Source organism: Amborella trichopoda, chromosome 6 (genome assembly GCF_054954075.1).
Source record: "Amborella trichopoda isolate Santa Cruz 75 chromosome 6, AtrichopodaSantaCruz75HAP2 v2.0, whole genome shotgun sequence".
NCBI classification, from domain to species: domain Eukaryota; kingdom Viridiplantae; phylum Streptophyta; class Magnoliopsida; order Amborellales; family Amborellaceae; genus Amborella; species Amborella trichopoda.
Genome location: NC_142341.1, coordinates 11,865,413 through 12,005,027, shown reverse-complemented (window position 1 = coordinate 12,005,027; position 139,615 = coordinate 11,865,413). Strand labels below are relative to the sequence as shown.

General features: G+C 36.5%; 5 protein-coding genes and 2 long non-coding RNA genes across 25 annotated transcripts; 4 read left to right on the top strand and 3 right to left on the bottom strand.

Moving 5' to 3' along the window:
• The first annotated feature begins 22,800 nt into the window (after positions 1–22,800).
• Positions 22,801–24,018, top strand: LOC148781569 (uncharacterized). The gene is made up of 2 exons (XR_016056798.1): positions 22,801–23,205; positions 23,700–24,018. It is a non-coding gene; the product is annotated as an uncharacterized LOC148781569 (long non-coding RNA).
• Positions 24,019–27,831: 3,813 nt separating this feature from the next.
• KING1 (SNF1-related protein kinase regulatory subunit gamma 1) lies at positions 27,832–62,845 on the top strand. 2 transcript variants are annotated; one of them, XM_088868620.1, is made up of 6 exons: positions 27,832–28,429; positions 45,957–46,129; positions 56,534–56,662; positions 56,778–57,053; positions 61,489–61,649; positions 62,297–62,845. In XM_088868620.1, exons 1-6 carry the CDS (start codon positions 28,255–28,257, stop codon positions 62,331–62,333), a joined length of 951 nt encoding a protein of 316 aa, XP_088724746.1. In that variant the 5' UTR covers positions 27,832–28,254; the 3' UTR covers positions 62,334–62,845. The 2 variants fall into 2 exon arrangements, with proteins under 2 accessions (XP_088724746.1, XP_011624905.1); XM_011626603.3 differs by having other exon boundaries at positions 62,248–62,845.
• A 4,847-nt stretch (positions 62,846–67,692) lies between these two features.
• LOC148781568 (uncharacterized) lies at positions 67,693–71,146 on the bottom strand. The gene is made up of 2 exons (XR_016056797.1): positions 70,258–71,146; positions 67,693–68,032 (listed from the first exon to the last, which is right to left on the bottom strand). It is a non-coding gene; the product is annotated as an uncharacterized LOC148781568 (long non-coding RNA).
• A 253-nt stretch (positions 71,147–71,399) lies between these two features.
• Positions 71,400–74,184, bottom strand: LOC18438128 (Pentatricopeptide repeat (PPR) superfamily protein). Its single transcript, XM_006848317.4, has one exon. It carries the CDS (start codon positions 73,887–73,889, stop codon positions 71,520–71,522), a length of 2,370 nt encoding a protein of 789 aa, XP_006848380.1. The 5' UTR covers positions 73,890–74,184; the 3' UTR covers positions 71,400–71,519.
• Positions 74,185–83,132: 8,948 nt separating this feature from the next.
• On the top strand, positions 83,133–91,083 carry LOC18438127 (protein UNUSUAL FLORAL ORGANS). 3 transcript variants are annotated; one of them, XR_966800.3, is made up of 3 exons: positions 83,133–84,359; positions 84,556–84,604; positions 90,676–91,083. XR_966800.3 is itself a non-coding variant. In XM_088868619.1 (2 exons), the coding sequence occupies exon 1, from the start codon at positions 83,215–83,217 to the stop codon at positions 84,355–84,357; it is 1,143 nt and encodes a 380-aa protein (XP_088724745.1). In that variant the 5' UTR covers positions 83,133–83,214; the 3' UTR covers positions 84,358–84,359; positions 84,443–84,846. The 3 variants fall into 3 exon arrangements, 1 of the variants encoding a protein (XP_088724745.1); XR_966799.3 differs by having other exon boundaries at positions 90,655–91,083; XM_088868619.1 differs by lacking the exon at positions 90,676–91,083 and having other exon boundaries at positions 84,443–84,846.
• Positions 91,084–106,688: 15,605 nt separating this feature from the next.
• On the bottom strand, positions 106,689–124,287 carry LOC18438124 (snurportin-1 protein). 14 transcript variants are annotated; one of them, XR_016056796.1, is made up of 11 exons: positions 124,132–124,287; positions 123,812–123,960; positions 121,785–122,182; positions 116,017–116,203; positions 115,608–115,858; positions 113,893–114,007; positions 113,191–113,283; positions 107,807–107,950; positions 107,433–107,532; positions 107,142–107,318; positions 106,689–106,966 (listed from the first exon to the last, which is right to left on the bottom strand). XR_016056796.1 is itself a non-coding variant. In XM_088868610.1 (11 exons), the coding sequence occupies exons 4-10, from the start codon at positions 122,156–122,158 to the stop codon at positions 107,428–107,430; spliced, it is 1,269 nt and encodes a 422-aa protein (XP_088724736.1). In that variant the 5' UTR covers positions 122,159–122,182; positions 122,338–122,468; positions 123,812–123,960; positions 124,132–124,287; the 3' UTR covers positions 106,689–106,966; positions 107,392–107,427. The 14 variants fall into 14 exon arrangements, 13 of the variants coding, with proteins under 13 accessions (XP_088724736.1, XP_020525466.1, XP_088724737.1 ...); XM_088868610.1 differs by lacking the exon at positions 107,142–107,318 and adding an exon at positions 122,338–122,468 and having other exon boundaries at positions 107,392–107,532; XM_020669807.2 differs by adding an exon at positions 122,338–122,468 and having other exon boundaries at positions 106,689–107,318.
• A 9,186-nt stretch (positions 124,288–133,473) lies between these two features.
• On the top strand, positions 133,474–139,024 carry LOC18438123 (uncharacterized). Of its 3 annotated transcripts, none has more exons than XM_020669746.2 (6): positions 133,474–133,597; positions 134,705–134,946; positions 135,728–135,898; positions 136,844–136,933; positions 138,600–138,722; positions 138,850–139,024. In XM_020669746.2, the coding sequence occupies exons 2-6, from the start codon at positions 134,773–134,775 to the stop codon at positions 138,889–138,891; spliced, it is 600 nt and encodes a 199-aa protein (XP_020525405.1). In that variant the 5' UTR covers positions 133,474–133,597; positions 134,705–134,772; the 3' UTR covers positions 138,892–139,024. The 3 variants fall into 3 exon arrangements, with proteins under 3 accessions (XP_020525405.1, XP_006848376.1, XP_020525407.1); XM_006848313.4 differs by having other exon boundaries at positions 133,515–133,737; XM_020669748.2 differs by having other exon boundaries at positions 133,562–133,737; positions 134,712–134,946.
• Positions 139,025–139,615: the final 591 nt, after the last annotated feature.

Genomic DNA, 139,615 nt, shown 5'->3' with positions numbered 1-139,615 from the left:
GTAAACCCACATTGCACATTTTAATGATATATATGAAAAGGAAAGTTACCAAAAAATCACCAAATCGGTTATTTAGATGCTCCATAAAGATGTCCTTTATATGCCCTCATAAAAAGGTCTTTTACATGCCCTTAAAAGTACATGAATATTCAATATTTGCATCACCCCAAAGTCATCTACAAAAAGATGTATTTACATGTCTCCAAAATTCAAAAAATTAATCAAGTCCTTTACCTGTCTTATAAATAAGTCTTTTACATGCCCGCAAATCCCATAAAGGTTTTCTCCTATTAGTCCTTGGTTCTCCAGGAAATTGCTCTTATTGGTCCGTCATATCTGCAACAGATGAACAACATCAATGCACCAACACAAGAGGTCCGCAAAACCAAGTCACTGATTTACGAAAGAGGTCCTCAAAATACTCACTGACCTCTCAGGTAACACTTGCAACAAGTGCCAACCAAAATCTGTTTTGCTTCTAACTACTTTATTAAGGGATGCACTGAATGCAACCTCCTCAAACTTTGGCACCTACGAAATTTTACAGAGGAATTGTTTAAGAAAATGTTTATATCCATGGTTATCTATCGCTATCTGCACATGCGCACAAGCATTAATGCATGCAGAAAAAGAGCGAGATGCATGATGCATGTGTCCAGTGCTTAAATTAACAAAGTCTAAGCTTGAATGGACATAGCAGACAAATCATCTTGATGAAATTGGGTCTTGAATTTAGGAGAAACCCCGTCTACCTTATCGAGGGTGTTGAGCTTATGTATAGTGGCATACCATGTCTCTAACCAATTTCATCAAGATGATTGCATGACGCGAGTTTTGTGAATTACTGAAGTTTCAGGATCATTCATGATAATGCATAAATACATAATGCAAAACTTCACATAAATACATAATTAAGAATGAGTTTTTATAAGAGAAGTCTCAGCTATACTTCTCTTATCTATCAGCATGAGAGGATTTCTAAAGACATTTTACTAAATGTGAATCATATTGAAAACCTGTACGTCTTTCAAAATCAATACTTCTATCAAGGAGTGAATGAAAAGTGGATCAAACATAGCTGAATAAAGCACACCATTTGTCCCTTTTGAACACATCCAAGCATTCCCCCCTCTTCCTTTGATGGACAAATGGAGAATTCAACTGCCAAATCACTCAAATCCTCTCCTGCTAGAATATATTAAAAATATTAAAGAGATCACCAGAATTATGTTTGTTTTGTTTTGTTTTTTTTATTATTAATTATGTTAACTGATAACGAGCAATATGTTTACTAAAGCAAAGTTCACGATGAGATAAACCCGCAATAAATAAATTCTTGACGTCACTAAAGGAATTCCCGAATAAGTACAAGATAAAGATTCAACCCTGCAACCTAATAAATGTGTCATTCTTAATACCACAATTTGTGGAAAACCAATACCAATAAGTTTGGTTTTACTCAAATTAATTTTAAGTCCAGTTGAGAGTTCTACATTTTCAAAAAAATCCATAAGCAAGTGATTTCCTTAACCGTTAGATTACAAAATATAATGGTATCATCAACATAAAGTAAATATTATAATATAAGACTATTACTATCAATATTAACACTTAATATAGTCAATTCATTAAGCATGGCATTAAAGCTCTCAGCTATCAAAGTATATAAAAATGGTGAAAGAGGATCCCTTTGTCTCAATCATTTTGATTATTTGAAAAAAAACTAGTTGCTTTGCTATTAACAAGAACAAAAAAATGGGTAGAAGACATGCAACCATCAATCCACAATTTTCACCTTGTGTGAAAACTCATTTTAGCCGTGATGCTTTGTAGTATCCCTCAATCAACCTTATGGTATGCATTCTCAAAGTCTAGCTTACAAATAATGCATGTTTTGCCATCGTTGATTCTGGAGTACATACATACTTGTGCAACCAAAATACTATCCATAATTTACATGTCTTTCAATAATGGTGATTGTGGTCCATAACCTAACACATTCTATAGTATGCCTTCTCTCTCTCTAACATTTTATTTCATTGAACTCCTCTCTCTCTCTCCAAATTCTAATGAATGGTGGCTATCACTTTGTTTTGTTTCTCTCTCTCCCTCTCTCATATTTAGTTTATAATCATGTTAACACAAGGGAGTGCCCACCTAGACTCAAACTGCTGCAAATGAGAAACCCGGCGATGAAGAAACTGAAATGCAGAATGAGCTAGATGATAAAAGAGACAATGATGAGAGGGACGAGAATGGTGAAAGCACGGAGTGAAAGCTCGATTTTCTTCTAAATTTTCATTGAATCTCTGTTAATTTGGAGGCCTACATTGTGAATATGGTAAGTTCTTTTAAATATGGATTTTTCAAAAACCAATTCGAAAATGAGCAGTTCTTTTATATTCAGATTTTCAAAATCAAAAGTCAATAATTTTAGTTTTTGAAAAATCCAAAAATTTTCGAACATTTCGGTTTTGTAAAAATTGAAAAAGGGCAGATTTGACTTTTTAAAAAAGTGTTATAAAGGTGAAAAAAACAAATATAAATGTAATAACGAAAACTTAGAGATAATCTCGTAGTAACAATAAATATAACATATACGTAAGTTATTATCCTTATTTCTTTTATTGTCCCTTTAAAATTTCAATTTATAAACTCATATTTTTATTTTATTTCTTATTATGTTTTGGATCACTGATGCATATCCTAATTTGGATCGTTGATCTAGTGATCCAACATGGATTTGTAGGTAATCAATCTGCCCCACCTATTCGGGTTTTAAAACACTAGAAAAAATCAAGGTTTTAAAGAACATTTCGCTGACTCGAATCATTTATCCTGAAACTAGTTTAGATCGATGGATCCGCGATTAAGATCAGAGGATCGTCCAGATCAGGCATTATTTTAGTTTTTAATATGTTTTGGATCACCGATGCATATCCTAATTTAGATCGTTGGTCTAGCGATCCAATATGGATTTGCAGGTGAACAATCTGCCCCACCTATTTGAGTTTTAAAACATTATAAAAAATCAAGGTTTTAAAGAACGGTTCAATGACCTGGATCATTATCCTGAAATCGGTTCAGATAGGTGAATCCACGGTTGAGATAGGAGAATCGTCCTAGTCGGGCATTACAAAAATTTTTTAAAAACTGCTAAATTTTTTTAGAATCTAATTTTTAGGCTTTCAGAAACAACTAATGGTATTGCGATATAGTTTTTCATGATTTTATTGAAAATATGTAAATCTTGAGAACTTGTCTCATGTTTGAGTGTTTATCTACCACTAATTATACTTCAATGAGAACAACTCATCTTCCCTATCTCATTATCTGAATGGATAAATAAGTATGTGCAATAAATGAAAGAAAGACCTATGTGATCTTTTGCCAGAGAAATAAATTTTTTTTTTTAATAATAATAATAACCCTTTATATTTTTGGCAACAAGATCACTCACAGATGATCTTATTACAAACAATAGAAATTCCAAAATAAATAACACATCAATAAAATAAATCGCAACTACTTGATGTCATTCATACAACCTAATACTGTATTTGAGAATATAAAATAAAGAATAAAGAAATAAAAGAAAAGATGCCAGAGATTACCTCAACCAGGCTTTTTACACCCCACACTGAGTCACCACATCCAATGGCGCGGGATCTATTGTCTAGCTTCAATCTCGAACCGGGATAATTGATTTCGGCCAAACTAGATAACCACCCCTTAAAATCTCTACTAAATCTTAACCTCCAAAATTAACTTAGGCCCCCTCTAATTTTTCCAACCCGCAAAATTAACTTAGGTCTAAAGAGGAGAGAGAAGGTTAGAGAGAAAAATATAGAGGAGAGAGAGTGGGGCGTGTCCCTCTAGGAGAGAGAGAGGTTATGGGAGAGAAAGAGAGGTTTTGTTGAGATTGGGGGGAGAACACCCCTATTTGGCGTGAATATTTAGGTTTAAGGGTTCTTAGGGTTTTTTCATAGTTTATCTTTTTCATGAAATTGAATCTAGACCGTTGATCAATGTGACTTGTGGGGTGAGAGATCTGAGCCATCAATTTCGTAGGTAGGCCATCAACATTATGGAAGGTGCTTGGACCTTTATCCCCCTTTTCTTAAACCATTTTCCCATCAATGTATTTAAATAAAATAAATATTATACATTCCATAAAATTGCATGATCCATGTCACATATTCCATAAAGATATGTCAAATATTATCAAGTAAATAAATACTACCAAATATAAATAAGATAAGGTCAATATTTATTATCTATTCAAATTGACCATATCCCTTAAAAACAAACTTGCTATAAAACAAATAAAGCCATGGTTAATATTTCCCTTCCAAGATTTGACCACATGCCACAAATCAAACTTACCTTAACTTAGAGACTTGAACATAAAACAAACAAAGAATTCAAAGGGTGGGGCGTGCCACCCTTTTGTGGCACATGTGGGCCACCACCCACATGCCACATGGTGGGCCCATGTACACTTTTGGCCCTTATGGAATTTTATAAAAAGTTTTAAAATAAAACGAATTAATATATATATTTGAATTTTTACAAATTTGTAAAATCGATAACTGTATTTTTATAAGTCAAAAAATTATAATTAAAATATTGAGAGATTCATGAAAATTCAAATAATAAAACTAAAATCATTTCAATAATAAAATGAACACAATTAAATTAATATGATGGGAAAATGATCTATATGGTTTTAAGAATTCAATCTGTAAATATGGGATACTCCATCTCCAACTGTGGACTACAGACCACGCAAGATTTATCGAACCACCCAGTGTTTTTCATGATCCACAGTCCAAGCAGGGGCTCATTAGCGGGTCACCAAAGTCCGATCGATGAATCAAGGGGTCGCAATCTCAGTCTGTGGATTATAGGTCCTACCCTAGAGACGAGTCAAGGTCACCACGACCTGATGTAACCACAGCTCTATGGTGCATAAAGGTATCTCTAGAACATGCATACGCTTCACCCAAAGGTGGATATCTGGCTTTCCCAAATGATCTATCGATATGCATACCGTGTGTTGGAACATGGATGAGGTTTTGGCCCCCATCTCAGTTGGCCTACCGTCACACACAAGGGTTACACAGTCCCTCATCTCACTCATTTAGGCATAAGCTTTGACCTCATCAAGGGTTAACCCAAAACCCTCCTCGGCTAATTCTTTATGCCCAAGTACCTTGGGTTTTCCAATCGACTGGCCTAGATCGATAAGCACAGTCCGGTATAAGCAAACATCATTCGCTTAGTATGGTTCTCGTGGGACCACACTCCCATTGAGTTTATGTTTCACTATAATAAAAGTATTCCAATACACACTCATAAGGCATTTAAAGGCCACATAAATCTAACATCTCTCACTTGGCCTTTGAAGGCCTTACTTTCTCTCTTCCTCACTTTGTCTCATCCCCATCTCTTTCACATGTCTTACAAAAACATTAGGGACAACTCCCTTATTCAGAGGGTCTGTAATCATCAAATATGTAGATATGTAGCTGATCTTGATCTCTTTCAATCTCACATCATTCTCAGGTGATAAAAATAAGGCTTAATATGCTTAGAGTTCTTGTGAAATCGAGACTCCTTAGAGACACAAATAACCGCAGTGTTATCGCAGAAAATTCGTACTGCCTCACAACGTACATGATGAAAATTAAGTTGATTAAGAAACTTTTTAATCTATACGGCCTCCTTGGCTGCTAAACAGTATGCCACATATTCGGATTCCATGATGGACAAGGCCACAATATCTTGTTTCTTTGACTTCTAAGAAACCGCACCCCCTCCAAGCATAAACACATATCCAAATGTAAACTTCGCATCATTTGGATCCGCGCCATAGCTTGCATCTGAATATCCCTCTATTGTTATTTCAGTTCCCCCTTTATAAATGGGCGCATAGTTCATGGTCCCTTATAAATATCTGAGAATTTTTTTTACAGCTTTCTAATACTCCTCACCTAGATTACTTTGGAAACGGCTCACCAAACTCATGACAAAGGACAAGTCAGGCCTTGTTCCCGTCATGACATACACAAGGGACCCAACTGCGCTCTTGTATGACACTCTCTCTATGGCTCTTATATCTATGACATCGGTAAGACACATCTTTTTACTAAGCTTCGTCTTTTTTGTCAATTGGGGTAGACATGGGCTTACACTTACTCATATCAAACTTTTCCATAATCCTCTTACAGTAGGTTGCTTGGGAAAGTTGGATAGTCTTCTCTCTCATGTTTCTTATTATCTTGATGCCCAACACATATGAAGCTTCTCCAAGATCCTTCATATCGAAGTGTTGTGCAAGAAAAGTTTTCGTCTCTACTACTAGGGCAATTGAGTGACTAACAATTAGCATATCATCCACATATAACGATATGAAGACCACTTCACTCCTACTGACCTTTTGATATTTGTAATAATCCTCATTATTTGTGGATAACCCTGCAAGAGTAAGAGTCTCTTGGAATTTTTTATATCACTGTCACGATGCTTGTTTCAGGTTATAAAGGGATTTATTGAGTTTGCATACTAGGTTCTCTTTCCCTTTCTCCTCAAATCCCTCAGGTTGGGTCATGTAAATTCTTTCTTCTAAATCTCCATTTAGAAAGGTTGTCTTAACATTCATTTGATGAACCTCAAAGTCAAAATGGGTTGCTATAGCTATAAGGATTCGGATGGATAGAAATTTGGCAACAGGGGAAAACATTTCTTCATAATCTATCACTTCTTTATGGGTGAAACCCTTTGCAACCAACCTAGCTTTGAATTTTTCTATTTTCCCTTCAGAGTTCAACTTTTTCTTGAAAATCCACTTACAACCAATGGCCTTACGTTTTTGAGGTAGGGGTACTGATTCCCATACATGGTTTTGGTTAATGGAAGCATACTCATCTTTCATGGTTTCTAACCAGTATTCCTTTTCAAGACAGGTCAAGGTTTCATGGTGAGTTCTAGGTTCTGAATATGGATATTCCCCAACCTTATCAAAATGTTCTCCATGGTAGATAAAATAATCTAGGTAAAGAGGTGGTCTACTGACTCAGTTACTTGGTCTTAGTTCAAGTAAAGGTTCACTTTCTATAGGGAGTTCAGAATCAAGTTGTGTAGGTTTAGAAGTTTCAGGTTTAGGGTCTTGAACTACATCCTTGTTTTGGGCCTCCTGATAAAAGTTGGCTTGTTTTCTATTCACCTTTGTTTCAAAGAACTCTTCCTCGAAGAAGTGAGCATCGCGGCTTTCAATAACCGCACATGTTTCAAGGTTATAGAATCGATACCCCTTATCATGATCTAGGTAACCAATGAAAATGGATTTGACAATTTTGGATTGCAATTTGGTTCTATTTTGATGTGAGATAAGGACATGAGCTGAGCAACCCCAAACTTTCAGGTATTCAAGGGAGGAAGTATGATCTGTGAAAATTTCTTGAGGAGTAAGTGGGGCAGCTTTTGTAGGAGTTCGGTTAAGGATGTAACATGTCGTTAATACAGCTTCTCTCCAAAACTCCAATGAGAGATTTGCATGCCCCATCATACTCCTTACCATTTTCACTAAGGTCATATTCATTCTCTTAGCTACACCATTTTGTTCAAGAGTATAAGGCATGGTGTACTGATGGAAGATCCCATTTTCAATGCAATGTCAGATGAGTATTCCCCGCCTCTATCGGTTCTAAGGACTTTAATTTTCAGGTTGGTTTGATTCTCTACCTGGGTCTTATATTCTTTGAATTTTTCTAGGGCTTCTAATTTTGCATGAATAAGGTACACGTGGCCATATCACGAGTGATCGTCTATAGAAGAGATAAAATATCTTTTTCCACTTTTGGTGGTCACATTCATAGATCTACATATGTCACTACGAATGATTTTCAATACGCTAGAAGCTTTTTTGCCCTGGTGGTATTTTTCATTATTAATTGTTCTTGCACTCAAGACTCGCACACTTTCGATAAATCTCCCTTATAATTTTGAAGAATCTTGTTCTTTTTTAATCATTCCATCTGTTTGATATTAATGTGTCCTAACCTCATATGTCATCGGGTAGCATCCAATTCATTAAGGGACGAAACATAAGCGATAATATCTTTTATTTCAATAGTAAATAGCCCATCTACAAGTTGTTCAATCATGATCACATCTTTCCCCTTTTTGACCACTATTTTCTCCCTAATGAAAGTGGTTATGAATCTAGCTATAGACATCTTAGGAACCAAAACCAAACACTTCCTCATATCAGGAGCATAAAGTGTTTGCTTTAGGATCAAGATGCTCCCACTCTTCAGCTTTAGCTCAAAATCTCCAACTCCAAGAACATCAGTCTTCTGATTTCCTCCCATGTAAATATGCTGCTATCCTAGCCCCATAGGAGTGAAAGAACGGAAACCTTCCTTGGTGTTTGTGACATGGGCCCTAGCATCCGAGTCAAGACACCAAGAGGTTTCCTTAGGGTCAACCAGCATAGACTCAAAAACCACACATGCCAATTCTTTGTTGGTTCTACCAGATTTGTTGAACCGACAACTATTGGCTATGTGGCCCACCTTCTTGCAAATAAAACAAGTTCAAGTCTCTCTTTTTGCTCTATTATTTCCAAAATATCTTCTTTTGAAATATCTTTTCTTCTTAAAAGTATTTCTTCCCTTTCCTTTCTTAAATTTAAAAAATAGTTGAGATTTTACCATATGCACAGCATCTATTGGGATTTGCCTTGAACTCTTCATTTCTTCTTCAGATTTGATGGTCGTGATGAGTTCCTCCAATTTTTGTGCCTTTCTTCTAGCAGAGATGGAAGATATGAAAGTCTCCCATGAATTAGGAAGATAATTCATTAAATGAATCTATTGTATAGATTCATTGGGCTTCATGCCTGTATCCTGCAAATCTCTGACTAGCGCATGAAACACGTGCACATGATATGCAAACTTGGTATCTTCTACCATTTTTAAATTATTGTACCTTCTCATAACCATAGTTTGCTTCATGAGAGAGGGTTCAACATGCCCTCTTTCAAGTATATCAAAAATCTCACTTGCAGTATAAATTGACTCGTACTCAAAAGCATACGAGTCAGTCATGGCACATAAAAGAATATGCTTGCATCTCAAGTTCCTCCTCTTCCAATTGACGTACTCATCTTTGATTATTTGAGATGAGTCGTCAGTTTGACGACGAGGTTGGTTCTCAAAGAGTACCTCATGCAAGTTTTCTTCATAGAACAAATTTGATTTTTCTTTTCCATGAAGCAAAGTTGGTCCTATCAAACTTTTTAGTTTTCAGGATCTCAGAGATGAAGGTACGAGCAACCATATATTTCTATTCTCAAGCAAAAATACGAAAATACTCAAAATGGCAATCAAGTAAAACTAGCTCTGATACCAATGAAAAAAAGACCTATGTGATCTTTTGTTGGGGAAATACAATTTTTTTTTTTAATAATAATAATAACCCCCTATATTTTTGGCAACAAGATCACTCATAGATGGTCTTATTACAAACAATAGAAATTCCAAAATAAATAACACATCAATAAAATAAATCTCAAAACTTGATGCTATTCATACAACCTATTGTGCTTGAGAATATAAAATAAAGAACAAAGAAATAAAAGAAAAGATGTCGGAGATTACATCAACCTGACTTTTTACACCCCACACCGAGTCACCACATCCACTAACGCGGGATCTGTTGTCTAGCTTCAATCTCAAACCGGGATAGCTGATTTTGGCCAAACTAAGTAACCACCCTTTAAAATCTCTACTAAACCTTAACCCTCAAAATTAACTTCGGCCCCCTTTAATTTTTCCAACCCTTAAAATTAACTTAGGTTTAAAGAGGAGAGAGAGTACTACCTAGGATTTTGGAGAGAGAAAGTTAGAGAGAAAATAATAGAGGAGAGAGAGTGCGGCATGCCCCTCTAGAAAAGAGAGAGATTGTGTAGAGATTCGGGGGGAGAGCACCCCTATTTATAGTGAGTATTTAGATTTAGGGTTTCTTAAGGTTTTCTCATAGTTTACCTCTTTCATGAGATTGAATCTAGACCGTTGATCAATGTGACTTGTAGGGTGAGAGATCTGAGCCATCCATTCTGTAGATGGGCCATCAACATTATGGACGGTGCTTGGACCTTTGTCCTCCTTTTCTTAAACCATTTTACCATCAATATATTTAAATAAAATAAATATTGTGTATTCCATAAAATTGCATGATCCATGTCACATATTCCATAAACATATGTCAAATAATATCAAGTAAATAAATACTACCAAATACAAATAAGATAAGGTCAATATTTACTATCTATTCAAATTTGACCATATCCTTTTAAAACAAACTTGCTATAAAACAACTAAAGCCATGGTCAATATTTCCCTTCCAAGATTTGACCACATGCCACAAATCAAACTTACCTTAACTTAAAGACTTGAACATAAAACAAACAAAGAATCCAAAGGGTTGGGCGTGCCACCCTTTTGTGACACATGTGGGCCCCCACCCACGTGCCACATGGTGGGCCCATGTGCACTTTGGGCCCCCATGAAATTTTATAAAAAGTTTTAAAATTAAACGAAATTAATATATATATTTGAATTTTTACAAATTTATAAAATCTATAACTGTATTTTATAAGTCCAAAAATTATAATTAAAATATTGAGAGATTCATTAAAATTCAAATAATAAAACTAAAATCATTTCAATAATAAAATGAACACAATTAAATTAATATGATGGGAAAATGATCCATATGGTTTTAGGAATTCAATCTATAAATATGGGGTACTCCACCTCCAGCTGTGGACTACAGACCACGCAAGCTTTATCGAACAGACCCAGTGTTTCCCATGACCCATAGTTAAAGCAGGAGCTCATTAGCAGGTCACTAAAGTCAGGTCGATGAATCAAGGGGTCACAATCCCAGTCTGTGGATTACAGATCCTCCCCTAAAGATGAGTCAATGTCACTACGACCTGATACGACTACAGCTCTATGGTGCATAGGGGTATCTCTCGCACATGCATATACTTCACCCAAAGGTGGATATCTGGCTTTCCCAAACGATCTATAGATATGTGTGCCGTGTGATGGAACATGGATGAGGTTTTGGCCCCCATCTCAGTAGGCCTACTATCACACACAAGGGTCACACAGTCCCTCGGCTCTCTCTTCTAGGCCTAAGCTCCGGCCTCATTAAGGGTTAACTCAAAACCCTCCTCGGTTAATTCTTTATGCCCAGGTACCTTGGGTTTTCCAACCGACTGGCCTAGATCGATAAGCACAATCCGATATAAGCAAACATCATTCGCTTAGTATGGTCCTCGAGGGACCACACTCCCACTGAGTTTATGTTTCACTATAATAAAATTATTTCAATACACACTCATAAGACCTTTAAAGGCCACATAAATCCAACAATAAAACCTTATTCGGGAATAGGGTTGGGGTCGTGGTGGTAGCACTACTTGTGCCCTAGCTAAGGTCTAGGCCTCCGTTCTTACCTAATACATTAAAAAACCGCTAATGATTTAAAAAACGGATAATGGCTCATCATCCCATTGAATTATCCAAAAAAAAACACTTTATTCGACATTGAATTTATACTTTCCCATCATTGTCAACGACTCATCTTTCCTATCTCAGTTATCTAAATAGATAAAGAAAGTATGTGCAACAAAAACCTAATTTGATATTAAATTTATTTCTCGAATCATCTGAATCAATTCAAAATATATGAAGAATGCATTCTTGTGATATTTTGAATTTAAAACTTCAATGAAAAGAAACATATAAACTCTAGGACATGTGTGGAGTCTTTGGGCCAAAGTGGAAGTGCACAATTTTTTAAATGAATCATCATCATCGTCAAAGTCTTTTTCCAATCAATTGAAGTTGGCTACACGAATCTTGACCCATCACTATACTCTATTAAAGGGTATACTGTAACAATCCTAAAATTTCAAAAAAAAAAAAAAAAAAGAAAAAAGGAGAAAATATGTTTATAAATAGGTGATGTTCTGTTTTAGTATGATGGTCCTTGGGGACCATCACTGTTTTCAAAAACTTTTGCTTTGAATTAACATTTGCTTGCCTTTACTTTTTCCTTTCCCCGCTTTTGCCTCCTGCTGCTTGCAGCTGGCAGCGTCCTTTAGCGGACGTGGTTTTCGTACGATAAACGTTTGCTTTTAACGCGACACCTCAGGTATGAGGTAGAGCGTAAGAAAATAATATAATAATACGTTATAAGAATTTAAATAGGGGATGTGAGCACTCCCACCCTAAAACAAAACTTTGAGATCTCTCTCTGGTCGAAACACAGTGAACTTCTCTCTCGAACCGAAAATTTTTATCGGAAGCTCCCTCTCAAATAATTGTGGGTAAGTGGCATCGTCTTTCTGAAAAATAGTCTATTTTTAATAAATAGTAATATTTCCGTCCAGGATCTTTATTTTATAAGTTTTGTGTGTAAGTGACATCGTCTTCCTGAAAAATAGTCTATTTTTAATAAATAGTGATATTTCCGTCTAGGATCTTTATTTTATCAGTTTTATGTGTAAGTGACCTTATTGTCTCGAAAAATAATCCATTCTTTTTAAAAATAAAATGAAATAATTATTTCTGCTTATTATCATGAATTTTAGGCGCGATAAATCTTATGCGCACGTGACCTCATTATCTTGAAAAATAATCTTTTTAATAAAAATTGAGATATTTTATCTATGTTAGAAATTTTGAAAGCTGTAAATTAGAAAAATAAATTTATTTATTTTTCTTGTCTATTGTTAGAAATAAATGTGATATTTCTGCTTTTAGTAAAATTGTGATATTTCTTTCTACTGTTTTGAATACAAATTCATGTGCAAATGACTGCCTTATTATTTAAAAATTGACATTTTTTTCAATTGATTATAGTATTATTGTGAAATGTTTATTTGTGAATTGATATTCCATAAATTGTGATAATTCCGTATTCTTGAATTTTTATAAGAGTTTTTCTATACATATTAAATTGGCAATTATGCTAGAATGCCTTTACAAACTGCTACCTTTCTAAATTTGAGCCTAAAATATTTGATTGGTTATTTTTGAAATGTTATAGAGAGTGACTGTTATTAATGGTTTAAGTGAAATTCATATTAATGGTTTCAGTGACAATTGATTATAGTATTATTGTGAAATGTTTATTTGTGAATTGATATTCCATAAATTGTGATAATTCCGTATTCTTGAATTTTTATAAGAGTTTTTCTATACATATTAAATTGGCAATTATGCTAGAATGCCTTTACAAACTGCTACCTTTCTAAATTTGAGCCTAAAATATTTGATTGGTTATTTTTGAAATGTTATAGAGAGTGACTGTTATTAATGGTTTAAGTGAAATTCATATTAATGGTTTCAGTGATATGTTGAGTACATGATATTGCTGCTTTCGAATGTTTAAAGAGATTTAGAAATAATTTAAGTATGCAAGTGGACTCATCCGGTTCGCCGGTGAGATATAAGTGGACCTATCTGGGACGCCGGTAGGGTTTAAGTGGACTCATCCGGTACGCCGATGAGGTATAAGTGGACTTGCAGGGATTAAGTGGACCTATCTGGGACGCCGATAGGGATTAAGTGGACCCATCAGGACGCTGATGGGGTATATATGTGACCTACTTGGGACGCCAGTAGGGTATTTTGTGAAATCCTTTGAATTATGTACTGTCGTTAAAAGTGTTATAAGCATTTCAATTACTCGGATTATACTTAATTATGCAATTATTGAAAGTGAAATTGTTGATGCATTTCTATTAATAGATCTCATTTTGAAAAATATTGATATCTATCAATCATGATTATTTTTAGGATTATGATGATCACTTACTGAGTAGCCAAACTCATCAAACTATGGTAAACATTTTTTCAGGATAACTACGGATTCATTTTGAGTGCTAGTCAAGATCAACCTTGGAAGATACTGTTGTTGTGCTAGCTTTCTTTACTTACTATGTAAGACCTCGCCACTGTAAATTTGTCCTATCAATAGATGTATATATGTTTTGTCTGTCACATCTCAGGAATAACAGTACTGTAAATTCTTGGGGTGTGACATATACCCTTAGTGAGGCTATAAGTCCCTATATTTTTTCTCACTACTGCTAACTATATCATTTTGGGCCCACCCTTTACCCATTTTGAGTTTTTTTTTTTTTAATAGTATCTAAAACGAATTATGTTCAATCACAGTTCAGTTGCCACTTTCTTCATTATATACTTAAACACAAAGGCCTTGGAGAGAAAGACATGTGATGAGTTAAAATGTGTGAAGTTGTCTTATGAGAAGGGGAACTTGTTTTTGTCTGAATGCTAATGGGGGAGAGAGAACATGGGTAATAGTATATTTTACCAAAAATAATAAAAAATAAAAATAATGATATTGCTTTGGAATTGCTAGGATGATCATTAATGACAAAATACTAAAAGAACCATAGAACATGGATATAGATAACAATATATATCATAGCTCTATGTCCTCTTTTCTTTTATTATAGCAATCAATTCTTGTAATAAGGTGATTTGTGAACTTTGTATATCAAAGGTAGACCACCTTATTGTATATTTTTTATATTTTATTATGACCTTTTTTCTTTTCCTTTTTTACTAGCTGGAGGTTGCGGAGATTACAACCAAAATTGGGTTCTAAAAACACTGCCATTTTACCAGCAGTGTGTGAATGGAGGATGCGATCCTGCCAGGGCATGTAGACTTTCGATATTTTTATAATGGTGGCCATTCTTTTCAAAAGGAGGCTTTTAAATTATAAAACATGAATTATAAAGTTTGAAAAAATAAAAAGCAAAAAAATTAAAAGGGGGATGGGCCGCACCACCTTCTTTCTCTTTAATAAAAAAATTTCAATGTTTTTTTAAAGAAAGGTGGCTGCTTCATTGTGGAACAGTACCATCTGATTCTCTGATAGAGTAGGCCGGTTTGTTTTGTCATGAACCGTTATCTCTAAAACAGGCCGGTTCCCAACGGTCTAGCCAATTCCCAAATCAGATCGACCAATTCCGACCCAAAATGGCGAATGTAGATGTTATGGGCCGAGTCAATAGAAATAGAGAATATTATCGTCCCACATGGCGTAAACCTTATTGACGGACGGTTGAAACATGGTTTTGGTTAAAATTTGAGGTTCATAAGATGATTACTTATTATTATTTTGTCAATTGTGCAAGTAAACTTTATTTGCAATAGGCAAATTTTCCTAATCAAGCAATTTTTTGGGCACTAGCGAAAGTGACAATTTTTGGGGCAAAGAGCCTATGGAACTAAATGGTTTTGTAATTTCGTAGAGCAGACCCTTTTATCTCAATAGCATGTATTTGGAAAAAGAGGAAAGGGTTTTAAGTAGATAAAAATAAGTAAAGAGGATTACTATTAAAAAATTTTAGGTGCTTCCTATTCAATTTTTAGTATAGTGCTAGTGAAAAAAAAAGGAGGATAGCCAAATAAGGGAGGTTAGCCAGAACAGTTATTCATCTCAAGTGAATAGACATAAATGTTAAACATTGATAGACGCTACATTCACATCAATACAGAGTTGTCTCATACAGCAAAAGCCATCCCCAAATTGAGTCATAAAGGTTAACAATGATGATCACTGCATTCACATCAATTATAGAGTTGTCTCAAACAGAAAAATCCATCCCCAAAATTTGACCGGATTTAAGAGTGTATACACTTATAAATCTATCAACAACTCAGGATAGTTTACCTATATGGAGTGGATTTAAGAGTGTATACATTTATCGATCTATCAACAACTTCAAGATAGTTCAACCATTGGCTTTTAGCCTCACCAATAATTAAGTGACTATTGGTGTTTAGCCTCACCAATAATTAACATTTAAAAAACCAAACTCAGCTTAAAGAAAAAAAGATTCACACCAAATGGACCATTTCTTTAATAAACAAAATTGGTTGACCATCTTCTTCTTCTTTTTGTTGAGTGTGTTAACATTGTATTAAATTTGTGAACATTAATAGAGGGCAAAAAGGAATACCAAAAAAAAATGTAATATAAAATGAGTTGCTATGGCATGACAAAACATAAAGGTGAATGGAAAAAATGTGATATAAAATGAGTTACTATGTCATGACAAAACATAAGGGTGAATCGAAAAAATGTGATATAAAATGAGTTACTATGCCATGACAAAACATAACTCGTGCTAAAAACTGACTACCACATTTCATTAGAATTACCGCCAGGAGTATACATCATCAAGTCTCTATGAATCAAACTGACAAGTTGGAAAATTTCATTAAAAATATCATCAAGTCTCCACGTCACAGTTTCTTAGCTGAGGTCAAACCCAAGATGGATCAAAATTATTAAGGCTTTCACAGAATAGGTGGATTCAGAAATCACAAAATAGAAAAAGAGATCGGTGTGAGTGACCCAAAACAACACAAATGGATTTGACGTTCTTAATCAAGGCAGCCCAGGTTAATCATTCCACTTCCGTCCGGATTAAACCTTCTACTTCAAAATATTCTCTCTTACTTGGCTTCAAAGACACAGATGACCCAGAGGTTTGAGCCCCTCAATATTCTTCTGTTTATTTGATGACAGATGACCCAGAAGTTTGATGATAGATGACCCAGAAGTTTGAGCCGATTTCCACATAATCATACTCGGGATCACCCTAGATCACAATTAACCCTTCTTAGAACTACTAGAATATGCTACATTTGTCCTTTTCAAAGAAGTCCATCTAGGTAAAGCTGTTTCTGTAGATCTACCAAAAACCATTCAAACACAAAGGCAACATTACTAATCAGAATAAATAAATAAAAAAAGATGGCAACACTATTTGATAATAAAACAAAAATCAAGGGGCAATTTGATGGCATTGTGGCCACACAACATGCATTTATACTCTAAAAGAAAGGTCCTATATTGTCAGCTAAATTATGTAAGTCTAAATGTTTAAGGAAAGGTCCTATATTGTCAGCTAAATTATATAAGTCTAAATGTTTAACGAGGCTTGTATATATCTAAATCTATAGTTGCAATAAAAAAGTAAAATCTCCAAAGGCTATAGTTTCTATAGGGCTGCAGCCCTATATTGTTTGAAGATGGGCTGCAGGCATCAGCAGCCAGCAACAAAACTTAAATTTCATAGTACTCTAAGATTCAACTTTGTAAATGAAAACAAATAACAAAAATATAAGAGAACTAAATTTAACCTCAGAAAGCATATTGAATGCCATATGATGGCTCAGTTTCAACACGAGAGTCAAATGTGAAATATAAAATGATTTTGCATGGCATCGTTATCGGAAATGGCCTTCTAAGAATTTATACAAATACACAGCATAATTATGATTTCATGGAACTACTCACAATTATATTTGGAACTCCATTAAATACACAAGACCAAGCGAAACACATATCCCTCGAGCATAAGACTAACTCAGAAAGATTTTCTTGATCCGAATTTTTTGGAACCACCTAAAAAATGGATAGTTTTTATTTAATCTTGATGCATTATTTTTTCCAAGCCATAGAGGAGTCAATTCGGAAATTTCATTTGTTAATTATAGCATATGGTTTGAAGAGGTAACATCTCCAAACTTTGGGTTTCAAAAGATATTCCTAGATTGGATTTAAATGGACAGTACAACTGCATACACAAGCTTTGCACATATATTAAGTTCATTAAGTGTAAAAAGATTTTATGAAGTTAATTTCAATTTAAAAGAAAAGAGTAGCCAATGGTAGAGCATGAAATGGATGAGAATACAAATTAATCCTCTAAAAGATTTCCTCTCACTGAAGTAATAAATATTTTCTTAAATATAAATTTCAAACCTATAAAATATGACTACAAACAACAATTTCTAACAAAAATAAATGACTTAAGTTAGATATTAGCTAGCTCTAAATTAGCATGGACATTATAGAAAAGAAATGGTATGAGATTGAAATTATATATATAATCAATATAAATATAAAACATGATAAACACAAAAAACTATATAAAATAAATATAATATGCTACTAATAAAACCCTTTAAATCAATATACCTCTTTAGTCTCCTCCAATGCCCTAACATGTCCTTCAATCCAAACATAATCGCCAACGTTAATCGTTTGTTAAATGAACTTTTCTACCGCTTCTCTTTGGCTTTTGAGTCGAGTCTCAAAAAGTAGCTAGAGGTTATATAGAGATATATGTTTTAAAGGCTTTTGCATCACAAAAAAATAAAAATAAAAATAAAAAGCTTATCACAATATAAATATGCTATTACAAAGTCTTGTCATACTAAAAGCATGTGATTCCAAATAAAGAGTCAATGCACGAAAAAGGTTTCGCAGGTTCATATGCCCTATACACTTATAAATTTAAATTATTTGTTATCGGGATGGCTATTTGTACCATATTTTGCTAAAGTAGAACAAGTAAGTGCAAAAAGTAAAAATATTAATCAAAATCATTAATCCCCAAAATTACTTTTGGGGTGGACGATCTAACCCACTGATCCAGTGTTAAAACATTGGATACTACTATTTGTGTTACCATGAAACTCATGATTTATTGCACCATATCCATATACGTTAATCTTATGATGGGATATTATCTAACTATTATGATAATGATATTATTATATAATTATAATATTTTTATATAGTCTTATTACTATTTATTATTAGTATTTAAAATATTTATTGTTGAATATTTATCATAGAAAGTAATGAATATTAATTTACTCAAATATTAATTATAACTAATAGTATTCTGAGTGGGATATATTTTGTTGGTCACATTTACTTTATTTTAATATTTTCATTTAAGAACTATATACTTAGTAAAAATGACCTAATATACATTACAATATATTTATTTTGATTTTTCACATTATTTAATGATATATATTACATCCATGAAAGATTTTTTCCTAAAATATTGCAAAGTACATGCATTTTTTTTCATCATAGCTTAAATCTTTATTTATCATAAAAAGCTGAGATCTATTCCTTTTTTTTAATAGAATTATGCCCTACACCATGCCTAAACTTCTTGAATTGAAAATAAATATTTATTATTGTTATTATTATTGTTATTGTTATTGTTATTGTTATTGTTACTATTATTGTTATTATTATTAGTATTATTATTATTATTATTATTCTTATTATTATTATTATTATCATCATCATCATCATCATCATCATCATCATCATCATCATCATCATCATCATCATCATCATCATCATCATCATTATCATCATCATTATTATTATTATAAAGTGAAAGAAGCTTTGAAGATGATGAAATAGTAAAGCATTAGGACTAGATGGTAATATGATAGAGGTTTGGTAGTGCAAGGAGGAGATTGGCATTGACTGGCTGGCCAAGATGTTCAACAAGGTGTTAAGAATAAAAAAATGCTATATGAATAGAAAAAACATATTGTGGTATCTATTTACAAAAACAAATGAGACATACAAACTTATGCCAACTATCTAGGGACTAAACTTATGCACCCGACTATAATGCTATGGGAGAGAGTGATTGAGTAACAAATAAGGTATGAAATGAGTGTATCAAAAAATCAATTTGGATTTATGCTAAGGAGGTCAACTACTGAGGTCATTTTCTAACTTAGGCAGCTGATGGAGAAGACCTTCACATGGTTTTTATTGATCTAACAAAAGACCTTCACATGGTTTTTATTGATCTAACGAAAAGACCTTCACATGGTTTTTATTGATCTAACAAAAGCTTACGATAGAGTACCTCAATTTTTGATTTGGTAGATATTCGAAAAGAAAGAAATCTCCAGACACTACATTGACTAAGTGAGATTTATGTGCGATAGAGCACTAACTAGTGTGTGAACAACTAGCGGAGAGATGAGTGAGTTTTCAATGACAACATATCTACATCAGGGGTCAGTATTGAGCCAATACCTCTTTGTCTTAGTTATGAATGACTTAACTAGACACCTACAAGATGAGGCACCATGGTATATGTTGTTCCTAGATGACATAGTTTTGATCGATGAGACCTGAAGTAGTGTCAACACAGAGTTAGAACTTTGGAAGGACACTCTAGAATCTAAAGGTTTTAAAATTAGCTGGACTAAGATAGAATATATAGAATGCTAGTTCAGTAATAATAGAAGTAGAGACGAGGAAGTAGTTAAGATTGACAACAAAAAAATATAAAAAAACATACTTTCGATATCTTTCGTCAATAATCCATGGAAATTGAGATATTGTGGAAGGTGTCGCACATAGAATTAGAGCTGGGTGGCTAAGTAGAGATGTGCAACTGGAGTTTTATATGATCGCCACATACCAATGAAGCTGAAGGGTACGTTCTATAGGATAGATGTAAGACCCGCTTTATTTTTTGAGATAATGTTGGCAGTTAAGAAATAATATACCCATAGGATGAGTGTAGCTGAGATGATGATGTTGAGATGGATGAGTAGCAAGACAAGAAGGGATAGAATTTAAAATGAATGCATGAGAAAACTTAATTGTGGCTCTAATAGGTGGTAAGATGAGAGAAAGTAAACTTAGGTGGGTTGGCCATATGCAGCGCAGACCCAATACAACACCTATTAGAATGTGTGAATTAGTTCAAGTGGAAGGTTGAAAAAGGGCAAGGGGTAGGCCCAAATAGACATGGTTGGAAGTAATAAGAAAATATATGGTAGCTTATGGCCTCACATAGGGGATGGTACTTTTTTCTTTTTTCAATAAGTGTGATAATTTCATTAAGGTAATGCAAGGAGAACAACAAGGGAAACAAAGACAGACAAAATAGAAAAAGAAAATAACAATAAACGAAAAAACTAAAACAACAGCCAACAAGCAACGTCAGGAAACAGTAGCCCTCGTTGCTAGCAAGTTCGCATTAGAGTTGAAGCCACGATCAACATGGACAAAGGAAATGTCACAGCCACTTAGTAGGATGAGGATCTCATCCATTGTATCCACGGTGTGATATTTGGATTCAAGCACTGCCAGATTATATTTGAAGAATCTCCTTCAACAATAATCTTGTGGTGCATCTGATGAAGCCTAGACACTCCCAGCTTCAGCACCCAAAGCTCTGCTTCATTGATTTCATAGGATTGAAGCTAGCCAAAATAGGACTAGATCATTGCACCAGAGTGATCTTAGGGTAAACCCCCATATCCAAAGATCTGTCCCCGAGCACTCTCATCAAAGTTAAGTTTAACCCATTCCTCTCGTGGCCTAGCCCAGATCATGCGCAGTCAAGCATGCCTCATCCTGAGGGGTAGGAGTTCTCATAAGTGAGAAAAGAAGACTTCTTTGGGTACCGTAGAAGCGGGAGAGTAGCGAACGCCCAGGTCACAATCGATTGTTGGATAGCTACACATAAAGTAGGAAAGTCCCTAACCCTACCCTCAAAAGTCCTTTGGTTCCGTTATTTCTACAAATTCCAAACAGAGGCAGCAACAATAATCCTCCAAAGGCTAACCGCCCAGAGAGGAGAAGGGTAGAGTCCAAAACTGCAGCAACAGATCAAGGGCCTCCCCTGGCCTTGAGCCATGCCAATTGGATATACTATCAATGGACTCAGCATGCTCCTTGCAAAAAAGGCAGATATTGGCGAGAATCATTTCCTTTCTACGCAGCTAATCCACAATTAGAATCTCTTAAAACGCAAGAGGCCAAAGAAAAGCTTTGACACGAAGGGGAATGTTGTCATTCCATAATTTGGCAAGATGACGTCTATCCTCAATATATCTATCCCTGCGAACAACCTCATACGGAGATCAAACAGAGAACACTCCGTTCAGCTCCAAGCTCTAAAGGATTCTATCTGGCTTCCTAGGGTGAAAACAAAAGCTATAAAGAGACGACAACAAGGCAGCAAATTGGTCCGCAACGCTCTGGTTCACCCTTTTAATGTTCAAAGTAACATTCCAAATAAGTCGACATCCCACGAGAGAGATCATGTTGACAACCAGTTCCTATTTTTGAGTTGGTCTTGTATAGAGGTCAGGATACACCAACCCCAAAGGGTACTAAACCAACCATTTACTATGCCAAAACCTAGTTAAGTGTCTGTCACCCAGGAGCATCCTCGTATAAGCCAGGAAGAGAGGCATCACCCCTTGAATTTCTTGCCAAACAACAAACATGTTCGCAGAGGGGATTGTACTTGATAGAGCATAATGACGGACCAGGATTCGTGTAATTGAATCCAATTAGTTCGAAAAAGGTTATGATGATGATGATGATGTTTGAAATATTATATATATATATAAAGGATGGGTACGCCACAATGTTCGCAAACTGGAACGGTTAACCGGACATGTGTCCGGAAGCGGTTTAACCGGCCTAACTGTTAAATGAGCCAATTCATTGAAATTTATTTTAAAAAAAATACAAAAAAAAATCTACTAAACTATGAAAAACATATATAGAATGATTAAAAAAAACACATTCAAATGAAGTTGAAAATTAATGAAAAGAATAAATTTTAACGAATTGATTTTTAAATTAAAGTGAGTATCAATTGCAAAAATAATTTTTAATCTTTACCATAATGTAAAAAATATTAAAAATGCATTACAAACTAAATTTTTTATTTTTGAGAATCTATTTATATTTTTAAATTTTTTTAAAATACCGAACAATTATCTAAATCGCCCAAATAAAAATCGGTTAACTGTTAGATCGTACGGTTTTTCTAAGAAAGACAAGCCCACTCGCGGACAATCCTATTGATTGCCTCATTTCTCACTCTAAAACATTCGAAATGATTTTCAAAACCATGTGGTCGTATTCTCTCTCTTTAAAAATCCAGAGCCTTTGACAGTTTCAACCTCTTTCTCTCCCTTCTCTCTCTCCAATACCACCTCTCTCTCACCCTCTGCCATTTGCGTCTCCAGCCCCGCTTTCTCTCTCGCCATTATCAGAAGAGCAGCCATCGACTCTAAAACTGTGAACCTCCCTCTTTCTCTCTTTTCACAATACCACCTCCCTCTCTCTCTCTCTCTGTCGCCATTACCTCAGCAACAACCAAGGTGCCTTCAATCCCAGTGTCATTTCCGTCTCTCTCTAGCAAAGGCCGAGTATTGCCGATTGGGATCAGATCTCTCTCCTCAATCCCTCACTACTTCCTTCCGTGTAAGTTATGATATCTTGTGGACAATTACATTAGGTTGATCTCCAGTTTTTTTGAAGTATTTTGTGGAATAAGTTCAATCAGCATTCCCTGTGATTGAATAAATGTTCTAGTTAAACTTTATAATAAAATATCTTTATGAACTTCTCTTTGTTTATTTCTTGGTTGGTAAATTTTGCCCACAATTAACTTCAAGATTAGGACCCATGAAAAATGTTCCTTTTTATTTGGTTTCGGTTTCGTTTTATTATTTCTATGCTTCAATGAGTTAGTTCTGTGCGTTTGTTTTAATGGGGCGATGCTTAATTTGGCCCTAGATTCAATGGATGCGAACTCGTTGATTAGAGTTTAATTGATTCACGAACAATGGGTTTTTGAGCAAAACTTATTTTTCTAAAAAATGTTGTATACTTTATCTTTTTGTTCACAATTCATTCACTTTTCTAGTTTTGAATTTCCTATATACTGGAAAGATGACAAGTTCATCGGCATGCAGCATCATTTCATATCCAGTAAAAAAGACGTTTGAAAATTGCAGTTGAGCATGGAGCATGTGTGGTCCAAATAATCACCAATGTGAAAAATATGGTGGATGGAATGGGTTTTCTGCCGAGTATCTGTGGTGCTTTCAAGACTACAACAGATGGAGTCAACACCATCAAACATCGAATCATTGATCAAGAAAATAGACGATCGACAAAAATTGAACTCTGACAACCAGCACTCAATCATAAACCTATTTGCTCTGAGTTTATTGTTTCACATTGTAAATTTATTTTTTCTTATAAAAAAACATTAAAATGTGCTTCACTAAAGTGAAATGTCTTTTGATGAAAATTTTGTGAACATAATTACCCTAATGATCAGTGACATAAGAAAAAAAAATGTCGCCTTTGGAATTTTATTAAATCTTGGCATGATGGATTAATTTTCTATGGAGTAATTGCCTCAATTATCGTACGAGCACCTTTAGAATTTTATGTTCTTTGCTTGCCAAGCCCAACCCAAAACGGTTTTTGCTAAAAGTTTGCGCATTTGTTTGAAAATCAGTTTGAAATTTTTGTTGCAAAGTTTCAGCAATTAGTTTGTGTAAAAACATATCTAGCATCTTTGTGGCAATAATTTTTGGAATTTCAAAGAATTTTTGCTACTTCTATTCCGATATTGTCTGACTTGCTTGTTGTTTTCAAAGTTTTTATGATGCTTTTTTTGGGTTCATAATAGAATGACCGAGCATTGATTGGTAATCAATAAATAAAGAGAGTGACCGAGCAAATATTTTCTACGTTGCATCTTGGAACTTAAAGTACCGTAATTACGGTACTTAAAGTACCGTAATGCTAGGGCTTCACAATAATACAACTACTCTGAAGACTATTTTGGTAAATAAAATGCTAAAAAAAGGTGTGGATGAGATTTATGAAAGTTGGGTTTTTTTTTTTTTTCAATTAGGGAAAAATAAAAGTATATTTATGATAATTTCTTTATTAAATAACAGCAATGAGCCTCAGTTATCTGAATTCTTTTTTTGGGTAAGTTAAAGAATTCCTCAGTTGTTTGAATTCTTTACTTATATTTGACAAATTTTGCAGTAGATCATGAGCGCATAAGCAATCCTAACAAAGTTGAGCAAACTTGCATAAAATGTGCTTATACACATAATGCTCAACTGCTCATAAAGAATTCAGCCTTATCAATCGCCGCACAAGACATATAGCTTGTATATTATTTAGACCAGGACCGTATCCCAAATATTTTCATCGTTAAGACCACTCAGCTGCCATCTACATATTGCAATAGGAATTTTTAATCTCTTCAAAATAGATGAAGAAAATGAAGACAAGAAAAGAGGTAACTTCGGAGTACATATTGTTAATCATCCATGTGCAAGAAACCTTATCTAAAACACAAATACTCGGCAAACCTCAAATGCTAGATAACTAAACCTTATCTAAAGCACACATACTCGGCAAGCCTTAGATGCTAGATAACTACTCAGTGTTTCAAAAAGTGGACCGTCCAGTGATTGGGAAGCTGGTTAGGCAGTTTTAGGCCTAGGGGGCCAAAAAAAAGCATATGCCTGGTTGTTCGCCTAGTAGTAGGCAGCCCGCGTAGGGCCTGCGCCCCCATTCGGGGGTGGAAATCGCAAGATATTTATGTTCATTTTTTTAATACTAAAGGTGCAAAATTGTGGATTTCAGATTCATTTTGAAACTTAAAACCCATTATGACCTATTTTAAAGAGAAAAAATATCAAAAAAAAAAAAAAAAAAAATTCTCCTGGGCTGACGAGGTTCTAGACGGCCTAAACCCTGACCGTCTAGATATCGCCTAGCACTTTTTGAAACACTATAACTACTACCTTTGTTTCACTAGGAATCAACAATGGAGCAAACACTATAACTACTACCTTTGTTTCACTAGGAATCAACAATGGAGCACGAGGGTGTAACCTCATAATCTCTTTTCACGCTACTTATGAGGATCTCTTACTTTCATCTTGGAGTTTTCATAGCATTGTTGGGTTCCTCATTAGCTCCACTCTAACCTCCCCATTTTAGTGTAGCAGAAGTCGTATCTATCCCTGCTCCGAACGTGCGAGTTTTAGCATGTTCCAAAATCCAATCAAATGAAACAAACGTCACAAACCCTAATCCAATGTTTCGAGTAGACGACTATCAAATGGTAATTGTATACAACAAATGCAGCAACCAGTTGCCTTCGGACTAATCATGTCCAACTAGTTTATGCACTAATATGTAAAGCATAGGACTTTCCAATGCCAATTACAGATGCCTAATGGGTAGTAGTATCCTCGTACCAATTACCACATCGTGGAATCCATTCCTACCGCTGATACTTCAATTAACATTTTCAAAATGTAACTCCTTAATTTATTGAAAAAGCCGATAGGAGTCTGTCTTCCCCATTGAATATCCCAAAAAAAAAAACTACGGATGGCTTAGGTGTGTATTTTCTCTACTCAAAGGAATGTAGGTTCATGTGAATAACAAATAAGTATATGCTCCCATTATGCACAAGCAATGTACACACCTAAAGAAAATAGAGCTGTAAACAAGAAATCCCCAATCCAATATATTTTGGTGGTTTGTACTTCGTACATATGTAAGGCACTACCAAGTATTGTAAAAACTTGTTTTTGAAAAAAATGATTATTATGATCAAATAAAATCAGCAAAATTTCGACAAGTTCTGACAAAGTTAAATTTGGGCTCACTGATTTATTGAAATCAGCGAATTTTTTACATATTGCATTTGCTGGCTCTCAATATCCAGAACTTTTCACCGTCAACAAGAAAGAACCCCTGTAGTTGTAAAAGCAAACCAAAAAAACAAACTCCAATTTTCTTAATTCAGAAAGCCTACCTACTAATGTGCTTTAATATTTGCATGTATATTTCTCACCCACACACATCTTGTAACGTATTTTCAGGCAATCAATTTTCAAGATTTTCAAAGATCTACTCGATCTACGCTAATTTTAAAGCTTTAAATTTTATAATTAAAGATAAAAATATATTTTAAAGCTATCACAAAGATTCTCAGTATTGAAACCACATTTCTCGACATGATTTGAAGGTGTGGTTTACTTTGATTGTTTAGAGCCTCGGCTCTATACAAACCACACCCTTTATGTAATAAACAGTTGATGCATAAAAACTTCCGTACCACGAGAATTCTTTCATGTGAAAATATTTTACAAACAACTTCGATTCCATATCGTGAGAATTCTTTCATGTGAAAATATTTTCACATAACAAAAAATAAAAAAAACTTCTATACTTAATTACATGAGATCACATACAAACTTTTTCACTAAAATAATTTTATACGAACCAAAAGGGGTGTGACGATAAAAAGCTCCAATAATCAAGCACAAAAGGGCACTTTCGAAGCCCTAATAACGGCATTTTGTACATAAAAAGCCAAAGATTAAAACTGCATCCGATCCATCCCTTCCTGTATAGGCGGGACCTGAGCCAGGTCAACACGGCTCTTTAGTTTCGTACCAATCAAACGGGCCCTAAAGGTGTGACAGCATCTAATCTATCGATCGGGTATGGAACAATCATTTATTTGTCTTTACACATATCTGTGTGACAGGAGACTCTTGCACTGTTTAACTTGTGTTCCGACACTTTACCGACTTTGTGAAACCAACAAGTTTAGGAAAAATTTTACATATATATATATATATGCGCCTCAAAAATTTATATAAAATATTATTTCAATATTTAAAAAAAAAAACTGATCATCTCAACATTTAAGGGTGTGAATATATATAAAAAAAAAAAGTTGAATCTTAACAAATTGCATCTTGCAACACATTATTTAAACCATCGTTTTTTTAATTTATATATATTTATAAATTTATTTGATTTTTAAAACTTTAAAATTTTATAACTAGATATAAAAATAAATTTTCATATAATCTTAAAAAAAATTTACACCTCTAAACCCCAGTTTCACTCAGTCAACCGTGTCCCACGTATTATGGATTCATATCTCTCTAAAACTAGTAGTTGCAGTGGCATGTGATCCTCTTTCTTATCCTCGAATTTCTCTCTCTATTTCTGCAGTTTAAAAATCATTTCCTCTCTTTCTTCGGTCACCTGGGAGCCATTTCTCTCTCTCTCTCTCCATTTCTTCAGCCACCTCGTGTCCTCTCTCTCTCTCGAGTTAGCTTTAACCCAGTCAGCCGTATCCCACGAAATGTGCACTCTCTCTCTCTAGGTCGTAGTTGCAGTGGCATGTGATCCTGTTTCGCATCATCATCTTTCTCTATTTCTCTCTCTTTCTCCAGAGTTTTCGCATCATCATCTTTCTCTATTTCTCTCTCTTACTCCTGCTTCAGTCACCTGGAAGCCATACTCTCTCTCTCTCTCTCTATTGTCTTCTGCCACCTCGTGCCCTTTCTCGTTCTCTCTCTCTTTCTTCAGTTAAACTCTAAATCATCACTCCTCTGTCGTGTATCTTTCTCTCTCATTGCTTCTCTTAAAGTAGCTGTTGCATAGCATAGAGTTGCATCAATGGCGGAAGCGATGGATAGCCCTGGAAGCAATAGATCGAGCCCAGGAGCAGTCCTAGGGCACAAAGTTGAGGACCTCTGGGACATTCAGGAGCCTCAACTCTCCCCCTCTGAGAAGCTCAACTCCTGCTTCGAAAGCATTCCAGTCTCTTCCTTTCCTCCTTCTCCTTCACAAGGTCTCTCTTAAACATTTTGAGATAAGATTTTTCCGTTCATTTTTTTTCAAAATTGGAAGCCTTTATCTGAGAAATTTCTAGGGCTTAGAGATAATACGGTTGATTGATTTCTCAATTGTTAATTCTTTGCGGGCTTGTTTGGGAGCCCTGTATGACTTAGATTTTTTTTCAATAGTTTCTAGAACAAATAGAGGAAGCATTTGGTAGTTGAAGCTGGATCTACATATGTTTCCTAACCATGATGTCAAGTAAAACTCTAGACCCATAATTGTTCTCATTCATGCTACTGGAGTGTGAAGATTTAAAATAGACATCTGGTTCTCAACTGAATCTTACCAATACTTGAATTTTCATTTCCTTTAACTACTCAAGCATGGGAATCAGAGGAAGTGAAAACAACAATATATTTGAGATTTATTGTAACCTTTTTTTAGGTTTGAGCTTCAAGATGTCCATGAGGGTCACTTATTTGTGGCCTTAGCTACTCTGGAAACTCAGTACTGTATATTTTGATACCCTTCTTTGGACCCAACTTGCATTTTTCACAGTTCATTTTAATTTCTTAAAATTTTATTATACACATTTATTCACAAAATAAACTGTGCATTAATTTACTGAAGACTCCAAGATTTGTAAGCATCTGATCGAATGGGATTTCTTGGTAACTTCTTGATTCTATGCTTCAGTTCAGCAATGGTGAAATCTAATTCGTGCCATGAGATGGATAACTGTCTTAGAAGAGTAGAAGACCAAAAACTTATTCGTGTTTGTGTCTTTTTTACCTAATTCATGCCTTGGGATGGATAACTCTTTTAGAAGAGTAGAAGACCAAAATAAGTAAAGTACTTATTCATGTTTGTGTCTTTTTACCCAATATATGCCATTGCATGTACTGATCATTTATCACTGATTCACTGGAAGAAGTTTCTTCCATGGAAGTTATGTTATATGTTCCATAAATGAATATTTATTCTAGTGAACCTTAGAATCTGACATGCATCTCACTTCCATGCCTTAATGAATCTCAGACCTACAATTTTTTTTAATATTTAGGGAGAAACCTATTGCATCCAGCTGCTCAGAGGGGCAGACAAAACATTGACAGGCTCTACGAGAGATAAAAGAGAAAGTGAGAAGGAGAGAGGAGTGCGAAACGGTAGGCAAATACCAAAGGGGAGGGAGGTACGACCCCACATACAGGGATTCCCTCCCATTACTAACCCAAACTAGTCATTGGTGTTCTCATTTGTCTATCTAAGTGTGCTCAAAAGTCACATTCCTCCCTTGACATAGATCATGAATTCTCTCTGTTTGTTCAACCAACCTTCATTGTTGTGAGCCTTCATTACGGGCCCATCAAATTACATTCAAAGAATTCCCTACAACCGGGCCTAGTGGCTCATGAAATGTATCCATTCAACACTTCCTGACATAATTCCGTGAGTTGTATGTAAGTTGTGATAGGTGTAGATACGGTCCCTTAGGTACAACACTTCAAATTTTTTATAAAGGACAAGTATACATCTTAATTCCATACACTTTTTCGTTAAAATACATTCAGCTCTCACTCTTTCAACTCCCTTTTCAACAAAAATACAGCAAGATTAGAGGGTCATAAGCACCTCTTTAGACATAATCATTTCCATTCATTTTGACACCATGAGATTGCATGTAGACTTGGCAATACAACACTTCTCATAGAATTACCTCAAACACATGAACTTTTGCAAATAAAAAATGCAATCTCATTTTACATACACTTTAACAAATGTGTGCTTAGGCGACAAAAACCACGGGAATCCAAAATATCATGCAATTTGCCTAGAATTACCTTCCGGGACTTATTACACCCCACACCAGAATACCAAACCGATAGTACACTATGATCTAGGCTCTATCACCTCATAGTAATGGGAAAAATAAAAAAATCTCCAAATGCATCAAATAACATCACATATGGGACTGATTTGCAGCAGTGAATGTCGAAGAAAAGGCTGGGTGTGTAGTGCCAAAATTAAGGCAATTTGGCTGATAAAAAATGGAGCACGGAAGGGGATTATGAGGGCATACCGATGGCTTGAAAAGATGAAATAAAAATTCACCAAAAGAGAGAGTATACCTTGTTGTAAATGCACTTTTACAGCAGCATATAAGAGCTCAAATGAAGTGTTGAAGCTTTAAGCAGAAGGTCATGGAGGCTGGTGAAGCAAGGAAACCAAGGGGGTTTGAAGCTCTAGGTGTTAATGAGGGATTTTGCCTTTACTCTCTCTCTAGGTGTGCCTCCACACTCGGCTCTCTTTAGGCCAAGGGACCATGGTGTGCCACCCCTTCTTTTTCTAACTCTATCTTAAAACATGACACTCTCTCTTTCTCACTGTAGCGTGGGGCCTGCCACTCTTTCTCTAAATTGACATCCTCTCACTTCTTCAATTGAGGTGTAGAAATGAGAGGGGGTGGCTCCTATTTAAAGGCTTTGACTAGATGATCTAGAAGCTTCATTTGGGGGGATCATTTAGAGCCATCGATCTAGGAATTATATGCGGTTAGAGCGGCTTGATCCTAGCCATAGTTGTTGGAAACGCCTGGGAACCCGAATCAATTTAGGAACCGGAATCACGGAATCGCAGTTGGCAGGAAGATTGCTGCCATAGGAATCGTTGTCCATACAATAGGAATCGCTAGGAACGAGATTCCTAGTTTTTGATAATCGTGTTTTGACCGAAATAGATCCAAGTTTCATCTACATATGGAATCGAGATTCCGTCCTCCTTGAAGTCGAGATTCCCATCCCCTTGAATCGACACTCCAGGAGTCAAGATTCATTAATATGTGAAATCGAGTTTCCGACATCTATGAAATTGAGTTTCTGGCATATGTGGAACAAAGATATGTTGCTGTTTTGAATTGTTATTCTAACTTATTTGCAATCAAGTTTCTGAAGTATATGGACCAGAGATCCATGCTAGTTTGAGATCGAGATTTACAATAATGTGGATTATGGAATGCGTTTGAAGACCCCTACCAGGAATCGAGATTTCATTTTTTATGGAGAAGGAAGTCACAAGACATCTTGAGCCTTATCAACTTTAGAACCTATATTGGATGTCTCTTATTAGAAGGTTTTCCAAATTTTAAAGTGACTGGTGTTGAGTATTGAACTTATGGTCATTATATACAAAAGAGAAGTATTTCTAAATTGCGATTTTGACTTCACAAAATAGGATTGTCTACGCCATAGTTTTACTTTTAATTGTATGTGTTGTATTTACCAGTTATATTTTAAATTTAAAATAGAGGCTGTCCAGGGTGGCACAAATAAAATAATGAAAACCTGCTACCACTAGAAGCATTCGAAGGAAGATTTCTACTCGAATTGATGTGGAATCAAGATTTAATCCTCGTTGGATTCCAGATTCGATGTATTTGGGAGCGTCTACCCAAAATTAATGGGTTCAAGTTATTAAAGATGTGTTGGATCGAGATTCCGAAATTAAAGAATCAAGTTTCATTGTTTATGATAAATGGTTTCTAAAGATGTGTTGAATCGATATTCCGAAATTAAGGAATCGAGTTTCTTTGGTGCCGAAAAATGGTTTCTAAAGATGTATTGAATCGGGATTCCAAAATTACGGAATCGAGTTTCCTTGGTTCCGAAAAATGGTTTTCGTGGAGATTCCTTAATGGAAACGAGAAATCGGGTTTCGGAACCGGAACGCGAAGTCGGTGGAGAGATTCTTGTAACTATGATCCTAGCCATTCAATCCCTAGTTATCTATCACAAACAAGGGTTGGGAATTAATACCATTATCCCCTGGCTGATTGAAATCTAGATTTCCCTCCAACTTTCAAAATCAAAATTTTCCACCAAGTGAAATTAAATCCAACCAAATTTTGATCAAATTGAAATTAAAGAAAACGATGCTCACCCCCTTTTAGTGGACTTTCATCCCGCATAGACCCTTGGGTTTGTGGAAAACCCATAGTTACCCTAGAAGTTTTAACAATAGGACATTAAACCCCCTCCTTCATGTTTTCACTATCCACATTATTGTTTTAACCATATTCTTTGTTTTATTCCCACCTTTAACCCATATCTCGAAAAACTCCACAAACCCATAACCTGTTGAACCCCTCTCTCTCTAACCCTTCCCCCTCTCTCCATCTCTATCTACCAAACCAATCACCCCTCTCTCTCTATTGATTCAAGAAGGAGAGAGAGAGCTTGAAGAATGGGGTAGAGAGAGAATGAGTAAGAGGTAGAGAAAGCATGTGCAAATGATGGGAAAGAGAGAGGGGATGTCATGGGAGGTTTGAGATGAGAGAGAGAGGCGATTGGTTGGGTGGGTAGAGATCGAGAGGGGGGGAAGGGGTTAAGAGAGAGGGGTTTTATGTATTAAAGATGAAAATAAAATAAAGAATTCGGTTAAAACAGTAATTTGGATAGTGAAAATGTGAGGGAGGAGTTTGGTGTCCTATTATTAAAAGTTTGGAGGGGTCCATGGGTTTTCCATAGACCTGAGGGTGTATGTAGGACGAAAGTCTACTAAAGGGGGGTGAGCATCCTTTTCCCTTGAAGTTAATCATTAAAGATTTAAGTGCCCATGGTCTTGATCAAAATTATGTAAGAGAAATAATGTAGAGAGGGTTGTGCCCCTTAGGTTAGATACAGTTCTTTCTCTAAGTCTAAACTTAAGAACTTAGGAGTTTCTTGTACTAGCACATCGGGAATCCATGAAATTAACATGCCAATTGTATTTCTCATATGACCAAAAGCCCTAGGGTTTAGATCTAAATATCAAACCTAGTACCCCTTCAAGAAGCAACCCCATATGCACATCCCATAAAACATGGGTATCAAAGATATCTCAACACAATGAACAGCCAAAAAGAAGAGTTTGGTGTTCCTTCATGTGTTATTGATGGAAATAAAAGGATGCTATCGAAAATAAAAGGAATAACCTTTATTGTATTTGATGGACAAAACTGTCATTTATCTTTTGTTTAGTCCTTATTTGTCTTATGTCTCTAAATAGGGACAATATTGTCCATAAGTTGTAATTAAGATTATTACTTAATGTTATAAGAGGAGTAGAGGTCACATGTGACCCCTAAGCCCCTCACTTTCCCTCTCTATCTCTTTGTCTCTCACACGTCTCTCCCTCTCCCCCTTCTTCATCTTCTTTATTTTCTTTCCTCTTTCTCTCTGTAGATCCTACCAAACTGGTTCTTCTCTACTTTAATTTCGTCTTGGTATAAGAGCACGACGATCAGTAAGGATGATACTGTAGCACGGGGTTGATGACATCATCATGCCCAAAAAACCTAACTTTTTTTCAGCAGTATCTGTGCCAATGGAGATGAGTTTTTTTTTGCGTTGAGTCTGGATGCCGATCAAATATTTATTCGAAAACCTAGTTGTCAGATGGATTTGGGTTTTTGTACCCCAATCAAAGAAGTATTGTTAGTGTTGTTTTTTTTTTCCTAAAAAAAGAGAGTGATCAAATTTGAGGGTGTAATCAGATCTGTAAAACCTTTTATTTGAAGAGATAAAAAGGTGTAACGTGATCACAATTGTTGATTAAGATACGAGGTTGTAAACTAGATCTGAACTACAATCGAGAATGTCTCTACAGGCATCAAATATGAAGTCATCTGGGCCCCAAATCACCACAGTCAGGTTTGATGGAACAAGCTTTTTAGAATGGGCAAGGTCGGTTAAACTATTTTTGGGTGGAAAGAAAAACTTGGGATACATTGACGGCTGTGTGGAAAATCTGATCTAAAAGATTCTAAATATGCAAACTAGGAGGCTGAAGATATGGCTATTATGAATCAAATACTATTTTCTATACAACCTAATATGAGTCAATCCTTTATGAACTGTAATACCTCTAAAGAATTGGAGCAGCAAATCAATGATTTAAACAAGTTGACGTGTCATTGTGAGACCATTATGCTCATATACATGGCTTATAAGATGAACTAACCCAGCATCAAGCCATACAATATTCTTCTTGTGCAAAGGAATAGAGAGAGAAACTGGAACATCGGAAGTCTTTTGATGAGAGTTAATGGAGAGTATGAAACAATTAGCGCAAATGTACTTGGTGGCGAGACTTTGAAACTCGACGCAAGATAAATAACAGTTTCGTCCATTAAATACAATAAAGCTTGTGCAAAGTGTTTTCAAGAAGGTTAGTGATTTCCAATACATGTAACGTGGTGATATCATGCAGATGATGCCACCTGTGTGGGGGAGCATCCCCTTCTCTCCTATGTGGATGTGTGAGTGTGTATGACTCACACATGTAATTCCATGTGCTTTTTGCACCTATTAGCCACTTAGGCACTAGATGTGTGCATGGATCACATATTCTACAGCCATTTGATGTCTTTTATGACCAATTCTATTTTTTATAAATATGGCATAAATAACTTATTAAAAAATCACAAAATTAATTTTAAATAATATCTATCAAAACAAGTTAATTGGGCAATTAAAAAGATAGGATACAGAGAAGGCGTTGTCGTCCTCCGCCCAGTCTCATCTGGAACCACATCTATAATCTTTACCTTAGGCCCTACCGGTGCCCTTCCCCACCGCTACCCAAACCCCATCCTCTACTTCCTCCAATTCTTTCCTTTATCTTGGGTGCTACTAAGTTCTTCACTCCGAAGGATAAGCATGTTCCTCTCTCTCCAACTCCAAAGGTGGTCGCACCAGCTCTTCCTTCTCCTATTCCCGTTTCCTACTCGCAGGTGGTTGCTTGTTCTATATCTACCCCTGCTCCCCCTGTCCCCCATACTTGTTTAGAAGGGACCTCTCCTTCCCCTTCCACCCACTCTCCATTTTACCCGTTCCTTATCTCCGTACCATCTGAGGAGTCCTCCCTGCTTAAATCCGAATTTCTTGCTTCTTTGGTTGGTAGCTTCCAACCTTTACGAGATGATGTTAGAGGTATTGAAAGATGGGCCCAAAAACTCTGGGGGGACCCAAATCTCACTTGCAGACGTCTCTCTGGTAGAGACTATCTTTTCTTCTCCTCCTCAAAAGAACACGCTCGCCAGATTCTACAGGAACCCACCACGACGACTTTCAAAGGGGCCACCCTCCGTCTCTGGGAGTAGTCTCCCATGGAAGGAAATTTCAGGAAGCAAAGAATCTGGCTCACTTTGGACCACTTGCCTCTTCATGCGTGGTCTCTGACCACTTTTACGAGGGTGGCAGAAGCGTGTGACAGTCTCATTTCCATTCATTGGAAATCTATTGAAACGCTTCATTTGGGGTCCATTCGACTCCTTCTGGAGGTACTGGACACTAACCCACCCAGTCTTTGGATTGAAATCGACAACCTCTACTATCTGATTTCGCTCTCTTGGTCAGCGGCTTACCCACCCTCGGCCAATTTTTTCAACTACTCATTTCCTTCTATGGCCAAGGGACCCCCTTCCTCCCCTTGGACCACTGTCTCACAGAAATCTGGCCACCACTGGCGGCGCCGTCAACAGCCTCGCCATGGCCAAGCTCTGCTCAAGGGTCGTGATCGACCAACCCACTTGAGCCTCCTCGGCATCCTACATGGCGACCACGTGGCGCTCTCTCGGCATCCTCTGGAAAGGAGGTACGTGCGTCGGCTTCGTTATCAGTATGTAGCACGTCCTCAGCATCCTCTGGACACCGTAAAGTACGTCTGCCGACTGCGTCGTCAGTACGGGAACCTACCCTAGCAGGCTCGAACCCCGAAGGCGGCAAGGTAGTTGGACTTGTCTGGATCCCTTTGGCCCATCGCGCCTTTCTCCCCACCGGCCCGGTAAGGAGGTCTTAGAGGATCGTGAACCCTCCCCCCCTCTTGGGCCGTCGGGCTGTGCTGGTGATCTGTCTTCCTCTTATGGGCTGTCCGATCAGTCTTCCTCTACGCTGCTCGACTCTTTCAAGATATCTAGGGACCCCCGTCTGGCTCTCATCCTTAGTACCACCTCTGCGATGGAGACACCTGCCCCTGACGCTCCTTCTTCCCCCCGCTCATTACTTGACCCTGTTGACACGCCGCCTTTGGTCTTGTCTCCCTCTCCACACCTGCCGCCGCTGTCTCCTTCACCTCCTCTCATCATTTCCCTTTCACCGCCACCTGCACCTCTTCAGCCGCCCTCCTCACCTACCGCTGCTAGATCAATACTTGCGACTGTGCCACCTATCCCCCCCTCTTATCTATGTCTATGTCTCCCCCCCACCTCGAGATCCCCTCCTTCTCTCACCCCCTTCTTTTGTTACCTTCTCTTCCTCTCCCCCTCTGGTGCCCCCCTCTCAGCTTGCTCCTGCTACCATTCCTTTCTCTGAGGACTGTGACCTGGTGCATGCCCATCCCCCTCTTTCCTTTTCCCCGTACCCCCCACCTTCTTTTTCTCTTTCTTTCCAGTCTTTTGCCACCTCCTCTGTGCAGAGCTCCCCTCCAACCCCCAAGCGCGGAGCTCCCCTCCACCACAGACCTCTTAACTGCCTATGGAGCTCGATTTTTCTCTTCTCCCTTTCAGTATCATTGGCTTGCATTCTCTCGATCCTTATACCCTTGACCCAGCCCTTGTTTCTTCATTGCTCACCCCCTATTCTTCGCTTACCCTACCCTGTTTCTTTCCCTCGGCCGTTTCTTTTTGTCCTCCCCCCCCCCATTCTCCCCATTTTCTGACCTATTACAGCTCCTCCTCCTTTTTTGGACCCATCAGCTCTTTCAACGCTTTGCATCTCCCTCCATCCTCCTCTCTGCTCGTAGATGATACCTTCTTACCTCTCCCTTTCCAATGTTCCCTATCCCTTGCGCTTTCGCCCCTCCCCCAATCTGTTCCATCATCTCCCCCTTCTTTCACCTCTGCTGCCATAGTCTCTCTCCTGGTCACTTCGACACCTGCTGATCCGAGCCCCTCTTCTTCTGTCTCTGATACTCTTCCCATTTTGCCTTTGGACCTTTATCCCTCTTACTCCCCTCCTCTCTCGGTGCCTAATTGGGAGCTTTCTAGTTCCCCAACCACGGCCAGACCTTCGTCTGATAGGGTACTTGTCCAGGTCACCAATTGTACTCAACTCTCCCCCCTTGGCTGACTCCAACGCTAAGAAGGCCGATGGTAATGGGGACAACGAAGATATTGAAAGAATGAAGGAGATCTTTTGGATCATGGGCTTCGAACACGACGGTTCCGAAGGCCCAGCACATCGGTTTTTGCTTGCTGACGTACAGAACCTCCTCAAGGTGAGTGTCAAGGGGAAAGGCAACTGCTTAATCTTTTCTCCTCGGTATGTTATGACAGACATTCTGGAGGACGACACCTACCATCCACCACCTTGCTCTCTCCCTCTCTGAGGAGGTCTCCCAGAATCGCCTCCGCATTTGGCCTGTGCTTGATCAATGCTGATTCTTTCGTGGAACATTAGAGGGTTGGGGCAGAAGTCCAAAAGGGCTGTTCGCAAAGACCTAACAGTTAAACACCTTCCCTCGATCTTAGCCCTCATCGAAACCAAACAGTTGGAGCCCACTGTTCAGCTTATCCGCAGCGTATGGGGCAGAAGGCCTTGCCAATGGGCTACTCTGCCAGCGGTAGGGGCATCAGGTAGAATTTGGGTAATTTGGAACCCATCTGAGCACCGCCTCCAGTCATCTCACATAGGAGAATTTTCGGTCACTATCCTCCTCTCTCGGGTCTCCGACAGCTACCCTCTCAAATTCTCTGCCATTTATGAACCCAACTCTGGTTCTCTAAGGCCTCGTTTCTGTGCTGAATTGGACTTTTTCGCTTCTTTACCTCACTCTGCTTGGTGCTTGGGTGGTGATTTCAATATCACTAGATGGGTCCCATGAGAGAAATCTTAACCCCACTATATCCCAAGGAATGATGGACTTTTTCGATTTTATTTCTCGCCAAGAACTTCTTGATATTCCTCTCCAAGGTAATCGTTTTACTTGGTCGAACCATGCTTCTCAACCTTCCCTCTCTAAGCTGGATCGCTTCCTCCTCTCCTTGGACTGAGAGGAACTTTTTCCGGGCTCCCATGCCTTAACTTTGCCTAAACCAACCTCGGACCACTGTACCATTCTCTTGAACACTCAACCTGTCAGGAGAGGACCAAAACCTTTTAGATTTGAACTGGCATGGTTAGAAGAACACTCTCTCCAAACCTTGATTCCTAGCTAGTGGAGTTCTTTTTCTACCCAAGTTACAAGTAGAGCTGGTTTTAGGCTGCAAAACTAAAATCCAACTCCTCAAAAAGTCCCTCAAAACCTGGAATAAGTATTTACAAGGAAACTACTCCCGAACTAAATGCTCTCTGCTTAAATCCATCCAAGACCTTGACTGTTTAGAAGAGTCTTGACCTCTCACAGACACAGAAGTTAACCTTAAAACACACACTAAGCTGAAGTATCTTTCCACCTTAAAGAAAGAAGAACTCTATTGGTTCCAAAGAACCAGAGTCATATGGTTAAAAGCAGGGAACCAGAATACTTCTTTCTTCCACCGAATTGCGAACTGTCGTAGAAGAGAAAACTCTATATCCACAATCAAGGTGGACAATCGCTATTTTGTCCAGCCGGATGAGATCAAATCTGCCATCCTTGGTTACTTCAAGTCACTTTATACTGGCCCTCGGGGCTACAGACCAAGGATGACGACCCTAGACTTTTTAACCCTTCCAGACCGTTGGTCATTATGGCTGGAATGACCTTTTACAGTGGAGGAAATCTCCAGTGCCATATACCAATTAGCCAAAGATAAAGCTCCAGGGTCAGATGGATTTCCTATGGCCCCTTTCAAATCCTTTTTGGGAACTTTTCTACCTAACTTCATTAGTTTCTTCGAAGAATTCTACCGAAGGGGTATCCTACACAAAGCAATCAACACCACCTTTATTGCTTTAGTCCCAAAGGTCGAAGGGGCAGAGGAACTAAAGGACTTTCGCCCGATTAGCCTGCTCAACTCATCCTACAAGATTCTGGCCAAGGTCTTGGCATCAAGGCTTAAACAAGTCCTCCCACTGATTATCTCGCAGTCTCAGTCAGCCTTCATCAAAGATAGGCAAATCCTTGATGGGGCTGTTGTGGCACATGAATGCCTACACTCCAGACACTTATCCAAAAATCCAGGGCTCATCTTCAAAACAATTGGGAAAGGGCCTATGACCATGTTGATTGGTTAGTGCAGGATGAGACATTGGCTAGAATGGGATTTGGTGACCGTTGGAGAAAGTGAATGAAAGGTTGCATTTCCCATCCTCATTTCTCAATATTCATCAACGGAAGCCCAAAAGGGTTTTTCCCTTCCTCAAGGGGACGTCGTCAAGGAGATTCCCTGTCCCTCTTTCTCTTTGCAATTGTAACAGAGGCTTTTAGCAGGTCTATCTCTCTTTTGTACCAGGAAGGACTTCTCACTGCATTTCAATGCAGCCCACAAGGTCCAATAGTGTCACATCTGCAATACGCAAATGACACATTGGTCTTCCTAGATGCATCCCCTGAAGAACCCAAAACTTAAGGCTCTTTCGAGATTGCCACAGGTTTCAAGGTCAATATGGATAAATCAAAGATGATGGGGGTAAGCCTGAAAACAGACGAAATCAGGAACCTTATTCCTAACTGGGAATGCAAAGTGGAGGATTTCCCCACTGTCTACTTGCGTATGCCACTGGGCTTGGGGAAACCCAAAAAGAGATAATGGGCCTAAGTCATAGACCGAGTGGACAGGGCCTTAGCAGGTTGGAAAAGGAGATTTCTCTCCTTGGCTGGCCGCTCTACATTGATCAAAGCCACATTGGCAAATGCCTCGGTCTACTTAATGTCAATTTTCCATTGCCAGCATCGGTGGCCAATCGGTTGAACCAACTCATGAGAAACTTCCTCTGGTCTGGATAGGCCGAAAAGACCAGAAATCACCTAATCTCATGGGATAGAGTCTGACTTCCTAACTCTCAAGGAGGTTTAGGAATCAGAGACTTAAGAAAACACAACCAAGCTCTATTAGGAAAATGGTGGTGGAGATTGGCCACCTAGACTAATTCCCTCTAGGCCCAGGTTATTCGTAATAAATACAAGATTCTGGAACATAAGTGGGTGCCCGACAGGATTTCCAGGAGGGCTCTGGAGCATGGAAGTCCTTTGCCATCTCTCTCTCTCTGTTCAAACAATCTATTCGTCTCCATCCTAAAGAAGGTACAAAAGTGCGATTTTGGTCTGACCTTTGTAGAGGCCACACTCCTCTTAGGGACCTCTTCCCATCTCTTTTTCATCTAACCTCTAACAAAGATTCCACCATAGCTGAAGAAATGGTCCTCTCAGGGGCCGAAGAGTTTGGAACCCCTCTTTCAGAAGGAATCTCATTGAAGAGGAAACTAGACTCTTCATCTCTCTTTCGGCAGCTTTGCACCCCTTTTTCTTAGCTCCGGTTGGGAAGGACACTCTGGTATGGACTCTCACTCCATCCAGTACATTTTCAGTGGCCTCTTTTTATAAAAAACTCATCCAACCTCCTACCTTTCCTCTTAATCCTATCTCCATCCTCTCCAAGGTCTGGCACGCCATTGCTCCACCAAAAGTTCAGGTGTTCAATTGGATTGCCTATTGTCAAAGGGCTGTCACAATTGACCAGATCCAAAAAAGAGGCATTCCACTCCCCAATAGGTGTGCCATGTGCATGAGTGAGGAGGAATCGAACCCTCACCTTTTCATTCACTGTAGTCTTGCTTATGACCTGTGGAGCAAGGTGCTTCAGTTGTTCCACTTTCAATGGGTCACCCCACCATCGGTCAAGGCTCTCATCTCTTCATACTACGTATGCCACTGGCCGAAAGCCGGTAGAACTTTGTGGAAATCTGCCATTGCTGCAACTATCTAGGTAATTTGGTTAGAAAGGAACGAGAGGCTCTTCCAAGGGTACAAAAATGAAGTTCCAGTGCTTTTCCATAAGTTTACAACCCTAGTAACTTTTTGGGCCTCTAATCACGGGGCTTTTGCAGGGATCCCCGCAAATACGTTTCACTGCCAATGGGAGAATATTCTTTACCTCCAGCCACATAAGACCCAAAGACCTCACAATTGGCAGCCTCCTCTAGAAGGTGCCATAAAGCTCAACTTCGACGGTTGTTCGTTGGGTAACCCGGGACCGGCTAGAGCTGGAGACAATATCCTTTTTACCTACTCAGAATACTTGCGACAGGAGTACTCCCAGTATGTAGAAGCCATGGCTCTTCTTATGGGTCTCAAAAATTTTAACCCTTCATGGGGCCCAATCTTGGTGGTGGAAGGAGACTCCAAAAATGTCATTTCCTGAGCTGCAGGCACTACAACACCTCCTTGGTACCTCTCCACTATTTTTGATGAAATTGATTTGATATGCAAGGATATGAACGTCTCTTGGAAGCATACTTGGCAGAAGCTGAACGAGTTCGCCGATCTTCTCGCAAAAGACGGAGCAAGGGCCCGTCCTGAAGACCCCGCCTGGTCCATCTCCTTTTTTGCTCTGGACCACAGAGGGCGCCTAGGAGTGTAATTAGTCACACCTACTCATCTTGTAATCGGGCACTCCTATAAGCCCCATTTTTTGTTATACACAAGTTACATATTCTGTAATCAGGAAGGTTCAAAGGTCAATTTTTGTATAAGGCCACGAGATCAATTTTTTGACCGAGAGACCCGTCTCGTGGGTACTCCCGGTCCCATCCTCCCCCCCCCTCTTCTGTGTATTCTCCCTCCTTATAAAAACAAAAAAAACAAAAAAAATTAATTCGGCAATTAATAAAATCTTATGAAGGCAAAATAGGTACCTTTGGATTTGATAGTGCATAATATTAAGGTATTCTACTTTGGCTCATCCCAGAATTCCCAACCATTTTCTCAAACCAACCCAACGGACCGATGACCACTGTCTCAAGCAGGGAACTCATGCTTGGCCCATCAAAGTTTATTGACAGATGATTGAACTAATAGCCATGTTAGGCGTGAGGATTAGAGGTTATCCCTCGGTCGAGGTCAGCAGTAGCCCAATGGACGTGATTTAGCGGGGGCATTATGTGATTGATGATTTGATGTAATTATGGTTTGTGTTATGTGCTGATATGGCCTTGTGTGGGCGGGCTTGGCTAGGACAAGGGCCTAATCCTCGATACCAGCCAATGCACAACATGTGCATATGACAACAGGAATATGGCAAGCGTAGGATAGGGAGCATGCATATGTGCTTGAGAGAGGAACTAGTGAACTCACATAATAGTGCATATGCGACTTGTCTATGGGGGTGCACCTGTAATCCACTTAAATCCTATAATTTCGCCATCAATTGATAGACTTTCATTGGCCAAGTATGACCCCCTGCATGAGATAGTGGGTCATGGATCTTTAGGGTTGTTTGAGAAAATGGTTGGGGATGCTGAAATGAGCCAAATTGGAGTGCCTTGGTATTATGCACCATCAAATCTAAAGGTACCTAATTTCTTCCCATAAGATTTTAGGAATTTCGCAAATTAATTTGTTTCTATAAAAATATTTAAAAATAATTTTTGGTATTTTGTGAATTTTTAAAAATTTTATTATATCATTATTATGGAAAAATAGAATTGTTCATGAAAATTTCAGATGAGGACGGCACATGTGATCTATGGGCGCATGTGGGGCCTAAGTGGCCAATAGGCCCACAAATGTGCACAAGGCACATGGATTTATATGCTCGAATCTACACATGAGAGGGGGACAATTCCCCACAAGTTGGACCTATAGAGAGCTTATGTTCATGTAGACAAGGCATTCCTACACCACATTATGAGACTTTTGGGGTTTGGCTTCAAGTGGAGGCATTGGATGTCTGGATATTTATTGTCCTGATCAACGGAGTTTTGAAATGTTTATTCTGAAGTTCAAAGAAACTTCAACAAGGATATCCTTTGTCTCTGGCCTTGTTAGCTATAGTGGGTGAAGTCTTCAGCTGTATGATTAGGGAAGTGTATGAAACAGGTCTCTTGTCTGGGTTCAAGGCTTATCTTTTGTTGAACAGTGATAGGGCATCTTTTGTTGAGCAATGATAGGGCAAATGAAAATTATGCAATATCTTTGGTTGTTTGTGAGATGTTCTATGCCTTTAGGTTTACATGTTAATGTGTTGAAGACAAAGTTGGAGGTTGCAATTCATGAGCAGAAGCTAGAAGAACTTGCAGCCCATTTTGGATATGGTACTGAGAAATTGCCAAGTACCTAGGGTTACCTTTGTATATAGGAAAGCCTAGGAGAAGGATGCGGATGGAATTAAAGATTTCAAGGAATTTTGATTTATTCAAGTCAAGTTTTATCTCTATGGGGAGGAGGGTGAAATAAATCAAGTCAATCTTGTCCAATCTATTGGTGGTCTTTGTTTCCAATGCCAGCATTCCAAATTATCACAGTAGAGAGACTTATATGAGAGCCTCTGGAACGATTCTTCGGTTAAGAACAATTTCCATTTAGTTTACTGGACAGGCTATGCAAGCTGAAAAACGAATGGGGGGAATTAGTATGCGAAGGATTCAGGACACCAATATAGCTCTCCTAGGGAAGTGGTGGTGTCGGCAGCAGGTAGATGAATCAGATAAAACTTTGGGAACATGTTTTCCTCAAGAAGTATGCAATGGATGGCTGCGTAAGGCCATATGAGGGAGAACCAGGGCATCAGGTGCAGGGAAACGGTCAAATTAATGCCCCAGAGATCTTTACAACATATTAGATTCCAATTTGGGAATAGCAGTTGGGTGTGGTTTTGGAAGGATAAGTGGTTGGGTGATGGAACACTAAAGGAGAGATATCTACAATCTTATCTTTTTGGCCTCTAATCAGATTGCAACTGTCAAACAGATGGTACAAGGAATGGTCCATCAAGCAATATGTAGTCCAACATTGAGAAGGGCATTTAAAGTGAAAGACAAGTATGCTCCTTAATCTACTTCGGGAATATATGGACCCTTGAGAGTGGTGGAGAATAATCAGTGAGGTCTTTCTGTAGAATACTTACAAGGTATGCTGAAGATAATCATGTGTCTCAAAAGATATGTTCCACTCCTGGACCATCAAAAACTCAGGACTGGCATGTCTTGACAAAGTGCTCACAATTAGTCAAAAATTGATATATATGGGATGCCTATTCCAAATAGGTTTGCCATGTTCAAGTTGAAGCACAAATCTCTAAGACATCTTTTCCTGCAATGTGCAACAATGAGCGGACGTTGGGATTTTGTATTGGGTCTTTTTGGGTTGGATCGGATTATACCAGCCTTGGTGGAGGTGCCATTCTCTGAATAGCTCCCCTCCCCCAAACTAAAAATGTTATGGAGATTGGAAATATTGGCAATTCTGTGCCTGGCATGGATTGAAAGGAATGATAGATCTTAAATAACAAGGCTCTTAAATCTCAATTTGGAAAGGTTGCAACATAAGGTCATGGTCACAATCATATACATGGGCATATTAGGATTGAGTTCAGTGTCAGATTTTAAGACCCAACGGCAGGCTATAGCAAGGGGAGCATTACCAAGATGTAAGTGATTTCATAGGTGGGCACCCCCTCCTGAGGGCACCATTATGCAGAAGTTTGATGGAAGAATATAACGAAACCTTGGTCCTGCTGCACTTGGTGGGGTGTTGAGAGATCACCAGTTAGGTTGATTATGTCCTACACAGGTTTCCCTTCCTAGATGTGATTTAAACAACAAGATCCCTTCTTGTAGATCTCAGGTTTCTAGAGTCTAAACGTAAAAAATCATTATTGAAGGGATTCTTTTCAGTCGTTACTTGGGCATATCAAAAGAAAGAAGAGGCGATGGAAGCTGCACCATTGGTTTACCAAAATTTTTTAACTAACCCATAACTTAGAGGTCCCCTTACTCTGCTCATGGAAGCAGGCAGAGGTAGCTGACGCTCTTGCTAAAGAGAGTACCAAAATCTTCCTTGGCAATGAGTTTTTTAGATACTTAGCAACATATAAACTAGTGAATTCTCACATAGAGTTCTTTTTTTTTCATTTTTCTTTTTTTGGAGAAAATTTTACTGCATTTTGTTCAGTTTTGTACAGGGCATATACATGTATATATTGATCAGTGAAATATATCCAACCAAAAAGAAGTATAGTCATATATTTACGAGCTTAAACCCCTTTCGTTGTTGCATCTTACTCAAACTTGGCACATCACATGTATTGTTTATTTTCAAATAAAAATGAGAGGACTTTTTCCCACTTATTACTGAATGCTATGAGGTGCATATTTAGTGCATTCCCAAAGATGTATTTTTAGGTGAGGTAATTTTGAGCTGGTAATGATGTGGTTTTGCTTTGTTCTTTGTTAAACTACTTTCAAATGTTTTTAGTACATTTATGATTGGAATCAATTAGGTCTATCAATATGAGACATCATGATTATTTGTTTGTCATGTCGTAAATTCGTGTCCTAGCTGCGAAAAACCTTACATGTCCAATGGTCTAGACAAATGGAAAGATGACATTTATGTTCTTTCTTTCAACACATTTTGTCCAGTGGTTGAGATAAACTCAGATGCTGGTCTTGCTGAGGCTGTCCTAATTTTGTCCAAACACAAAGTTTTGAGTGCACCGGTGCGGGATGTCAATGCACCCGATGATGCTAGTTGGATTGATAGATACATTGGTATTATGGAGTTTGCGAGCATTGCTGTATGGCTTCTGGATCAGGTCTGCTTACATTCTCTATAATTAATGGAGTTCTAAATGTAATTGTGAATGGTTCCATGAATCATAATTCTGCAATGTATTTGTATACATCCTTAGAAGCTCATTTCTTATAACGGTGTCTGCATCCAAAATCATTTTATATGTCACATTTGACTCTCATGTTCAAAGAATCAAATGAACCATCCTATGGCATTTACTGTTCAATATGCTTTCTGAGGTAAGATTTAGTTCTTGGTAAGCTTGATTCTTATCAAGTATTTTGTTCACACAAGTTCAAGTTCTCTTATATTTTCACTACTTGTTTTCTTTTGTGAAATAGATCAAAGAGTACTATGAAATTTAAGTTTTGTTGATGAGGGCACAAGTGCTGTGAGCATGTGATATTTGATGTGTAACTTTGTATAAATGAAACCTTCCATAAAACCAAACTCTGGTGAAATGAGAATTTTCTATGCTTCAGCATCAATGATGCATGTAATAGTCTAAATAGACTTCCTCGGCCTTGGGCATTGTTTTTTGGTGGAAAGAGATCATGAGGGTAGCAATACTGATATTTTTTTAATTTGATTTCTATGAATTAATGGAATTAGTCTCCAGGGTCGGTATGTTCATGGTTTAGATCTCTGTTCTCAAGAAATAATCTTGCGACTATCCTTTTTGCCACAATGGTGAGGAAACCTTAGTGCAATTAGGATGAGTTTACTCAAATACATCTAGAAATTTCTCCCACACATATGAAGTTAGGGGCAATCAAAATCTCAAAGTTTATTATAGAAGAATAGTTGTTTGCCTTTCCTGACCTTCACATTCTATTGTGGGAAATTTGTCAAAATACACCTAAGATATTGACTATTTAACATTATACCCATATGTTTTGATTTAATTTTAAAATGCCCATCGAATAGTACGAAAAGAGTAAAATAGTTGAAAAGTGAGGTGTTTAAAGGGAGCGGCCATCGAATTTTTTTGTTGAAAGAAATGAGTTCTTTTCCTATTTTTTCACATGAGAACCCCAGAAATTCCTTGATTCTACACATCTTTGTTGGCACTGGCAGGCTGAAGTAACATCAGTAGGTCATCATTGTTTATTTTGGGGGACCAACCTTCAAGGGTTGAGACCTTCCGTCAAACCTTGGGTACAAGGGACGCCAAACTGCTTCATTTGTTAAGCATCATACTTGTGATTCCAAATAGACCAGGACACCAGGACTGAGAAAACATTTTGAAATACTTTTTACTTGTTGGAGTATGGACATGTGTCCAATTTCAGTGGAGAAGCAGCCCTTTATACCCTACTTCAAGTTTTATTGTGGCGTGTTCAATTGGTTATACATAACAAAATGGACTCGAGACGTAATTTCCAACAATTTCCACTTGTCATGCTTAGTGAAAGCTGAGGATCTAAGGCTATCCGGGATTGGTTTGTGGGGTCATTTAGCAAAAATGTTGCGGAGCCATTGAGTATTAGTTAAGTGCAGACCAAGCCATTTTGCTGGGATCTGGGGTGAAGTTTTGTTTCCTGTTGTGCATCTCATAGTTCTACATAAGGTTGGGGAAGGTGAAATTAAAGTAGAGAAGAAACCAGTTTGGTAGGATATAGAGAGGGAAAGAGAGGAAAGAAAATAAAGATGATGAATAAGAAGGGAGAGAGAGAAATAGAGAAAGAAAGTGAGTGGCTTAGGGGTCACATGTGATCTCTACCCCTCTTATAATATTAAATAATAAACCCTAATTACAACTGATGGACAATATTGCTTTTATTTAGAGACATAAAACAAATAAGGACTAAACAAAAGATAAATGATAGTTATGTCCATCATATACAATAAAGGTTATTCCTTTTATTTCCAACACTCCCCCTCAAGCCAGTGCATAGATATCAATCATGCTTAGCTTGCTTGTGATATCATGTAATCTGTCTCGTCCAACAACTTTGGTGAAGCTATTTGCAAGTTGATATTTAGACTTCACGTGAGGAGTCTAAATGATCTTGGCAGTAAACTTCTCTCTGATAAAGTGACAATCTACTTCAATGTGTTTAGTCATTTCATAAAAAATAAGTTTTTTGGTGATATGAATTGCTGCTTCATTGTTACAATATAGATTCATGGGAAACTTAACCCTAACACCCAAATCAAAAAGAACAGTTATGATTGACATTACTTTGCATGTACCATGAGCCATTGCTCTGTATTAGGCTTTAGCACTTGATCTTGCCACCACATTTTATTTTTTGCTTTTACAAGGAACCAGGTTTCCCAAAACAAAGTTATAATAGCCAGTTGTGATCTTCTATCAGTTTGACAACTAGCCTAATCAGCATCTGTGTAAACATTGGGATGTCTTTGATTTGAGAAAAATATCCCTTTTGCATATGCAGACTTAAGATATCTTAATATTTTGTACCATTGTTCAAAAACGTGAACCGCCCAGCGCCTAGGCGGCCCAAAAGGCCTGGGCGCATTGCTCAAGTGTAAGCGGTCAAACTGGACGGCAGTCCCTGGGCGGCTTGCGCCCCGCCAAGCGGCAGAATTTTTTTTTCTTTTTCGTTGTATTGATTTTTTTTTGAAACATAAAGCATTTTAAGGATCAGTTTTAGGTTCATTTGAAGCCCAAACCCACAAGAATCCATTTTAGAGAGCAAGAAACCTCAAGAAAACTAAAGTTTGTGATTTTCATTGGATCGAAGTATTTCTCAAAGTTACAGAAAATGGATCAAAACATCACCCAGGTAGATTTGATTTAGTTTTGGAGTTTTATAATCCTATTAGAGGGTATTTTTTATTATTTTAGCACTAGAAAACATCTCAGAGGTGGGAGTGTGGAGTTCGAGCAATCAAAGTAAGTGCAAAACTTTATTTTCTAGATTGTTTGTTTTATTTTGAGATGTCCTCTTCAGGATCTAGTCGAAGTGGAGATCCGGGTTGGAAATATGGATATAACCCGAATCCAAATGACAAAAATTGCATTAGATGCAATTTTTGCGAAAAATATACAAAAGAAGGCATAAACCAGTTTAAGAAACATCTTGCCGGTATTAAAGGGGATGTTGCCCTTTGTAAAAATGTTCTTGAAGCTATCAGAGAGGAGATTAAGTAATATATGAGTTCTGTAAAACAAAAACAGGAACAAAATCCTTGTCATTTGAATAGATCTATTTCTGCTACTTCTGGAAGAAGTGATCTGGGTTGGAAGTATGGTTATAACCCAAAACCAAACGATAAAAATTGTATAAGGTATAATTTTTGTGAAAAAGATACCAATGAGGGTATTAACCGATTCGAGAAACACCTTACTGGTATTAAAGGGAATGTTGCTTTTTGTAAAAAAGTTCTTGAAGTTATTCGGGATGAGATTAGACAACTTTTGAATTTAAAAAAACTAGAAAATGATAAAAATGAGCATTGTTTTAAAGAAATATCTTCTCCAGGTTCTTCTAGAAGTGGTGATCCGGGTTGGAAGTATGGTTATAACCCGAATCCAAATGACAAAAATCGTATTAAATATAATTATTGTGGAAATGATACTAATGGGGGCATTTACCGGTTTAAAAAACACCTTTTTAGTATTAAGGGGGATGTTGCCCCATGTAAAAATGTTCTTGAGGCTACCAGGGAGGAAATTATATAATATTTGAGTTCTGGGAAGCACAAACAGATAGAAAAGGGTAGAGCAGTGTAGACTTCTAGGGTCTCATCTGCACATACTAGTTAGAGAGAGGTAGAAGAAGAGGAGGAAGAGGCAGATTCAGAAGAAACAGAGGAGGACTAGCATTATATTGAAGAGGAAGATGACTCTGATGATGATGGCCTCGAATTTGATAGATATGATGAAGCTTACCCTATTCCTTCTAATGACGATGATGGCTGAAGACTGTTGGTGTTGACTGTTGACTGTTGACTATTGTGTCCTAGACTGTATATTTTTTGAATTTCTGTATATTTTATTTTTTTTATTTTTATTTTCTACTTTCTAGTTTCTAGTTTCTAGTTTTACTATTTAACTTTTGTGTACAGTCTACAATGTATCAGACTATTAGTGTATGCTTGTATGGTTTTACTGTTCATTATATGAAAATATGGATTATAGTCTTATGGATAATCAAAATTCTCTTATGGATTTCTATCTTCTTTTTTTTAACTGGGATTATGGTCTTATGGAGTATCAAAATTCTTATGGATTAATCATTATCAGTCATCAGTTTTTTTTTTCAATTGGACCGCCTAGGTTCTGGGCACCCGCCTAGGTGCTAGGCGGCCTAGACCCCCATGGCCGCCTGGGTGCCGCCTAGCGCTTTTTGAAACACTGTTATGTACTCAACATCGAGGTAAGGTTTACGTGGTGCATGTATGAATTGGCTGACCACACTAACCGCATAAGAAATGTCTGGTTGAGTGATTGTAAGATATATAATCTTGCCCACTATTCGTTGATATTGATTAGGATCTTTGAGTAGCTCTCCCCTATCTCCATGAAGTCTGTAAGAGTATCTGTAGGTCTAGATCCCAACATCCATGTTTGTTGTAACAAGTCCGACGCATATTTTCTTTGGGAGATGACTATCCCTTTCTTTGATCTTGCCATTTCGTTTCCCAAAAAATACTTAGGGGTCCTAAATCATTGATAATAAATACCTTGCTTAAATAAGATTTAAGATCCTCAATGCCCTTCACATTATCCCCTGTCGCAACAATATCATCAACATACGCAATAAGGGCTGTAATTTCAGTAGATGCCCTTATTCACAAAGACTTTATGATCAACTTGACTCCTTTTGAACCCAAATTTCAATAGTGCCTCACTGAATTTTTTAGACCGTATTCTAAGAGACTATTCAAGTCTTGTCTTCTTTAACTTGCAAACCTTTCCTGTCTCCCTCTTAATCTGAAAACCAGGAGTCATGGCCATAAATGCTTCCATGTAAGAATGCATTCTTAGCATTTAGCTGATGGAGTGGTCACAATTTATTCGCAACTAGTGAAAAGAATGATCCTCACAGTGTTCAACTTGGCCACAGGCGCGAAAGTGTCTTGGTAGTCTACACCAGGAGTTTGGATGAAACCTTTTGCAACCAATCTTGCTTTTGTACCTCACCCTAATTATTTCAACCCACCCCCTCTTGCCCCCATCCCTTTACCCCACAAACCGTTTTTGTCCTTCCTCTGTCACCACCTCTCCCCCTTCCCTCTCTTGCAACCTCTAAAGCTAACCCCCAAACGACCCCGACCACCTCCTTCAATTGACCCCCATCTCTGTACTCAGGGGACGCTCTCCACTCCCCACCCCCTTCTTGCTATGACTCACCTATCCACACAGTCGGGTCTCACTCAGCACCTTCCTCGGTGGACGCAACTTTCGTGGACAACATGGACAAGGCACATGGGAACATACGCTAAGTCTTGAGGGTCATGAAATTTGACTATGATGGACCAGAGGAGGCCATTCCACTCCTTTGTTATTGTGGATGCTCAGATCAGGTTCAAAGTGAGTAAAAAAAGGCCAAAGAGAACTCTCCAAGCTCAAATGCAGCATCAACTATGATCGTCAAATCCCCTCTCTCCTCCTCATCCATCTTCTTCCTTGTCTCTTCGAAGCTCTTCAAGAAGGGTGCCTCCCTCTATCTCCCTTTCCTCATGAAAATATTGACTTGGAACATCCGGGGACTTGGGACACAATCAAGCGTAGGACTATGCTCGATTTTTGCAAGAAATACTCTGCTTCAGTCCTGACCTTGTTCAAGACCATACTCCTTCACCCCCCCTCCCTCTGGTCCGACAAGTTTGGGGCTCCAGCCCATGCCAATGGGTGTCCCTTGAGCCCAGGGGGGCCTTCGAGGGGGATCTGGGTTATATGGGACCCCATCATCCATGCCCTTATCTGTTCCCAAAGAGGTCTCTTTTCCATCTCTGTGGTCCTCTTCAGGGTCTCTAATGGCCTACACTGGATATCCACAGCAGTGTATGGACCCAATGGGAACGCCGACCACCCTCCCTCTGGTGCATTGGCAAGGATTTTAATGTCACGTGCTGGTCCTTTGAGCACAATACCAGCCCTAGGATTTCTCAAGCTATGATGCCCTTTTCCGACTTTGTGTCGAGGCACCATCTCATCGATATCCCGCTTAAAGGCACCCAGTTTACTTGGTCGGACCATGCGCCGAGCCCCACACTCTCCAAACTCGATAGATACTCTCTCTCCCCTGAATGGGACTCCTCCCTTCCTCGCCCCTGCTCAATGGCTCACCCTAAACCCACCTCCAACCATTGTCCTATCCTTCTGGACACCAATCCCCCCCCCTAGGAGGGCTTAGACCTTTTAGATTTGAATTTTCTTGGTTCGAAGAGCCCACCTTCAAATCTCTCTTCCACTCCTGGTTGTTGTCCACCACTTCTCAAGTTTGTGGTTGGGCAGGCTTTCGACTCCAGAGAAAACTCCAACTTCTCAAACCACTCCTCAAAGATTGGGCTCGCCATCTCCTAGGGAATTCCAGTGAGCAGAAAGAAGCCCTTCTTGAGCATATTCGCTCCTGGGACTCTCTAGAAGAGACTCACCTGTTAACCCCTCTGAAATTTCCTTAAGGGGACAAGCTAAGTTCGACCCCATATTACTCTTGGCAATGAAGAGATTTTCTAGTATCAGCGCTCTAGAGTCAAATGGCTCAAATTTGGGGGCTCAAACATGACATTCTTTCATAAGATTCCCAATTGTCATAAGAGGGACAACTATATCTCCCAAATCAAGGTCGGAGACCAACTTTTTGATCAACCCTTACAAGTCGAGGAGGCAATTGTCAAGTATTTCAAGTTTGTCTCTTCTGCTCCTCAAGGCCCTAGACCTTTCATGGCCAGCCTATCTTTCAACCATATTCCCCCCAACCAGGCCATATTTGGCTTGAAAGGGCCTTCACTGAAGAGGAGAATCCTTGTTGCTATCAAAGATCTCTGTCAAGATCGGGGTCTTGGGCCAGATGGCTACCCAGTAACCATCTTCAATCGATTCTAGGAGACCATGCGCTCTGACATTTCAATGAGTTTCATGAGAGGGATCATTAACAAAGCCATGAATTCCACATTCATTGCCCTAATCCCAAAAAAAGAAGCTGCCGAGGAACTCAGAGATTTTAGGCCCATAAGTCTCATCAATAGTTCCTACAAGATCTTGTCCAAGGTCCTTGCCATTGGACTGAGAGGTGTCTTGGGCTGGGTGATCCCCCCTACAAAGAGCCTTTGTAGAAGATCGGCAAATCCTTGATGGTGCCCTTGTGGCACATGAATGCAGTCACTGATGTCATATGGCCCAATCCTCGGGGGTGATCATCAAACTTTATTGGGAGAAGATGTACAACCATGTCGATGGGACATCCTAGATTGTACTTTATCTAGAATGGGTTTCAAACGTCGTTAACAATCTTGGATTAGAGCTTGCATTTCTAATCCATCCTACTCGATGCTTATCAATGGCTCTCTTACGGTTTCTTCCCTTCTTATAGGGATCTCAGGCATGGAGACCCACTATCCCCCTTCCTCTTCGCGATAGTTGTCGAGGTTTTCAGCAGGTTGATCTCGGGCATATACCAAAGTGGCCTCCTCAGGGGGTTCAAGGTTGGCAGAAATGGACCAGAAAAATCCCATCTTCAATATGCTGACCTTATCCAATTGGAGTATCTGAGGATGTTTCTCCAGTGCTTTGAGATGGGCATGGGGTTCAGGGTCAACATGACCAAAAACTGAAATAATGGGTGTCGAGTTGTTGTTTGAATCACTCTTCCCCCTTGCTGATATATTGGGTTGCACAATGGAACAACTGCCCGCCACCTATTTGGGCCTCCCTCTTTGTGTTGGTAAAACTAAGGCCTCTCAAATAGAGTCACATTGTAGATAAAATGGAGCTTAGACCACGGATTGGAACGGAAGATACCTATCCTCGGCAGGTGGCTTACCCTCATCAAGGCAGTCCTCTCCAACATCCCCATATTTCAGATGTGTCTATTTCTCATGCCGGCCTCTATGGCCGAATAGCTAAGACAAATTATGAGGAATATTCTCTTGGCGGGAGAGGGGGAAGAGGATTCCATCTCATTTCCTGGGCCAAAGTGTGCTTCCCCAAATCACAAGAGGGATTGGGAATTCATAATCTTAGAGCCAATAACTTAGCCTGCTCGGCAAATGGTGGTAGGCGTTTTGCCATGCAAGAGAATGTAGTGAGACACAAATATTGATGCCAAAACGACTCCTGGCTTCCTGCCGAGGAGATCTCTCCTTCACGACCTGCCCCACTTCACCTCTCGGATCCGCTTCCGCCCTCGTGCAGGTCAGTACGTCCTCTTTCGGTTTCAGCTGTGGCTAGGCCAAACCCCGCATAAAGACATATTCCCCCTTCTCTTCCTGATTGAGACTAATCCTTTCCCCACATATTCCCCCTTCCCCCTCCCCCTCCCCCACCCCGCCTCCCCCTCCCCCTCCCCCTCCCCCTCCCCCACCCCTCCTCCCCCTCCTACCCCCTCTCACCCTTCTGTGCCTAAAGCCTGGTCTTCTATTCCCCCAACCTAAAATCCAACGATTCAATTGGATCACTTTCTCCAAATGAGCCTTGACTGTAGATCAACTCTAGCGTATAGGCCTACAGCTACCCAACAGGTGCGCTATGTGCCTGGAGGAAGAAGAGACTAACCCAGACTTGTTTCATACACTGCCTGCTAGCCAGCTCCTTATGGGGACACCTTCTCCAGCTCTTTGATTGGGTTTGGGTGAATCCGTCCTCCATTCCCCAACTCATCATGGCATTCTTTTCCCCTCCATGGCTAAAGCAGGGGAGGATTCTGTGGCGCACAGCCGTTGCTGTGTCACTGTGGGTCATTTGGTTGGAGCGTAACCATCGTATTTTCCGAGGAGGGCAGATGCACCAATTCGCCCTCATTGACAAAAACAAATCTCTTGTCACTTTCTTGGCCAAAAACCACAAACTTTTCAAGCATTGCTCACCTCTGGATTTCCAAGTCAATTGGAGGTACTTACTTTCTCTAAGGACAGTATGCACATCTCCCATTCCTCTATTTGGAGAGCGCCAAGTCAAACTTAACTTTGACGGTTGCTCTCTTGGCAACTCGGGTCCCGGTGGTGTTGGGGGCATATTCAGAGATCCTGAAGGCACCACACTCGCTTCCTTCTCCTTTTTTGCTGGGTACACCGACTCCACGACGGTCGAAACCTCGGCTCTTCTGTTGGGACTCCGCCATTTTGATCCCTCTTGGGGGACAATATTGGTAGTTGACGGGGATTCCAAGAGCGTCATAGCTTCGGCATCTAGATCCTCCCCCCATCCCTGGAGATTGAAGCGCTTCTTTGACAAGATTCTTCACCTTTGCAAGGCTACGTACGTGGTTTGGCAGCATACCTGGAGGAAGGCCAATGCTGCAGGAGACGCCCTCGCTAAGCAAGGCGCCTCACAGCAGCATATGCAGGGGATTTAGCATCTTTTGGAGCCCTAATAAGCTCTTTGGTTATACTGTACACACCTTATGCTTGTAGAGCACTGTTGAGACCGCCGTAAGGGGTTTTTGATATACGAACACTCGGGCTGTGGATGTTTCATTTTTTGTACGCTTCCCTTATCCATACAAAGGTGAACACTTTCGGAAAAAACAGAAGCCCATAAACCCATGAGACTGGGAAGATTTTACATTTGCAGGGTTAAATTTTAAGCTATGGTTGTTTTCAGCCAAAACTTTTTAGTTTAATGAGGGATCGCAACAAGTGATTTGAAGGATATGCGTGGGAAAAAGAGGTATGTGTTCTTGATTTTGGGATTTGGGGAAAGAATAGATCAAAATGAACAACGGTTTGAGATGAATGGACTTCATGGCATGGGAAGTGAAGAAGCACAATTTTTGCGGGATATGGGAGCTGCATCTGTTTTCGGTAGATGTAGTCCCTTACCTAACTGAGAGGAGGACAACTCTTCGATTCAGATTAGTTTGTGCTTCAAGCAACATTACAGATGAGTGCCACGAGGTATCCTAAGAGAGCAAAAGGTTCTATGACTTGACAAGATTGTTTTGTTGTTCTAACTTTGTCATTTTGAGATATGAAAATGTGATGATAATGGTCAATGGTTTAAACTACAGCGATCGCAGAACTGCACAAATAGGTTATCTCATCTGTAGGTGTTGCTTGGAGTGACATCTTGATCACTTGGTTATGGAGCTTGAGAAGCAATTGGTTTATGCAACAGACTTCATAATTGATATGTTCTATTATGAGCTAAGGAAGATGAACATTTAATTGTTATCAATGATTTCGTTTTTGTCTTCCCAGTGATATCTTCTTTGTCCGCGAGTCATCTACTGATTTGATACCATCCATGATGCAATGGAAAGAAAATCAGTTTTCTCTACTTTTATTGCAGTCTGAAATCGCAGCACGTGGCAGAGCTGCTGCTTCAGATAATGGACAGTCAGGTCCAGATGCTGCTGCTTCAATGGGAGGGGACTTTTTTGAGAACTTGACTTCTTCAGATTTCTACAAGAATACAAAGGTTGTATCTTACTTTTAGCCTGGTAAATTGTTACTTTTACTATCAACCTACTTTCATATAAATATTTCTTGTTGTGGAAATTTATATTTTCTGCTACGTGAACTCTTATGTACAGGTTAAGGACATAGCTGGGTCATTTCGCTGGGCACCATTTCTCCCCATTCAGAACTCTGACTCATTTCTGACCATGCTTTTACTACTATCAAAGTATAGAATGAAGAGCCTTCCTGTGCTGGATCTAGGTGACACAAAGATTGATAATATTATCAGTCAGTCCTGTGTTGTCCATGTGCTTGCAGAATGTGTTGGACTTCCTTGGTTTGAGACATGGGGAACAAAGAAGCTCTCTGAACTGGGTCTTCCAGTAATGAAACCTAATTGTATAGTCAAGGTGTGTGTCATTATCTGTTATTTGCATATTCTTGCTGTTGCATTACCATACACTGAAAACTAATGGCAATTTTGGTGTCCGACTTCCGTAATTGTGATTTGCTGAGAAAATGTGTGCATGACATGCATGTCAAGTGACATATGGCATATAAAATCCTGCATGGTCACTCAGTTGCCTCACAAGAAGTTTAAATTTAACACTCTGGACTTTCAGATTCACATAAAACGCATGCTTGTGTAATGTGGTGCTAGCATGGTTCATAAACCAAAATTACCTCTCATTTAGGTAGCATGTCCAAGTAATTGTTTTCAGTTTGTTTATTATATTTCTGGCTTTCACTGCAGATGAAAAATAGTATATTGTTGCATCTAGTTGTGGACATTGTTCTCTTTTTGAAAAAGTGATGTAATTATTGAACAGAACAAATTATGTGGTGCATGAACTGTGCTAACTAACTGACTTGGTTTCCTCTGGAGTTTGGTAATGTTTGTCTGAACTCTGATCATCCTTGTGAAAAATGAAAGTTTCAGATTCCATGGTTCCATTGTTTGGACGGATTTGGGTTGTTGGGCTTTCCCTTCAATCGGTCTGTATATGCCAGCATTCATATGTTAATGGATTTTGAAATAGTAAGTTTGGCAGTTGATGGAAGTTTTTAGGGAGTTAACCTTATCGTTTTCTCATTCATGGCCATGTAAAGAGGTCAGCAAGCTGCTGAGGTATATAAATGCTGTGAAGGTGCAAAATCTGCAGTAAACTGCTATTGGACAAAATGAAAATCGATCTCATATTTCTCGTTTTGGATAACTATTACTTGTTCAATCTAGAAATATTGGTTTAGGATCATCCTAGATACTAAATTGTTTCATCAAACCTGACTGAGGTGATTTAAGAGATGACTCCATATTTGATGCTTGTAGAGACATCTCTACTGTAGTCAAGATCTGGTCAGACCCTTAGATCTTAATGAACAATTGAAATCAAGTTACAACTTTTGATCTCGTCATATAAAAGGTTTTACAGATCTGGTTACATCCTTAGATCTTATCACACTCCCTTTTTTCTAGAAAAACATTAGCACTAACAATATTTCTTTGATTGGCATATAGAATCATAAAAAAACTCACCTCCATTGGCATGGTTACTATTGAGATATATGGTACTGCTGAAAAAAGTTGGGGTTTTAGGGCATATGATGATGTCATCTAACCCAAAGGATGATGTTAGCCCTAAACACAATTCCTGCGCACCTTTTTGAAGATTGACCCCCTCTTTTCCTCTTCCTACTCTAGTACCAAGTCGAAATTAAAGTAGAGAAAAAAACAGTTTGGTAGGATCTAGAGAGAGAGAGAGAAAAGAAAATTAAAGTAGAGACGAAAACAGTTTGGTAAGATCTAGAGAGAGAAAAGAAAATAAAAATGGTGATGAAAAGAAGGGAGAGAGAGACATGTGAGAGATAGAGAGGGAAAGAGAGTGACATAGGGGTCACATATGACCTCTACCCCTCTTATAATATTAAGTAGTAAACTTCATTACAACTTATGGACAATACTGTCCTTATTGTTAGATACATAAGACAAATAAGGACGAAAAAAAGATAAATGACATTTCTGTCCTTCAAATACAATAAAACTTATTTTTTGTATTTCCAATAGAGTAGAGGCATGCTGCTTGAGATCAAGAAGCTATCGCTTGGAAAGAGTCACAAATTTCCTCATGTCAAGAAGGAATCTCATCACAAGGTGAAGAATCAGCACCATATTGTTGTTGAGGCATTGCAGTCTCCTCATTGTCATTCTAGCAAAGGCCCTGGATGTATTCCAGTGAGATCCCAACTTGTTTCCTTAGTGTGCTGAGATTTCCCATGATGAGGTCATTTTAACTTATCTTTCTCATCAGTTGTAAAAACCCCTGCGGCCACCACTACGTCCTCCACTTGGACCACCACTATGGCCACCAACATAATTATTGATAGATACGACTATTATTTTCTGGCGAGTTTCTTCACAGTGCAGCAGGGAAAAAACCGTTCCAAGTGATGGTAAAGTTTTGCCACCCAAAATATTTGGACACGATATTCTCATATTTGCGATTAAGGTCAAATATCTTCTTATGTTCGACAATTTCTCTATGCTCTTTTGCACAATGCAGCAACTTATGGTTTGGTAGTGGTTTAACTCATCCCAGAAACCCCATAATGAAGCATAATAAACTAATAGATCTTTTTGTTTAAAATTGCTAATCTGTTGTTCCAACTCATGTACTTTTGTTATATTCTTCTTTCATGAATATGCCCCAGCGACTGCATCCCATATTCGTATGAAGTATTATAATTCATAAATGTGCAACTCAAATTTGTTTGCATAGAGTTTAAAATCCAGTTAGGAGATGCGAGTTCGTTCAAGTAGAAGACTCAAAAAGAGTAAGGGGTTGGGTCCAAAAGGACATGGTTGAAAATATTGAGAAAAGATATGGGGACTTATGGCCTTACTGAGGGTATGGCCTTTGATAGAGCAGAATGACGAGTCAGGATTCGTGTAGCTAACCCCAAATAGTTGGGACATTTCTCTGATGATGATGATGATGAGAGTTTAAAATCCAGTTATAATAATCAGCTCATCACGTTCCCAATCAGCATAAGTGGATTCCTTTCCATCGGGTTTCACTATACAACCATCAGTATAAGTCGACTTTTTCCTGCCTCCAAGAAATAACTTAACAAAACTGGCCCATTCTGGAGAGTTTGTGCCATCCAATATCACTTAAGTGATTTGGAGTCTAGAGTACTTCAGACTTGATGTTTGTTGTGACATTTTTCAATTTTAAGGTGCAAGAAAAACAAATCACGGTGTTGCTGAATTCTGGATGCACCCACAGATTTCTTTCCGAACACTCTTCATAAACACCTAAAGCACCGCACAATGCATTGGCCAATCAATTATACAATCATGGCCACCAATTTCAGATGTCCTGTGGATGGAATATTATTTGATCCACATCATATAGTTGTTGGTTGTCCCCAAAAAGTAAAATCTTAGGGTTTCTTCATTACTTATTTTCGTCCATTGAGAGCCATACATCTGAAACCAGCAGTCATATGGCCAGTATTTTGCTACCCGACTCTCACTTCATCAAATCAATCTTGCTCTGATACCAAGTTGAAAATATGAGTGTTCTCTAATAAGCAACTACCCTATGGAGAAAGAGAAATTAGGAGGTGGAATGAAGAGGAAGAAGGGAGATAGTTGTGTAAGAGGAAGAGAGTGAGGAGAGAATTGTGTGGAGGGAGAGAGAAAAGAGAGTTGTGTGCGAGAGAGACTAACATGACACACTCTTGGGTTCTGCCCTATTATTACTAAAAGAGAAAAATTACAGCAATGCCCATGTACAAATTTATAACATTGTAGACCCCATTATTCTAATTATACTCCTAACTTTACTATTGTATTTTTCAATAACTATTTGGATCCATAGGTGGCCTTAAATAGAGTAGAATGGTAGACCAGGATTCGTGTAGCCGACCCCAATTAATTGGAAAAAGACTATGATGATGATGATGATTTGGATCCATAGGTGTATCAACTGGCCTTGCACCTAGCATCCTTGTTTCTGATAACAAATCCATTACATAACTTCCTTTGAGATAGACTAATACCATGCTTAGACCGGGCTAATTCAATTCCAAGAAAATACCTTGGCTATATCCCAAATCCTTTGTCTGAACATACTGGTTCAGATACTCCTTCAATTTATTTATTCCTTCTTGATCACGTCTTACAATGATAATATCATCAACATAGACCACCATGACAGTTATACATATGTGCATTGCCTCTGAATAAATACTGAATGATCTATATGACTTTATAGAAACCCATATGCTATAATAATTTCACTAAACTTCTCAAACCATGCACGTGGGGACTACTTCAGGCCACAAAGACTTTGTCCAACTTGCATGCCTTGTTTGACTCCCCTTGAGCAACAAGTCCTGGTGATTGCTTCATGTATATCTCTTCTTGTAAATCACCACGAATTAAGGTATTTTTAAATCAATTTGCCACAATGGCCAACGCTTTTTGCTGCTACAAATATTAACACTCTAAAATAATTAAGTTTACCAACGGGAGCAAATGTCTCAAAGTAATCAGTACCAAAAGTTTGTGTACACCTTTTTGTGACCTTTCCTTTAACCTCTCTTTCCATAGCTCCATCTGGACGATATTTAACTGCCTAAGCCCAACAACAGCAAACAAGTTGCTTTCCTGCTGGCATGTATAACTAAAGTCGACTTATACTGCTGGCATGTATAACTAAAACAAATTCATTAAAGTCGTTCTTACATAACAAATGCGCAAGTGTTCACAGGAATAGGTCTATAGTGAAGGTCAAGAGGTTAGAGAAAAGATAAGTGGCAATGCCTGTTTTATTTCAGGTTAGGGAGGATGAGCCTGTGCTACAGGCCTTCAAGTTGATGAGACTGAAGGGTGTTGGTGGGCTTCCAGTAGTTGATGGTGGAAAGAAGCCAATAGGAAACATAAGCATAAGAGATGTTCAGTACCTTCTGACTGCTCCTGAGATATACAAAGACTACAGGTTCTCTCTCTCTCTCTCTCTCTCTCTCTCGCTATTTGTGTCTATGCGTGTGGCTATGTGCGTCTGTGTGTGGAATATGTGCTTTTGGTACATGGAGTTCACAATCATTATTGATTCTTTAGATGTAAAATCAGGTGGTATACAAAGTTCAAAATAAAATTTGTCAAATGTTGTGATACGCTTTAACCTGCTGGATTTCACATCCATTGGCTAAGAGTGATTGTGAACTTGTGCCAAAGTGAATGGTCTTATAGAATATAATCCCCATATATATATATATATATATATATATATATATATATATATATATATATCTTATGACTGTTACTTATGTTTGATATACCAGTTCAGTGCACAGAATGTAGCATGGTAGTTACAATTGGAAAATTAAATTATGCGTGTGTATATGCATGTATGTGGCTTGTGTGTGCGTGTATGCGTGTGTGTATGTATGTGCGTGTGTCCTGACTGCTTCTTATGTTTAATATGCTAGTTCAGTGCACAGAATGCTGCTGTTAGTTACTATTAGATAATCAAATTGCAGTAACATGAGAGAGAGAGATATACACGATTGATCATATTGTTCATCTTATTGTAGATCAATTACTGCAAAGAACTTCCTCACAGCTGTGCGATGTTACCTTCAGGAGCAACATGAGAAGTCGGCTATTTTGCAGGGAATAATCGCATGCGCAAAGGATGACATGTTGAAAGAAGTCATATTGAGGCTTGCTGGTGCAAATATACATAGGATTTATGTTCTCGATAATGAAGGGAATTTGGAGGGGGTAATTACACTGAGGGATATCATATCCAGGCTTGTGCATGAGCCACATGGTTACTTTGGGGACTTCTTTGATGGTGTGGTTCCTCTGCCTAAGAACAGCACCGTCTGACAAGCGCACATTTTTCACAAGAAGTGTCTTGAAACATTTTACTGGAAACTTAGATGTACGTGCTGGTTCTGTGTGTGAGAGAGGTGTTGTCGATGCAATCAGGTTCTGCCTTGTAACATTTTGGCCAAACTTAGTTAGTGATGTCTTTGTACCTTACTTCCTCTCTCACTCACCTCATGATCTACCTTGTAAATTTTCGTCTAAAACTGTAATTTCTTTGTGGAATAAAGCTTGGGTGCTAGCTGTGGTTTATATGTATGTGGATTCTCATAGAAGCAATGGAAAGAAAAGCTTGCTTCTTATGCTGCTGTTACATAAATAACAATGCATTTACAGGAATTATCTGAGGGGTGTGGTTTGTATAAGGCTAAGACTTTAAACAATCAAAGTAAGGTACACCTTTAAATAATTTCGAAATATATCGTTTTAGTACATCAAATCTTTATGATGGCTTGAAAATTTATTTTCAATCTCTAGTTATAAAATTTAAAGCTTAAAAAATAGTGTGGATGAAACAGATCTATAAACACTTGAAAATCTTTAAAATTGACTTCTAGATAATGCATTATAAATGCACTATTTTCAAGACTTGAAGTTTATTTTCTTTAACATCTATGTATCTCAAGGATGAGATGATCGAATTTGACGGTTTTTCGACATCAAAACTTCTTATAGTGAATTTTTGAGGCACGCCTCAACCTTATATAAACATTTTCCTTTGAGATGCCTTCTAGAAACTAATGATCCTTGCATTTCCCCCTCCTCCCCAAGAACAAGAGACCACATACAAGAAATGGATATTCACACGCATACAAGAAATAAAAAATAAAATAAAAAATAAAAAGAGATAAAAAGAACTAAAGGCAAATAGACAACTAAAATTATGATTGTTACTCCAAAATATCTCTAGAGGCATCAATAATCCCGCACTCCCCATGGGAAAGGGAGATAGCACTCAAACTCCCTCACAAACAACAGTTCACAATCCATAGAAAGCTGACTTAAATTATTTTTCAAGTACCCTGAATTTAAATTTTAAAATTCTCTAAACAAAGTTCATAATTAAAATTCAAAATATCAAGGAAGTTCCATATTTTAAGTTTTCTTTAGAATAAGATTTTCAATCTATGCATGCACCCTTCAAAATTTCTCTCTCATGGTAATTTCTATGCGGAGCCGAACTTCAACCATTAAATCGAGCCTAAAGCAGCCATCCCATCTCTAAGGGCTCTCTCCCTCCCTCTCTAAAACTTGAGCCCATTGCAGGTTTCCAGAACTCACCAACGAATCTATCCTCTAAAGCTACCAGAACTCTTAGACTGAGCTATCAAATGCTAGGTATGGTTCTCTCTCTCTGCTTTTGTCATTTGAGAACTTGATTAGTTCATAATTTTACAAGATTACAACCGGCGTATCTTACTTTTAGGCTGATAAATTGTTACTTTGACCATCAACCTTCCTTCATATAATATATAATATATATCTTTGTTGTGCCGACCCCAATTAATTAGATAAAGGCTAAAATGATGATGATATATCGTTGTTGTGGAAATATATGCTTTCTGCTTTCTGACTAAAATGATGATGATATATGTACAAGTTAAGGACATAGCTGCATCATTTTTCTGGGCACCATCTCTCCTCATTCAGAACTTTTGACTCTCGACCATGCTTTTACTACTATCAGAGTACAGAATGAATAGCCTTCCAATGCTTGATCTAGGTGACAAAAAGATTGATAATTCATGTTATCGGGTTGCGAAATTTGTTAAGGGTTCTTTGGAGAGGATGAATTCTATAAAAAATCAAGACTTCATGCTGTAAATTTCTTCATGCATGGTGACCTTTAGGTGGTGCATATTAGACAGCATCCCATTTTACACTTAACAAGGACACTAATAGGGTCTGAAACCTCATGTATTTCGCTTGTCCTCAAATGCCATGAAAATCAATGAAGGAAGAATCCCCCCAGTCACATGAGCTATAGAAAACCAGATACCTTTATGCTTGCATGTACAACCAAGAATAAATAATGCGATATCTGCAAAACATACATATACGTCATTAATTGGCAGCAGGCCGGACTAAAACCAATTCTGCATAAGTAACCTCAAGAGGTTAGAGATAAGATATGTGGCAATGCCTGTTTTGCTCCAGGTTAGGGACGGACGATGAACCTGCGCTACAGTCCGTCAAGTTGATGAGACTGAAGGGTGTTGATGGACTTCTGGTAGTTGATGGTGGAAACAAGCCAATAGGAAACATAAGCATAAGAGATGTTCACTACCATTGGACTGCTCCCCAGATATACAAAGATTACCGGTTTGCTCTCTTGCTATATATGTAAGGTGCAGGGTGTATAAGACGCTCGCCTTAAACAATCAAAGTAAGGCACCTCTCCAAATCTGGTAGAAAAATGCAATTTCGATGCCGATAACTTTTACAAAGGTCTAAAATCCATGTTTACTATTAATTACGAAATTTAAGGCTCCAAAAATAGTTGAGTAGAAATATATATACTTGAAAATCTTGCAAAATGGACAGTCCAGAGAATGTTACAAGATGCCCTTTTTTTTTACTTGAATTTATTTATTTATTTTTTCATATCCAACATCTTGAGGTCGAGATGATCTTATCGGAGATTTTCCAGTGTTGGAACAATCTTATTCAATAGATTTTTAATGTGTGCATTACTTACTATAGTAAATGGTTGAAACTTATACAACCTTTTTCCATATACAACTCCTGCTGACTGCCACTCACGTTTAATATACTAGTTCGGTGTACATAATATTGCTTGTTAGCTACAATTGGAAAATTTTACCTTATAAACCATCTTACATCCAACTGGTTCTTCACTAGTAGGATGTGCTACAAGCGTCACAGTTTTCTTTTGCATTGATTTTAATTGCATGATCATTCATCACAAAGTGTTTAGAGGCACAAGATTCACTAAAGTAACTAAAATATGATAGCTAAACAAGGAAACAAAACCATCCTTGTAGAAGTCAAAGAACTGGAAAGAAGAAAAAGGCAATGATAGATAGCATAAAGTAGCGAGAATTAAGGAATGGTTTTGCTCTTTTAACGTTGAAATACAAGCCAATGAGTTAATAAGCTTTTCTGCAGTTGATAGATAGATTCTATGGAGGTACCATTTATGACAAATCTGCAAAGTCTTTTTTCCTTCTTTTCGTGGACAAGTCTAGATAGAGAGTCTTCAAGCAATAGAGTCGGAATGATGCAGCAATTGAAATATAGGCTCAACTAAGTTTCAAAATCATGTAGTGTATGGAACTGTTCTCAATAAATAATATTAGAGGTTTTATATGGTTTCTAGTTCATTGGACATGCACATGAACTAGTTTATAGTATTATTTTGGTTCTTCTAATGATCGGGAAGGAAACAAATATTTCATATTTCATTTTGTTTTACATTCAGCTGGAAATCTGCACTGAACTTCTTCCTTCCCATTGATACCACCTATACGAAGGGAATTGTTTAATATAGTGAATGCTTTACTGATCTACTTAATATATAATATGTGTTTCACAAACTAGAAAAAACTATACAATCTGTGATGCATAATTAACAAATAGAGTTAAAACCAGAACTATCACAAGTAGAAACGACCTTTAAGATGAACATCACGGCAAGAATAACGAGCCAAGAAGGACCATACACCTATATGATCGCTATAATAGCCACACAAAAAGGATGTTGCAATATTCCTAACCAACAGTATCCCACATTTTGAATAGGAAATAGACCAGATTGCTAAGTGAAATAGATTGCAGTGTAAAAATCTGCTCTGTTATTGTGGAAAAAGCACGAATAGAGTATTTAATAAATGTTCAGACTATAAAACAATCCGCTTCTTTTCCCACCTTTGAATTCATTTAGTAATAATGAGATAAGGACAAGAGATGGTGTGCTTACCACTATGCTGGTGTTTCCATTAGAAACATGGAGGTGGCACACAATCTTTTGCCACTCAAATCCTGCTGTTGAATCCGCTTCTAAATACTTATCAAGAAAGAAAAGAGGGTAAAAACGATTCTAGAATTTCAATAGATGGACCTGGAAGAGAGTATAGTTCAGAAATATAGCATCAGTCACATTAGGACATAATCTGCCCCTATATGCTCTAACCTGAATGAGACGCCTATCCATCAGCAAACTCAAGAAAGAAAACCATGAATCAATGCATTCAACCCATGTCCCCCATCTCTACAAATGATGATACACTTGTTTTTTAAATCAGTAATGCAATGCATTGGGCGTCTCATGTAATTAGGGTTGAGTCTTAAAATTGCATTCAGCATGCGACTAAAGTGTTGGCTGACAGTCTTCCCTGAGCGCCCAATTCGTGACCTATCTTGCGATTCCTCAAGTTGTGGCCAATAGTGTGCAAGAACATAACAAATTGTTCATCTAGAGATACCAAGAACATATCATCAATGTATTCTCTCTGCCTAATAATATCCCCAAGTTGGAAGTAGGCAGCTCGACTCATTCTTGTTTGGTTATAACAACTCACTTCATCCGTGTGGATTATGGAGCTATAGAAGTTAGTGTCCAATGGTCTTCGACTGGGACCCTCGTTTCTACGAAAAGCAATAGCCAAAGCTGCGGCTGCTGCACTTAAACTGGCCGCATATACAGCCAAATTTCCCATCATCCTTTCGAAGTCGGTTGTGTCTCTCCGTTGGATAGTCATTGTAGATATCAACTCGATGGATATAAGTCAACCATGCTTGGTAAGTTTTAGTTTTTGCACTTCAAAGCATCATACAATATGTTGCCTCTGGCAGATGTAGATCGTAATTTTATGTTTATCCTTGGTAAGGCCAAATTAGCCCAAAAAGATCTAGAATACATCAATACACTTTTGACCTTTAAAAACATCAATATAAATGGCAACAATATTTTACCAGAAAATAGTGAGAAGCACATATCAAAAAACCATGAATTAAGACTATACTTATACAGTTTGGGCCATAATTCAGTGAGAATACTTGCTATGCAGCAAATTTTACGTTAAAATTCAGATATATTTAAAATTGCTTGGCAGAATCAAATATATTTTAGAGCACCTGAACTTTTTGCCATTTCTCAACAATATACTGCTCATAGACAAATATAATGCAAAACAAAGACGAAAATACAATAGTTTTGCATTCACAAGGAGATGGACAAAGAACTCCATAACTCATACACACAAGGAAAAGAAATATTGCAGTTAACAATTGAAAATGAGAAAGAATAGAAACAAAAAAATTATCAAGAAATGGTGATTTGTAGCTTCACTTCGCATCCCCCTCCTCTAAAAATTCAGCTTTGTCCCAATAAACCAACAACAGATCCACAGACAAGGTTCACAAGGATGTCTTTCTTATTATGTTCCTGAGGGACATGACTTCCCATCTCCTCATAAAAGTAGAACTTCAAACCAGCATATGGGAAGATTCCATAAAGAGACGAAGCTGATAGAGAACACGATATCACAATAAGAGAAGAATAATGGGAGTGACATGTACGCATCAGATAGATACTTTAAACTGCTACTGTGAAGTTATACATGTGGGAGGATACTTTAAACTTTAGCATATAAGCAAAAATATGTAAACTAAACCTACAATTCTTGCCACCTTAAGTCAAAAATATGTAAACTAAACCTACAATTCTTGCCACCTTAAGTCTCTCTCTCTCCCTCCCTCCCTCCCTCCCTCCCTCAAATCAGCAAAACAAGACATAGAAGGATGCAGGAAATCCAAATGAATGGCTGACTTGCACTAAACAAGGGGATCTTGTATCTAACTTTCTAAGACAACAGCAAAAAGTCTCATGAGTCATGATAAATCAGTAACTGCAGAACTAATTCAGTATTGAATACTTGAACATACTCCTATTATTAATCAAGACCCAACAAGGCTTATCAAAGGATGCATTATTGCTTGAGCAACCAGGGAAGCAGAGACCATCTTATTAATTTCTCCATGGCCATTGAGAATGAGCAAAACATTGTCAAAATCAACCATGGTTACCAAGAGAAGCAAGATCATCAAAGATGGATTTCATCTAAAAAAATAATTTAAGATGAGGGAATTCCCCTGTTTGCAGTTTGAAGGTAAAACTTCAGAGGCACCCAGCAGGTTACTGAAAATTATGATTGATAGTCAGGGTTCAGTTTGGTAAAATACATACATACATACATACATACATACATACATACATACTTGCAAGCACAAGCACGCGCACACGCACACGCACACGCACACACACACATGCACACACACACGCACGCACACACACACAATGAGAACTTTATAGGGCCATGTATTGTCTCAAGTGAGAATGTTTCTCTGTTGAGACTCAATAGTGACAAGGGTTTTCCTATATGCTGAACCCAATATGTGCAGATTACACCAATCCTAATGCAATCAAACGTCATCAAGTCGCCCATAATCAAGCTAAACTAAATACATTGACATACTACTTCCATTTGGAAAGCTGCCCACAAGGGATAACTATGATGCAAGTTCAAACATGATGAAGTTTTGGATCAATAACTTGCGTAATTGATGCTAGATTATAAAGTTGTGTCCCGACTGCAACTGAGCACCCTGTGCATCTGAAATTTCCTCGCTTTAAATTTTCAGATAAACAATGCAAATTAGCGTTAAAAAAATCGACTCGGACAAGGTAATCAGGACCTGGCCAAGGCAGTTTACTTAGGCGAGTCCGAGTAACTCGCCTAAGTCCGTCTCATTTTTTTTTAAAGAAAATGAAGAAATAAAATAGTTATATTTAATATAGGCGACACTTTTATCAACAAAATAGCAAACGGCGTGCTGGTTTGTGTGCCTAATTTTAAAGGGCCTCTTTATGACAGGTAGCGAGTTTGATTCTCGGAGGGCAGTTTTTTTTTTTTGAACTCTAACGAAATGAAGTCTTAAAAAAAAAAATTGAAGTCTAATGAAATGAAGTCTTAAAAAATTGTGGCGGGCAGGATTCGAACCCCGATTGGGATAAAATTTATTCGTTAAAGCTTAACCAGTAAACCATTCTAACATATCTAATATGACTTTGAGGTAGTATTATATTTAAAGTTTAAAACTATTTCGTACAACTGACTCGCCCAAAAATTGCCTCACCCATGGGCTGAGGCCGAGTAACTCGGCCGAGTCTCAAAACGCTGATGCAAATTATAAGCAACTTCATATTAACAAGACTGACAAGTTTCAATGAGTTTATAAGATAGGTAAAATGTCAATGCATACAAAGAATGAAGCATCCCATCAAATGGAAACATCACCTCACTTTAAATTTTCAGATAAACGATGCAAATTATAAGCAACTTCATACTAACAAGATTGATAAGTTTCAATGAGTTTATAAGATAGCTAAAATGATAATGCAAACAAAGAATGAAGCATTCCATCAAATGAAATGATTCCAAATGGTAGCTTTCAATGAATCCGTAAGTCCCATAAACATAGAAACATAAGAAATCAGATTTTAAGATCTCTAATGCACATTTACATTAAAATCTTCCAATATCAAACCGGAATAGATCAACAGATGAATGAAAAAGGATAGTTACACAACATTCATATCGACTTCAAATATTTATCCAAATGAAAATAAAAGAAAGGAGAAAACACATGATCATCAAAACTAAATCTTCACAAAAAAATATAGTGAATACCTTAAAATAAACAGAGAACAGGACTTTGTACTCAAATGGGGAGGGGCAAGCTTCATAGTATATATACTGTAAAAGCGCGAGTAGATCCGAAGAAGCTCTTCAACAGCTAATGGCTCTACAGAGAGGTGCGTGTGGATTCCTCTAGAAAGAGAGGGAAGAAGCTCGGGCGCTAGGGTTTCCTTCACAGCGGTGCTCTAGCAATGGTTTCTCTGTGTTGCAATAATAGTTTCTTCACAGCGGCGCTAGGGTTTCTTCACAGTGGCGCTAGGGTTAGAACCACGCGGACTTCAAATATCTTATCCAATCCAACTTATCGCGTGGACTGACAGGTCCGTCCAAAAATAAGTGATTTCCATGAAATGTCTAAATTTAGGCTTCATATGAATATTCAGAAATCCCATGGAAATCTCAATTCCAACAGAAATGTCAGTTCTAAGCGAACCAAACACGATTGTCCTGTCATTTCCAGGAAAAGTGACTTCTGGAAATGCCCTAAATGATGATTAAAAGCTAAATCTGGCAGATGATATTTTTTTCCAAGTGTAAACCTTTCACCATCACCAATCTAAAATCGATCAAGTTGTTTCACATTATCCACTAAGGCACCATATTGCCAAACACTGATTGCTATTATTTGATCCACTTCACTAAAGCAATCGTCAAAATATTACTATAATCAATTAAAGTATCAATGCAATCATCTGCACAACCGCAAGAGGCATACTTAACCAAGCAACATTGTGATTTCATTCATAGGCTCTCAACGTATCTTCAGCACATTATTGAGAGTTGATTGAGGACTCTCAACCACATTAATATAATATTTTGAGAAATTAGTGGATCAGATGCTCCATGTATTTAAGCATACCAAAGACAAAAAACTGCACCTCTGAAATTTTAGCATCAAGACAAAGAAACAAAATAAACTCACCGCAGAATAGAATGAGCAAGAAAAGTAATTAAAATGGATAGCTTCAAGTATCAATATATACTCTACCAATTAAAGTATACAACATCTAAGTAAGTTCCATTTTCGCATGGTAATCTTAGGGTTTACATTCGTAAAAGTAAATCGAATAGAAACACGGTTTCTACCAACTTAATGCAGGCCAAAAAGTGCAAGTTATTCAAGAATTGAACTCTTAGGGAAAAAAATGATCTAGGGCATCCTATGGGATACCCTTCTCCCTTATAAAAATAGAAAGTAAAATTTGAGATACAAGATAGAAGACACAATAAGGCAAGGAAAATGCTGATTCTTGTCATCCATTCTCATAATCATATAAAAGAGATTTGGTAGTTAGATCAAGATAGACTCCCAAATCATACCCTACACTAGCCATTCTATGCACAATCTCATGAGCATCCTTTCTCTTATTCTGAGAACATAGACTCCTAATTAACCTATTGCACACAGGTGGCATCAATTCAAATTTTTTCTGCAGTGTGTAAAGAAAAACATCAATAGCCATAGCATGTCTGTCCTCCAGGCAAAGGCCATTGATGAGCATCACACAACTTGGAGGTGTCACATCAAAATTGAATTCTCGAAGAATAGAGAAAATCTTAAGAGCTTTATCCAGCTCCCCACCTTTGCAAAACCCTATAAGCCAAATGGTATAAGGAGAAGAATCCACAGCCTTAAGCTTCAAATCCATCTCTATCAAGCCTCTGACTGCCTCTCCCGCTTTTCCTTGCTCAAAGTGTTCTCGTACCAATTCAATCATGCCGGCTTCCTTCTCAGAAGTAACAAACCTCTTTGAAAGAAAATTTAACCAAAGACTAAACGCTTGAGTGACCCGCCCTTTTCGACACAATGATGTCATAAGGACCTTGTAAACTACAACATCAGGCATATGCCCATGGCTTACCATTAGATCCAAAAGTGAAAATGCTTCCTCTTCTCTGTCAGCTCTTTGAAGGCCATCAATGAGAGTAGTATATGTGACTGCATCAGGAGAATAGCCTTTAAGTTGCAGCTCCTTGAGTAGCTTGAATGCCCCATTGATATTGCCTGCCTTGCAAAGGCCATTGATTAGTATATTATATGTTATAATATCAGGGACAGCCCCACTTTTAACGAGTTCTTTGAGGAGCTTGTATGCCTTCAAAATGAGCCCAGAGTTGCAGAGCCTCTCAACCATGGATTGAAGGCTCGCGCTATCAAGCGCAGGGTCAGAGCCTTGAGAAAGGCGCAGAAAGAGAGATGGGTTACTCCCCATCTCCATTTTATAGAACAGAATGTGGGCTTTCTCCACTGCACCAGCTTTGCACAATCCATTAATGAGAGAATTGAAGGTCATCACAGTGGGGGAACATCCAAGCCTTTTCATCTCCTCAAAAATCTCTTCGGCCTCATTAACCAGGCCTTCCTTGCATAAACCACATATGAGAATAGTGTATGTTGTAGAGTCAGGGAAACAGTCTTCCTTTGAGATTTCTAAACGTAGAGACCGAGCCTTATCTAAGAACCCAACATCACAGAGACCCTTAATCAAGGTGTTATAACAGTAAGTATCTGGAACCAACCCTTTACTAGTCATTTCCCTCAAAAAACCAAGCGCAGCATTAATTTTACCAGCTTCACAATACCCCTTGATCATCGTGGTATAAAGAATACAATCAGGGACTATGTTTTGCCTTTCCACCATGTTCCTATAATACTGGCAAGCTTCCTCAAACCTCCCAGCTCTAAACAGTCCATCGAGAAGAGTAGTATAACCATTTAACCCAAGCATATAATTCTCTCTCCTAAACGATCTTAAAAGCTCAAAAGCTTCATCTACTCTACCCAATTTGCAAAACCCACTTAGCATACAATTATAAGTGATATCATCAGGAAGACACCTGTTATCTCTCATGGTTTGTAGTAATTTACGAGCATCTTTAGTTTTCCTAGCATTGCACAAACCAGAAATAACAATTGTATACGTCAAAGTGTTAGGAGAAATACGTCTCTTTGCCATTTCATCAAACAATAACAGGGCATCTTGGGTTTTCCCAGCTTTGCAAAGCCCACCGATCAGAATGTTGAAAGTAGACTGGTTAGGTCGGCAATCCACTTTCAACATTTGGTTATAAACAGCAAAGGCAACCGGGAAAACTTCTTCCTCCATTAAAAGATGGAGAATTGTATTGTAAGTGAAGGTATTGGGCCTACAATTGAACTCAACCATCTTGCTAAAGCATTCCACTGCCTTTTCAGCCATGCCCAACTTCGTATAAGCAGAAATCATGACTGCAAACGCTTCAGGTGAGATGGGATGTTTGCTAATTTTAAGTTCTTCCAGTAATTTCCATGCTGATTCAAAATCCTGCATTCCCTGCAACTTATCAATCATTGAATTGTGAGAATCCCAGCTTTTAAGGGCCGTATGCCTCGAAGACCAAATGAAGAACCTGAATCCCAATTTCGGGTCCTTCTCCTCTTTGAGCACAGATGCCACCACATTGGGGGAAATCAATGGAGTTAGGGTTTCAAGGGGTGTTTCTATAACCTCTACATCTTTGAGGATACTGCAGATCTCTTTTGAAACTGCTGCTTCATCTCTGGGGGAGAGAAAGTGCCTGGCTTTTATGCCACTTCTGGTGATTTGATTGGTGATTTGATTGAAGATATAAGAGAGTTTCATACTCTTGATAAAAACCAGGCGAGCTCGGTTCACTTACTATGCCTCGGATTTCATCAGGATTTGAGGCCATTTCCGACAGGCATGTAGAGAGAGATAGAAGCTTAGCTGTGAATAGGTCTCTCAAATCAAAGATATCAAAGAGAGCGAAATTGTTATTCTATGTTTCATAGACTCAGTCTTCTGAGCTTTTAATCCCTAATCCAGCTTTTTACTTGCAGAGTGAGAGCGCCAAGGTTAAGACTTCATAGCTCAGTGAAATCAGGATGAGAGAGAGCGACTCGATAACTCTGTGTACAGAGAGAGAATTGGGAGCTCCGTGTAGAAAGAGTTGGTTGCTCCGTGTCGAGAGAGAGAAAGAGAGCCTTGGGCCCGGTGTAGAGAGAGAGAGCGCCCCCCTCATACTGTAGAAATAAGACTCACGCAATTTCAATGTCCACAAAACATATTATAGCCTGCAAATCTATCATAGTATCATTACTCTTTTATCTTTGGGTGCGGTTTCTATAAGGATGCAACCTTAAACGTGGCGCACCTTAAAATTTTGTGATAACATGTAATTTTGTTATAAAAAATTTTAGTATTATCTTAAAATCTATTTTCATACCAAATTAAAAAAATTTAAATTTTAAAAATGGTTAACATTAAGTAGACCTAATAAATACATGAAAATCTTGAAAATGGAAAGTTTAGATAATGTGTTACAAGATGCATTATTTTTTAGGACTCAAAATTTTTTTTTTTCCATATTCATACATCTCAATATAGAGATGATCGATTAGAAAGGTTTTTCAACATCAAAATAACAATTTCGATAGATTTTTTAGGTGCATATGTGATTCTACATTTTAAGGTTGAAACCAGTGGTTTAAAAAGCGAATCGGTGACTCAGATCAGGCATCTCAAAAACCCATTCGGATAGGCGAATCGACGATCCAGATCGAGAATCAGCTGAATCGATCGGATTAAACCTTAAAAAAAATCTGAAAAAATTATTAAAATTCATTATAAATGTTGTTTTTTAGGAATTTAATAAGAAATGATGGTACTCCATTAAGAATTTTCATTTCTTTGCATGAATATACGAATATTGATATGTTCTTTCTCTGCATAGACTATTACTTACCATTCAATTTACATCACACAAAAGGATAAACATAGAATTATCATGGATTAAGTATATCATCATACATGGACTACAATAAAGCATACAATTCGTAACATACAATCTAAAAATAAAATGATAGACGACGCCGTTCTTCATCTTGGTCAAGTTGGTACCATTGATTGAATTCGCGTGACAATTCATTAACTCGTTTTAAAAACGAATCATCCAAATTAGTGGGCACCTGACTATACCCAAATCCCTGAGTGTTAGTGTTTTGTTGTGGTCCTAATCCAAAATCCTCGAAGCTTGTCCATCTTTCTACATGATCGTGCTCATCCCTACCCTCTTGTTGTTGGGACTCGATATGTGAATAATTTGGCTGGGATTGGGTGGCTTCATAATCATCATCTCTCTCATTTTCCCTTAGACCTCCTTCTCACTCTCCCTCATTAGGTGCAATATCATCGACATCTCCAACGAATTGTGGATATGTTGGAGGGCTGCTTCCTCTTTCATGCTGTTCATCACCTTCTTCAAGATCTTCCTCACTGATAGCCTCAAGGAACACTCTCTTGTGCAACACTGGCTCATCTTCTTCTACTACCCATTGTTCTGCTGTGTCTGTAACAAATATTGTGTCCAAGTCTATCGTCTCATAGTCTTCAAGCTTCCTTCTTATTTGTCGCTCTCGGAGGTTTAAGTTGTAATGCACATAGACTAGTTTATGAAGCTTCTTCGAAGCGAGTCGATTCCTCCTAATATTATACAATCATTGGAACGTACTACAGTTTCGCTCACAGCCAGTAGCAGAACATGTTTGGGAGAGCACCTTGAGTGCTATCCTCTCTAAGTGAGGTGCATCACTACCATATATCTCCCACCGTTGGATTAAAATGTAAAAAACATTGTAAGGGCAAGAACAATTCATAAGATTAAATATATGAATGAACAAAATATTAGTTAGGGGATAACCTGGATCCATCTCAGTTCGAGAATTCCTGGCAAGTCTAGTTCCAAAGGATCCTATAGCATCCCTATACATAGCAAGCTAAAACAAAATATATCGTTTTAGTGCATTATTCCTCACAAATATAACAACTCCATCAAGTTCTTACCTAAATATTAAATAATACCTCTTGTATTACTGCTACCTGATTTCGATGGCTTCTCTCCATCCTGGCAATAATGTATCTGACCTCTTCCATAATCTTGTGGGGATGTTCAGGTGTCAAATAGAAAAAATTTTGGTTAAAGTAGTAACCTAGAAAATATATAGATAGAAAAATGTCATTTAAAATTTCATAAAAAAAATAATTTAGAATGAAACATTCTAATGATATAAATATATATTTACCTGCATAATGAATTGGACGTCCAAATTTGGTGTTCCACCTTCTTTCTATAATCTCTATCACTTTACTAACAAAACTACACTTTTTCCCAATAGCTAATTTGGCCATCTCGATATCTTTATAAAAGATGCCCTTGGTAGCTTTCTTGTCAACATCCAGCATGCTTAACACCATGACCAAAGGGGCAGTGGCCTCTACGATACTTGAACATGGAGACCAAAACCTCCTATTTGAGACTATACCATCCACTTTTAGCCCGGTACTGGACTTCGAGAGGTGGTCATTTAACCACTCTTCACTGGTAAACAATCTCTTTATTGTACCTTCAGATTCCCGAATGGAGTCCATAGCCAAGTAATCTGTCGCAAAGCGGGTTATGGCAGGCCTGATTATCTCTTTTTTCTTAGACTGTTCTATGAACAAAAATAAAATTTTAGAATGGTTATATATAAATCTTGACACCAACCTCGCTTCCTGAACATTATCCGTAATAAACTGGACTACATGCTTATCTCCCACCTCCTCCACTATCTGATTATATAGTCGTACGTAGAAGTTTGCATCCTTCTTCGTCCCTGATACGTATTTGCTAGACAAAAAAGCTATACCTTTTAGGGAATAGGCCAAGAAGTTTAAAAACTCCTTTTTACTAACTTTATTCAACCAACCATCACTTATGAGAGTAATGCATGTTCTTGGCCAACTCTGTTTATATTCTTCAATCCACTTTCTAACTTCCTCCACCTCTTCATCCAATATTGGCTCACTGAGCTCATATGCCATCGAGGGTTTTACGATGGGCTCGGCTCTCTAGATTGCGTTAACCATAGGTAGAAAATATGAGTTATTAGCAGCATCAAATGCGATCCCTTTACCGTATAACCATTTACCAATATATCTGCCCAACATGTTTCTCGTACCTTTCACCATGCCTTTGAGGGTCAGTTGTTTTGAGTTAGGCTTTGAGATAAATGGGTCTATACGACCATGACCTGCAATATTGGCACTGTTAGATAAGCTAGAAACAATTTCTTCAACGTCTGATTCTTCTTGATACGTATTGTCACCAACCCCTCCATACATATTTGAGCTGGGGTCGCCATACATGCTTGAGTTGGGCCCTCCATGCATGTCTAAGCTAGGTCCACCATGCATGGCCATGTCATAACCACCAAGCATTCTAAACCTGCGTTCCCTCTAGTATGTTTCCTGTAAATTCATTCTTGTGGCCATCTCCAAGTCATTATTATATTGCTTTTCTGGATCATTCCCGCTTGATGGCGTATATAAACTAGTTATCTCATCATCCATCCTCTGCTTTGCAATTTTTTTACCTTTGGTAGTGTCACACCCCAAGAATTTACAATACAGATATTCTTGAGATGTGACAGTTCAAAACATATATACAACTCTTGATAGGACAAATTTACAGGGGCGAGGTCTTACAAAGTAAATAAAGAAAGCTAGCACAACAACAAATATCTTCCAAGGTTGATCTTGACTAGCACTCAAAATGAATCCGCAGTTATCCTGAAAAAATGTTTACCATAGTTTGATGACTTTGGCTACTCAGTAAGTGATCATCATAATCTTAAAAATAATCATGGTTGGAAGATATCAATATTTTCTAAAAGGAGATATATTAACAGAAATGCATCAACAGTTTCACTTTCAATAAATGCATAATTAAGTATAATCCGAATAATTGAAATGCATATAACACTTTAACAGTAGTGCATAATTCAAAGGATTTCACAAAATACCCTACTGGCGTCCCAAGTAGGTCACCTATATACCCCATCAGCGTCCTGATGGGTCCACTTAATCCCTATCGGCATCCCAGATAGGTCCACTTAATCCTTGCAGGTCCACTTATACCTCACCGGCGTACCGGATGAGTCCACTTAATCCCTACTGGCGTCCCGAATAGGTCCACTTATACCTCACCGGCGAACCGAATGAGTCCACTTGCATACTTAAATTATTTCTAAGCAGCAAATATCATGTACTCAACATATCACTGAAATCATTGATATGAATTTCACCGAAACCATTAATAATAGTCACTTTCAATAACATTTCAAAAATAACCAATCAAATATTTTGGGCTCAAATTTAGAAAGGTAGCAGTTTGTAAAGACATTTTAGCATAATTGCCACTTTAATATGTATAGAAAAACTCTTATAGAAATTCAAGAATACGGAATTATCACAATTTATGGGATATCAATTCACAAATAAACATTTCACAATAATGTTATAATCAATTGCAAAAATATCAATTTTTAAATAATAAGGCAGTCATTTGCACATGAATTTTACAATGTCTAAATATAAAAAAAGCAGTAGAAAGAAATCTCACAATTTTAGTAAAAGCAGAATTATCACATTTATTTCTAATAATTTTACAGTATCTAAAATTTTCTAACAATCGACAAGAAAAATAAATAAATTTATTTCTAAGAATTTACAGCATTTAAAATTTCTAACATAGATAAAATATCACAATTTTTATTAAAAAGATTATTTTTCAAGATAATGAGGTCGTGTGCGCATAATATTTATTGCGCCTAAAATTCATGATAATAAGTAGAAATAATTATTTCATTTTATTTTTAAAAAGAAAAGATTATTTTTCGAGACAATAAGGTCACTTACACACAAAGCTTATAAAATAAAGATCCTGGACGGAAATATCACTATTTATTAAAAACAGACTATTTTTCAGGAAGATGATGTCACTTACCTAAAATATTTTGTGAGAGAGCTTCCGATAAAAATTCGGCTAGAGAGAGAGAGAGAGAGAGAGAAACCTCGCCTCTCGTATTTAAACTCTTACGACACCTTATAATAATATTTTATTAAGTTACACCTCATACACGAGGTGTAACGTTTATATTACCTCTTATACACTTAAAGCCCACGTCCACGGGACGTGCAAGGCAGCAAACAAACAAACTCAAACTAAAAGCTTTGAAAATGGTGATGGTCCCTAAGGACTATCATGCTCATATGGACCATAACTTATTAAAAGTTTTTTTTTTTTTTGAAAGTTTAAGATTGTTACAGGTAGCCTTGAGAAATGCTGCCATCTGCTTTCTTACATTATTAAGGATACTATTGCACATAGAAACATCTTCCTTAACCCTTGCCAAGTGTTGCTTGAACCTATGTACCCCACTACTTATCACTCTGTGACAGTAATTACAAATAATTTCGTCTTTTTTATTGGGATCAAGTCTGACCCCATGTTGCCATGCAGGGTCTTCCGCAGATCTTGTCATGGTAGTGATAATATGTAGGGGTAGTTTATGAAGTTATATTTGTTGTTAATGCAAAATATTTCTATTGACAAAAATATTTTAGTTCTTACTGGGAAAAATAATTTATTTATGCAACATTATAGATAAAAATAGCCTATATCAGCCACTACATATAGAACAAAAAATTTACATTGATATAGTATCAATAAAAAAGATATTTACAACGGTATAGTAATTCACAATACCAATACATATGGACTTGTCACAAATCTTCATTTCGACAAACATGAATTAGCTCCTACTGAGAAAAAAAAAAAAATTTATGCAACATTTTAAATAAAAAAAAGTCTGTATAAGTAACACTTAGAATCAAGAAAAAAATTACAATAATATAGTAATCCATAATGCCACTATACGTATATTTGACACAAAAACATTTAGAATGATATAATCATTCACAATGCTACAAATAAAATTTACAATGATATAGTGGGCACAATCCCAACTCAATTGAAATGATCACAAATAGTCGCACATCTCAATTACAAAATGCAAAATAATATAATAAAAAATGCAAGCTCCAAACATGGCTACAACTCAATTATCAAGAACATACATTTTTTACATTAAAAATTTAATAATAAAATTGAAAAATACAAAATAATATAATTATCATACACGCCACGATTTTTTTACAATGATATTCACTTTAATTCCTCATGATAATACAGTTTAACAACATGTACTTTTTGTATTAAAAATTTAAAAAATTAAAAATACATTTTAATGCAAAACTGCATTAAAAATATAATACAGTTTAACAGCATGTATTTGTTAATGTATTTTTTTGCATTAACAACAAATTAAAAAAATACAGTTTTACATTAAAAATATAATAACATATATTTTTTTTGCATAGATAATCTATCAACATGCAATTTTTTGAACTAAAAATTTAACAATAAAAATTAAAAATATTGTTTAATTCCTCATGATAATAAAAAACTGATCACAATTTTTCTAAAAATCTTGATTTTTCAAAAAACTTGATTATGAATTACAAAAAAAAAAAAGCAGTTCTTCACAGACCCACCTAACATCAGTCATTCCAACTCAAAAATCCGCCTCAAATCAAATAAATTACATCAAATTGAATGCATGTTTTGATAAACAATACTATAAGGAATCAAAGCCCTATAATATTAACACATTAGTATCAAAATATTAAATAAAATTGATTGAATTGAGGAAATAAAAAAAAAACACAGTTCTTCACAGACATTCAATCTAAAAAATCAAGCTCGAATTGAATAAATCAGATCAAATTGAATACATGTGATGATAAAGAACACTATAACGAATTAAAACCCTATAAATTTCACACATTATTTACAAAATATTGAGTAAAATTGATAGAATGGTGGAAAAAAAAAAAACCGCAGTCTATTTTTTCTTCACAGACATCAGTCTTTTTTCTCAAAAATCAAACTCAGATTGAATAAATAAAATCAAATTGAATATATGTGATGATGATCAACACTATAACGAATCAAAACCCTATAAATTTAACACATTATTTGTAAAATATTGAGTGAAATTGATAGAATGGCCGAAAAAAAAAAAAAAAAAACGCAGTCTATTTTTTCTTCACGGACATTAGTCTTTTTTTCTAAAAAATCAAACTCAAATTGAATAAATAAAATCAAATTGAATACGTGTGATGATAAACAACACTATAATGAATCAAAATCCTATAAATTTAACATATTATTTGTAAAATATTGAGTGAATTTGATAGAATGGCGAAAAAAAAAAACCTGTTTTTTGTGCACCCGTGGCTTCAAATTCAAATTTGATTTGTATTCGTCCAAAATACTCACAAATTATGAACAAAAACTTCTGAACAACACTCTTACGATCAATAATCCTCAGATTTTACAAAAAATGATGCCCCCTTTTGCTTGAAATCAAAGAAATGGTGGAACCCTAAAACGTTTTTAGGGTTCTTCACATATCCAAATTTTTTTAATCAAAATCGGTGATTTTTACTACCTTTTATTGACTGAAATGACTGAAAAATTTAAAATAAAGTCTGCAAGATTCGATAAAAAGCTGAAAAAGATGAAAAATGATAAGAAAATGACAAAAAACCATGAAAATCTTGAAGAACACTGTACAGCTCGTGTTCTTGGATAAGTCTCAACAGTGACTCGACGATTTACTATTGGGAATCGCCCGGTTATCTCTAGACACGGGCGATTTTTGGTATTGTACTGGAACCGACACGGGGTCTGCTGATTCCTGAGACGAACTGGGCGAGTCCGGTTCGACTCGCCGAGTTTTCAAACCCTGGTTGAAACCTTATATAAACTTTTCCCTTTATCTTTAGTTATAAAACTTAAAATTTCAAATAAATATGGATAAAGTAGATCCGCAATTATTTGAAAATGTTGAAAATAGATAGTCAAGATAACTTGTTATAAAGTACTCTATTTTTAAGACTTGAATTTTATTTTATTTTATTTTATTTTTTTTTCATATCTTCACATCTGGAAGTAGAAACGATCGATTGGAGGGTTCTCAAACGTTGGAATACCTTCTTCTAGAGGTACAATGTTTTAAAAATTGCCGAGCTAAATAAGAACCGCACGAGACGGCACCTTAATTACAATGTTGAGTCTATCCCGGACTCTGGTGAGTCGCCCATAACTCTTTTCTTTTTCGTTTTTTTTAATAGATTTTTCATTTGAAAAATCATTTCTTTTTGCTGGCTGTTTCATGTTTCGATGTATGGTCTACTTATATGGAAAATTTTACAAAAGATCTCAACATTATTATGTATAGGTACGTCCCACTAGTAAAGATTGTTCTTGTCATTGAAAATCCTCAAATTGATTCTAGACCTCGAAATTGATAGACATGCAAAAAAAAAAAAAAAAAAAAAAAAAGAAAGAAAAAAGAAAAAAGAAAAAAAGGAAGAGGGGTGTTAGTCCTAAAAATGGTTCATCTTCGAACATATTATCTGTACCGTCAATTTTCAATATTTTCAAGTATTTATAGATATGTTTGATCGTCACCATTTCTGGAACTTTAAATTTCATAATTGCGGGTAACAATGGATTTTCATATCAATGCAATGCTTTGTGGCACCGAAACTATATTTTTGGCATAGTTTTGAGAGGAATCTTACTTTAACAATATAAAGTAGATACCTTATACAAACCTCACCCTATGTAGAAATGCGGTCCACGTGAAACAATTTTCCTACAAATTAAGTCCAAAAATCCTACTCAAAAATAGATTTATTGATAAGCCCGCAATTCTACATATGCGGGCTTGGCAGCATAGAACTGCGTCCCGGAAATAATTCATGCGAAGAGCCCTCCCCTCTCTTTCTTGCACCATTCTCAGACCAGAGCATCTCTCTCTCTCTCTCTCTCTCTCTCTCTCTCTCTCTCATATAATCTCCATAAATTCTCTCTCTCTCTCTCTCTCTCTCTCAATCGAAAGCATTAACTCTGCAGAGCTCTATAATCTCTCTGCAGAGCTCTATAATCTCTCTTTCTCTCTCTGAATCCCGTAATCCCCCACCTTCAATTTAACGTATGGATTTCGATGACGAAGTCGAGAGAGGAGTAGAAGAACTCAATTTGCTATTCTTAAACGAACCAGAACCAGAGAAAGTGGTAATTCAAGCCATAAACCCCTCAATTTGGAACAATTTGCCTCCTGATATCTTAGAGAGAGTGATCCACCATCTCCCTGCTCTCTCCCTCTTAAAATTCAGAACTATTTGCAGAGACTGGTATCGCCTCATCTCTTCTCGATCTTTCTCTCACTACTGTAACGACCCCTGGTTCGCCATATTCCCCACAAAACCCTCCAACCATTTCTCTGCCTTTAACCCTGACCTTAACAAATGGCACAAGCTCTCTCTTTCCTTCTTACCCTGTGATTGCAACGGCCTCTCCTCATCAGGTGGCTTGATTTGTTGCAAAGGTGTGATCAATAATTCTCTCTCTATCATTGTATGCAACCCTATATCTCAAAACTATGTCATTTTGCCTCCTTTGCTGAAAAAAAGGATTGTTCCCATAGTGAGCATCATAAATCTAGGTTTGGGGTTTCGAGTCATTGTTGCTGGGGATGATGTTTTAGCAGATGGGCATAGTGTTAGCGATTTAACATCGGAAATTTACGATTCAGCTACTGGTGAATGGTCGATGAGTGGACGTTTGCCCCCTCAATCTGACCTAGAATTTGGATCTGCTTTCTGCCGTGGGATCCTCTATGTCCCCACCTATCGACCAATCGGGACTGTTCGTTTTGACCCACAATTGGGAATGTGGTCTAGGGTGCCGGCTTTTGTTCCTAGAAACTCGAGGAACGCAAGCTTGGTTGAATGTTCAGGTAGACTTTTCATGGTGGGTGGGGTTCAGAGGAAGCAATCAATAGTTGGAATTAGGGTTTGGGAGCTTTGTGATTGCTCAGTTTGGAGAGAATTCGCGAGAATGAGGAGACAGGTTTTGAGGAAGATGAAGCTAAGGCTTGGGGATTTGTATTTTAGCGCAGTAGGTCATGGGGATTTTATTTGTTTGTCAATTTATGAGAGCCCCGTGATGATCGGGTTTAACATTGCTGACAAGAAATGGATTTGGCTGCCTCAGTTTCCCTGGGTGGGCTCGTTCGATGGGGTTCACTTGCTGGGGCACCCATATAAGCCTACACTGCATACTCCCGTTGACTAAAGGTAACCATTTTCTCAATTATTTTTACAAAATATTCTCTCTCCCTTTTTTTTTATGCTTGTGTATATTGAATTTTGTCTTCCAGGATTGAGGTGCATGCATAAGGAACTGAGGTGATTACTATTTGTTGTTTTGCTTTTTGAGACTAAGTGGGGTAGCTGAAAGTTATTTTTCCTGTCTGTATTTTTTGTTTTTCAGATTTTCAAGATTCTGATGTATATATATGGAAGCTGAAATTGTTGTTGAGGTAACCAGCATCAAGGACTCGGAAGTGTCTCTTTCTTTTCTGTTGTTTCAGTATATTTTAAGGGTTTTTAGTGGTAATGTAAGATCTGGGAGTTGGGGAACAATGAATTTGGGGTTATTGCATCAAAATTGTATGTAATTAATCATAACAAGAATTACGTAGATTAGCTGGCTTTTTGGTTTCTGACAACTTTCTTTTACCATGTTAAGAATATTGAAGAAAAATATGCAGTTGTTTTCTATGGCCCGCCTCCCCATCCTCGAAGAGAAAAATAGAATTTTGTTGTTAGTGTCGAGTATTCTTTTGCTTTCTTTTCATCTTCTGTTCATGATTATTCTGGATGATGTCTTAGTTAATTTTAGTTTCTTTTGTCTTTCCTTCTTTGTATTAGGTATAAAAAATTGAAGCACAATTGTTGTTGTAACTATATCTTTGATCTCTGTGGGTAAGGTTCAATTTATTTTGAGTTTGACTTTCGACCATCTCCTTTGGATTATCTAGCTGTGCTACGAAGAGAATAAAAATTGTGCCGTGCAGTTTACAAAGAAAGATTCATTACTCACTATTCATTCTCTAAGTTGGTGCATTCTCTTGTCCAGTTCACGATATATCCTTCAAGCAAAAGAATCTGAAAAATTTTCCACATCTTAGTCACGCATTAGTATGAAGCTGTTGGAAGTTAGAATTGGGCTGATATGGCTAAAAAAAATTATTCTCCTAGGAACTCTTCTTTTTGTGTTGATCGGTGGTTGTTTTGTAAGAACTCTTCCCTTAGATGAAAAGAGGCTATGCTTATTTTCCTTAAAAAAAATCCACAATAGGAGTCATAATTTATCAAAATGCACTATAACTGGTTTAGACAAACCTAAACATATACAAGGAGATAAATGGGATTAATGGATCCTCCTCTGTTATGGCAAGCTATGCTGACACCCAACCTATCAAGGGAGTTGGTGAGCATTTTTTGTTGTTATCATGATGTGCTGGAGAGATGCTCTATAACTAGTGTTGTGAATCTCCGCCATGGTACCTGTGGTCCTCCATGAGAAGGTTGTCTTTTTGGGCCCATTTGATGATGCTTAAAGAGTCTCCCTCTTCCAAAATTCCTTGTCAACAACGACCATGAGAAAGCATAATTTCTTGCCCTGTCTGGCAAAGTCACTATGAGAATGGTAGTAAGCATAATTCTGATAAATGTTAGAACCATAGTTACTGGAATCTCTCCACTGACCTTGTGATTTCGGTTCTGAAACCCGATTCCACGTTTCCGTTAAGGAATCTCTACGGAAATAGTTTTTCGGAACCAAGGAAACTCAATTCCTTAATTTCGGAATCTCGATTCAACACATCTTTAGAAACTATTTTTGGGAACCAAGGAAATTCAATTCTTTAATTTTAGAATCTCGATTCAACACATCTTTAGAAACCATTTATCGGAATCAAAGAAACTCGATTCCTTAATTTCGGAATCTCGATCTAACACATCTTTAGAAACTTGAACCCAGTAATTGTGGGTAGACGTTCCCAAATATATCGAATCTGGATTCCTGCGAGGATTAAATCTGGATTAAAAAATAACTAAATTCAAAGTATCATAGAAAAAAAAAACTAATTCAAAGTACATAATGTCTAATGTCTATGATGGTTGTGCACTTCCTAAAGGAAATTGGAGTAGAAATCTTCCTTCGAATGTTTCTAGTGGTTGCAGGTTTTCATTATTTTACTTGTGCTACCCTAGATGGCTTTTACTTTAAATTTAAAATATAACTAGTGAATACAACACATACAATTAAAAGTAAAACCATGGCGGAGACATAATCCTATTTTGTTTTTATGATAATGAAGTCAAAATCACAATTTAGAAATACTCATCTTTTGTAGATAATGACCATAAGTTCAATAGTCAACACAATCATTGTAAAATTTGGGAAACTTTCTGATAAGAGACATCCAATATAGGTTCTAAAGTTGATAAGGCTCAAGATGTGCTTTGGGCTTCCTTCTCCATAAAAATGAAATCTCAATTCCTGGTAGGGATCGCCAAACGTATTTCATAGTCCATATTATTGTAAATCTCAATCTCAAATTGGCATGGATCTCTCATTCATATACTTCAAAAATCTGATTCCAAATATGTTTGAATCACGATTCGAAACAACAACATTTCTTTGTTCCACGTATGTCAGATTCCATAGATGTCGAAAACTCGATTCCACATATTAATGAATCTTGACTCCTGGAGTGTTGATTCCATGGGTTGGAAATCCACAATTCCATATGTGGATGAAACTTGGATCTATTTCGGTCGAAACACAATTCTCAAAAACTAGGAATCTCGTTCCCCATGATACCTATTGTACAGACAACGATTCCTAAGACATGAATCTTCTAGCCGGCGGCGATTCCCCGATTCCGGTTCCTAAAACGATTCGGATTCCCAGGAGTTTCCAACACCTATGGTTAGAACCCCTAAGATAGCAGAACTCCTAAGCCCGTGACATATAGTAGCCAAAGTGGACTTTCTCCTCCTTCTTCTCCCCTCCAAAGGGGGTAAATTGCATCTCGAGGTCCAAATGCTAGATCTTATATAAATATATATCTATTAATAGATCTATGTAACAAAAGGCAAGAGGCAGCCTCAGGTGATTAGTGTTTGCCTCATGTAGAAAACCTAGATGAGCACATGGCTTGCCAACTGCTTAAAAATAATTATATCACATTTTTAATATAGTATAAAATGAATAATACATATAAAAAAAATGATATAAAGCAAAAATATGCCTATAAAAAGAAACACATACATGTTCTATTGCTCTATTATATAATTTGTTTATATAATTTTACTATACATTGTCTGTACAGAATATCTTATATTTGTACACATGTTAAAGGTTAAGTGACCCAGCAACATGGTGAGGTGAAAACCTACTCTACAAGATGCATCCTTACTATATAATTGGATTTCTTGGTGGCTCTTCTGGTTCTAGTTGTGTATACCAATTTATGCCAAACAATCTAAAAGTTTGAACTCCTATTCCTAATGTATGATTCTAGGATATATAGAATGATACAGGTTTTCAGACTGTCTATAGCCTGGTGGTTGTATGGCTTATTCTGAATGTTTGGCTGTTGGTTCAAGTTCCACCTTTACCATACGAAAACAAAATAAAAAAGAAAAAACAACAGACAAGTGTACAAAAGATTTTCGATTTGCCAACTTTATTGATGTGATTTCCTGAGTTGAATCTATATGTTGTCCTCTTTTTCCTAGTTGCATCAAGAACTAGCTTGGTAGCAGAGTGCATGGCACAACATCATAAAGGCTCATAGTGATAGAAGTTGTAGTCAGAGCAATGTGATTTTGGGATCTCATTGAATGGAATTATTGATTGGGTTTGTATGGGTGCCACATCCATGTTGGACATGTATTCCCACACATACAGGCACATTCATTTGGATTCTTCTACTTCTTCACTAACCATTTCCTGCATCATTTTAGAGAATTGATCTTTGATCTTCTTTTTTCTTATTTGATTAGACATATGAACTTTGAAAAGATGGCAATTTATGTCCTACCCCCTAATTATAGGCCACCTTAAAAGAAATGAGATTTTTTTGATATATCATATAAAACAATAACATTTTATTTCCATTTTATTATTAGTTTTTCAAAAAATCCAACACATATTTTTTCCAAGAATTTTTTTACCAAAATACCCCTTCACAAAGTCAAAAAAGAAGAAGAAGAAAAGACTAGCAGAAAAGAAAGACAATAGTTCCTAAAAGTAACCTTTAAAATAATTCCTAAAATTTTGGGATTTTGCCCTTTTTTGGTGTCTGTCTTACCTTTCTCTCTCTAATTGTATGTGTATCTCTCTCTAATCTGCTCTCCACTGTATTTTATCTTTCTAGTGTTCCTGCCATTTTTGCTATATTTTGACCTACCCAACAGGGGGGTTGAGTTTAGTTCATAACACTTGCAGATAAAAAAGGGTCTTAGGCTCTGAATCATCAGCAGAAATAGTCTTTTCTTGGCTTGGTTCTGAAGCACTCACTAAAATTGTTGTTTTCATAACTTTGTTTGACGTTCTCAAAAGCTAGGGTGTTGAGAATGATGGTCATAAAGGCATGTCTAAAAAGGCAATTTCAATCCAATGTTTTTTAAATTGATTCGGGGCAGGTACTCAGCCCTGGCCGCTCGGCTGAGTCTGATTGGACTCTGTTGAATCATGTACACCCAAAAAATCTAAAAAATAAAAAGAAAAAGTAAAAATCCCACGTGCCCAAGAGAGAGAAGGGGGTTGGGCATGGGGGAGCGGGGAGAGAGAAAGAGAGAGCTTGCTTATGAAACTGGGGATAAAGAAAAGCCTTTTCATGTCTCTTCAAACACTAGCAGAGAGGGAGAGGTCCTCTTCTTGCTCTGAAGCTTGCCACTAGGTCACCCGCTCCATGTAGCAGAGAAGCTCAGGCCACTGTTAAAGCATAAAATGATGCCTTATTGAATCCCTGTACTTCACCTTCTGAAAGATCCAGAGAGCTTCAATGAGTACGAAACAAATACCTATTGTAGGCTCCTCCTCATGATCCACCTCCCCTCACTCCATTTGACCTCTGCAACAAATGATGTACTGGCCCTTCTGACCCTTAAAAAACACCTAGATCCTCTCAACAAGTTTCCATGATGAGCTGAAAGTCTACCACTGCAAATGGTCAGGAGTCAAGCAATGCTTAAACGGCAGGGTCATGAAGCTCGTCCTCAAGTTCTAGGAACTTAATGAAACCCTAGAATCACAAGCGCTAACCCTAACCAGTCTAGACCAGAAAATGGGAGGTAGGGATCGATTCAGGAAGAGAAGGGAGCATCCCAAAATCTGATGAGAGAGAGAGGAGTTGAAAGGCTTTCGCTAGGCGAGAGAGGATTTGCAAGGCTTTTTCCCTGCTTAGAGAGAGAGAGAAGGTTGGTGCCCTGTTTTTAGAGAGAGAAAATTAGTCCTTATATTTAGAGAGAGATATGTGGTGACCTTTTTCCCAACTGTGTGATTTAGAGAGAGATTTAGAGAGAAAGGGAGTTTTTTCGGTAGTAAGAGAGAATGTACACCCAATTTCCAGGAAGGTATACTGTGTGCTAGGGGCACACTCACTTTGACCTCAGGCCATTCCGAGTAACTCAGCAGAGTTTGAATGGACTCTTTCGAGTCTAATAATGCTGATTCAATCGATAGGACTTGTTATGACATAACAGATGATCTGACACTCAAGTAATGCAAGCGAAAGTAAAGGAATGGAGTCGGGGGCATTGGTGGTTAGGGGTGCAGTTTCCTCAACATAACATTCTAGGTTCTATTCCCACCTTAACACTTAAAAAAAAGTACTGCAGAAGAAATTCACCTGATATACGCTTGGTAGAGATCAATAAGGATCATGGGCTAGATGTTTGCTTGCCTTGTGAGATCCCCATAGAGAATTTAACAAAATTGATAACGTGTGATAGAGGGAGGATGAGATTCCAGTCTGATGTTCTCTCTTTTCAATAGGTAATCAGAGCATGTTTCCTTTTAATTATTGTTTCTTTTGTCCATTTCTTTCTTCATCCTTTGTATAAAATGATATTGCTGTTTGCAAAATTATTTGGCAGTATTCTCGATTGTTTGATGTTTTTGGGTATTTTCTGCAGAAATCAAAGGGAAGATGGGTGTTCTTCACATTTACACAAAAAACGACTTTGAGTTATTGTTTTCCTTTCTCTTTCCTATTCTTTCTTGTTTAATATGTTTATGTTATGGCCATTAATTTTTTAGCAAGCATGAAAATAATTTTATTTTTCCTCCATTCTTTATTCTTGCTCTTTGTTTTTCACCAATAAAGGATACTTGATTACATGATTAACTTTAAATCCCAATGATTTGTATACTTCTGGGGCTCATCTGTTGCCCTCAAATTGCTTTTGTTCATCAAATATTCCCTTTTTATCTGTTCTTTTCAATTTTTTTGTTCTTTTCTAATCGTATGTTTGAGTATAAGAGGAGTATCTGCATTGACTGTTGTAACAGAGTCTTCTCTTGTGAAAAAAGGTTTGTGATCAGAGAGTAGTTGGAGATCTTTGAGATGTGGTGACCAAAAAGTGATAAAACGAGGAGAAAAAGCTTGCAAGGGTTCAACAATGGTGGATGATTTTGTGGCTGATGTGGAACTAGTGAGAGTAGAGCTTTATAGAGGGGAAATATCTTGTTTTGTGGTGTTTGCTTGTATGATTGAAGCTCTTGGTGGATCTCTCTTTGTTTATGATTTAACTATTTCAAGTTATCATAATTTTGCAGGTTTTTCAATAAATTCAATGATAATTTTTTTCTTTCTTCTTTTAACTATGATTTTATGCAATTTTTGTGCTTTGTGAGAAGGGCATTTTGGTCCAAAAACACTTGGCAAAAATATGTGGCTGGTTTGTTGAAAATAAATAAAATGCTGTTGGTTTTATTTGATATTTTGTGCTACTCGAAAGGCGGCTTATTTGGGGGTTAGGACATGAACTTTCCTTGAAATTATCTATGCATTCAGGCATCTACGATATAATTGATTTTTTTTATTCATCAGAAAATTGAATTCAAGTAAACATCGTTAATATTTGGTTCTCTTTATATTTAAAGCCTTGTCGCCTAATCCTTTTCTTTGTGATATGAAGAATCTGATGTCCTTAACTGTCTCAGACACTGACACTAACACATGTACTCGTGTGTCCATGCAACATAAATAGCCATGGATGTGGCATGATTAATGAGAGCTCAGGCTTGTGGAGGGGTGGCTTTTCTGGTATAAAGCTTGAGAAGAGATTCTTTCCAGGTTGTACCTTGGCATTAACTTTGCGGGCCTTGACCTTGGCTATGCGGACCATTCCTTTTGAATCTTTCTCCCTTAGTATAGTCAGAAATGTTTCCAATTTGATTGGCAAGCGAAGTGCTCAAGGTGCTTGTTTTTCCATGGGGAAGAGTGAGTAAAGTGTTGACTAGTGACCCAAGATAGACAAAAAAAATGTAAAAATCTTGACACAATAGTTCTTGAATGAATGGAGACTGAAGCGTATTTTTGTAGGAAATCAAGAATGAGGTGTATGTTGATTTCCCTTCAATGGACTACAACCTGGGTCTATAGTCTAAATGGATGTCGTGGCATAGGAAAGCTTAGACCATTCTCCTTTGGTTGGATTTATGCGCAATTAGGCCTGTCAATTGGGTAGGGTTTACCTGCCAACCTGTCGGGTCTACCTGACCCGGGTATGGGTCTAGGTCCAGGCTTGGGATCCAATGGGTCGGATCGGGGTCCAGAAGCTTGGACCTTACTACTTCTGGGTGTGTTCAGGTCCAGGTCAACATGACTTGAGCCAGTTGGGTATTTAGATTTTTTTTATAATATAATATATAATTTATGCAATATAAATTACTCTTCATATAATTTACCCCCAAAATTTGAAATTGCCCTCTCTCTCTTTCTAAAACCCCAACTATATTGAACCTGTCATTGTTGTTACTTTCTTCATTCCCTGCACTGCTCTCTTGCCATGGCCACCCGCTTCTTCTTTGGATCTATGATGCAAAATGGATTATTTGAGTAACATAAGAAGCATAAAGGGCCATGGAACTACTGGAGAAAAAGGCAACGGCACCTAATACACCATTTGCTATGGAGGAGCCAGAGTAATATGAAGGACAAGATGGAGCTGGGAAGAAGGCTAGTGAGAGGCATTGCTGGCGATGATGAGAGGCATTTTAGGTTGAAGGGATTGCCATGATTCAATCCGTTCTTTGTTGAGGAGGAGGCGATGGATTTATTTCTGGACCTCTTCAACCCATTCTCTTCATTTTCTCGTTCTTCCTCTCAGTCCTCCATTGTAATCTGCTTAAGATCTGAAAAACCCCTTTCCGTGGCATCTCCATTAGAAGGCCCAAATAATTGACTGAGTGACTATATCTTTGCACTGGAGTTAGGGTTTGACGAGTTCTGCAAGGTCGATAGGTTGGATGAATGAATGGAGGGTTAAGATCAAAGGAAATGCAACCCAAGGCTGGAGGATATTGATAGATGTATATCAAAGGAAGCAAAAACCTAGGCAAGAAGTATAAATGGATGCCTAAGATGAAAGGGGCAAGAAGGAAGCAGGGGCTTCCCATAACCTGGGTGGTCGGGTCTGGGTGGGGATTCTTGGACCCTGTTGGGTCGAGGTCTGGTTCCTGGTTTGGTCACCTGAGTATATTAACCCGACCCAACATGTTTATATCCCTAAGCACAATTGGATCAATGGATCTTTGTTTACCTCTCTGCATTCATAATAAATGTAAATATTGGTCAAGTCCCTATTCCCTTCCTTTTTGTAATAATAAATCTATGCCCGGGAAATTTGAATTTTTATGTTATTATAATATTGGCTGGGTTTTCTTACGTTATTAGATTTTCTTTAGGTATTCATGTTTCTAGATTCTTATTAAGATCATCATTTACTTCAGAATCATCAAGGCCTTGGTTGTGAAGTAGTTGTAGGTGAATGGATAAATTTTTTACTGTTCTGCAAAAGTGGACTAGTTGTGGATTATAATGTCTAAGAGGAAGCTGGAACTATTCTTCTGAAGGCTAGAAGTCTAATATTAAGCATCTTAGGAAAACCACAATATCTTGTGTGGTTGTTCTATAGAAAGCCACTCGATCATCTGAAATAATTCTACTTTTGACTGTGAGATCATAACAATTCATGTTATTACTAACTAGCTGTTGTCCTACCCGCCATTGTAAGGTGGTTGCATGTTAGTTGTATAATTATGTCAAAAGAAAATTCAAAACTAAGTATGCCTTTTGACAAAATAATCTTGGGAGGTATGAGCTTTTATGTGGTTGTGGCAATGTAATAGTGCAAGTATAATGTTGAAAAATGTGGGCCTGGAGATTAGAAAGATTGGACAAACATGTCACAGTCAAAAGTCGAGAATGATCAACGATCTGCTGGTGTTCTCAATAATTGATGTAGGAGCTACAGCAGTCTTGACTTGTAGTTTTTATTTATTTATTTATATTATTTAATTCTCATTGTTTCTTTGTAAGAGGGATGGTCATTATTTAGTTAATAGGGTTGAAGTTGTCATTTAAATAATTGTCATTTAGGGCTTAAAATCCAAAGAAAAACTCAAGACTGTTCAAGCTCCTGCATTAGAGTCCATTGGTTAGAGAAAACTCGCGCCCGAGTTTTGAAGTGGGCTAGGATGAATCCTATCTTAAACTTGTGGTCGTGGTCGACCTTGAAGGCCTTGTCATTATACTTAGTACAATATTTAAACTTTCCCATTTGTTGATACACTACCACTCAATAAGATTTGTCTTTATCGTTGATCTTTTTTCAGTTAAACAAGATTTGTCTTCTTCAACCTCCATACCTTTTTAATAGTAATTGATCACATTATCAAGAACCTCTTTCTAATAGTAATTGATCACATTATCAAGAACCTCATATGTTGCATTCACAAACTCTCCCCTTTGTGTCTCCCTCCTTAGACTTCTTTCTTCCTCTAAATTCTCTCAAGACTCTAGCTCCTCTAGGTTCAAGATGATATCAAGGAATGGTGACCTTCAACTTGTTCTTTATCATATATCGGACCACCCATGGGATCAAAGTGATCATCAAGTGGAAGATCAAAACCCCATGCAATGATTGTGGAAATGATTCTCATCTAATTGTGAATCATCTCCCGACTCAACATCCAATTCACAAACAGGTTGATCGGGTCCACAAGGCTTGAATTTCTTGTACCATTCGATCTACTTGTCTCCATACCTCTTGGATCATGTCAATTTGAGCTTGGTTGCGCCTTCCTCCTCCGCCATGTCCCCTAGCTGCCATGGCGGATCAATAAGCCTGCCATGCTACCAATTTGATACGTCAAAACAGAAGGGAAGAGAGTAGAGAGTAGAGAGTAGAGATTCTAGCCACAAAAAACTTAATACCTAAATCAATCACACCATAAGCAGGAAAAAAACAAGAGAGAGGAACAAATCTGTTGTGCAAGCTTTCTCCTAGGAAAGCATTTTTTTTCTCAGTCAATTCAAGTCTGAGAAAGGTGTTCCTTCCATCCCTAGTATATCTCTTCTGATACGTAAAAAAATAACTAATTAAATAAATCTTGCCCCAACATAAGTAGTCTTATTCCTTTGATCCGTTTCAATTAGGATATGTATATTTCATACCATGGTGATCGATTATATTCACTTTCAAGTGAATGATCCACTAGTTAGCCTCTACTGCTCTCTCTATTGAGTATTATTATTATTTTTTTGAACATTAATACACGGGGGAATATTCTATCTCTTAACTAATATATTTTCTGCAAAATCCCCACTTTCTAGGACGTTACCTTACTTCTTCTCTCCCCCTAGCCATGTGCGTACCTCTAACCTCTCACCCAAGCCCTATTAAAATAAGGAAAAAGTATATATAAGGATGCAACCTTATAATGTAGAATTATGGATGCAATGTAGAATTATGGATGCACTTCAAAAATCCATCGGAAAAGGTAGTTTTAATGTTGAAAAACCCTTTGATTGATCATGTCGATGTCGAGATGTAACTTAATGGTCCAAATGTTTTCTCAATATACTTATTATTTTTAGTTTTCAAAGTTTTTTTTTTTCATATTCATGATCTCCATGTTAAAATTATATGTTCTCTAAAAATTAGGATTAAATTATATTTTAAAAATATATTTATTGTCAAGCTTGCATTTCTACAATATGCAGGCTGGGCGTATTATTCCTAATCAATCATTACCTGAGACCTATTTTTTTTTTTTGATATTTCAGCAGTAGAAATCGAGGAAATCAGATCCATGGGACATAATTTGTCTTTTTACTTTTTAAACTCTTATTTTGAATTAATGTAAATAATAATCCGTTCTTTTCAACCCATAATTCAACAAGGGAAAGATTTCTATGTTCCCCTTACAACATAGAAGTTCTATCCTCTCCCTTATCCAGCCCTCCATTTTTGAATGAAGAGTTAAGATTGCCTCAATCACAATATCACATCTCTACACTATTTTTTTTTTAATTTTTTTTCTATAAACTATTTTGACACCAAATTTTGGACGTCCATTCTTCTATTAAACTTACGCCAACGAAAAATATTTTTAATAAAATAAAATGACTAAAATACCCCTGAAAATTTCAAGCGATATTTTGATCATTATTTTTTATAAAAAAAAATATTATTAATGTTTTTTATAGGTGCGTCCCAATGAGAAGATGGCACGTAGCAAATTTCATATTTAGAAAATTTGTATGAAAAAACTAAAACTAAAATACTTTGAGACGTCGTATCTAAGATCAAATGGTGAGTGGCTCTCTTGATAAAAAATGGACGGCGGGATGGTAGGGGGAGGATAGAACTTCTATGTTGTAGGGGGAACATAGAAAGCTTTTCCATTCAACAATTGAATAGTTTATTTCTAAAATACTTCTTATCTTTTACTATAAAATAGAATAGTTACTTTTCAAGGCTCGACATAGATGATGTTTCAAACAATAAACCTATATAGCTAAAAAATTTAAAAAAATGTAAAAATGTCATATTCATGATGTTTTCTTAGAAATCAATAATTAATTGATAATAAAAATTTGGAATTTATCATCTTAAGAAAAATATCTCCATATCCCCTATATTTAGATTTTATTTTTTAATAAATCCAAGATTTCAAAAAATATCTTCCAACCCTCTAGCCACTTTAAACATGTTTTTAACCTAAACAAATGTGAGAAAGAAATGCCCTTTCTAAACTCAATCACTTCTCTCTCTTTTCATTTATGTATCCCAAACTTCTTTCTTTTTCTCTCTCTAGTTGCATGTTTCACTCTCTCCCCTCCTGTGTTTATCCAAACACATCTCTCTCTTCCGTGTGTTTATCCAAACATCTATCTCTATCTTCCGGTGTTTATCCAAACACCTATCTTATCTCTTTCTCTCTCTTGCTACGTGTTTCATTCTCTCTCCTCTTGTGATTATCCAAACACCTCTTATTCTCTATCTTCCTGTGTTTATCCAAACACTTATCTTTTCCCGTGTTTATCCAAACACCTCTCTCTTCTCCCAGTAACGTCTCACTACCAAACATCTCTTTGCTCCTGTGGGGAGAAACAAGAGAGGAGAGAGGAGAGAGAATGAGGGGAGAGATAGAAAATGTGAAGAGAGAGAGTAAGAGATTAGAGAAAAGAGAGTGAAAAATTAGAAAAGAGAGAGGAGAGAGAATGAGGGGAGAGATAACAAATGTGGAGAGAGAGAGAGAGAGTGAGGGATTAGAGAGGAGAGAGAGTAAAGAATTAGAGAGGAGAGAAAGTGAGGGGAGAGAGATGGGAAATATGAAAAGAGAGAGAGTGAGGGATTAGAGATAGAAAAGAGAGAGATGGGAAAGGTGAAGAGAAAGATTGAGGGATTAAAGATAGAAAAGGGGTACGAGGAGAGAGAAAAAGAGAGAAACAAGGAATCCGGAGATAGGTTCACTTGTTAGAAGTTTCGATCTATGGGCTTTCTTTATTTAGTAACGAGCTTTGTTAAAGAGATCAGAGAGGGGCTGTAACAACGAAAGATAAAAGGTTCTCTTTTAAAGCTATGGAGTGAATAAGGGCCATGTCCTTCACTCTATTACCTTCTATTCGAACTTTGACACTTCTCCGCTAAAGCCCTTACACTTCTCACTGTGAAACTTCTAACTCACTCCCTCAGAGAGAAACGAGTTTAAAATAGCTCGGGAAGTTAGAAGAAATAAAATCTACAATTTTATGCCCAAGAGATCTTTTAAAACGTTGAATCTATTGTGAAACGAAACCGAAAAATGGGGGGTATTGAGATATTTTCCCTTTATCTTGTAGCTACAAATGCAACATAAGCGTTTTTTATAGGAAAAAGTTTAAATAAGGTTGCAACCTTATACTATTGAAAACGTGCATCTCAAAAATCCTATACAAGAAAGTGTTTAGGTATTGGAGAAGCCTCTAATTGATTATAGCAACCTTGAGATGTATGGACATTAAGAAAATAATTCCAAATCTAAAAAATGGTAAGATTTTTAAGTATGTATCAATATGCTCGATCTATATCATTTTTTAAAATTTAAATTTTATAACTAGGGGTGAAGATATATTTGCAAGCCATCGTAAGGTTTTTGATACCGGAATAATATCTCTATGCAAATTTTAGAGGTGCACTTAACTTCTACCATGCAAGGTATACCATGTAAGGAGGCAACTATTTACAAACCTCACCCTTTGTTAAAGGATGGGCACCAACTTAGTATGAAGAGAAAAAGATATTAAAATATTCCAAGCAATTAAAGCTCACACTTAAAATATTCAAAATATTAAGAAGTTTTGACATTGTTTATTTTTTTGAGATAATTTTTTTAAAATAATTGGAATCCATCTTATAACTAGGCGGCCAAAGAAACCATATTTACAAGGGTACAGTTAAGGAGAGAGTGTTATTTGATATGCGTGAAAAAAGGTTGGAGGAAGAGTATTATTAGGTCAAACAAAATCAGTCGCTCTTGTTGAAGACAAGAATATAAAAACCCCACCCTACAAATTTAGTAAAATGTAGAGAACAGATGTTAAATACCATAGAAATTGATCATTATATAGCCCATCGTTTTCGCAAAACATCAAAATACCCATGTATAATTAAATTCAATTCCGATCGTTTCATAACAGTAGATCTATTTTCTCTAAAATGTCCAATACAGAACAGAACACGAGGTCTTATTGAGAGAGAGAGAGAGAGAGTTAGTTGTATCTTGTGATACAAACCAGTGACTCCGTCCCCTCATGGAAAAGAAATAGAAATAGGATAAACAGGATTCATGTCGGGGTAAAACAAGCCAAAATTTTGGTCGAGGCCAGGGGTTTTTTTATTCTCATTGACAGGTGGATGTGATGATCCCAGGCCTCTTTGGTGCCCCGTTTCCATGGACAACGTGCTGTATCAAACCATTGTTATACTCCTGTGCCAGTGCCGGTGTGGTCTTGTCACCTTGACCCCCGCTCGGCCATCCACTCTCGGAGATGACGATACGGACCGTGCTCCCTCCCACCTTGTCCATGGCCGAATAAACTGCGTCGACTGAAGCATCAAAGAGGTTATTGTAGGTGAGGGGGCCATCTTGGACCACAGGAGCGGTGGGCCTGGAGAGGGCGTAGTCCAAGTTGATGCTCATGGGGTCTTCAAAAATTATTTCCTATTTTTCAGTTCAAACCTCCTAGAATTGATATCTAGTGAATTTTGCCCCCTTTTTTTTTTTGATGCGGCTTGTATAGAGCCCAGGCTCTAAACAATCAAATTAGAGCGTACCTTCAAATAGTATCGAGAAATGTGGTTTCAACATTGAAAATATTCGTAATAGCCTTAGAATATATTTTCATCTTTATCTATACATTTTAAAACTTCAAAAATAGTGTAGATCAATAGATCTATGAAAACTTAAAAATATTGAAAATTGACGGTCTAAAAATGCATTACAAAATACACTATTTTCAAAACTTGAAAATTATTATTTTTCTCATGTCCATGCATTTTAATGTTGAGATGATCAACTTGAGGATATTTGGGATTCAAAACAACCTCTTCTAATGAAATTTTTTAGGTGGGCTCTAATTTGATTGTTTAGAGCCTCGGCTCTATATAAATTTTTCTCATTTTTTTTTTGGGAAAAGTTTATATAGAGCCGAGGCTCTAAACAATCGAATTAGAGCCTACCTAAAAACTTTCACTAGAAGAGGTTGTTTTGATGCCCAAGTATACTCCAATTGATCATCTCGACATTAAGATGCATGGATATGAGAAAAAAAATGGATTTCAAGTTTTGGAAGTAGCGTATATTTTAACGTATTTTTGGACTGTCAATTTTTTAGATTTTCAAGTTTTCATAGATCTATTGATCTACACTATTTTTGAAGCTTTAAACTTTATCAATAAAGATAAAAATATATTTGAAGGGTATCACAAAGATTTTCACTATTAAAACCACATTTCCCAATACTATTTGAAACTAGGCTCTAATTTGATTGTTTAGAGCCTAGGCTCTATACTAACCGCACCCTTTTTTTTTATAAGATCAATCTACCAGCTAGGTAAGTGTAGTCTCTCTCACACATAGTCCCTGCATAGGAACTCTCTCCTCACTCTCTATCTCTCTCTCTCTCTCTCTCTAAGTTCGTGGATGGAAAATATCCCCCCTATTTGTTATCACTATACAAAATTTGTAGATGAATCATATTATATTGCAATTATATGATACTATAATTAATAACAACTAATATGATTAAATTTAATTATTTATATTATGTTAGTTCTTTATACTTCTTAATTAATATGGTATAATAATTATTACAATAGATATAAAAAATATTAAGAATATTAAATATTATTTTTACAAAACTATGAGTATTATTTTAATTATATAAATAATCATAATTTTAGTTGATATTATAACTCTGTTATAATCACTTATGAATACTTATGTAATTATATTTTAGTAAGTATAAGATTACAATTATTTGTTTCATGTACATTTCTTTATTTTTTAAGGGATTGTTTAGTATTACAAGCCATGGCTTTCTCTATCATAATTATGATAGGATTTTAAGATTATAAAAGATTAAACGAAATATTGAAAATCTACATTACAATATTATGTTCACAATTATATATGTTTGTATATAAATATCCATTTTTTACAATATAACTCATCAATAACAATTAATTTATGTGAATTGATATATGTTTTATATTAAGTGTTAGTATTCATTTTTATGAGTTATAGTAATAACTAATTTAAGAACTCAACATACTTATAATTCAATTAATTATAATCACAATAATATCAACGATACGTTATATGTCCTCATTCAGTATAATATTCTTTTTGCTCAACTATAGCATTCATCATTAAAGGTCTATTGCCTATTCTTTATGTACTATAAAAATTCTAAGTTAGTTTGTAAAACTTATAAATCTCCACTCAATCTCTCAGCATGAGTGAGAAATCATTATTTTTATTTTATGTAAAATTTAGTTTAATCTTGTTAGTACATACTACATTTTCGTAACTGAGATTTTGTAAATTCATTTTGCTAAGAAAATATCATTAACATAGATATTACATTATGCATGATGTCTAAATAACACCTGCAATGCAGGTGCATGCTATTAGTCCAAAAAAAACACATTCCCTAGAGAAAATGTTATCCAAAAAAATAATAACACCTCACAATGGAGGAGAATGTCATAAACAAAAAACATCATTACAAATCCACCCTCCCAGCTCTTAACCTTTATACTAATTCTTATGACTCTATTATGCCTTATAATTTTCATTAATGCATGTCATGTATTTATATTTGGATCTAGGGACTTTATTATGCCTTATCATTTTTTTCTTCTTTGTTTATATTTAATTTTAGATCATTGGATTGGATATCTAAATTGATTGACTTAATTTAGTTTGGTAAAATTTTCATGATGCATTAGTTATTGATGGTAATTGTTGCTTATTTATTTTAAAATTTTACATATGCGGTGTTTTTCACTCCAATTTTTTTTTATCCCAATATGATATGTTCACAATATTTTTTATTTATAGTATTTTTTCCAATCCATATTTTCACCACTTTTTTCCATCCGACTTTTGGAGAAAAAGTGATTTAATCCTCGATATTGTAGTGAGTCAATACATTATTATTCTTCAGCTTGTTGACTATGGTCAAAACTAATGTTTGGTCCGTTTTCATTGGTCTAAACAAATACCAATTTTGACGAGTTTAATTGGCTAAATAAATGTGAGCAAACTTTTCAATATATTTCATATTTTAATCTATTATTTCTATTTATTTTTTATTTTTTAAAAAAATCAATCCAATTGATTCAATCAACAGTCATATTGCTTTGACTAGACCAAACCTCTAATTGCATTGTTGGTGACCAATTCCAATCTGGATAATGCTAATTTAAATGACACTTGTACAAGATTCACCAAGTTTAGTGGCTGGAAAATACAAAGATAGCAAGGAGTCTAATCCAAAATTGAAGATTAACATTTCCCTTTTTACTATTTTATTGTGCAGGTATTAAAACTTCCAATTAGAAGTAGAACATGTGGCACTCCATTAGATGATACAAGGAAATGTATATAATGAGATCATTTGATACAAGGCCACAATTATATAAGTGACTGTTAGATTTGAAATTGGGTGGTTGCGGATGTGCTATTGTTGAGACACAAAGTCCCAAACAAAATTTATCGAATGTTGTGACACACTTTTATTTATTAGATTTTACATCCAATGATTAAAAATGATTGTGACCTCTTCTACTAAAAATAAATGATTTCGTAGTATACAATCCCAAAACAAAATCATCTACAGACCTAAGAGTCTTTCCTATTTGCTACACTATTTTATCCACATACTAGGATGATTATTCCAAATAGGTTGTTACAATTTTATTGTATTTTACAAATATCATAACTTTTTATTGATAGATCGGACTACCCAAACGGCATTACAACAATTGAGATAGAAAGATAGGGTAAAGATGCGCTCCTCAAGCCCTCAGCTAGACTGTTAGTTTCCCTAAAAACATGCTGAAAAGTAGTAGCATAACCTATCATCATGTCAAGGATTTGAAGCCATAGACATTTAAATTCCCAAGAAACCCTTATCTCCTTTTTACACCACTTTATAGCATTTTGTGAATCTCCTTCAATAATACATGGTCTACCCCCAAAATTGATTACAATAAGTTTAAAACCTTATAGGAGAGCTTCCATTTCAGCAAAGTTAGCCGATGCTTCACCAATGGGACTTGCATATGAGAGAAGAACGAGACCACTGGAGTCTTGAATCACACCCCCAATACCAGCTAAACCAAGATTACCCTGTGAGCTCCCATCAAAATTTAACTTAAGCACATCACAAGCAAGTGGATGCCAAACACACCTTGGCCTGATCCGAACAAGGCCTAATGAGATTAAGTTATGAAGGTGAATCATAACATCAACCTCAGATATGCCCCATCTAGCCTTCGTAACAGTCAACCGACACCACAAATAATGCTTGAATTTGGATATGAGTCTTTTAAAAGGGAGGCAATCCCCTTCAAAGGTACACCTATTACGCTCCAACCAAATTTATCACATGATAATACCTCAGGAAATCTTCCATATGGCTGTCCCAATCTCTAGCAAGCTTGGAATGGAGAGATTTGTTACAATACCTAACTCATCTTGAGGCAAAGGATAGCAATACCCAACAACACAAAAAACCAATGCCTGATCCTAGCAGCAAAATGGTAGGGAAGAAAGACAGCCCTAGATTCAGCATCTTCCTTGCACACCAAACATACGTTTGGAAGAACTTTACCTCTTTTAATCAGGTTATCAACAGTTAGGATCTTATCTTGGACCGCTAACTAGATGAAAATATGAACTTTGTGAGGTATTGGCCATTTCATGATCTGTGCCAACTGCGGCATTGCCCACCTCCATCTGTCATGAAAGAGGAACCAATAGCATGATTTGACTAAAAAATTACATCACTTCTCTCTTCCCAAATGACCTAATCATTCGAGTTTTGTGGGATATAAACCCCTTTTAACAGGTCTAATAAATTACTGAGTTGATTAATTAGATCATCGCTCAACCTGTTATATGGCAAGCTCATGTTCCAAAACGCATGGTTTCCCCTTCCTTCACAGATTTCAACAACTTTAGCTTTTAGATCGGAAACCTTCTCAAATAAGTCAAGATACAAGAGTTTCAAAGAGCAGTCCCCAACCAATTTATGGTGCGAAAAGATACATGATCAGCATTACCAACTATCCATCTGATACTTCTGTCAATAAAAGGTTTACAAAGAGCAATAGGTCTCCAAAAAGTAAACGCAAACCCTCCGCTGCCAAATCCCAACCACATACCATGTCTATCAACCTCATATTTAGCAGCCAACACTTTAAACATCCTTACAAACCATAACTAAGTTATCTTTGAGTTAGATCCCTCGTAAAATCTCTCTGTCTTTGATCTTCTAAATTTTCCAAAAAAAGGTTAAAGAGGTTAAGTTATCTTTGAGTTAGATCCCTCGTAAAATCTCTGTCTTTGATCTTCTAAATTTTCTAAACAAAGGTTAAAGAGGTTAAAGAGAGTTCAACACACAACAAATATTGAAATATTGAATCATGGCAAGTGATAAATTCTAAATCTCAACTTTATCAACTTATACCATATCTCTTCGTGATTTCCTAACTTTTTTAGAGCGAGGGGTGGGGAGAGAGGTGATTGAGAGAGTTCTACGCATGAGAGTAAGTCCTACATCATGGCAACTTGAATATAGAGAGATTGAATTATAGGAATTGATAAACTCTATATGTCAATTTCCTAAACCTCATCTACCAAAAAATATATATATTTTATAAAGAAACTATTTATCTTTTGTATATAAAAATCATAATTATTCTCACTCATTAGATGTCAAATTGGACAGCTTTACGTGAGTCACAAAGTTGGAGATTTTTTTTTTTTTTTTGAACTTTGTGTCTATCCAATGACACTCTTACGACCACCCATTTTGAAATTTAAGGGACAAAAATGATTGTGACCTCCATGTACAAAAGATAAGTGGTCTCTTTGTAGAAAATCCAATAAAAAAACTTCTTAAACCTCTCTAAAGAAAACAATATTATGCAAAAAAATTTGAAAACAAGCCCACATGACCTATATAAACAAATAAATCCTAAAAATTTGCCATTATGCATATAAGAGTGATTTTAGGGCCATTTGTTTGGTCTTATTTTTAAACATAAACTTTATCTATTTCCTAAAACCTCTTTAAAAAAAATAACATTTTTCCAAACAAAAATGAAAAAAGACCCACTCGAACTCTAAAATATATTTTAAACCCGCTTAAGTAGGCTTTAGGAAGATTTTTTTTTTTTTCAAAAATTTTTAGATGGGTTTGTTATCATTAGAAAAACAAAGTTAGAAAATAAAAAATTAATTTTGAATTCCTAAAAGCCTAAATCTTAAAATTCACCAAATTGACGATCTAGATTCATTGTTGGAGGGAGACTCATTTTAACCCATATCTAATGTATAAACTAATTTATTTATTTTTAATTACTGGGATAAAGAGAATACCTATGCAAAATTTGGGATCATATATAAATTTCTAGAAGTGTGATTGCATTATATTATAATGACACAGCGATATGAAATCATTTTCCTTATACATATTATATTATTATGACCCCCTTTATTTTTTTAATAATTTAACATGAGTTCTTTCGAGTATATTCCCTCTTCAAGAAGCCACGCCTCATTGTGAAGTGCTCTTGAGTTTTCCATTAGAGATAGGGTTTATGGTTTATTTAGGAATAGGTAATTGTAAGAGAATTGTTTTAGTAGGGAGAGATTTGGTGGTATTTGGTTGACAGGAGGAACTACACATGTGGTTCATATATGAACAATGGAGTGGATCAACTTACGAGCATTTGTTAATGGAAGAATGAATTCAATAATAAAAATAATATGCCTATTCAATTGTCCGTTACAGCATGCTTACCTTGCTATGCAGTATTAGATTATGAAATTTAGTTTAAAGCCTTTAATATGTTTGTTATTGATTTTTGTATGCTTTTAGATGTCATGCTTGAGTCAGTTTGTTATTTTTAAATATCCTTTAAAATATAAAAATTATGAGAAAATTAAAAACATTATGACCATTTTTAAAAAAAAAATTGTAACAAATAATAAAATTTTCTTAATTTTTCCTTTTTATTATAATTTCTCTTCCCCTCTATTACAATTAAGAATTACTCTCTAAGGGGTGCTTCATTGTTCGTTGAATATTTGGTCAACCTTCTACCTATCGCAGATTTAGGTGCAACCAGAGAATTCAGGAGAGAGACTTGAATTATAGTTTAGAAACGTTGTTTTTTTGAATTCTTGCAAATTATGTAGAGCCATCAAAACTAGGTTTGTTAGCTACCTTTTAATTTCGAATCAATTCATCAATTTTTTCAGAAATATTTATATTTTTTCTTTTTTGTTCCACAAAAAAGAACGAAGATTTCTAAAAAAAACTTATGAATGATTCAAAATTAAAAGGCAACTAACAATCTTAGCTTCAATGACTCCACAACATTCACAAGAATTCAAGAAAACAATGTACTAAACAACCAGTCGCTGTATAAATGCTACCTACAAGTTACAAACTCTATTAATAATACCCAACCCCTTCAATAATACCCTATCAAATTGTTTCTCAACTTCAACCTTTGCAACTTTAGCAATCCTAATCAATCTTGAATACCCATCATTCACGACTAGTTTCACGACTAGTTTAATGTCAAAATAAAATTATAAACAGCCTCCAAGAATACATCAAGCCCTAGGTTTCTATCCATAGCTTCCACAACAAATAGAGGCCCCATGGTTCACCTCGCCACCCAAAATTTCATAGTTCATCTCACCATCTAGGGTTTCGTCATCTTTTTTAAAATCTAACCTCTCCTCAATATCTCCAAGAAAAAAGGTCCCAATTTCCTCAACTCCTTCGGTCCTTCCTAATGTTCTTTATATAAAAAATTAGCTCACTTGCAAGATCTCATTTTTTATCATAGATCCAACTATGGAATTAAAAAAGTATGATTTAAAAGAAGAAGCAGCAGACATACCCATAATCAAGCTTTTTTCATGTGGCTCTTCATCAAAAATAAAATCACACAAAAGATCAACAAAGGATGATTCAATCTGAAAATCAAATTATATACCTCTATCATCAAATGCAAAGACATTTTGTCTCTCTTGATTATGAAGTTGATTGAAATCCGATGCATCTTACCCATCACTATGATTGGAATCAGATCCACAATTGTCATGAATGATTGAGCTTCGAGCAGATGGGCCGCTCTACTTGAGGTGTCAATTGCCCCAATGCTCATTAAATTCTCAAAATTTTTCACCTTGGCCACAATCACCATGTCTTCCATAGCGTAAAATACAGTAAAAAGTAATTTACCCTGCGAAATCCATTTCTCTTGAACTATAAGGTAAGTATGACAATAAGAGGGTAATCAAGATGGACAAATGTACAATACATTTAATTGAAACAAAATGTACAATACATTATGGGGAGCCAAGCCCAAACTGAACGATGATGGAGCCACAAACCAATCTATCGTGTGACTCTGATCAGATTAGGGTTATGGGAGCATGAATTGAGGTAGGCCACACTGATGCAACATCCAAAAACTCTTTCAACAAGCATGACAATTGTTCCCCCTTGCCAAATCTACAAGTTGAGTATCAATTAGTAATGCAACTCTCTCTCTCTCTCGTGTGCCAGTCACATTTGGAAGTCACATGTTGCATAGCTGAAGTTCACCTAAAATTCCCATTTTATCCCTTTGAAAGTTAAGTAAAATTTGATTCCGACAAAAATTTCATTTTGGAATTTCAGACTCCACCTTCTGACAAAATTTCATTTTGGAATTCCAATCTCCACCTTGGCCAGGACCATTAAAGAATTCTAAATAGTGAACATCAGTCAAAACCACGTAGAAGTAAATGTTTTTGGAAGTTTGTCGAGTCAGCTGTAGGCTGATTCTGGAAAGCTCAGTAAAAAGATCAGCTGTAGGTTGATACTGGAAAGATCAGCCAAAAGAAAAAGATTAATAAACTTTGGCAAAAGCAAAATAGTAATGGTTGGGTACCAACCATCTCGAATTTTGAGGAAATCAGTTACCACCACTATCAACCTTCCATAACAACATCCATCCCATCTTGAGAGGAATTGATGGATGCCACCAAATCTTCAATCCTCAGAGGAGAACGCCTTGCCAAATATTGGAAAAGAACCTGAGGGAATTATCCAACACAAACTCATGTATCTCACATTAAGCTTTGGCCATTAAACAAAGGAATTAACAATTCCCCTTCCATGCAGCTTCAAAAAAAAAAATTTAACATCTTCAAAACAATTTCCTTTCCATTTGTACTTCATTTTTATTGGTGGAACCAATTTTCTATAGAAAAAAATAATTCCTTGATGAATATAGAGGAATGCAGCAGTATGTGAATATGGGTAAGCATAATAAAAAACAAAATGCAGAACAAAGTTTAATCTACAAACCTTATTGTAGCTATCTGCAGATACACGAGCACGATTGGCTTTCCCAATGTAATTTGTATCAGCCATATCAAGCTTTCCATCAAATATATTCAAGCCTCCATCACCAATAGCAAAACGTAAAAGGGCACCTGGTTGTAAATTTTTCTACAAAATATATATGAACCATTAATGTGCAAATAAGATTGAGGTTGCTGCAGAACTTGCTGAATAAGTTTAGATATAACTGGCACATACACAGAAAACATGGGCCCGTACTCCCTTGATTAGATAATGTTTCTAGAACCAGTTCATGGTGACTGTCAATATGCAACCAAGAAATATAAAGCACAATTATCAAAGTTCTCTTTGTAATGCTATTGCCATCAAAGTGTCCAGCTAGATGCCATGTGTCTAACATGCTTGATAGCATAAAGTAATATGGAAACAATACCCTAGCAAGGGACCCATTGAGGAGAGGTTCTCAAAGAAGGACTAGCCAGATTAAATACCAATCAGTGCAGAAACTGGACAGTGCGGTCTAATGTAGAAGGGCCCACGCAAGAACAAAATAATGTCAATAGGAAACATAAAACAAAATAAAAAAGTACAGCAAAAAAAACACAGAAGATCACCAAAGAAGTTTTACTCATTAACAGTAAACCTAGAGGACCACATGGAGGGTACAATTGTCATCTTCGCAGTGTAAGTGGCAGTATCATTGTCTTTATTAGTCAAGCTCAATTGTGTTCACCCTACTCTTTATGAGCTGTGATCCCTTTTTTTCTTCCAAAGCATCTGTAAAAATAAGAGGTCACAAGCTTCACATGTATGAATTCTTCGTTCTATCCAAACCCTTTAGTCCCTCCTAAGTTTGTTTATCCATTTTTAATGCTAGTTCTTTTCATTGTGATTTCTTTTTGTTTTTACATGCTTGACCTTTGAATGGGTCTGAGATATTCTCTGCCCCAACTAAGTCAAATGCATGTCTCAGGCACCAGCATCTTCTGCATATCTAACAGAGATACATCCAGTTCTGAAATCCACAAAACCTTCAAACTGTAATCAGAACCTTGTATCAATTACTGGAGCTTATTCTAAAAGATTCGAGGGCTACCTTGATCAAGTAAGCCTTCTCCAAACATTTTAAGATGTCTAGGCTTCTCTGACACGTGCTCCTAAGTTGATTTTTCAGTAGATACACAAATGAATAAGATTCTCATCAGAAGAGGCCCATAATCGTGACAGAAGTATAGAACAATATCCACAAAATGATTAGAAAGGAATGATTCACAAGATGAAGGATGCTATAAAGGGAAGCAAGTGAAGTTTCATTAACATGATTAGAACCATGTTATTCCTTTACATGCTTGAGCTTTCAATGGGACTGTTTGATTCTTCTATGCCCCAACTAAGTCAAATGCATATCTCAGGAGCACCATCATCTTACACGTATGTGACAGAGATACAGCCACTTCTGAAATCCACAAAACCTTCAGACCATAATCAGTACCTTGCATCAACCACCAGCACTTACTTTTAACACATTCACAGGCTACCTAGATCAAGTACGATTTTCCCAAGCCTTGTAAGATGCCTAGGGCTAGTCCAGGACATACTGTTAAGAAAAGGAATAAAATGATTCTCATAAGCAGAGGCCTATACTTGTGAAAAAGGCAAAGAAGAATATTCAAAAGATGATGCGAAAGGAATTGTTCACAAAACCAAGGATGATATGAAGGAAGAAATGTAAAGTTTCAGTAACTGTACAGAGATTTTGTCATTGACTAAATGTAGAGGAATCACACAAATTCCAGAAATTCCAGGTCTCCAGTGAACCGTGCACTATAGTTTCCTATAGAGTTTAATAATAAGTACATGAAGCATGTAGCTGTCCTGTAGCTAAGTAAAGTCTTAATTAACAGGACAATTCCAAACCAAAACTTCTGGATTCATAACACAATAGAACCATATGTTAACAAAGTGAATGTTGATGAACACAAAATTCAGATTTATCACATAGTTGATCACAATTGCTTCATTTCCTCTCAGTGGAATGAAATGTTGGAAGCACGGTTGCTTAGCTATTCAAGACAGAGAGAGAGAGAGAGAGAGAGAGAGAGAGAGATTCATCACCACTAATTTATTTTGAATTTCCATACATTCAGGATAGAGAGAGGGAGAGAGATTCATCACCACTAATTTGTGATAATTCACTGTTCCAATAAAACTAATCCTAATAATGAATTCTTTTATTGTTAGCAGTGTTCATCATAAAGTTCTCTAAGATAATTTATAGGCAGTTTTACATATAAGTTTAACTTTTTAATTTTTACTTTATTCAAAGAAATTTGCTAAAATTACATTTTCTAGCTAAAAAATAGCTGCCAAAAACAATTAATTAAAATATATTGTATATGATAAGAGATATGTACCAATTGATGCAGTATAAAGTCTAGGTGTCATTAATAAAACCGAAAAACAAGGCGATTTCAATGCAACTCAAGAGATAGCACTTGCTTAAACAATGCAAGTATACAATTACATCACCATGAATCGACCTTACAAGCACTTGAGGACTTAAAAACTACTGAAATAAAAACTCTAAACAGTCCCCTTATAGGGCAATTACATATCACTTGAACAAGCTCAAAATTTACACCATTGAATTACATACATTGCTCAAACACCTTCATACAATCAAATTACATATGACAACTGTAACGACTGAGATAACAGTAAATAAAAACCACTAAATAGATATATTAAAATGCCAAACTAAGTGGGGAAGACAACAGTTCCAACCCCTTGTGCTCGGGCCACAAATTCGAGCCTTTTAGGGAATTAATTTTGTCGCAATGAATAGTGCAAGAGTGGTTTATAATCTCAAGGGTGTCTAATCCAATTAGGAAGCTCTACTACTTTTAAAACCACTTCTTAGAGTCCACAAAATCGATTTAAAACAGTTTGCAAGAAGAATGGAGCAAATCGGATCAATATGGAGCAAGATAAAGCAAAACTACATGTGGTGGTCCACTGGTCCACCACAACAACTTCTCATGCAAAGTTCCAACTCTAAATGAGAAAATACACTTCTAAGAGGAACTAAATATCTTTGGAATTTAAATAACAATACTCAGAAATGCTCAAGAGAATTCGTACAAGGTAGATCAAAGGAAACTATGCATGATCAAAGGTTTATCAATGCATAAAATACATAAGCAAGTGAAGGATCACACTATGTAAGAATGACATGAAGATAATATCAAAATGGAGGTCTAAGGAGGCTAAAATATGATTGTCGATGAAATTTCTAGGAACCTTTAATCAAGGATAAAATGATCTTTGACATAAAATAACTTAGGGAGATAATACCTTGATCATAGTATGAGATAAGCTTGATCTTATGGAGTGAAGGACCACCATCAAGCTTCAAAGATCATCAATGGGGGATGGGAACTCTCAAAGGGAAATGGTCTCTCTCTCATTCTCTCTCTATTCAATTCAAGCAAGATCCATTTTTTCAAGTGGGTAGGGTTTGGGACTTAAAGAAGTACATATACATAGTGTGTACGATTGGATATCATCAACGCCCAGATTGGATACCATCAACACCCTTGATGCACTTATCCAATGGCACATGAGAGGCTATTATACCTTATCCACCCATCCCCATCCAACCACTAGGATGCAGGGTTGGGATTTAGCACCCTTATCTTTCACATTAAACCCTAAGTAAAGCCACTTTACCTTTTTGTCCTTAGGCCTATATTTTTATTTCAAGTGAGTCTAACTTGCTCTTACACAAAAGCCCTTAGTTTTAAATAATCAAATAGTTTAGAAATCCATCAAGGGCAATGGGCAATAAAATAAATGGTAAAACTCACACATGTAAAAAAGTACACCTTTTATGAAAGTCAATCACCTTATAGATCTAATATTTCAAACCAATTACAATGAGCTTAATGTCCCATTCACACGTGTGAACATATTTTTGAAGTTCAAATTCAAAAATTAAATTTTCATGGATTCAATATTTAAATTAAATTAAAATGGACCTCACACATGCCAACAAAGGCACTTGAGTGAATCAAATAAACATGTGATAAAATAACATTTAAGTCATAACATAATATAACACCTTAAATAACAATACATAACATAAGGTGTTAAATAAAACCAACACCAAAATCCCAACAAAGTCCCCATGCATGGGGATCAGTGCTGAAGTGGGCGGTGATCTGTGTGGGGCCCTTGGGGTGCCATGTGGCCACCCGAGTGCCACGTAGCATCCCCAAGGATGTCCTCATATGGTATTTTGGCCGAACAAATTTTGAAAACCAATTTTTCATGATTAAAAAAAATCTTGAAAAATTCTTCAAAAATAATAATTATTATTTATAGTATTTATAAACATTTATTTATCCTTTTTCATCATAATTAAATTGGACACAGGGTAAGTGAGATCTCATGGCCCCGACTCTAGGTATCGAAGTACTCCATTGGGCTAGCCTCGAATGATGTTCCATCAGTGTCTCAAGTTGACCCAATGGACCTATATTCCACAATCTATGGCAGAGACACATAATTGGTCACATCCAAGTCATTGAGCCAGAGCTTCCCATCATCCGGCTCTCAATGGATTACAAGTGCATCCCAGTGGGACATATTCCAATACAAGTACAAGGGTCCTCTCAAGCACATGTGCACTGACTCTTTCAAACTCGGATAAAGGGTTTGGAAGAGGCTTCCCATGCGAACGTTAATGCACATGCCATGGAATGGTCTCGTGTCAGAATACGGACTTATATCCTATGTCATGACCATCCCATACAGGGCCATTACTCAAAATAAATACTCGGGTTCTATTGAACTCGATTGGATACTCCAAGCCCTAGCTAATCACAACAATTATGAAGCTAATATAAACAAGATCCTGACTAGGAAGTGACCCTCATACCTCCTTGAGAAATTGCTTTCTCGAATGTAAAACTCTCATAGCCTCAAGTACTCGGGGTATCAGAATCTGGGCCCCATTTCGCAAAGCACCTAGATTCTATCTCTCAATCACTCCCACTGAATGAGAGACTATTGGTATTCAGGCCTTGAAGGCCATATACCCAACACCAAATAGCTAACAAAATAATATTATCAAGATCATATTATTTTTAGAAAAGATAGTCTATTCCACATAAAATTAAGTGTCATCCAAACATAACCTTTATTTTTATGGGTATTCAGAAAAAAAATTGAATACATCGGGGGTATTCTTAAAATTTACCAATATATAACATTTAACAATACATGATTTTCTTTGCTTAGGTTTACGGCCTGAAGCTAAAGACTTCGGTTGTTTCAGCCAAAGCATGCCAATCTAATAACATTGGTAAAAAGTACACCAAGAATACCTGCTGTAGAAAGTCCCTGTCCAAGCAACTAAAAACAACAGATGGATCATCCGAGCTCCCTACTTTCCCATCTTCTTTTAGCTCCAACACAACCTGATTCAAACAAAAAAAATATCAGGGTACAACTTGTAGTACATATTTGGTAGTACAGGCAAAGTAGGAAGCTACAAATGAAGCATGTGTTATTAGCTGCAGATTAGCCTTCAAAATCCTATTGAAATAACAATCCTAAGAAACTTAGTGGCAAAGGAATATCCAGAGGCATGACAAAATATTTAACTAGAAAACATTTAACAGAACCTCTATAGTTTTAAGTTTTTAACTAAAACCATGCATATAAATTTTTAGCAATTTCAAATAAAAGCCAATTTTTCAAGGAGTACAAGTAAATTTGATTGTCCTCTTTTTCCCTTTATAAGGATTCCATACTCTTTTATAAGGCAAACACCTTCCTTAACATTTACTAAAACTGTAATTGACCTAGAAACTATCACAATCAACAAATACACCAAAGCCATTACGCTTGTTCGGTATACAAAGTTCTCAGAAAGTCATGGAATGGTGAAGGGATCAACCATTTACAGTTTACAATTTACACTGCATTATTGATACTCCGTTAGTTTTAGCATGAAGCCTCTGGTTGGGAAGCTTTTTTCAAGGTTGATGCTTTCACTTTTATCAAATCACAATGAATGAGCATACCTGCTGCTGAGCAGGAATAACCCCATTGCTGTCTGTATCAAGAAAATACTGGCTGCAATTCATATCCTTCCAGACCAATGCCAGAGGAGTAATTCCAGTATGATAATGAGCATGCCTGCAGAAACAAAAAACAAAAATTCTAGTAAGGTTTCCACTGGAAATAAAAGAAGAGATAGAGAAGATAATTATTGAAGCTTAAAACAATTACTTTTGTTCGAAAACATTCAATCAAACTTGCCAGTGAGCATTAATTACAAACTTAGTTCCAAATTCAACAGATTTTGGGGCTAGCATTAATTATTGACTAAATGTCCAGAACTCCATACATAGTAGATAGCTGATTATTCTAAAGACTGAAAAGTGTGTATGGTTTGTAATGTAGCAACAGTATGCAAAAGATATCTTTTGTTTTTAGGATAGAAGTAATTACAAATATATGTAACCAAGAATAAACAGGAATTTGCAAGATAGATTACATATTTTCTGGATTTTAAGATGAGACTTTTTTACTAACAAATATAATATACAGGAGTGTCCAAATTCCTATTTTCTTTGGACAAGATTAACATCGTATGGATGACTCTGACAGAGGAAAGCTATTTACTGTTGTGGCAGCTTGGGCTTCCACAGGTAGGGACAAGTCACAAATATAACTCAAAAAATATTTAATGCAACACATGCAGGCTAGGCATAGTCAGACTGGTCAGCAACAGAGCTTCATGCAACAAAGCATATGAATGCACCAATAATGAGGCATCAAATTAGCATGAATAAAATCACGAGGACTAATAGTGCTTTGCAGCAGGATTATTACCTTGCTCCATTATTAATATAGTCGCATGTATGTATATCACAGAGAATATCTTATGGAAACCATATTTGGTCTGTTTATGAATATAGGAAACTTTCGAGGCAGGATAATGTTTGAGCCCGTTTATTACAATCAAGTCAAATATGAGAAACCATTGTAATGTGTGAACTTTCCATTTAAATGATGGGGACGAGAATTATAATCCAGCAAACTATGAAAAACCATTGTAAATTGTGTGATCGCTTATTCATTTAAATGATGTGGGTGAGAGATAGAGAGAGAGAGAGAGAGAGAAAGACCACAAATTGGCATCGCCCTAATGCAGGGTCCTACTCTCTCTCTCTCTCTCTCTCATTCAGTGGACAGTAATGACATAATAGAATGGTTTTTTCATAATCCACAGGATTACAGTACGCTATCCCATAATGTCAAATGATTTTCCACATCTTCAAATGAAAGCACATGATCAAAATTGATAGCATATATGACAACTAAAAGATTATGAATTCATGGAACTGCAAAAAGCAACTCAATTCAGCAACATCAGTTGAAATGAAAAGCCCAAACTCTTGTGAAAAGTATGCTTATATGTTTCTAAAACAACCATATAAATAAAAGTATGGACAATAAGCTACACTTGGTACGAGTGTAGGATTGAGGTGCTCGTACCCAATACCCACATTCTGTAATTACCCTCAGGCCGTGGAGATGAATATCTATTCTCACTTAAAACAGGGGCAGCCTTAAAAAAGGAAAACAACTCATCACGCACCTTCTTAGGATAAAAGTGGATGGTACAAGATGAGTATGACTACCAACACACTACATGTACAAAGTATACCTTCTCACAAAAGTATGCTCCCACAGAGTAACAAGGGGAAGAATTAAAAGGAAGGAGTCTCACTTATTATAAAACAGTAGTCCATCTTTGCTAAAGGGAGAATTTCCCTCATATGCTGCCTGCAGTCCCATCTGATCACAATGGTAGACTGGAACAAGACTGAATCGGTACTTGTGATAGAATGAAGGAGTGTCACAGGCTCCAGTCTCAGTAAGCTTAGAGTTGACCCAAAAAAATCTGAACTCAGAGCTGCAGTCATATAGTGAATATCCTTTCCAGCAAATCATGTCGATCACGTAGTAAGTTTGATCTGGCTACAAGAAAGAGAAAAGCCATTCCACAATGAGAAAGCAAAAGTAATAGAATAGAAGACAGATAAAAAAAATTCAAGCATTAGATATCCTCCTTTTTTTTTTATAATGAAGCATCTAGATATCCTCTTATAAGCATCCATGAAAGGAAAGATTGTTACCTCATGAAAAATGCAGTCTAGGATGCAGTACATGTGAGCAGGACCAGCAATGTCCTTAATTCTTGCACCATTCGGCAAAGAAGACGGGAAATGGTGTAATATGGAACCATTCCGTAGCCTACTGACTGTCGTTCCATTAGAAGAAACAACAAGGCAACGTTTTCCAGCAGGCCTTGGAAGCACATACCTGCATAGACCAACTTCTCACTTAGAAAAAGGAAGAAAAAAAAAGCAATTATATTATATTTATATATATATATATATCATCATCATCATCAGCAAAACCTTTTCCCAACGAATTGGGGTTGGCTATACGAATCCTGATCTGCCATTCTTATCTTATATTCCAGATTCATGAGAAGTTCTGGTAAAGTTTTACATTGGTTGCCTACCTAACACAACCCACCCCTTTTACCCTGGCTTGGGAGGGGTTAAGCGAAAGTTTAAGGTCCTCACCCTTCTTAGACCAAGGATAGGGATCTAAATGAGATCATGATTTCTAAATTTTGGGATCTTGATAGCACTTTTGGAGATCTCTCCTGGCCACTCAAAGGAGCAACAAGAGACCAATAAGATGATTGATTTGGATCTTATTTGTGGCCATACTCTCCCTCTGTCTCTCTTGTGTTTAGATGTTGTGTAAGTAAATTGTAAATGAAGGAGCTTTGGAGGTTGTCAAGTGTAAAATTGTAAATAAAGAAAACATTATCAATAAAAAATCAGCTCCATTGTATTTTCAGCAGTTTAACTCATGCGCCTTATCATAATATTTTTTTATTGTGGTGTAGTATTTTTTTTACATAAATTACACCTCAAAGAAATATAATTTATTGAATAATTAATGTTTTGTTGAGTATTTTTTGTGCACATTTTTTACTGTATTTTGTGGGATAATCAATTTTTTTGTTTTTAATAAAAATTGTAATTTTTCAATTTTTAAATTTATTAATTACATAATTCTACAGAATTCTTTCCTGACCCAATGGAGCTTCTAGCATGTCACAATCCCACTTCTACTCCACTTGCAACAACTTAGTTTGTATTTTTGGCCAAAAAAGAGGAAAGAGAAGGAGAAGAGAAAAAAAAAGAAGGGGCTTATAGAAGGTACAGTCTATGGATCATAGATGTTTAGGTTTAATATAATTTTTTATTACAGTTATAGTCTATAGCATGTGAACTACAGTTTGGTACTCCCGGGAACAGCCCAAGAGAAAATAGAGCCCACTTTGCCAGGCCAGGGCCCGACCAATGGGCATTAGAAGGGATAGTTCAAATCTGATTTTGACTTTGTATTGGGGATTAAGCATTTCAAGGCTCCATATCCAATTCAAAAAAAAATGACCTCAAAGAGGAGTGTAATGATTTTAGAGCTCTAGTCATTAGTCAACACCCATTCAAAATAAGGGGTATAAGAGATGCCACCCCACGGCTCGGGATGCATCCACAGCAGCATCAAACTATTTTCCATCAGAGTAACGACATCTTAAACTCCAGTACAAAGTAAAAATGCACAAGTAGGCTCTAGCATAAGCTAAAAAGGAGAGAAGAAATTAGATACAAACAAACAACTTGAAAGAATAATCCAAAAATCAATAAAGTAAAGACTACATATAAGAAGAAAAAGGAAACAACATAACAGAGAAGAACGGCCTATTAAATGAATAATGGTATACAACAAATACCACGGACTCCTAGTTTTTTTTTTGTTTTTTTTTTTAGAGAAAAAGCTCCAACCTTGTCACTTCTACAACAAAGTGGGTGCTACATTATCATAGCCAACCTTGTAATTATGGTACCATGATGAACCTCCATAATAAAGCAAAACTAGAAACCATTTAAACACAATGCAGGAGACAAAAATATATGCATAATTTTATTTTTTCCAATTAAACATGGTGAAGGACCATAGCACCCCTAATAAAATGTGAAGAACAGCACTTTGGTAAAGCACATTATACCCAATTTGTATTGTAGTGTTTTTGTTTAGATAAGCATATAGACCCACTCACTTGAGTATCTCCAAAGTTTATCATATTGCCCATGACTACAAGGTCATCTACAAGAAGAATAAAAGGACTAGAAATCATTGAAACAAAAGCCATAAAGATCTTAGTGTATTCTAGTCTTTCTTTTGTATTTAACATCATTATATTTCTTTAGATAACCCATCTAGTGAGTCTTTAGTGTATTGATAAAGAGCAATTAGAGCCATCTAGTGGGTGGGTTATCTAAAGCTACTTGTAAAATCAAAGCTATCTGCTTGTAAAATCTAGTGAGTTCAATTTTTAGGGACCTAGATGGGTTGTATTTCTTGTAAAATCTTACTAGATTTAGAGCATAGTTTCAAAAAGCGCTAGGCGGCACCCAGGCGACCATGGGGGTCCAGGCCGCCCAACGCTAGGTGGCCGCCTAGGCGGGCGCCCATAACCTGAGCGGCCCAATTGAAAAAAAAAAGATAGTCTGATTTTGATAATCCATAAGACCATAATCCCAGTTGAAAAAAAAGAAGATAGAAGTTTAGAAGAGAATTTTAATAATCCATAAGACCATAATTCATATTTCCATACAATGCTAAAAGCCTAAAACAGTAAAACCATACAAGCATACATTAATAATCTGATATACTGTAAACTGTACACACAAAAGTTAGATAGTAGAACTAGAAACTAGAAAGTAGAAACTAAAAATAAGAAAAATAAAATATATAAAAATTAAAAAATATACAGACTACGGTCTAGGACACTAGTCAACACTCAACAGTCAGCACTCAACACCAAGAGTCCTCAGTCATTATCATCATCAGAAGGAATAGGGTGAGCCTCATCATATGCATCAGATTTGAGGCCATCATCATCAGAGTCATCTCCCTCTTCAATATAACGCTCGTCCTCCTCCGTTTCTTCAGAATCTGCATCTTCCTCCTCCTCTTCTTCTACCTCCCTCTTACTAGTATGTGCAGATGAGGCTCTAGGAGTCTTGGCTGCTCTATCATTTTCTATCTTTTTGTGCTTCCCTGAACTCAAATATTGTATAATCTCCTCCCTGGTAGCCTCAAGAACATTTTTACACAGGGCAACATCCCCTTTAATACCGGCAATGTGTTTTTTAAACTGGCAAATTTCCCATTAGTATCCTTTCCACAATAATTACATTTAATAAGATTTTTATTATTCGGATTCGGGTTATAACCATACTTCCAACCCGGAGCACCACTTCTAGAAGAACCTGGAGAAGATATTTCTATAGAACAAAGCTCATTTTCATCATTTTCTGGTCCTTTTAAATTCAGAAATTGTATAATCTCAACCCAAATAGCTTCAGAAACTTTTTTACAAGAAGCAACATTCCCTTTAATACCAGCAAGGTGTTTCTTGAATCGGTTAATAGCCCCATTGGTATGTTTTTCACAAAAATTATGTCTTATACAATTTTTATCGTTTGGTTTTATGTTATAACCATACTTCCAACCCGGATCACTTCTTCTAGAAAAAGTAGAAATAAATCTATTCAAATGACAAGGATTTTGTTCCTGTTTTGTTTTACAAAACTCATATAATGCTTAATCTCCTCTCTAATACCTTCAGGAACATTTGTACAATGGGCAACATCCCCCTTAATACCAGCAAGAAGTTTCTTAAACCGGTTTATGCCCCTTTGGTATCTTTTTCACAACAATTGCATCTAATGCAATTTTTGTCATTTGGATTCAGGCTATATCCATATTTCCAACCCGAATCTCCACTTCGACTAGATCCTGAAGAAAACATCTCAAAATAAAGCAAGCAATCTAAAAAATAAAGTTTTGCACTTACTTTGATTGCTCGAACTCTAAACTCCCACCTCTGAGATGTTTTCAAGTGCTAAAACAATAAAAAACACCCTACAAAAGGATTATAAAACTCCAAAACTAAATCTAATTTACATGGGTGATGTTTGGATCCATTTTTCGTAACTTTGAGAAACACTTTGATCCAATGAAAATCACAAAATTTAGTTTCTTTGAAGTTTCTTTCTTTCTAAAATGGGTTCTTGTGGGTTTAGGTTTCAAATGAACCTAAAACTCATCCTTAAAAGCCTTCATGTTTTAAAAAAAAGAAATAGAATAAAAAATAAAAAAAATAAAAAATTCCACCCCTAGGCGAGGCGCAAGCCTTGGGCGGCCGCCCAGGGACTGCCACCCAGTTTGACCACCTAGGCCTGGGCGATGCGCCTAGGCCTTCTGGACCGCCTAGGCGCTGGGCAGTCCCCTTTTTTTAACACTGATTTAGATACTATATCTTACTTCATTTTACAAGTAAAATCAAGTAAGATCTTTGTGAGTCTTTAATCACGTTGATTTTACATCAACTTGATTAAACAATCTGCTTGTAAAATCAAGCATCTAAAGACTCACCAAATAAACCCATCTATTCACTAGATGGGTTGCATTTGGATTAAGCTAATAATTACTATTTAAAAGCCGTAAAAAGCTTTAAAGTTCGAATATGAACGAATATCCTTTCAACCATTGCCCATTTTGAAGAAAAACCACAGAAATGGAAAGCTGAATTTGATGGTTGATCATGTTCCTGTGGGAAAGGTCATGTTAGGCTGTCTTGCTATCACCGTAAGAAAAGTCTGTAGTGAAAGGGATGTTCGTAGAAACGAGAAAAGCAAATGCGGATGAATTGATTTGATTTTTCAAATCAGAATGAAATGGGAAAACAATTGATGGGAATAAGGATAGAAGTAGGGATGGGAGAACATGGATGGGCAAACATTACTTTGAGAAAGCCGCCATAGTGAAATCAGTAGACACGCTGCTCTTAGGAAGCAGTGCTAGAGCATCTCGGTTCGAATCCGAGTGGCGGCATCCTCAAACCCCCAAAAGGGCACAACAGATCCATCCACAACACAAATTCACAAACAAAAAATACCAACTATTCCCTAACCTGAACAATGATATTAACCATCAATATATCAAATAAGTACCCCTTCACCCCAAAAGATAATAAAGATAATAGCAATGGCAAAAATAAAACTACAAAAGAAAATAAGAAACCTTCAATGTTGAGCAAAATTACCATTTTCAGGAAATACAAGTTGACCCCAAAAAAAGAAATACAAAGTAAAAATAAGCGAAAAAATGGAAGGTGGACCAGACCTAGTCTTCTAGTGTACTAAATCAGCATAACCAGTTCAGCAGTTTCTTAATTTCCCAAGTGTAAATACTTAACCAGAGAAAACTAATAGTGCCTGAAGCGAACATTCCCAAATCCTTATCGTACTTTCTGATAAAGTTAGATGTATCAGTCTCATTGTAATCAGCATAACACTTCCAGGAAGCAGATTCCACCACAAAAAATTCCATAAAGTAATGTCAAACTATTATTTTTGGTCAGCAAGGTTAAATTTTCATTAATAGATCAAATAGAACAAGGAAAATTACAAGAGTGAAAGTAAAAACAAGAACGCAATCAATTTTGAACCCTAAATGATGAACACAATAACATATATACATAGCCACGCAAAAAAAGTAGACAATCCAAAGGACACATAGAATAAAGATATTTAAGCTCCGTAAGTACAGCTCCTGATTTCCTAATGTTTAATTAAGAAAAGAAAAAGGAACCCTGACCAGAATTTTAAAATGGAATGGACACAATTAATAGATCGCAGAAATAACATTAGACGTGTAAATTTCCCTATAAGAACTATATCAAAGAGATATACATAAAGTACGAGAAAAAAAAAATCAAAAGAAAGATAAATAATCAAAGGGAACTAACCAGTCATGGCTCAATCGAGAGGGGACATCGATCATCCACTCAGGCAACATAAGCTGCTTCGAAAACCAGTGTCGAGCTTTAGAACCTCTGAGCTTCGAGGCTTCGAGGACATCAATCCCTTTATGCGAAGAAACTTCTCCTGATTCTTCAACCACCAGTTCTTCAATCTCTTCTTGTTGAATTTCAGGTTGTGAAATTAGGGTTAGGGTCTCTTGTGGAGGAGGAGAGTTGTCAAGGAGGGCAGAGGCAAGGCGTCGGGCATGGAGCTGAGAATCCCGGCGGTTGACAGATTGGCGACGGAGAGCCAGCTCTCTTCGCTTCTGCTGATCAGAGATGCGGCAACGCTTCAAGGGCTGTCGCTCCATGGGAGCCATCCTCTCAGCAAAATATTCTAGTACCTTCAGAAATAAGAGATGCACTGTTAACAAAAGGACTTTAATCAATGAAACTTTGAAACTTCAAATGTTCATCTCACTTTGACATATGAACACCATGTAACAGCATACACAGGTCTTAATGCACCACACTCATTTAGAAAAAATCGTTTTATTACCCTTTGTGCTGAACTTTCCACACACACACTCTTGAAATGTATAGAGCTGCACCATTTTGTCCTTCCCAATGAGTTTCTTACACTCAGAAAATCACATGAACATCTTGATCAGAAACTATCTTATACAAGATCTGTATTGAAGCAGCCAGCAAGGTGAGCTAGATCACTAGCAAAAGAATGAGGCTTACAACAAAACCAAACTTGAGAAATTTAATTTTCTAAGAAAACTAAAACAAGTGGCTTTCAAGATGTAGTAAAGTTACGCAGTCAATAACCCAACTGTTATCAAAGATGTAAAACACTTAGAATGAGAACATGAAGAGGTTGAAGATAATAGTAAATACTAGATCAGAATGAGAACTTAAAGATAATAACAAATACTAGCTCATAAGAATGAGAGCTGAAATGCTTTGTTAAATTTAAGGGAATAATTTAAGAACAATAAGTACTGAGATTTTTCAGAAAGGAATCTTATAAACAGCAACTGAAATTATAACACAGGGGATCTTATGCACAGCAATGTTATGCTTTGGCTCCAAGACTACTATAGCTACCACCAAAAAAACAAAGGGGATGACCATGACTATTATACATAGCAACCGAAATTTATCCACTAAAACACAAGTCCAATAAGATACCCAACTGAAATTGATCCACAGTTGGCTCTGCCACAACCAAGACACGCAACTGTGAACATACAGAATTATTCTAATTGAAAGCCAAACTTATCAGTGGCTGCAATTACATTGAATCACTAATTAAAACCATTGAGGCAATCATTAGACTGTCAAGAACCAACTAAAACACAGGTCTAGTAAGAAATAACTGTTCAACAATTAAAATAATAACTAAAGCCAAACATATAAAAGAAACAAATAGCTTCACGAACAAATAGCTTTAACATTCTATAATTCATAGACGATCCCAAAATTAGGAAGGGAAGAGAAGGGAAATGAAATTACTGCAATCAATCAACAGCAGCCCATAGTCCCCCATCAAATGACATTGAATTTGCTCTGCACTGCCTAAGCCCATATGGATTTCGAAAAAATCATGAGAATGAAATGGAATTCAATTTAACCAAATCAGTATATGACCTTGATGAAGTTCATCACAAGTCACAAAATAAACCTTTTCCAATGAACAATGAAACATTGGATAATCTCATTTCTTGTTTTCCATGTCTATTATATATTTTTTGGAATTTTTACTATTTATGTGAACACACAATTTAAAGTTAAACTTCAAAACCCAGCAGTCCCTGTTTCTTCCAATTAAAGGTCAAGGGAATGGAGCACACAACGAAGGTTATCAAGCAAAAATCTCCCCAAAACCTGGTCAAAAGTTCAAAGCTGATATATTTATATTCACAGACGCATAAGTATGAGGAAGAAACCAATCAACAAATGCTCAAAACTAAGAAAAGGCAGAAGAAAAAAAAAAGCCTCAAAATACTGGGAAATAAACGCCATACCAACAAAAATTCCCAAGCCAAATTAGATCTCCAACCTCTCCGATCTAACAGTTGTCCCTCCTGCTCAATCTCCAGCCACCAAAGCTACACCTTTGCTAATGTGAGAGAAACACATATGACTTTTACTCATGCCATTGATCTGCAAATGCCTGAGAAAAAATGGGTCAAGAAGAGGTCGTCCGCAATAGCTCAATAGAGAGACAGTGCTGATTTAAGAGAAGGCTTTAAAGAGAGATGGGTCCAAGAAGAGGTCGTCTTATCAATTGCTCAATAGAGAGAGAGAGTGCGAGGGCTTTAGAGAGAGAAGGGTTAGGGCTTACCAATTTTCAGTTTTCGTTGTGCCTGCAAACTCTACGAGCTTGAGAGGGAGAAAAGGCAGGGAGCGTGAAGCTCTCCCCCGTACGGACAAGAAAAGATGGTAAACTCCGTGAACATCGACAAGAGGGGATTTTCAGTTCTGCAAGGCTAGACTTCATGGAAACAAAATAAAGCCTCAATACTCATCCAGATAAACACTTTCGGCATAAGAAATCTTCATCATGGCTCTAAAGTTAATTTCCAATACCACCCATCAATTTTGAAATTCAAAAAATGATACAGGTTTGCAGGACATGTGAACACTTATTTTAAGGGTTAAATAGATTATCTAGATGATTTGTCGCCATATGCACTATTTTTACAATTTAAAATCCTAATTTTTTTTGCACAACCATGATGTTTGTGTTGAGATGATCGATTTAAATGTTTTTAACACTTGAACTGCAAGGAATTATGTGGTGAGATTTGAGTTATTTTGAAAGGGTTTCAACCTATCAAACCATTTTCCTTTTTCATTTCCGATAATTATAAGGAGAGGGACAATGTTATGTGAATTGTGGTGGAAACGGCCTAAGCCTCGGACGAGCTATCCCTAGCCCTAGTTCCATAGGGCTTCCCCAGCCTTGATGGAACCAAAAAGGCCCTGGCCCTTGCATGGACCTATCCCTATTTGGACCGGGCTAGGCCAACTAAAATTAAAAATAAAACAAAGAGAAAAGCAAAGATAAGAGGGTTGGGATGGGCCAAACCGTGCTGACCTTGGCCCAAGCCCAACTCGGCTCTAGCCTCATGTCATGATTGCCCAGCCCTCGCCCGGCCCTCGGGCCACATGTTGGCCCAGGCCCTACAACGAGTAATAACGCATACAAATCAAGCACATTGCAATGGCCTCTCTGTGAAACACATTACGAAAGAATTTCAAATCAAGAATCTCACAAAAATATGGGGGATATAATTACAAAAGGACTTCAAATCCAATTACAAAATTTGCAAGAACCCCAAGCAAATAAGATTTCTACAATGTTTCAACCACTTTGTTTTGGCTGCCTAACTTCTGCTGAAACAAAAAAGAAAATTCATACACAAGAAATCCACTTGGCATGTCTTCGATTTAAATTTTTTTAGACAAGTTAAAATTTTCAAAGCCCCATGATCTAAAAAACAAGTTAAACTCTTTATTTATTACATAATGTCGTCGACATCGAAGAGCTTGCACAACAACATAAAACTCTACCATCATAAGTAAAACACTGAGCTTTTCATTCATTTAACTTTTCGCTAAAGATGCTCACTGGCTTGCCTTCTTGGCTAAGGGCAAGCCCAATGCTAGAATCATAATCTACCTGGATAATTTTCTCAAAAATTGGGAGTGCCCAAATAGATTCATTAGTCATCTTTTATTTTAAAGTCTAAAACTTCTATGCTGCCTTGGTTTATTCAGGAAACCATTTTTTCATGCACTTGGTGATAGGTGCAATAATTATGCTGAAATTTCAAATAATCCTATAGAAAGTAGTATAACCATAAAAAACCAAGATGTGGATGCATGAAGGGGCACAAGTGGCCTTTAATGTTTCATATTAAACCTAGCCCCATCCAATATGGACGAACTAATTTTATTTTTATTTTTTATTTTATTTAAAAATTTCATTCATTTGAAATTTAGGGTGCAAATACATTTTTATACGGTACACCAAATAAAAATAATAAACAAATATTTTGAATAACAAAATTGATCAAAATACTCCTGGTATTCTGGTCATTTTTTAAAAAAAAAAAATTTTCTATTTTTATTTAATGTGTTATATACAAATGTATCTGCACCCCAAGTTTCAAAAAGATAATTTTTAAGTTATATATATATATATATATATAGTTTGTGACTTTTGGATGAGGCTTCAATTTGAATCGATGGAAGGGGTTTGTGCACCCTTCCAATGTCCACTTGTTGTGGACATGAGACTTTCCCCTAAAAATAGTAGTGAAAATCTCAATCAAGGAGTCAGAACTGCTTGGCCCTTGCAAAAAAAAAAAAACTAAGGAGGTGTTTGACAACTGGATAATGGGAATGACAGTTGGAATTATTAGTTTTGAGATTTGGATGTTGGAGATTTTGAGTTTTGGACATCTGATAATGAAAACTAATATGTTTGGTTACCTGTTTAGAAATCTATAAAATTGTGTTTTCAAATAAACTTTTGTTAACATAAAAATCTAGAAATCCACCAGTTTTAACTATTCGTTATAGTTTTCATTGATGTGAAGATGATACTCGTTAAATATATGAGATATCAAATCATCTATCATTTGTGGTAGGCCTAACAAAATGGACAGTGTAAATTCACAAGTAAAATGCAACCATCCAATCTTAATCGGACGATTGAGAGCATATCTAAGCCTTCCAGTTTTCACTTTTTTTTATAAATCAAATTGTGTTAAATTTTAACGAATCTATATTTCTCACCCTTATAAATGCATTCCAATGAGGTTCCCACACCTTCAAAGTCTCATCTCAATCAGATTTTTATAAAACTAAATTCAAAATAGTTATGTCCAAACTTCTCAAGTAATGTGAAGTCCGCTTTGTCAAACATGGAACTTTTACAATGTCCCAAAAATTCTGAGTTCTCGTGCTAGGATTGTCGGTTGTCAAATGCCCCTCAATGATGTAAAAATAAAGCCCCCTTCCCAGTCTTTCTCTCTCCTTGTTGTCTCCCTTCCTATTCTTTCTTTCTTTTTCTCTCTTGATCTCATATGAGAGATTTTCAGTCAAAAGAGAGCGAGGATGGAGGAGAGAAAAGAGAGAGATAAAGAGAGAGAGGATGGGGGACAGCAAGGAGAGAGAAAGAATAGGAAGGCGTGTGAGAGCTTTAAATTACAAGTAAAAAATCCAAAATGCCCTTCTATATCTTCTGGTCTTCAGGTAATATAGGGGCAGTAAAAGTAAAAATACGGTTCACAAGATTCTCTAACTTGAACCTATGTAATTTAAGGGGTTGTTAACTTTAGAAAATCCCATATATATATATATATATATATATATATATATATATATATATATATATATATATATATATATATATATATATATATATATATATATATATATATGTATATATATATATATATATATATATATATATATATATATATATATATGTATATATATATATATATATATGATCACCTTCTAGTTGATAGCTACCATGAGCAAAGAAAAAATTAAGAAAGCTCAAATTGCAAAAAATGACAAATTATGCCCATTGATAAGGTGTATTGCACCACAAAAACCAATAGAAATCGAGGTAGACTGCATCCATGAGCTTCCAAAAAGAAACCCATGTGTACAGAACTCATTCCTGTAAGATGGTCTTAAAAATCCAACCAAAGAAAAATGAATTTTCAAAAGGTATAACAAAATCAACTAAAAGAGGCGGCATCTCACCTAGATGGGTTGTACTTAGACTAAGCGAATAATTACTATTTACAAGCTGTAAAAAGCTTTAAAGTTGGAATATGAATGAATATTCTTTCAACCATAGTGTCCATTATGAAGAAAAACCATAAAAATGGAAAGCTAAATTTGATGGTTGATCATGTTCCTTGGGGAAATGCCATGTTAGGCTGTCTTGCTATCACTGTAAGAAAAGGAAATGCAAATAAATTGATTTGATTTTTCAAATCCGAAAGAATTTGGAAAGCAAGGGATGGGAATAAGGATAGAAGTGGGGATGGGAGCTCGAAATGACTTATTACGGAGTAGGGTAAATTCAAATTTGATGTGTCATAATTAGAAACTAATGAGGGAGAATTTCTATCCATCTATATAGATACATACCACTATATTCTTAATACGACCCTCACCTCAAATCTTGACGATTGAACATGGACAGACAAATATTACTTCTAGAAAGCCAGTACAGTAAAAATCGGTAGACACTTTGCTCTTAGGAAGCAATGCTAGAGCATCTCGGTTCGAATCTGAGTGGCAGCATAAAGGGATACAATAGATCCATCCACAACACAAATCCACAAACAAAAAATAACCAACTATTTTCTAACCTAAATAATGATAGTAACCATCAATATATCAAATAAGTGTTAGAAAATATTCCTAATTTGTGGTCTAGTAATAATATAAAAAGGTAACATTATCCATAATTTAAGTGAGTTAGTTGTCCAATATTTAAATAAAGATTATTGATAACCATCTCCCCCACTCTTTCTTAAAGATAGTTATCTATGATGGTTTAGGGTTAAGAAAAAGAAAACGATATAAGGTGACAGTCCCAGCTCTCGCTCATTCTCCATAAAAAAGTTTCTATCAAGCTTGGAGGAGAAAAGATGTGAGGGCCGATCCACCCATTCAGAGATCAGAACAAAAAGCCATTTCCTTTTTTTGCTAGATCATGGTAGGTATGCGTAGATCTGTTCATTTATATTCTTGTTTTTCGGCAATCACAAACAACGATCCAACATAAATTTACATGCTTTTTAGGATTCTTAAATCTGTAGTTTAGTTTTTACATGTGGTATTAGAGTTGTGGTTTGCCTGTTCATGGATATCGAAAACCATAAAGTTTTCATATGGGCAACTTTTCTTTCATGACGGTCGACACAGGGCGTTAGTTTCGCTTTCTATTTTTTTGTTTGATTCTTTTCTTCTATCTCTCTCTCTCTCTCCCTCTCTCTCTCTCTCTCTCTCTCTCTCTCTCTCTCTCTCTCTGTCTCTGTCTTTGTGTGTAAATTTAAGGATGCAAAACTATGCCCGACAGGGTTCCTCTTGGGTAAGAAATCGTGCAGTATCTAATGGGCATTGATTTGGTTCTGTCACTGTGATTAGGTTTTGTAACTATGAAAGTAAAACCCCATAAGCTACTGATGAGCTAATCCTAGAGATTTACAGAAGGGCGTCATGTTGGGCCATTAGGTGTTAGCACGAGAAGTGTGTGATGGAGACATTCTCTATTTTCTCATGCAAACACCAAATCTCCCTCTTGTTAATTGTACTTGTCAAAAACTATCCTTGTTAACGAGCCTAGGGCACTGTATGCATTCGCTCTCTCTTTCTCTTCTATCTCTCTCTTCTTTGCGCTGATGCTGATGATGAGGCTCGTTATTGTGCTCCATTACCAAAGCTTGTCCCTCCCACCACATCTCAAGGCCATGACACAAGTTTGGTATGCACTATTTCCTCTGAGTCCCTGACAACCCAAAATCCTACCACTCAAGGGTCATCTTCTTAGAATGTAGTCTCCTATGATTCCATTGTTTCTCAAATGCTAGATCTTCGAAGGGGAAAAGGACAAGATGAACTACTCTCTGTCTCTATCTCTCTCTTTCTTTCTTTCTCTCCCTCTCTAATGTAAAAGAACTTAAGAAGTTTTTTAAAGCTTGAAATGAAAGCATATATTATCATCTCATAACTAAGAGTATTCATTATTGTGAGTTAAGACTCTAAAACAATAGGACAACATAAATATATGATTTTAAATGAAATATATGTCCTCACAAGTAAGAGGGACAACTTACACGATAGGGCTTAATAAAACAATGGGTCACTCTAGATTATGTTTAGTTTAAATCAAGAATTTAATAAAACAATGGGCCACTCTAGACTATGCCTAGTTCAAATTAAGAATATAAAATAATAGAACTTCATGCTATGCAAAAAAACGAATGGATTTTAATATGATAGAACTTATGATTCCTAAATGATGGGAATTAATATCATCTATTAATGAAAGCAGAACCTAGAAATATGGAACCCAAGATTTTAATGTACCAAAGCTTTGGACCATGGTTGATGGAAGCAGGGGTCTATTTCAAAATAGAACTGGATTCATCTATCAATGAAAGTAAAACCCACAAACATGGAACCCAATATTTAATGTACCAAAACTTTGGACGATAGTTGATGGGAGCAAGGATCTATTTCGAAATGGAATTGGATTCCACTAATGGATAGAACATGGTCCCCTTTGTTTTGGACCGAGATCCCAAAATCGAAAAACCGAGGTCCCTACATGATCCCTTGGAGGAACTGTGGGATCAAGGGGCTGCCACCCTAACTCTACGGTTCCCTTAACTATGGCTTGAACATTAGAAAGTGGCGGAGAAAATAATGATGTATATGCAAGGGATAAATAACATTATACTCACAAAAGTAAATTTTATTATCTAGATGTGATTGGATATTCGGTTATAGCTTTTGCTGCCCATCCAGATGATAGGAAGTCGACACCAGGTTATATCTTCATGATGGATGGTGGAGCGTTTCATGCTGGAGTCATCGACTAGGGAAGTAGAATTTGTAGCTTGTTATGAGGCTACCAAGGAAGCTTTGTGGTTATAGAATTTTAGCACAAGGCTTCAGGTTATAGATTCTTTCAATTTTCATTTTTTTTTATGAATCAAATTATGTTAAATTTCGAGACATCTATATTTCTCACCCTTCAAAATTAAAAAGACCAAAATACGCCTGAATAGTTAGGGCTATTTTGGACTGTTTTGTTTTGAATTTTTGTTATTTTTTTATTTTTATAAATGAGTGAGGTTCCCACACCTTCAAAGTCTCAACTCAATCTGATTTTTACAAAATAAATTCGAATTGGTTATATACAAACTTCTCAAGTAATGTAAAGTCTGCATTGTCAAATATGGAACTTTACCGTGTCTCAAAAACTTTGTTGAAAATTCAAAAGAGAACCGAGAGTTCACTAGAGAGAGAGGGCAAAAGTACATGGAGGAGGCAGCTGATAGGGGGACAAAAACATAAAGTTTCAAGAAATAAATCCTCCACCTATTTTAGGAGTCTTTTTCCAAAAATAGGCAAGTCGCGAGGTTAATTTTCCAAAGAACCAAACGGGCCAATGTTCCATTTTAGGGCACATATGGTTCGCATGAAATTTTTTGTGTGAAAATATTTTCACTGCCATAGGATTAGGAATGGAATATTTCACACGAATTGTTCCATGTTTGTGGTAAAAGTTTCTCTTGTGGATCAGTTGGTATGAAAAAAATTTCATACCTTACCACATGGAAAGTTCTGTCATGTGAAAATATTTTTTCGAAATAAATTTTATACAAACCAAATATGCCTTTAGTGTAATTTTTTTTTGTGAAAATATTTTCACATGGAATAACTCTGCCATATGATTAGGTATAGAATTTGTTCATACCAATTAGTTCATTTTTGTGGTAAAATTTCTGTTGTGGATCAATTCGAGTGAAAAAAATATCAATACCTTATGATATGGAGAGTTCTTTCGTGTGAAGATATTTTCGCGAAAAAAATTTCATAGGAACCAAATATTCCTTTAGTGTGATTTTTTTTTTGTGAAAATATTTCTACATGAAATAACGCTGCCATATGATAAGGTATGGAGATTTTTCACTCCAACTAGTCCATTTTTGTGGTAAATGTTTTTGTTGTGAACCAAATCATGTGAAATAATTTCCATACATGCAAAAATATTAAACGAACCAAATTTCCATACATGCAAAAATATTATATGAACCAAATATGCTCTGGGGAACTACCCTAATAAGAGACTAACTATCCCTCCGCCCTGGGGAACTACCCTAATAAGAGACTAACTATCCCTCCATCAAGGTCCTTCTATACAGGGACCGTGATGCCATTCATGACCATAAATTCTCTATGGTCTCATATTCTTCCCTTTCAGAGTAGAGCTTCTCGTCATGCTTTCCATCAAATGACACTCTTTCATCTTTGTATTGTTTGTAATTGCGATTGTATACTATGAGGCCATTTGCCATTGTTATACCATTAAATCTTAAATCGGATGACTTAAGCAAGTTATAAAGATCGAGATTTTTTTTTTTTTAACTTTTATTTTAGTTAATGACTCACTTGAACTACCTGATTTAAAATCTGACCCAAGGAGTTCTTGTACTAAAAGTCTAAAGCTTGTTTGATAACATCAAGTTAGGGGGAGGAAGAAGGAACTTCCCCATTACTGTACAAGTTATGTGTTTGACGCTCGGAACTTATACTGTAAAGAAGATTCCCCTAGAATTCTTTGTGCTTAAGAAAAAAAGTTCCCCCTAAAATGATGGAAACTTAAAATAGGAACCTCAAACCCCATTTTGCCTCCCTCCTTATATTTATATTTATATTATTAATTTATATTTGTATTTATATTATAATATATTATATTATATATTATTATATATATTATATAGTACAAATAAATATTAATAAAATAATTAATTATATTATATATAAAACAAATATATCAATAAAACAAATATAGATTATAGATATTGTATATTTATATCTAAATCATTAATATATTTGTATTATATATAGTATATATATTTAATAAAATAAATATAAAGCCCACTATATTATATATTATATTATGTTATATATATTATATAATATATATTTATATTTTAAATATTAATATATATATTTTATTATATATATATACATTTATGTATATAATATATTTTATTATATAATATATAATATTATGCTATATATGTTATATGTAATATATATTTATATATTATATACATTTATGTAATATAATATATTTATTATATATCATATATTGATAAAATAAATATAAAATACACTATATTGTATATTATATTATATTAATATATTTATTATATATTAATAAAATAAATATAAAATACACTATATTATATATTATAGTATGTTATAGATATCATATATTTTATTATAAAATATATTTTATGTATGTAATAGATATTTACAATACTATATATATATATATATATATATATATTATATTATATTATATGGTTTTATGTCTAATATGAAAATATTATTTAATACAAAATATTTTTATAATATTTAAATAAGGGTACAGTTTGTATAGAACCGAGGCTCTAAACAATCAAATTAGAGCCCACCTTCAAATAGTGTCGATAAATATGGTTTCAATATTGAAAAGTTTTGTGATAGCCTTAAATTATATTTTCATTTTAGTTATAAAATGTAAAGCTTAAAAAATAGTATAAATCGAGTAGTTATATGAAAACTTGAAAATCTTGAAAATTTACGGTCCAAAAATGCGTTACAAGATGCACTATTTTCAAATTTTGAAATCTATTTTTTTCTCATGTCCATGCATCTTGATGTCGAGATGATCAATTTAATGATATTTGGGCATCAAAACGACCTCTTATAGTCTAAGTTTTGAGGTAGGCTCTAATTTTAAATTGTTTAGAGCCTAGGCTTTATATAAACTTTTTCTTTTAAATAAACATGATTTTATTTTCCAACAGGTTCAAAGACAGTTACCTAGAAATTCTTTAACATTGGAGCAAGTTATCAAACATATACCCTCCGAATTTCTTTAAATAACTTATTTTTTTAACTTCCAATTACCTGGGAAATTTACCTTCCATATATCAAACAGGGCCTAAAATTCCAGGGACATTACCTTCCATCCATCAAATAGCCTCAAAGTAAGCCATCTCTCTGTAATTTGTATGAATAAGTCGTAGAGGTGTTTGTTCTTCCCGCCATTTCACGCCCTACCATATTTGTTTGGAGAAGTGACCATGATTTTCAGAGGTTCTCCAAGTTTCTTTCTTTTTATCGCTAGGTGATTGCTCTCTCTCTCTCTCTCTCTCTCTCTCTCTCTCTCTCTCTCTCGCTCTCTCATTTTCCCTGATTTTTTGAGGTGAAATCTCTATCTCTCGTCCCCAGGGGTGAGGGTGTTACAGTCATCATTTTTCCTTTTTGCCTTTAAAGGAAAATATCGTTCGACTCCTATTTGCATCTCATCCATATCTCTCACTAAAAGTAGGGCTTTGAAATAGATACACAGTGAACTGAGGCAAAAGGACGCTCCGACATGTAACATTAGGGTCTTTTGTTTCTATTTTTGTTTTCTTCGGTTTGGTTAGAATTAATTATCAATATTCTCGAAAAATTGTCTCTTCTCTAAATGAAGGGGCGGAACAAAAATGAGAGATATGTAGAGAATTTACAGTAGATTATGTGCCTTTTATTTTTCTAATATTGTGGGGCATGTGATATTTTCCATATTTTGGTTTTTACATGCGTAATGGTATTTTTTTTCTTTTTTGGTGATTTCAGAGTATTGTGATACGCATTTGATTCTTGAATGCTCTCTCTCTCTCTCTCTCTCTCTCTCTCTCTCTCTCTCTCTCTCTCTCTGTATTTTAGGTATTCTAGTTCTTTGGTTCCAAATATATTTTTTCTGTTTTTTCGCCTTTGGCCTGCTCATTTTTGTCAATTCAAGTTTTTTTTCAACAGGAAATGTGTGATGTTGAATACCCATTCTCAATTTTTTCTTCGAAAGATACCACCCATCCCCATTTAAAAAAATCAGAATAAAATTTAGGTAGCGAAACCTACAGAAGACTGAAGAGCACATCACTGGAATTTAATTGCCTTTTATGGATCCATTTTTGTGAATTCAAGTTCCTTTTTTAAAGGAAATGTCTGATTTTGAAGAACGCCAAGTGCAAAAAATCAAAATAATATCTTGACTGCAATCCCCTAGTAGGCACCCCACCTAAGATTTGAACGCCATTTTTATTTAGTCTGCAGCAGTAAGCAAAGGGAAATGACAGCCTATTATAGCATGTGAAGAGCTAGAGACAGAGAGAGAATGGATCATTCACTATGGGGACACCTGCCTTTGCTGGTGAGATCCAACTCCAAAGAATCAGTGGAGTACATACTCCAGACACTCTGGCGAACTCGCAAGACTGGCCTTGCCCCAGCTGACAGGGCCTTCATCCGTGATGTGCTCCAACTCCCCAGCGACTCTGACCTCGATCCCGTAAATATCTCTCTCTCTCATCTTAATTTTGTCATGACCGTTATTTTTGTCTGTGTTTGAGCCTTTCTTCTTTCATTGACTTTCAAAATTTGATTGCAATAGTTTTTCTTTTCCTAGATTTCTTTGCTTCCCCTTTATATTCCATTAGAGTTGTGGTGCGATGGTGAAAGTTCAAACTCAAATCATGCATTCTCCTTTTCTTCACATGGTGGATCTCATCTAGGTGAAGAGGTATGGTGCCTTGGAGAATGCGTATGAACTGGTGCTACAGTGTCCGGGGTCTTCCCAATTTAATAATAACTAATAACTGTTATTTCTCTATCTTCTTTTACTTCAACTTTGGTTCTCTTGGCACTGAGTCTTCTTTCATTTTTGGTTCTGTTGGCATTGAGTTGCTTAACTAAAAGTTGAGACCCAGACAATGCATTGTCTTTCTTTTCATGTTGGAGAACTTTATAGTGTATATCAAATTTGAAATGGCTTTGTAGATGGATTGTTGCGTGAGGTCCATGGAGAATTCTGAATTCTGGTGAAGCTTTATTCTTGCTACTTTCTGTATTGATATGATAGGGGGTGGCCATGATGAGACTCTTTCATTTTTCTACTGATGAAATAATTCCACTATGGGGCTATTTTTGACATGGGATCAGTTTTGAAATAAATTATTATGCTGTCATCCTATGGGTTACCAAGATCAGCTTTCCCTCCCTTTTTCAGAATATACTTCTTGGATATTGAGCATATGAATATCTGAAATACTTTGTTTCTTCGTGCTATGCAGCTATTGGTATGCCTTCGTATATTGATACGTAGGTGTGTATATGAAAATTTCAGCAAAGATGAAATAAATAAGCTTTTCCCCCCTGAGGTTTCGCCTGAACTGCAAAGATTGCTCACTCTTCTGCTTCAGAAGTTCCAAAGGGAGTGGAGGGATGATGCACGCAGAGACCAGGTCAGATAAATTGTATTACTTTGTCTTCAGTTTTTCTTTTTATTGGATACATGTTATTTGCTGAGTTTTATTTCAAACCGTTTGGTGCTTTCCACCAGTGCTTCTATATAAGTAGAATGTTGATTTTATGGCATTATAGCTGTTCCAGCTTGCTATGTCAATTGTATGAGAAAACAGACTAGCTGATCTTTGAAATTGCTAAACCAATTATTTTGGCCCTCAAGTGCCAAATTAAATTTTGGCTTTCGCTGAATGTATAGCGTGTTCAGCCATTTAGTACTACTACTTGCAGCACCTGATACACACATTAGACAGTAGAAAGTGTTAAAATAAATATGAACTTAAAAAATTGCGTTCTAGAATAAGACACACAATGGTTACTCTGAATTACTGAATTAGAATAATTATACTAGAAAACTTGTTCATTGTATTGGTTAGCTTGAAGATTTTTTTTTTTTTGACCGTCTGTAAGAATGAATGAGGTAAAGATTAGGGTCTTGTGAAGAATGCAGGTGATTTCATTTGGAAATTGTACGAATTGATTTTGGGGCTTTTTGGTCCTCAGGGGTACAAGAAGTTCAAGATGTGGATTGGATAAAAATTCTAATTGAATTTGCTGTTATGGGCATTTTATCAAAACTTAGCAGTTCGGCTGGAAATTACAAAGCCATCACTTAACTGTTACTCTTGTGCTAAGATGTATAGACTTGTTTTTGCGACCTTAGCCTTTCTCTGTTTATTTATTTTTCATATGGTTATGCTTTTTATTATATGTCAGGAAGCACATTACTGTAGTTTGTTTGAAAACTCTTCGCAAGAAGTTCTTCAACTGACTAGATATTGGTTAACCACTATGTGTGCTGCTAATTAGAAAGGCTTGTGTCAAGAAATTTGTTCTGACTTTGATAGCTATATATGTCTACGGAACACTGTGTCAATGTCTAGGTTTCCTTGCCTCGCTTGAAAGCAATGACTTGGAATATGGCAACTCCAAATGCAGCAACTACAGATCACGTCGCTGTTATTAGTCTGAAGGTATGCTTCATCTGAGCTACACCGTGACTATTTTAAGGTTTCTTCTGTTCTTATTTCCCAGGTAGGGTAGTTCTTTTTGGTGCTTGATGGATGTTAATGGTAACTGCTGCTGTTATGATTAAAAAATAATAAATACTTGTTAGCAAAATGGTAACAGCTGATGTTCATAAATATTTTGATGTTTTATTTTGGGGATTGCTATTTACATCCATGTAAATGTGTGTGTGTGTGTGCGCCTGTATGTGTGTGTGTTTACACGATAAACCCTAAAATATTTTAAAATTTTAAAGGAAAGAAGGATGACATACACTCCTGTTGTGCTGGATTAGTTTATTGCCAAACTGAGTCAACAACAAGTTATGCCTTCATTCAGCATCAGTGCAACTAAAAACTATAGTTGATTACCTATTGAAGACAGGCATGCCCATCACGCACATCTGTTTAATGTGCAATAACTCTGAAAATGTAAGTCACTCCCACACTGCTTCGATGCCCAAGTTAGGCCTCATTAAGTGGAGTCTAAGCATTTTGGCAGTCCTGTGGCTCCTATGGGTGGAAAACAACAAAAAGTATTTAATGAACAAAAGTAAAATGATTAAACAAATGAAGGAGAAGGTGAGGAAATTGCTTGGACAAGACAAATCAACAAATAGAAAATCAATGAAGTGGAGTCCTTCCCTTGAAGGTATAATGAAGCTGAACTTTGATGAGACCTCCAGGGCAAATCAAGGTCTTGGGAGGGTGGGTGGACTCCCAAGGGATCATCAGGGAAGATTTGATTCACTTATTCTGGTCCTCCTCATATCTATAGGTCGAATGAGGCCAAGGTCTATGGTTTTGGAGTTTTGGACAAAAAATCGAATCAAATAGTCACAAGTGGAATCTAGTAATGTGATTCGTGGGCTAGTGAGATGGAGTCCTGAATTGGCAATTGCATTATGTTTTTGAAGAACATGGTACTGTCACTGGATTAGGAGCGATGTGGTGTAATTCAGACATGTATGGAACGGGACTAATAAAGAAGCTATTGCCTGGCCAGAAATGGGGTACTAAATGCATTCTTGGCAGTGGCCTCGTATTGACACTGCTGTAATCTTATGCACATGGACTCATTTATGTAAACAAGAAAAATCATACTCATTCTTAAATCAATTCTGATTATTGTGTTCACAATGAAGAAGAAGAAGTGAATTTAGTGCTAATGTACCATGTGATTCTGGTGCTGATTCAGTTTTTGGAAATCATGGAGTCTTCTGGGGAAAGTCATACCTAAGTGACTTGTTGAGTCTTTGACGTATGATTCCCTATTGTTATGGGGATATATAATTACAGTAATTGGATATATAGTAACAGTAAGTTTTAAGAGGGTTCAGAAGGAAACTATACTATAATGATTATAGTGTAATGCAATTGAGGATGGAGAAACAGTTGTCTTTGGATCACGATTATCAAAATAAAATGATGAAGAGTGACTGGGAACCACCAATAGCATCATTTCTTGTTCTGATTTGTCTTACTGTATCACTGCCCCTCTTTTCACTGAATAGTGATGACACAATGGACTATAGTTTTTATAAACGGCATTGAATTTATAGTATGTGATCCTAGTTTTAGAAGTTCCTTTATCTGTTATGTGATTCTGTTTGTGCAACCTAACATTGTGCAGCTTCAAGATGATACTCGACAGTCCCCCTCAAGTGAAAGAGAGGTCAAGTTCCAATTAGCAAAAGATACCCTTGATACCATGTTGAAGTCCATGTACTATATAAGGGAGCAATTATCAAGTATAGTAAGTCTGATCTTCATAATCCACATTTCATTGTGCATATGCCTTTTTTTTTTTTTAATTGAACAAGCTATTTACTTATTCTTTTGATCAGATTACCAACAGTTTGTTTTTTATTCGATTTTGACAGGGCGAACCTTTAAATGGTCATTTGCAAGCTAACGGTCAGTAATAGAATTAGTCTAGCACATTGAATTTGGAAGGTATGACCAGGCTTGTGACATGAACATGTAGAAAATAGTGGCTTGAAATATGATACAATGTCTTTGTTTCATTTAATGATGTGGTATCCTTTTGAGCCCTAATCATTGACTTATTCTATTTATTTGCAAACCTATTTGATATTAATATTTAAAGGATAACTAAGTATATCTTAGGGCTTTCAAAACATGGAATCTGAACCATTAATGGCACCAAACCCAATATGGCTTTCTCTCTCTAGTAGTTGTTCTTACACTAGTTAGCGCGCTATTGTACATATCTCTCACCAAGTTGATGTAGTGTCTAGAGACGTCTTTCTTTTCTAACAACTGCCAAATCAAATCTCGAGGTATTCTATCATAAGCTTTTTTTAGATTAATAAAGACCATGTGGAGGTCTTTTCCCTTCGCTCTAACTTTTCAATCAGTTGCCTAAGTAGGAAAATAACCTCAGTTATTGACCTTCCTGACATAAAACCAAATTGGTTTACAGATACACTCGTTTCATACCTTAGTCATTGCTCAATGATTCTCTCCCAAAGCTTCATAGTATGGCTCATAAGCTTGATCCCTTGATAGTTTGCACAAATATGTATATCTCATTTGTTCTTGTAGATAGGTACCACAATACTTTTCCTCCATTCGTCTGATATTTTCTTTGTTATCAACACTTTGTTGAGCAACTTCGGCAGTCAG

Coding starts and splice junctions, on each gene's coding strand:
- KING1 (XM_011626603.3), top strand. CDS start 28,255: ATGGCGGAAGCGATGGATAGCCCTGGAAGCAATAGATCGAGCCCAGGA. Junction 56,663..56,777: donor ATTTCTACAAGAATACAAAG/GTTGTATCTTAC, acceptor TCTTATGTACAG/GTTAAGGACATAGCTGGGTC. Junction 61,650..62,247: donor GAGATATACAAAGACTACAG/GTTCTCTCTCTC, acceptor ATCTTATTGTAG/ATCAATTACTGCAAAGAACT.
- LOC18438128 (XM_006848317.4), bottom strand. CDS start 73,889: ATGAAACTCTCTTATATCTTCAATCAAATCACCAATCAAATCACCAGA.
- LOC18438127 (XM_088868619.1), top strand. CDS start 83,215: ATGGATTTCGATGACGAAGTCGAGAGAGGAGTAGAAGAACTCAATTTG.
- LOC18438124 (XM_020669807.2), bottom strand. CDS start 122,158: ATGGCTCCCATGGAGCGACAGCCCTTGAAGCGTTGCCGCATCTCTGAT. Junction 115,859..116,016: donor TAGACTGCATTTTTCATGAG/GTAACAATCTTT, acceptor TCTTTCTTGTAG/CCAGATCAAACTTACTACGT. Junction 113,284..113,892: donor TTATTCCTGCTCAGCAGCAG/GTATGCTCATTC, acceptor TGTTTGAATCAG/GTTGTGTTGGAGCTAAAAGA.
- LOC18438123 (XM_020669746.2), top strand. CDS start 134,773: ATGGATCATTCACTATGGGGACACCTGCCTTTGCTGGTGAGATCCAAC. Junction 134,947..135,727: donor GCGACTCTGACCTCGATCCC/GTAAATATCTCT, acceptor CGTGCTATGCAG/CTATTGGTATGCCTTCGTAT. Junction 136,934..138,599: donor TCGCTGTTATTAGTCTGAAG/GTATGCTTCATC, acceptor AACATTGTGCAG/CTTCAAGATGATACTCGACA.